General features: G+C 40.9%; 2 protein-coding genes across 2 annotated transcripts; one reads left to right on the plus strand and one right to left on the minus strand.

Moving 5' to 3' along the window:
• The first annotated feature begins 50481 nt into the window (after positions 1-50481).
• Positions 50482-112130, plus strand: WDR33 (WD repeat domain 33). The gene is made up of 21 exons (XM_065880669.1): positions 50482-50685; positions 51913-51981; positions 52556-52660; positions 55142-55237; positions 55425-55576; positions 57249-57346; positions 91480-91606; positions 92843-92997; positions 93091-93169; positions 93591-93701; positions 94065-94159; positions 94374-94460; positions 94682-94821; positions 95462-95614; positions 96234-97319; positions 100459-100567; positions 103792-104230; positions 108559-108722; positions 108831-108923; positions 109777-109992; positions 111901-112130. The coding sequence occupies exons 1-21, from the start codon at positions 50482-50484 to the stop codon at positions 112128-112130; spliced, it is 4008 nt and encodes a 1335-aa protein (XP_065736741.1).
• Positions 112131-116039: 3909 nt separating this feature from the next.
• Positions 116040-116702, minus strand: SFT2D3 (SFT2 domain containing 3). The gene has a single exon (XM_065881185.1). The coding sequence runs from the start codon at positions 116700-116702 to the stop codon at positions 116040-116042; it is 663 nt and encodes a 220-aa protein (XP_065737257.1).
• Between the last annotated feature and the right edge of the window lie 27477 nt (positions 116703-144179).

Here is a 144179-nt window from a genome sequence, read left to right on the forward strand (position 1 = left end):
CCATGTCCCCTACATTGTTGGCAGGTGGATTCTTAACCCCTGCACCGCCAGGGAAGTCCCCCTCTGCTTGTTTCTTTATATCAACTCTGCTCTCTTGTTCCTGCCTACCTTCTTCCATATAGCAAAGAACAGGCTTCTAAGTGCTCATGGGTTTCATTATCTTGACCTTCTGCCACCCGAGAGGGGCTGGGATCAGGCTCTGTTTGGACCCAGATTCAGAAATCCCAGGGAAGGGCTTTAAATAACCTGGTTTGTGTCTGGTGCCAACCCTGGAGGTGCTCATGGAGACAGGAATCTATAAAAACACTGCAGGGACTTCCCTGGTGGCACAGTGGTTAAGAATCCACCTGCCAACGCAGGAGACACGGATTCGATCCCTGGTCCGGGAAGATCCCACATGCCGCGGAGCAACCAAGCCCCTGTGCCACAACTACTGAGCCTGTGCTCTAGAGCCTGTGAGCCACAACTAGTGAGCCCGCATCCCACAACTACTGAAGCCTGCGCGCCTGGAGCCCGTGCTCTGCAACGGGAGAAGCCACCGCAGTGAGAGGCCCACGCACTGCAATGAAGAGTGGACCCTGCTCTCCACAACGAGAGAAAGCCCACATGCAGCAACAAAGACCCAATGCAGCCAAATATAAAAATAAAATAAATAAATTTATATGGCATACATAAATATATATAAAGCTACAAAAAAGAATGAATATTACCATTTGCAGCAACATGGATGGACCTAGAGAATATTATGCTTAATGAAATAAGTCAGACAAAGACAGATTCTGTATGATATCACTTATACATGGAATCTAAAAAAATAATACAAATGAATCTATATACAAAACAGAACCAGACTAACAGACATAGAAAACAAACTTATGGTTATGAAAGCCAGGGGGAAGAACTAATTAGGAGTAATGGGATTAACAGATACAAACTACTATATGTAAAATAAATGAACAACAAGGATTTACTGTATAGCACAGGGAATTAATACCCAATATCTTGTAATAACCTATAATTGAATATAATCTGCAAAAAAAAACTAACCCAAACTTGAATCACTATACTGTACACCTGAAACTGATGCAACACTATAAATCGACTCTAATTCATTTAGAAAATAAGTTACAATTTCCATTCCACTGGAGGAAGGAAGTTAGTGCAGAAGAAAATATATGAGGGGAAAATGGCAAACAAAAACTTCACAATTATGTAAAACAGAGATCTAGGAAGCTCAGAAAACCTTCACTCAAACACATAGTCAATCTGCTAAAAACCAAAGGTGAAGAAAAAAATCTTGAAAGCAGTCAGAGAAAAATGACACATTATACATAAAAGAATATCAATTCAAAAGCCTGTAATTTCTTATCAGAAAACAGAGGCCAGGAAAGATTGGAATAATATCTTTAAAGTAGTGAAAGAAAAAACTACCAACCCAGGACATTATACGCGGCAAAGATATCCTTACCACTGAAGGCAAAACAAAGGCTGATGAACATGAAAGAAAACTAGAAGCGTTAATCATATCTGATGATTAACTAGATATAAAATGATGTGAAAGGAATTTCTTCAGGCTGAAGTGAAATGACACAAGAGTTTGTGAAGTTGGAACTTCAGGGATAAAGGAAGAGCAACAGAAGCGGTAGTATCTGGATAAATGAGATAGTCTATTTTTTTTCTCTTCTTAAATTCTTTTAATATACATATGACTTCTGAATTAAAAAATTATACGAGAATGTCAGAGGGTGGGGTTCAATTCGTGTTGATGTAATACAACAACTATAACATAGAAAACAAAGAGTAAGAGCTTCCCTGGTGGCGCAGTGGTTGAGAGTCCGCCTGCCGATGCAGGGGACACGGGTTCGTGCCCCGGTCCGGGAGGATCCCGTATGCCGCGGAGCGGCTGGGCCCGTGAGCCGTGGCCGCTGAGCCTGCGCATCCGGAGTCTGTGCTCCGCGACGGGAGAGGCCACAACGGTGAGAGGCCCGCGTACCGCAAAAAAAAAACAAAGAGTAAAAGAATCTATGTTGCTGTAAGGCTTACATTTTACTTCTGTCAAAACAAAAATTCACCCAAGAATGTTAAACAGGCAAGGAAGATGTTATTCAAGACTACTGCAATAAGAGAGACCAGAACTCAGTCTGAGCTCAGCTTCTCTGAACACAAAGGCAGGAGGTGGAGAGTTTTAAGTGTGAGGTGAGGTTGATCTATGGGGTGTGTCCAGCACATTGAGTTATTCCTGAGTTTGCAATGGTTTTTCTCTGTGATTAGGACATCTGTGTGTGCTATTTGGTAACCATCAAAGTCAGGCTCCTACCCTCCCACAGACACTGGGAAATATATATGTTATATATGTCCCTCCCAAACTGCCCTGGATGCCACTTCAGCGGCCCCCTGGAACAGGATATGGGTGGTATGGGCACCAAGGGAAAGGGCAGGAGGACACACAGCTGCTGATCCCAAAGCTGCCACCTTGTGTAGGAGCTGCTGAACCAGGAACCCTGCTTTCCAGAGTTCCCCCTCTGCTGGGTGGGGACCGGGGAGTATGTCCTGTACAGTTAGTTCCCCGACAGCTCTGGGGCCCGGCTAGGGGAGAAGGGGCCACTGCCCTGCCAATAACCTCATCACCCTCAAGGCAAAAACCTCCAACCCCCAGACCCCAGGACTGGGAAGCGCCAGAGGGTCCGAGGTGAATCTGCACCTGTGCTGTCTCAGGTCCTTGCGCGTCCTCTGCACACGGTGGAAGAAGAGTGCTTGAAGCCTAGCTCTCTATCCAAGGGCTGACTTTCCCAAGTGCTCTATGGGCAATTACCTGGGCAGACTCTGCCCCTCAGCCCCACCCAGGCACTGGGGGCCAGCACCTGCTGGGAGTTTGGTAGCACAAGCCCGGCTCCCTTCAGGTTGAGGGTTTCAGTAGCAACTATGGGCTTTACCCCAGATCTAAGCTGCCCCTTTGGAGCACTCAGCATTATAGCAGACACAAGGCGAGGGATGGAGGGTTGCTGACTACAACACACTGCTATGGGGGAAGTCTGGGACTGAATACCTGGGTCCCCCTGGTCAGAGCACCCCAAGGTGACCCCAGGACCCAGCACTAAGAATAGCCCTGTGTTTGGAGGCACTACTGCCCCTATCTTAAGTCACATTCCCAGGGGCATGCCCCAGTAGAGCCGCCATCCTTCCAGCCAAGGGCCCAGTACCACTGCCAGCAAAGCTGCCTTTAGGGGCATGTCCATCCCGGTCTCAACCCCTAGGAGCCCTGTCTCTGCAGTAGGCACAAGGATGAGCAACCTTGCTGTTATGGCTCCCTTACCACCTGTCCAGGGTGGGACACAAAACCACTGGGCCAACCAAGTCATTTTCCCTCACGTCGGGATCCAGTCACTCCCTTGGGGTCTAAGAGGCGAATGCTGGCCTGACTGAATAGCTTCCTGGAGAAGTAGTCAGTGTCTACCTTCCTCCCAGGCTGGACCTCGTATGGGCCCCATTTCAATGTGATACACACATGTAGCCCTGACCTCTGTGATCCTGGAACAAACTGGGCACCCAGAGAAACAGCATTCCCATCCCGTACTCTGCAGTTTTCCCCTAAGGTGGGTAGTTTGAGGCTGTTGTCTGTAAGAGGTCCTTGTCCTGTCCTGTCCCCTCCAGCCATGGAGCAGGCGGGATCCCTCCTACTGCCTACAGTAGATTCCTCCCCTCTCACCGTTTTTTCTCCCAGAACCCTTGGGTCTTCTCTGTAACTTATAATTAAGCCTTAGTCTTGTTGCTTTGCATAATTCTCACATGTCTGTACTCTGTAGATCGTGTGGAAAGCACTGACTTGTATGAGTCGTGATGGGGAAGTCAGACCTGTTTAAAGTTTCCTGTGGCCCAGCTCAGCAGGTGTGGAGAGTAGCACAACTTGATGACTAGAAAGACTGGCCAACTTCTGAATATTAAAAGTACATTTGGGGAATTCCCTGGTGGTCCAGTGGTTAGGGCTCTGGGCTTCCACTGCCAGGGAGCCGGGTTTGATCCCTGGTCGGGGAACTAAGGTCCCGCAAGTCGTGCGGTACGGCCAAAAAAGAAGAGAAAAAAAGTGTACTTTGAGCTTAAAGCTCAGTGCAAGTCCAGGATAAGACAGGCCGGGGGTGGGGAGTGGGGGGGGGGATAAAGACAGAGGCTCATTGTTGTCTGTTGGAATTGTCACCCCTCTTTCTGACCTGGAGGGGCTGGATCACCCTGAGTGTACACCAGGAGTCCACACCCTACACGTTTAGTCTTTTCTAATGTAGCAATTTCTTTCCTTACTTTTTTGCTTTTAAAGTCCTAGGCAAATTACCTACACACAAATCTCACCTAAAGGGAATGGGCCTGGCATTAAACCTTCTCAGCCAGCACAAGCAAGGAAAGCTTTAATTCTAGGATGTGACATATCCCTGAGCAGTTTGTGACATCCTGCTTTAAAAGAGTAAAACGGGGCTTCCCTGGTGGTGCAGTGGTTGAGAGTCCGCCTGCCGATGCAGGGAACACGGGTTTGTGCCCCGGTCCGGGAAGATCCCACATGCCGCGGAGCGGCTGGGCCCATGAGCCATGGCTGCTGAGCCTGCGCGTCCGGAGCCTGTGCTCCGCAACGGGAGAGGCTACAACAGTGAGAGGCCCGCGTACCACAAAAAAAAAAAAAAAAAAAAGTAAAACGACTCCCTGAATTACATTTCTTTGCTTTTCCAAAAATAGGGATGAAGGGGAAACAAACTAAAATTAGTTCATTTTAATTATAAAAGATTAAAAGACTTCCAGTTTGTGGTCCAATATGTATGGAGATTAGAGATCATTACGCCTGTCACCACAAGAAGAGAAGCTGAACAAACTGAAAATCAACAATTCTTCCTAAATCCATCATAGAGATGAGGTCATGGGGCAAACTATCATCACAAAATAAACAACAACAACAACAAAAACCTGCAAAAAACAAAGCACCCCAGAGAAAATGATTGCTTCTGACACCTATGACTAGCAGCAAAGAGTAAACATGGTTTAACTCCTAGAACATAAAAAACTTATATTAAAGCCCTATTTACCTCAGTTTGGTGTATTTTTTACCCAATACACTAATCATGTCCAGCTTTCAACCAAAAATTACAAGGCATACTAAAAGGCAACCACCCTCTCCCCACACAATTTGAAGGGACAGAGCAAGCATCAGAACCAGACTGGAATATGATAGAGATTCTGGAATATTAGACTGGAAATTTAAAGTAAGTGTAATTTGGGCTTCCCTGGTGACGCAGTGGTTAAGAATCTGCCTGCCAATGCAGGGGACACGGGTTCCAGCCCTGGTCTGGGAAGATCCCACATGCCGTGGGGCAACTAAGCCCGGGCACCACAACTACTGAGATCTGTGCTCTAGAGCCCGCGAGCCACAACTACTGAAGCCTGCGTGCCTAGAGCCTGTGCTCCACAACAAGAGAAGCCACCACAATGAGAAGCCTGTGCACCACAACAAAGAGTAGCCCCTGCTCGCCGCAACTAGAGAAAGCCTGCACACAGCAACGAAGACCCAACACAGCCAAAAATAAGTAAATAAATTAAAAATAAACAATAAAATGAATGTAATTCATATGCTAAGAGCTCCAACGGAAGATTGAACAACATGCAAGAACATGATGGGCAGTGTAAGCAAGGAGATGGAAATTCTAAGACGACACGGTAGAAATAAAAAACACTAACAGAAATGGAGAATGTTTTGATGAACTCATGAATAGGCTAGATATGACTGAGGAAAGAATCAGTGAGCTTGAAGATATATCAATAGAAACTTTTCAAACTAAAAAAAAGAGAGCGAGAGAGAAAAGACTGAATGAAGTAGAAAAGAATATCCAGGAACTGTGGGACAATTATAAAAGGGGTAACATCTGTGTAAAGGGGATACAAGAAGAAAGAAATAAAACAATAAAGAAGGAAAGAAAGAAAGAAAATAAATACTTGATAATGGCTGGAAACTTTTATTTAACATACATCAAACCACAGGAATCACAGAGAACACCAAGCAGCATAAACACCAAGTGATCAATACCTTTGTATATCGTATTCAAACTTAAGAAAATCAAAGACAAAAAGAAAACCCTGAAAGAAGGCAGAAGGAAAAAATCTTACGTGTAGAGAAACTAGTATAAGAAATATATTGATTTTCTCTTCAGAAACCATGCAAGCAAGCAGAGAGTGGAGTGAAATATTTAGTGTTGAAAGGAAAAAACACACCCCACCAACCTAGAATTCTTTTTTAAATAAATTTATTTATTTATTTATTTTTGGCTGCGTTGGGTTTTTGTTGCTGCCCGTGGGCTTTCTCTAGTTGCGGCAAGCGGGAGCTACTTTTCAAGTGGTGCGCGGGCTTCTCACGGCGGTGGCTTGTCTTTGTTGCGGAGCATGGGTTCTAGGCGTGCGGGCTTCAGTAGTTGTGGCTTGTGGCTCTAGAGCGCAGGCTCGGTAGTTGTGGCACATGGGCTTAGTTGCTCCGTGGCACGTGGGATCTTCCCAGACTAGGGCTCGAACCCATGTCCCCTGCATTGGCAGGTGGATTCTTAACCACTGCGCCACCAGGGAAGTCCCACCAACCTAGAATTCTGTATCTATCAAATTTCTCTTTCAAAAGTGATGATGAAATACAGAATCTAACATAAATAGAAACTGAATTTGTCTCCAGTAGACCTGCCTTGCAAGAAATGTTAAAGAAAGTTCTTCAGAGAAAGAAAATGATGTAGGTCAGGAACTTGGGGCTACATAAAGAAAGGAAGAGTGTTAGAGAAGGTATAAATGAAGGTAAAATAAAATTTTTTTTTTTTTTGGCAGCGCCTTGCGGCCATGTGGGATCTTAGTTCCCCGACCAGGGATTGAATCCGTGCCCCCTGCAGTCGAAGTGTGGAGTCCTAACCACTGGACCGCCAGGGAAGTCCCAAAATAAAATATTTTTTAGTTTTTACTTTTCTTATTCTTAATTTATCTAAAAGATTCACTGTCTTCAAATTAATAATTGCAAAAATACATTTGGTGATAATAGTTTACGGATAAGTGAAATGTATGAGAGAAATTTTATAAGGGATAGAAGGGAGGAACTGGGAAAACTCTGTTATAAGATACCTACATAACCATGAAGAAATAGTGTTGGGACTTCCCTGGTGGTCCACTGGCTAAGGCTCCATGCTCCCAATGCAGGGGGCTTGGGTTCGACCCCTGGTCAGGGAACTGGATCCTGTATGACACAACTGGGGTTCCTGCATGCTGAAACTAAAGATCCAAAGATCCCGCACATGGCAACGAAGATCCCGCCTGCTGCAGCTAAGACCCAGCACAGCCAAATAAGTAAATAAATATTAAAAAAGAAAGAAAGAAAGAAATACAGTGTTATTTGAAAGAGAATTTAGGTTAGTTGTAAATTTAGATTGTTAATTGTAGGGAAACCATTTAAAAAATTTTAAAAGAAGTACTGCTGATATGTTAAGAGAAAAAATGGAATCACATTTTGATTAAAATCAGAGGCAAAAAATAGTTTAAAAGAGTGGAAGACGAAACAGAGAGAACAGGGGCAAAGGATAGAAAATAGTTACAAATATGGTATATATTAATCCAACTATCTCAATAATCACTTTAAATATGGATGGCCTTAAAACATTAATTACAGAGGCTTCCCTGGTGGCGCTAGTGGTTGGGAGTCCACCTGCCGATGCAGGGGACTCGGGTTCGTGCCCCGGTCCGGGAGGATCCCACATGCCGCGGAGCGGCTGGGCCCGTGGACCATGGCCGCTGGGCCTGCATGTCCGGAGCCTGTGCTCTGCAGCGGGAGAGGCCTGCGTACTGAAAAAAAAAAAAAAAAGGAAAAAAACATTAATTACAAGACAGAGATCATCAGAATGGATTAAGAGAACTGCCTGTGTAGTTTACAGACCCTTAAATTTTACTGAGCCCCATGGCTATCACCTTTTCAGTCCTGAGCCACAGACCCAAATGGGAATTACCAGAAGGCATTTATGATTCAAAATTCACTTCCTTTGGCAGGTCCCTACTCCCTCGGTTAGGAGTAAGCGCAAATGAGGCTGTGATCAGGAACTTCTCCTTAACTCTTGTACTGTAGAATCTGCTGCTAAAGCAATAGCTGCCCAGCAAAAATCCCTAGAATCTCTGGCTGAAGTTGTTTTTGATAATAGGATAACCCTTGGTTTCCTTTTAACTGAGCAAGGAGGTGTTTGTGCTATGGCTAACACCACTTGTTGCACTTGGATTGACACTTCTGAAGAAGTTGAGACTCAGCTACATAAGATCAGTGAACAAGCCAGTTGTCTTAAGAGAGTGACTCCTTCAATGGGGTCTTTCTCTGACTTATTTGATTCTGATTGATTTGGGTCTTGGGGATCATGGCTCCAAAGTACATGCCAGATATTGGGAATTATCCTGCTTTTGATAATCATAGTAGTCTTCCTGAGGCTTGGTATTCTCTCAAAACCTTCAAATGCATGTTTGCAATCACTAACCAGAGAGCAAAAGATCTCCCTAAAACTAGAACATCAGAAAAGGAACGAAGAGAATGACTGACTTAAAGAACGTGAACCCAACGTAGCGACCTGTAAACACCACAGAGAGGTCCAGGAGGTCCAGGCGTTAAGACTCTGTGCTCCCAATGCAGGGGGCATGGGTTTGATCTCTGGTCAGGGAATTAAGAGGTTATTTCTCATTACATACATATATTTATAAGCCACATGACATGGCCAAAAAAAAGAAAAAGAGTAAGTGTTTGGGGGGAATTGATAAAAACAAGACAACACTCCCAAAATGGAGTCACTTATGCTAAGCCCCACCTCATCAAACTGAGACTTAATTACAGTTTCAGCTCTCCCAGAAATGCAATCTTAAACCAGTCAATCAGGAATCGCATAATCAGCTCTAGTTAAGTAACCTGACTGCTAACCCCAGCCCTTAAAGCAAAGTGACCAATCTACTTTTTGCTAGTAGAACTTCCTTGTTCCTGGACCCTTCTGCCTATACTCTCCTTGGAGCTCCTTTCCATCTGTTAGATTGGATGCTGCCTGATTCATGAATCATTGAATAAAACCAATAAGATCTTTAAAATTTACTCAGTCGAATTTTGTTTTTTAACACTACCCTGGAGTAAAATCCTTCTTTCCTAAATCTTTGCTTGTTGCTTCCAAGTTTCTGATAATCCCTGCCTTCCTGGAATTGAAGGAATGAAGATTAAACTTTTGGCACCTGGGGAGGTGTGGGGTTCTGATATTTTTTAATAATGCCCAGTGAACTTCCAAGCCTAGTCCAAAAAAATGGAAAGAGAAAGAATTCCTAAATGACGTATGATGTTAATCAATCAACAGGAATTTGTAAACTGTAATTGTTAACAAATAGAGATTCATTTAATAATAATTTAATATACCATGTCAGTAACCTGTTACTGCTTTAAAAAAACACACCCTTTCCCCCTCAGTGATTACAAAAACAGAACACAATAGTCATCCTTAATCCCACCATATTATTTCCTTAGGTTATTTCTCATTACATACACATATTTATAGTTCTTCATGTTCATCTTCCACTAAAATCACATAATAAGCATTTCTGATATCATCATAAAAGCGTTGTATAGATACTCTGTAATGTACAGATACTCTGCCATTATTTAGCCATTTCCTGCTATTGGACATTTAAGTTGCTCCCTTTTTTTTTCTATCATCAATAATACTTAAACGAAGTTTTGTATATATATTTTTTTCACACTTCTGTGACCATCCTTAGAATAGATTCTTAGAAGAGGAATTAGAGGCAAAAGTAATAAATATTTTTAAGATTCTTGATTCATGCTGCCAAATTACTTTCCTAAAGTTAGAAGACAACTTTTTTGTTTTGAAGTTGTATTCTGAACTTCATATAAGTGGAATCATCCGTGTCCTCTTTTGTGCCTGATTTAACAGTATCTGTGATATTCATCCAGTTTGTTGCATTTATCAGTAACTACAGGCTTACCTTGTTTTATTGCGCTTCACAGATATTGCATTTTTTTCCCTACAAATTGAAGGTTCGTGGCAAGCCTGCATTGTCAGATGATGGTTAGCATATTTTAGCAATAAAGCATTTTGAAATTAAGGTATGTATTTCTTTTAGACTTAGTGCTATTTCACACTTAATAGACTAAGTACAGTGCAAACATAAACTTATATGCACTGAGAAATGAAAAAAAAATCGTGTGACTCACTTTACTGCAATATTGGCTTTATTACGGTGGTATGGAACTGAACACGCAGTACCTCCGAGGTATGCCTGAATTTCCTGTCGCTACATAGTAGCCCACTGCATGACCACACCACAATTTATTTACCAGTACAACTGCTGATGGACATTGGGGTTCCCAGTGTTTGGTTATTACAAAAAAAGCTGCTATGAACATTCCCGTGCAAGCCTCTGGTGGACGCATGCACTCAGTCCTCTTGGAGGGGAACTGCTGAGTCTCAAGGGAGGGCTTAGTTTCAGTACTGGAAACAGTTTACCAAAGTGTAAATTTGGGCTCAGTTTTTATAACTTGGTCTCCACTCAGTGAGGAAAGGCGATAACTCAGAGGCACCGGGAACGCGCGAACTCTGTGTGCTTGACTCAGCTCGGCGCTTTCCTTCAAATTCTTAAGATATACCCCCAATTCCACGGATGAATAAACAGACTTAGCAACTGCAGCACCGCCCCGAACAAATTTCTCATTCACTTTTCGAAAACAGGGTACTTCTGAGAGCATCAAGGTTAGCTCACAATGTGAAAAAAGTACGGCAGCACCACCCTCTCCCGGTCCCTCCTCCGGCTGCGGCTCCGTCCTCGTCTCAGCTGGAACAAAGGAGTCGCTCAGCTAAGCCGCGTGGGGTTCCGGTCAGGCCCCGCCTCTCACCTATGCACAGGCGCAGATTGAGCCCTAGGGGGCCCGGCGGCCCCGGCGCGCGTGACGTAGTAGCGTACGCCGGTGCGTGATGACGCAGGGCGTGCGCTCGGTGGCTCATAGGGGAAGATGGCGGCTGCTCTTTTGGAGGAGTGGGATTGAGAGGGGAGGGAGGAGGCCAGACAGGAGAGACACTCCTGACTGTGAAGTCGAACGTTTCGCTCGCTAGTCATTAGGAGCTCTGCTCAGCGCCACAGGGTGAGTGCGGCGGCGGCGCGGGACCGCTCGCCTGCAGCAGGCGGCGGCACTCTCCGCCATTTTCATGCTCGGCCGTTGCGTGCTTTGGGGGCCTGGGGGGTGCCTGGGGATGGGTTGGAAGAGCTGGGAGGATTGATCTCCCGAGGGCTCTTTGAGGCGGGTTCGGGCCTTAGGGGACGGGGCTGGAGGCTTGAGGCAGACCGGGAAAGGCAGGCATGGTAGGACCGAGGCCCTGACTGGGGACCGGTGGCGACGAGAAGACGTAGGTAGGGTAGGCCACGGAGAAAACTGGGAAGTTTGGAGGAGGGAAGCGCGTTAAAACTGGAATTTGGGGCGGGAGTGGAAGGGGTTGGGCCGAGAGTGGAATGGAGTGTGGTTTTGAGTGGTTGGGTGAAGGGGTCACGGGAAATTAGTTAATGGGAAACCTGTGAAACGGCGGAAGGTTTAGACTCGTTATTATCGTGGCTGGAAGTTGGTATTTTAACAGGGTTAAGTCCACAGCTTGACAGGCAGAAATCCCCTGCTCCTTTGGAATAGCTATATTAGTATTTTGTTTGGTTTAGATCATGGTCCCTGCAAGTGTCCCTTAAGAACTCCCTGCACGCTTCCTATTTTAAGACTTCTGGCAACTAGATATTTAGGTTCTTAGAAGGCATTCTCTTTTTTCTACGGACAGGAAAAAACTGGTTACTTGGTTGTAAACCCTAGTGGTTGGTGGTCCTTCCGGAGAAAGGAGAAGGAGGCGGGTCGATAGGGAATTCCATAATTGGACCTGTTTAAATCAAGTCAGAAAAGCACGGATTATTTGTAGAAAGCCTGTCAAGAATGTTTTGAAGTAATTTCCACACAGATGACATGCAGTTGACTGTTAGGGAAATTTCGAAGACGAGTATGAACAAAAAGCCTATGTTAAAAGGAATACCTCTTGGGAGCACTGAGTTGACTTTCAAGTACACTCTGGAGATTCAGTGCACGCAGCATTTTTTGCCTGTGAACGTGATGCAGTGGTAGATCTGTTTAATTTAAACAAAACTTTTAGAGACTGTTAGTTAAAAGGAAACATGTTCATTCTTCCCCTGATGGCATTTTTCTGTTCCTAATCTTAATTGCTTTTGACACCTATCTTTTTTTTTTTTACTCCTATCTTTTATAACCGTAAGATACCTTTGAACTTTTTAATTGGTCTCCTTGCCTAGAAGGCGGCAAAATACTGTATCGGTTTCAGTTTGTGTTGAGACGTCTAGTTCCGTATTTGGCCTTTTTTTCTTGAAGTTTAGGGAAAATTTTTATCTTTGTGTATATGGGGGAAGAATTTTCATAGAAAGTTGGCCTTACATCACAGTGCTTTAGGAAAAAATAACTCCTTATCCCTGAAGTTGATGGCTTAACCTGCATTCTTAGGTTGGTGAAAAATACTAAGACGACAGATTGTGCCATCACAGTTTTACCCCAACCTAAGGCTTTAATTATACTTTTAGTAACCACTTAAGGTGCTTATTCAAAGCTCTCTTTGCTAAGTAATAAGTCCGTATATTTTTCACACTACTTTGGGAAAAACGTGCTATTTGATTATTGCTGAAGTTCGAACTGTTTCATATTTCAGAATAAGAAAGAAGAAGGTAAGGTAAAATAAAGCTTTGTAATTGTAACATATATTGACAAAGCTATCAGTGAAAGCTTTTCACTTAAGAATCTATTTATGTAATCCTTTTGAGGTTGCTCAGCCAAAAAAAAAAGAAAAAAGGACTTTTAGATAAAGTAGTATTCATTAGCTAGAGCCTGCAGATTAGAAATCTTCATTATCAAAGTATGTTTAATTAAATGTCATAAACTTACCAGTTGTTTAAGCATTCCAGATTTGTTGTTTAAGACTCCAGATTGTCGTCGTTTTCTGCCAAACATTATTCCAGGATTTTGTGTTGAAACTGTTGCTTGTAATTCCAGGATTTTATTTGTGTTGAAACTTTTGCTTGTGCTGAAACTTTTTCTTTTGGAATAGTGGAAGTATTTCTGAGACTCTTAAGTATGTATAGTATTGGAAAATCTTTACATTACTCTCATCCTTTCTGGCCCTAGAACATTTTAGTATTTTCTGGTAGTGACTGGCTTTATAACGTTTGTATTGCACCTTATGTTCATAACTTGAGTGGTTGTAAATTCCCAGAGCTGGGTAGTATTGTAAAGGCCATGGGTTTTAGCACTAGACAGACCTAGGTTTGAATGCCAGGCTCACCACTAACTAGCTTTTCTACGTTTGGTCATTTACACTCTCTGAACTTGAGTTTTCTTATATATAAAAATGTTAATTATAGTACTTATTTCAAAGGTAAAAGAAAGTGTCTAGTACATAGTAAGCATTCAGTAATTTTTGGCATTTTTCTTTCTGTGACTTTAATTGATGAGGTCACTTTTTTTTTAATTGAGGTATTACTTTCAGGTGTACAACATAATGATTCGCTATTAGTGTATATTGCAAAATGATCATCGCAATAAGTCCATCACCATACATAGTTACAATTTTGTTTTCTTGCCATGAGAACTTTTAAGATCTACTCAGAAACTTTTAAATATGAAGTATAGTGTTATTAACTGTAGTCACGATGTCATGTGTTACATCCTTATAACTTATTTATTTTAGAATTGGAAGTTTGCACCTTTTGGCCCCCCTTCATCCATCTTGCCCATTCCTACCTTCCCCATTTTCACTGTTTAAAAACTAACTCAAATATCTTTGTTGAAAACTTACTGATAATCTCATTCCTCTGGTAAACTGATTACTCCTTTCCCTGTGTTGTTAAAGAATTTTGTGTATATCTCTCTTAATGTGTTTTGATCGAAGCAGTATCTTTTCCATTACTTTGTCAGCTCTTTGAAGGCAGATGTTTCAGAGCCTTATATTTTTTTTGTATTCGTAAAGCGTAAGCATTATAAAAATGGATGAATGATTGATTTTTCTACAAAAATTCTCTTCATGACTCTGTTGGGATCCGTATTTCACACAGACCTCGTTTATTATTCTGCTCCTTGGCCCTTACTGGTGACCTCTTTCACACTATGCATATCTTGTCCATTCCTCAACATCCAACTAAATCTCTTCCCATTAATGAGGTCTTCAGTGAGTATTTATTTATTTACAGCTGTCTCTCCAGTTAATCTAAGGTCTGTGTGACTGCCTTCATACTACCGGGCACTATGCCTTAACGGTTTTGAACAGATTGTTGGGTGGGTTGACAAATGCCCAACTGTGCTTGAAGGCTGACTTTGTTATAGGCATTTGCTCTATTTACTGTCCCACTTAGTAAGATACTTCTAAGGAGCAATTTCCCTTTATTTGTATGTGGGATAATCTGGTAACTTTTTTCCTATCATTTTATGTTAGGAGAAACTGCAAACATCCAGAAAAGTTGAAAGAGTAACACAGTGAGCACCTGTTGCCTTTCATTTAGATTTATCTGTTACTAACATTTAACCATTTTGCTTTAGTTCTCAGTATACCTCTCCCCGCAGCAACCAGTTGAAATTAAACATAGATATCATGCTGTTTGTCCCCTGAGTACCTCAGGATGGATCTCTTTAAAGTAATGCCATTTTTCTACACTTTATGTATTTTTATTGCAAACTAGCCTCCCGCTAAGACTGTGTAAAAACAGTAACCATTATTATGCTTAAGACAGTTAGCATTAAGTCTCTGGCATGGACTTTTTAAAGAATGTTCCACATTTGGGATTTTCTGATTAAATGATTAAAATGGCATTTAACTTATTTCTCTATTTTTAAAATTTCCTATAAATTGGACATTAGATCTAGAGAGGTTTGATTAAATTTGGGTCAGATATTTTTGGCAAAAATACTTCATAGATGATGATATGTAATTTACATTGTGTTACATCAGGAAGGACAGAATGTCTGGTTCTCCTGTTTCTAGTGATCAATAAGGTGGTGAGGATTACCAGATGTTAGTTTGCCCCATTGTTTACTATGCTAAGTTTACTTGGTTAGTGTGGTGTCCATCAGGTTTCTTCGTTGAAAAGGTACATTTTCCCCGTCATTTGGTGGTTGATTGTTGGCCTAGTCATTTATTTAATTGGGGGTTATGAAAATTAAATGAGTGAACTTTCTACAAAAATTCTCCTCATGGCTCTGTTATTTCTTTACATTTATTAGCTGTTTTCTGTTAAAAAAAAAAAAAGAGCTTCCCCCTCTTTCATGTTTTAAACTTACAAAAAAATTTTTATTATTTATTTGGTTGCACTGGGTCTTGGTTGCGGCAGGAGGGCTTCTTAGTTGCCACTCACCAACTCCTTAATTGCAGCACGTAGGCTCCTTAGTAGCCGCACGCGAACTCTTAGTTGTGGCATGCATGTGGGATCTAGTTCCCTGACCAGGGATTGAACCTGGGCCCCCTGCATTGGGAGCGCGGAGTCTTATCCACTGTGCCACCAGGGAAGTCGCTCTGCTTAAACTTTTAAATTTTGAAATAAATACGAACTTACAGAAGACTTGGAATACTAGTACAAAGAACTCTCATACTTTTTCATCCCTGTTCACCAGTTGTTAACTTTTTGTCACATTTGCTTTATCCCTCCTTCCCTCCATCCCTTCTTTTTACCCATCCCATGTTTTTGGTTGTTTTTTGGCCATGCTGAGCAGCTTGCGGGATCTTAGTTCCCCAACCAGGGATTGAACCCAGGCCATGGCAGTGAAAGCATCTAGTCCTAACCACTGGGCTCCCTGGGAATTCCCGCCAGCCCATGTATTTTTTCTGAACCATCTGGAGTCCTTCACAGACACCATGCATCTTTCCCCTAAGAACACCATTCTCTTAAATACCCACAGTATTAACAAATTCTACACATTTAACATTGATACAGTATTTGGTATTCAAATTTCATATTCCAGTTTCTCTAGTTGTCTCAATAACGTCCCTTATAGAGTTTTTTCCCCCCTGTCATTTAGGATCCAACCTAAAATTGAACATTGTATTTGATTGTCATATTTCTTTAGTTTTTAATCAAGACCAGTTCTGTGGTCTTTTTTTCTTTAATGATTGTTTTTGTGTGTGTGTGGTACGTGGGCCTCTCACTGTTGTGGCCTCTCCCATTGCGGAGCACAGGCTCCGGACGCAGAGGCTCAGCGGCCATGGCTCACGGGTCTAGCCGCTCCGCAGCATGTGGGATCTTCCCGGACTGGGGCACGAACCCCTGTCTCCTGCATCGGCAGGCGGACTCTCAACCACTGCGCCACCAGGGAAGCCCTAATGACTTTTTTTTAAAGTATAATCTATTAGTTTTGTTTTCGTTTTTGGAGAATTACTAATACTGTTTTTTGGTATGTTAGTTGTAACTGTTTTTTTAAAAAATTTATTTTATTTATTTAATTTTGACTGTGTTGGGTCCTCTTGTTGCTGCACGTGGGCTTTCTCTAGTTGCAGCGAGCCGGGGCTACTCTTCGTTGCAGTGCACGGGCTTCTCATTGAGGAGGCTTCTCTTGTTGCGGAGCACGGGTTCTAGGTGCGCAGGCTTCAGTAGTTGTGGCGCGTGGGCTCAGTAGTTGTGGCTCTTGGGCTCTAGAGTGCAGGCTCTGTAGTTGTGGAACATGGGCTCAGTTGCTCCGCGGCATCTGGAATCTTCCCGGACCAGGGCTGGAACCCGTGTCCCCTGCATTGGCAGGCGGATTCTTAACCACTTCGCCACTGGGGAAGCCCCTGTTATTGTTTTTGATGCTTAAGTTGTTCCAGATTTGGCCAGTGTGAGTCCCTCTTCGAGCTGGTTTTTGTGTCACTTTTTTTTTTTTTTGGCTGTGCCATGCGGCTTCCAGGGATCTTAGTTCCCCTACCATGGAACAAACCCATGGCCCCAGCAGTAGAAGTGCAGAGTCCTAAACATTGGACCGCCAGGGAATTTCCTCTTATGTCCTTTTTGACTGAGCCTGATTAATCTCTGAGGGCTTTCTTGGTTTTTGCAAAACAGAATAACCCAGGTCTTTCTTGTATTTTCCTTTCTTCTTGTTTTTTATATTTTTCTATTTCTCCAGAAAGCCCCGCTTTCTTTTGATGGAAAATGATATTTATAAATTAAAATTTGAGTACTAGGTAGTATATGTGCTGTTACTAGAGTGTCTTTGCTTCTAGGCTCCTTTCAGTGGACAGAGCTAGGAAACATGTTTTCAAAAATCATCAGTTTATATTATAACGTTATTATTGGGATTTGCTACAAAGAAAGTAGATTCAGTTTACATCCTGCTGAGTGCAGTTAATTTCTTTTCAGTCCTTTTTTTCCTTAGAATGTACTCTACTAAAAATGAACAGAGAACTGTGTTCAAAAGTTACAGTACTTCATTGTGGTTTCAATTTGCATTTCTCTGATGATTAATGATGTTGAGCATCTTTTTCATATGCTTGTTGGCCATTTGTATATCATCTTTGGAGAAATGTCTCTTCAAGCCCTTTGCCCAAATTTTAAGTGAGTTACTTGATTTTTTTTGTTGCTGAGTTGTAAGAGTTCTTTATATATTCTGATAAAATCTGATAAATCTGATAAATCCTTATCAGATTTGCAAATATTTTCTCCCATTCTGTAGGTTGCCTTTTCACTCTGTTGATTGTGTCCTTTACTGCACAAAAGTTTTTGAGATTGATATAGTCCCATTTATGAGTGTGGGACCCTTGTTTTTTCCTAACAATATATTCAAGAAATCATTCCAGGGACTTCCCTGGTGGTGCAGTGGTTAAGAATCCGCCTGCCAATGTGGGGGACACGGGTTCAATCCCTGGTCCGGGAAGATCCCACATGCCGCGGAGCGGCTGGGCCCGTGAGCCATGGCCGCGGAGCCTGCGTGTCTGGAGCCTGTGCTCCGCAACGGGAGAGGCCACAACAGTGAGAGGCCTGCGTACCGCAAAAAAAAAAAAAAAAAAAAAAAAAAATTTATATATACAGTATGGGTATTCCATGATTAACTAGTCTTCTACTCAATTGACATAGGTGGTTTCCAGTCTTTTGTTATTAAGAACAGTGCTCCATTGAATAACCTTGTGCATATGTGTTTGTGCATGTGTGAGCACATGTGTAGGGATAAATTCATGGAAGTGGGATTGCTTGGTCAAAGTAGGTGCAGTATCAGTGTGTGAATATGGTGGTTTCTTTCGCACCAAACCACCACTTGTATTATCATAGTTTTTTTTTTTATTTTTTATAAATTTATTTATTTTTGGCTGCATTGGGTCTTCACTGCTGATCGTGGGCCCTCTCCAGCTGCGGGGAGCAGGGGCCACTCCTTGCCACTGCACGTGGGCCTCTCATTGCGGTGGCCTCTCCTGTTGAGGAGCATGAGCTCCAGGCACGCGAACTTCAGCAGCTGTGGCACGCAGGCTCAGTAGTTGTGGCATGCGGGCTCAGCAGCCGTGGCTCGCCGGCTCTAGAGCGCAGGCTCAGCAGCTGCAGCACATGGGCCTAGGTGCTCCGGGGCATGTGGGATTCTCCCGCACCAGGGCTCGAACCTGCGTCCCCTGCATTGGCAGGAGGAATCCTGACCACTGTACCACCAGGGAAGCCTTATCATAGTTTTTGCCTTCTTGAGTTTTGTTGCTTCTCAGTAAACGATGAGTCATTCTGTAGCATGCATAGCAACGAGAGTTTAAAATCACTAATTTGTCCCTTTTTGATAATTTTCATGTGATATATATTCCTGGGATGATTCACCATTACCTATAATAGTGGTTTATGTCCTTTTTGGACCCCATAGGAATCTTATGAAAGTTTTATACTTCTTCCCATTATAAAAAATGTGAGTATCCATGTTAGAATTCTGCATGGAACTGTGAGGTGGAGAGGTAATTTAAATCCTTTTGCCCATTTATGTATCCATAGACCCCAGTTAAGGCCTCCTGCTTTATTCGATACATATGAACTCTTGTGTCTAGATTGGTATAACATTTCAGAATCTAGCCCCACTGTATGAACTCAGGTTTTCAGCTTCTTCCTCTGCTGCTCCCTCTCCCCACTACCCTGTCTTTGAACCATTTTTAAGAAACTTGAGTACACCTAATAAAACTAATGGAATGTTGTGGGGTTGGCCAAAAAAGTTCGTTCAGGTTTTCCCATAAGATGTTATGGAAAAACCTGAACGAACCTTTTTGGCCAACCCAATATGTCAATTATATCTCAAAACAAAAACTCAAAAAGTAGTTCTCTTTTACTTCTACTTACTGTTTCCTCTGCCTGGAATTGCTCCTCTTCCCCTTCTCCACTTGGTGTATACTTTCTTTTATTACGCTTATAAGTTAGTCAATCTGAAACTTTTGTTTCACATCAGTGCTCCCCCACTCAGTTCTTGTTTCTTCCCATGGCATTCTCTCTCATAGCAAAATATGTAAAGTACGTGGATAGGAAGATTCAGTATTGTCAAGATGTCATTTCTTCCCAGCTTGATCTATAGATTTAACATGCTCCCAATCAAAATCCCAGCAAGTTATTTTGTGGATGTTGATAAACAAACAAAGCTCCTTTTAGATAAGTTTCATCAATGCCTGTTAAATGAATGGTTACTAGAGAACAGAATATTCACACAATTCTAAAGTATTACCCTACAGTATTAAACATTTTAGATATACACAAAGTTGAAGAAAGAAGTTAATACCATTTATTTGTCTCCTAAATTCAACATTTGTTATAGTTTTGCTGTATTTTCTTGCTAGGGCTGATATATCAAAATACCACAGACTGAGTGGCTAAACAATAGACATTTATTGTCTTACAGTTCTAGATAGAGGTTAGATGTCTGAGATCAAGGTGTCAGCAGGGCCATGGTCCCTCTGAAGGTGCTAGGGACAGATCTGTTCCAGACCTTTCCTACCTAGTTTTTGGTAGTTCCTTGGCCTGTGCCAGCATAACTCCAATCTTTACATTTGTCCAAATTTCCCCTTTTTATAAAGACACCAATCATATTGAATTACTGGCCCACCCTACTCCAGTATGACTTCATCTTAACTAATGATATCTGCAACGACCCTGTTTCCCAGTAAGGTACGGGGTGGTGGTGGTGTTGAAGACTTTACCATGTGAATTTTGAGGGGATGTAATTCAACCAGTAACAGTCTGTCTCTATATACATACAGACATACATACATACTTTTTAACCATTTGAGAGTAATTGCGTACATGACAAATGACGCTTTAGCATGCAGTATCAACATGCAGTAACACATCTAAGAAAATTCGCCATAATTTCCTAATATTATGTAATATATGGTCCACATTCAAACAGTCTTTTTTTTTTTCCAAACAGTCTTTAATAGCTGGGTTTTTTCCCCAAACCAGACAATCATTTGGTTGTCTCCTTGGACATGTTTAACTGGAGCAGTCTTTTTGCTCTTTTATTTTTTATATATATACTTTTTTTTTTTTTTAAGACTTACAGTGTCGCAGTTGCAGAACAAGCCTCTGTGCTCTGCCACCCTGATTAAGACTAGTTGAAACCACCATTTGCTTTCTCTGTCCAAGAGTCTTAATACAGAAGGCATGTCTCTTGATGGACAGTTAAGAGGGCTGTTATATTTTCTCTGTTATAGTTGTTCTGGAGAATGGACTTTATCTCTGTACGTCTTAAGGGTTGCCCTCTTACCTCTAAATGTTTATTTTGTGTATGCTACACATTCTGTATTTTAAATTAGATCATTGCAAACAGACCCTTTTAATTTGGTGAAAATTCTCTTAGCTCATTACCTGTAATACAGAAACACAAAAATTGTTCTGTGAGCAAATACTGTGTTTGCTGTACTTCTCCACTGTATAGTTAATATTTTTTCTTTTGTAAGTATCTTGGAAACTGTGTAAATATACTGTTTGTTCTCAAATTTTTAGCATCCATTGGTAGACTCTGTAATAGCAACTATTAATGGGTGTTCCAATGATAATTTTCTGTTAGCATATATTTTAACATACATTTATTACCATTTTCATGTGTGCTAGGCTGTATGCAAGGCACTGAGAATATAGAGATTAGAAACATTCAGTCTTTGCCTACAAGGAATTTATAGTTTAGACAGAAAGGCAGATACGTGGTTTTTACCAGTATGATACATGCTTTTCCATGATTATGCATAATACACTTTGGAAGTGCAGACTGCTGAATAAATTGAGTGTAATAAATAAGCATAAATTTATGAAAGTAATTAAGAACACTGGTATTGGGCTTCCCTGGTGGCGCAGTGGTTGAGAGTCCGCCTGCCGATGCAGGGGACATGGGTTCGTGCCCCGGTCCAGGAAGATCCCACGTGCCGCGGAGCGGCTGGGCCCGTGAACCATGGCCACTGAGCCTGCGTGTTCGGAGCCTGTACTCCGCAATGGGAGAGGCCGCAACAGTGAGAGGCCCGCGTACTGAAAAAAAAAAAAAAAAAAAAACACTGGTATTAGGAATATGCCAACAAAGGTTGTGAGAATGTTTGGCAAACTTAGAGATTTCAGAATAGCATTTAAAACAAAAAACAGAAAAACACTACTCCTAGCTCCTTATACAGACCTTCTTGTCTGTTGTGGACAACTTGGAAAAACCCATGGTGTAAAGAAGACAACAAGGGCCTTCCCTGGTGGTACAGTGGTTAAGAATTCGCCTGCTAGTGCAGGGGACACGGGTTCGATCCCTGGTCCGGGAATATCCCACATGCCGCAGAGCAACTGAGCCCGTGCGCCACAACTACTGAGCCTTGTGCTCTAGAGCCTGTGAGCCACAAGTACTGAGCCCTTGTGCCACAACTACTGAAGCCCACGTGCCTAGAGCCAGTGCTCCGCAACAAGAGAAGCCACTGCAATGAGAAGCCCACGCACCGCAACAGAGCATAGCCCTTGCTCACTGCAACTAGAGAAAGCCCACGCGCAGCAACTAAGACCCAACGCAGCCAAAAATATATAAATTAAAAAAATAAAGTCAACAAAATATTACCATAAGTCCATGCTCTTATTACCTTCGTTATGTGTTTCTTCCCATTTTCTGGCTTTTGAGCAAAAGTGTATAGTTCTTTTAAAATAATTGTAATTGTTTCATAATCTGATTTTCCCACATAGTATTAGATCATGTGCAATTCGTTGAAAATATTTCAAACATTTTTAATTATATAAAATTTCGTGATATAGATACACAGAAGTAATTCAGTCGTTCCTCTCTGGTTGCCTGTTATGCTTGTGAACTGAACTGAAAGACTTTGTTGCAAGACAGGATTTTTTAGTTGCCCACGTAGTTCTCTATTAAATCGTAGAATGGTTCTCTGAAATTTATAAACATATAAAGGTATTTCTGGAAATCACAGCTAGTTGTAACATGGTTTAAAAATTGCAGAAGTTTCCTTGAATATCAAATATAAGATTATAAGTCATAATCACTCTGTGCTTTACACATTTTAAGTATTGAGTGGTATTAATGGTTCTTAATCCTGTTCCTTCATTTTGGAGATCTAGGAAACAAAGACCCAGAGGTGGCAAAAATTTCTCCAGGATAGGAGAGCCTTAAATAGAGTCCTAGCTTCCATAGTTTGTTGTTCTTTGCACTCTAATGATTCAGTATCCCCTTCCCCCAAGGCTTAGGGGTTCTGTGGAGGAGTTGTGAATAGTATTAGAGTGGTGCAACTTTGCAGTCTATCTTGAACTTACTTTTAAGATGTAGCTTGAAGGAGTTCTTCAGTTGAGGGAGATTTAAAAGGAGAGAATGAGAGAGAATTCCCTGGCTGTACAGTGGTTAGGAGTCTGTACTTTCACTGCCGAGGGCCCGGGTTCAGTTCCTGGTTGGGAAACTAAGATCCTGCGTGGCACATAGTAAGTGCTGCCAACTCCAGTTGATTCTTGTTATTCATGGTAGTTATGTTCTATAAAGTTGCCACAAACACTGAACTAGCAAATACTGAACTGTTGCTCCTAGGAAATTTAGATTCCTGTGAGCCTCTGTGACAGTATTTGAGTCAGTCAGCCAAAACATAACCTTATTTTATGTGTTTCTTTTTTTAAGGTAGTTACTTTTTTTTTTTAAGATTATTTTTGGCTGTGTTGGGTCTTCGTTGCTGCATGTAGGCTTTCTCGAGTTGTGGCGAGTGGGAGCTACTCTTCCTTGTGCACAGGCTTCTCATTGCGGTGGCTTCTCTTGTTGCAGAGCATTGGCTCTAGGTGCGTGGGCTTCAGTAGTTGTGGCTCATGGGCTTAAGTAGTTGTGGCACGTGGGCTCAGTAGTTGTGGCTCACTGGCTCTAGAGCGCAGGTTCAGTAGTTGTGGTGCATGGGCCTAGTTGCTCCGCAGCATGTGGGATCTTCCCGGAGCAGGGCTCGAACCCATGCCCCTGCATAGGCAGGCGGATTCTTAACCGCTGAGCCACCAGGGAAGCCCTGTGTTTCTGTTTAAAGATGCCTTAGTTAATGTATATTGCTGATCCATTAACATTGTTCTCATGGTGAACAGCATTAGTTGTTTACAGCTTTAGTATCTAACTGTATTTAATCCATAAGGCACATCACAGCTTTCTTGCACTCAGGAACACTAGACAGCACTTGAGCACAACACTTGGGGAAGGGGCGGGTATACCTCAGCTGGGAACTTGAGTTCTGGGTGATTCAACTCTGCATATGATGTACAAATGACTGCCAAAGAGTACAAATGTTGATTTTGGGGCTACAGAAAAAGTTAACTATTAGGCAAATTTGCAAATACCGAATCTTTGAATAATGAGGATCCACTCTAGTTTGAGCACAGGGAAACAATAAAAATTCCAGAATTATAAAAAGTATGCCTTTTAAGTTCAGAATCCAAACAACTAAAATGCGTACTGAAAGTTTTTTCCCTGAACCTAATCATGTAGGAGACAAATGACAAAGACCTAAATGTAGATTTATTCCCGAAAACGGTATTTGAAAGACATGACAGTGTAAAACTGGGAGTTTTATTTCACTGCTTTTAAAAAGTGGGAGTTTTACACTGGTTTTAAAACTGGGAGTTTTACACTGGTGGGAGTAAAACTGGTTAATAAAATTGAAAACTGGAAAAGTATTCAACTTATTAATCAGGAAAACTAAAAAAAGAACCAAGAAAAAGTGATTTTTCTTTTTTAAACCTAAAGTATCAAAAAAAGTGACTTCAGTAGTTCCTCTTGCTTATGATGGAAATGGTTCTACAGAAAAAGCTTTATGTACAAAGATGATCAGTGTGATTTGAATTTTAGTAGGATGTATTTTATTTTATTTTTTAATTTTATTGAAGTATAGTTGATTTACAGTGTTGTGTTAATTTCTTCTGTACAGCAAAGTGACTCAGTTATACATGGATATGTGTATATATATTCTCTTCCGTTATGGCTTATTACAGGATATTGAATATAGTTCCCAGTGTTATACAGTAGGGTGTTGTTGTTTATCCATCCTACACATACTAGTTTGCCTCTGCTGATCCCAAACTCCCAATCTTTCCCTCCCCCACCCCCCTCCCCCCTGGCAACCACAAGTCTGTTGTCTGTGTCTTTGAGTCTGTTTCTGTTTCGTAGATATGTTCATTTGAATCGCATTTTAGTAGGATATATCTTAAAAACAATTCAAATGTCCAACAGTGGGACATTTAAGTAAATCATGCTTATATTATATATATATAATATTTTTTTCTACCCAGAATATTACATAAGTTTGTTTCAGATGTAACAGCAGTGTTAAAATCAACAAGTTTTAATATTAACTGAACTGAGTAAACTTAGCTGTTTAAGTATTTTTAAAGTTATTCTCTCCAAAAAACTAAGGGAGCTTTTCTTTTCCATCCCCACATACCATGGTTTCCCAATAGTTCTGTTTTTGGAAGACTTTCAGTTGATCAGTAAACTGCTTTGCAGATTTTTCAGAACTCCTTTGCCCAGATGAAAACCAATCTGGACAAATTATATATTGCATAGATTTCTCTGCAGTTTTTTCTTTCTTTAGAACCTTATTGCAGTTACCATACAGTATAATTTTTACCTATTTGCCCCACATGAAAAACTACCTGTCCTGAAAAATATGATGGATATATCCTGTGATCTTCCAGTTAATATAATTTTTACCTCAATGATAATCTTTATCATATTTCAAAATAACCAACTCCACCTTGGACATTATTTCCATCTTTACTGACTCATAGGCACATGAACTAGTGCCCAGCTTCTACCTCTTCTACATCCTCTTCTCCATAAGTGGATGGAATTATTTAATATAAGTCTGATGTAGGACAATGAACGCTTTACAAACACATACAATTTAAGTTAAGGTCATTGACTAGGGAGCCTACATGCTCAATTCAAAGTTTAATATCTTTTCCTCCATAAATAACATGTACCTAATTGTCATGAGGCAGCTTTTTGGTTTTCAGAAAAACCACGTTTAGGGCTCTCCTGGTGGCGCAGTGGTTGAGAGTCCGCCTGCCGATGCAGGGGACACGGGTTCGTGCTCCGGTCTGGGAGGATCCCACATGCCGCAGAGTGGCTGGGTCCGTGAGCCATGACCGCTGAGCCTGCGCGTCCGGAGCCTGTGCTCCACAACGGGAGAGGCCACGACAGTGAGAGGCCCGTGAACCGCAAAAAAAAAAAAAAAAAAAACAAAAAAAAAACACGTTTAGGTATGTATTCATAGGACTGATTAGACAGTCCAGGTGAAATGGTTATAGGAATAGAGGCAGCCGTCACCTCACAAAACTCATTTATATATCAAAATCTATTTTGATATGTAAGGCTGAATTCTTCAAACTAATTATGCCTTCTGTAACTCAAGCACCGTACTCTTGGCAAGAGCAATGCTGGAACTTAGCATTAAGGTAAAGGTGCTTAATGCTAAACTTTTCTTCTAAGCTTAGATTTGGACTGCTTAAGAAACTGGTACCCAAGAAACCAGCTTGGTCTTTCTACATTTTTACTATCTTAAGTAAATCATGTTATATTTAATGGAACATTTAGGAAGTTGTTAAAAACACTTGCAAATAGTTTTGTAACATGCAAGACTCTTAAGCTGTAATTATTAAGGGGGTAAAAAAAGAGTAAAAATTTAGGTATAATCCATGATTTCACATACAGTTAACAAGTAACAATGGTGCCATATAGTCGTCCCTCACTGTCTATGGGGGATTGGTTCCAGGATCCCTGGAGGAGGTGGGGGTCCCTAATATAAAAAGGCATAGTATTTGCATATAACCTACACATGTCCTCTCCTATATTTTAAATCATCTCTAGACTACTTATAACTAATACAATGTAAATGCTATGTGAATAGTTGTAAATGCAAGAAAAATGCTATGCAAATAGTTATTGGTTTGTGGCAAATTCAGGTTTTTTGAAACTTTCTGGAATTAAAAAAGGTTTATTCCCATCCACAGTTGGTTGAATCTGCAGATATAGAACCTGTGGATATGGAGGGCTGATTATATTTACTTGCTCCCACTCCTCTTTACTTTCTCCTCTTTTCCCAGATATCTGTCATTACCATGTATTGTTTTCACAGTGGACCAAGGCTTAAAACATGCAAATTATGGATAGGTAATACAGATTTGGCTCACCGTATATATAATATCATTAGTGTCTGTATTAATGTGACACTGAGGTGGAACAGGATCTTCAAGTGCCTTCTGATAGTCATTAGGGAGAGATTAAACTGTGTACAGCATGGTTTTCACTTATTCATTCAGTTTATTTATTTTTTTTCTGAACTCTGAAAAAGTTGAGGTATCACTGACGAATAGCATTTTATTAGTTTCAGGTGTACAACATAATGATTTGATTTATGTATACATTGCAGAATTATCACCAGATAAGTCTAGTTAATGTCTGTCACCTTACATAGTTACACATTATTGTTCTTATGATGAGAACTTTTAAGATCTACTCTCTCAGCAACTTTCAAGTATGCAATATAGTAGTATTAACTATAGTCACCATGTTAGTCATTACATTCCCATGACATTTATAACTGGAAGTTTGTACCTTTTGATCCGTTTCACTCATTTCACTTACTGTACACTCCCCTCCTCTGGCAACCACCAGTCTGTTTTCTGCATGAGTTCTGTTTTTTGTTTGTATTTTAGATTCCACATGTAAGTGAGATCATAAATATTTGTCTTTGACTTATTTCACTTAGCATGATGCCCTCAAGGTTCATCCATGTTGTCACACATGGCAAGATTTCATTCTTTTTGATGGCTGAGAATAATTTTGTGATACATATATATGTGTCTGTAATGTATACGCACATACATATATATAGACACATTGTTTCCGTATCTTGGCTGTTATAAATAATGTTGCAGTGAACATGGGGTGCATATATCTTTTTGAGTTAGTATTTTTGTTTTCTTTGGATAAATACCTAGAAATTGAATTGCTGGATCGTATGGTAGTTCTGTTTTTAATTTTGGTGGAAACCTCCACACTGTTTTATAACTTACTCCCCTTGTACTGATAGCCATCAATCTCCAGAGGCTTTTAAATTATTAGTAGCTTGCAGTTTGGGAATAGGAAGTATTGCTTAAGCACATGTGAAAGGGCAGCTGTTGTTTTGAAAGTTGTATTTCCTGTTTTAAAGTTAATTTTAGTTAAAAGTGTTTAAGATAGACTCTAGATATTAGATTTGTGTCTTATTCATTTGTTTAAAATAATGTTATGATGAAGCTGATTGTCAGTTCTCCAGAAATATACGGGACTGAATTCTCCTTGGAGGGACTGATCCACATATATGACATGTATGTTGCCTTTCAGTCTTTTTTTTTTTTTTTTTTTTTTGCGGTACGCGGGCCTCTCACTGCTATGGCTTCTCCCGTTGCGGAGCACAGGCTCCGGACGCGCAGGCTTGGCGGCCATTGCTCACGGGCCTAGCGGCTCCGCGGCACGTGGGATCTTCCCGGACGGGAGCACGAACCTGTGTCCCCTGCATTGGCAGGCGGACTCTCAACCACTGCACCACCAGGGAAGCCCTGCCTTTCAGTCTTAACAGACCTTCCAGCTGAGAACTATCTCAGGTTTTTGATTGAAAACTTAATCCAACGTAGAATAAGCAACTGAATTTATGTTTTTGTCACTTATAAATTGATACTATCCAGTCATTAAAGGAGATCCAGTCAGACCCCTATTGCTGTAGAAAAATTATACACATACCATTTATGGAATAGAAAAATATTTTCTTAAAAACAAAACTGAATTCTGGCTTCTGTTTCCCAAGTTGAGTGAGGGGGTGAAATTTTACAGTGTTTTAAATTGAGTTTCTAATGTACGAAATCATTATATATTAACTGTGAAACAAATTTCATTTACTTTTGGGGTAATACATATAGATAGTCTAAAATTCAAAATGTGTTAACTAAATTTCTTTTTTTTTTACACTGATTTACAGTATTGTGTTAGTTTCAGGTGTACAGCATAATGATTCAATTTTTTTCACAGATAATATTCCACTGTAGGTTATTATAAGATATTGAGTGTAATTCCCTATGCTATACAGTAATCCTTATTGCTTACCTATTTTATTTACAGTAGTTTGTATCTGTTAATCCCATACTCCTAATTTGTCCCTTCCCCTCTCCCTTTGGTAACCATAAATTTGGTAATCATAAATTTGTTTTCTGTATCTGAATCTATTTCTGTTTAGTATATAGATTCATTTGTATTACTTTTTAGATTCCACATGTAAGTGTATCATACAGAATTTGTCTTTCTCTGACTTATTTTACTAAGCATAATATTCTCTAGGTTCATCCATCTTACTACAAGTGGTAATATTTCATTCTTTTTTTTATGATTGAGCACTCTATCACATCTTAAACCAGTTGTCTGTTGATGGGCACTTGGGTTGCACCCACATTTTGGCTATTGTAAATAGTGCTGCTGTGAACATTGGGGGGCCTGTATCTTTTCAACAATTAGAATTTTCATTTTTTCCAGATGTATACCCAAGAGTGGAATTGCTGGATCATACGGTAGCTCTGTTTTTAAAGGAACCTCCATACTGTTTTCTATAGTGACTGCACCAATTTATATTCCCACCAACAGTGTAGGAGGGATCCCTTTTCTCTATATCCTCTCTAGGATTTTTTTACTTGTAGACTTTTTGATGATGGCCATTCTGATTGGTGTGAGGTGATACCTCATTGTGGGTTTTTTTAAAAAAATAAATTTATTTATTTATTTTTGGCTGCATTGGGACTTCATTGCTGCGCACAGGCTTTCTCTAGTTGTGGCGAGCGGGGGCTGTGCTTTGTTACGATGTGTGGGCTTCTCATTGCAGTGGCTTCTCTTGTTGCGGAGCACAGGCTCTAGGCATGTGGGCTTCAGTGGTTGTGGCTCGTGGGCTCAGTAGTTGTGGCTTTTGGGCTCTAGAGCACACAGGCTTAGTTCCGCAGCATGTGGGGTCTTCCTGGAACAGGGCTCAAACTTGTGTTCCCTGCATTGGTAGGCAGATTCTTAACCACTGTGCCACCAGGGAAGCCCCTCATTGTGGTTTTGATTTGCATTTCTTAATAATTAGCAATGTTGAGCATCTATTCATGTGACTGTTGGCCATCTATGTCTTCTTTGGAGAAATGTCTATTTAGCTCTTCTGCCCATTTTTTTTTTGACGAGGTTGTTTGTTTTCGATATTGAGTTGTATGACCTGTTTGTATATTTTGGAAATTAATCCCTTGTTGGTTGCATGGGTTGTAAATATTTTCTCCCATTCCTAGGTTGTCTTTTTGCTTTGTTGATGGTTTCCTTTGCTGAGCAAAAGTTTGATTAGGTCCCATTTGTTTATTTTTGCTTTTATTTCTTTTGCTGTGGGAGACTGATCGAAGAAAATATTGCTATGATTTGTGTCAAAGAATGTTTTGCCTATGTTTTTTTCTAGGAGTTTAGTCTTCCTGCTAAATTCAGGAGCAAGACAAGGATGCCCACTCTTATCACTTCTATTTAACATAGTGTTGGAAGTCCTAGCCACAGCAATCAGACAAGAAAAGAAATAAAAGCTATCCAAATTGGAAGGGAAGAAGTAAAACTGTCAATATTTGCAGATGACATGATACTCTATATAGAGAATTCTAAGGTCTCCACACAAAAACTATTAGAACTAATAAATGATTTCAACAAGGTAATGGGATGTAAGACTAATATGCATAAGTCTGTGGCGTTTCTGTACACTAATAATGAAATGTCAGAAAGATAAAAAGAAAAAAACCAATCCTGTTTAAAATTGTGTCAAAAAACTTAAACACCTAGGAATAGATTTAACAAAGGAGGTGAAAGACGTATATGCCAAAAACTATAAAACACTGTTGAAGGAAATTGAAGATGATTCAAAGAAATGGAAAGATGTTCTTTGCTCTTGGATTGGAAGAATTAATATTGTTAAAATGGCCATAGTAGGGCTTCCCTGGTGGCACAGTGGTTGAGAGTCCACCTGCCAATGCAGAGGACACGGGTTCGTGCCCTGGTCCAGGAAGATCCCACATGCCGCGGAGCGGCTGGACCTGTGAGCCATGGCCGCTGAGCCTGCGCGTCCAGAGCCTGTGCTCCGCAATGGGAGAGGCCACAACAGTGAGAGGCCCGCGTACCGCAAAAAAAAAAAAATAAATGGCCATACTACCCAAAGCAATCTACAGATTTAGTGTAATCCCTATCAGAATATCAGTGACATTTTCCACAGGACTAGAACAAATAATCCTAGATGGGATTATTATATGGGACCACAGAAGACCCAGAATTGCTAAAGTCATCCTGAGAAAAAAGAACAAAGCTAGAGGTGTAACTTGTCCAGACTTAAGACTATGTTACAAAGCTACAGTAATCAAAACAGCATGGTATTGGCACAAAAACACATACATAGATCAATGGAACAGAATAGAGCTGAGAAATAAACACATGCACCTGTGGTCAATTAATCTATGACAAAGGAGGCTAGACTATACAATGGAGAAAAGACAGTCTCTTCAAGTGGTGTTGAGAAAGCTGGACAACTATGTGTGAAACAATAAAATTAGAAAATTCCATCACATCATATACACAAATAAACTCAAAATGGCTTAAAGATCTAAATATAAGACATGACCCTATAAAACTGGAAGAGAACATAAACTAAATTTCTTGTCCTAAGTCATCTGATTCCCTTCCTGAGGTCATCACTGGTAATATTTCTGGTGTATCTGTCTGTAAGTGATATAATCCTATAAAAACTTGAGTGTGCTTATAGCTTACAAATGGCCTGCTTTATTTATTTTTTTGTTTGTTTTATCACAACCAAGATAGCCAACCAAGGTAGTTTCTTCATTTTTAGATCCTGTAGAACTTTATATTTCTTTCTAAGGTTTACATTCATCAAATGAAAGCATAGCTTGATCATTTTCATCAGTGAATTTGGAAAATTTAGGAATGGATCAAGTTTTTAATATTAGTTGTATCTATTGTGAATACTATGTGAATATCTTAAATTCCTGATAAATATTGCAGTTTGTAAAAATTTTTTCTGTGGTAGTTATTTGAACTTAACTTTGTAAGGCAGTGGTGAATTCTCAAGGTGAGGCCAGAACTATTTTTATAATAATGCTAAGATATTATTAGGCTTTTTTACTGTGTTGACATTTGCACTTATGGTATAAAAGCAATAATGGATAAAAATGCTGGCTCCTTAACATGATTCAAGGCAGTGGTACCAACTGTGTTAGTAGTCACTGTGTGTTTACTGTCACCTCACACTGGTAGTTAAAATGAAAAAAGCATTTTACTTAAGAATGTCATTGACAAGCAGTAAAAATAATTAATTTATTTAAATGTTAAACCTTGAATATGTGTTTTAAAATACAGTGTAGTGTACTGTGGACAGAATTGTGTCCCTGTGAGAATCATATGTTGGAACACTAACTCCAGTGATAGGATTTGGAGTTGGGGCCTTTGGGAGATAATTAGGTTTAGATGAAATCATGAAGGTAGGGCCTTCATGATGGGATTAGTGTCTTTATAAGAAGAGACACCAGAGAACTTGCTGTTTCTTTCTCTCTGCCCTATCCAATGCAGGGGACATGGGTTCAACCCCTGGTTGGGGAACTAAGATCCCACATGCCTTGGGGGCAATTAAGCCTGCGCACCACAATGAAGAGCCCTCACCACAATGAAAGATCCCATGTGCCTCAACAAAGATCCCGCATGCCACAACTAAGACCCGACACAGCCAAAAAAAAAAAAAGAGCAAGAGAGACAGGACTCTTCAGGTTATCTATTTCTTCCTGAGTGACTTTTAGTAGTTTGTGTTGTTGCAGGAATTGTTCATTTTCACTCAAGTTATTAAATTTTAGGGCATAGAATTTTCATGTTATTCCCTTATTATCATTTTAATGTCTGTAAGCTCTGCAGTGATAGCCCTTCTTTCATTCCTGATGGTTCATTTGGGCACCTCCTTCTCTATACTCTCCCCACCTCTCTCTGAACAGTCTGTCATTCTTTTAAGTAAAAAATGGGTTCCATTAAAAAAAGTGAGTATTATCATTACATAATTGTCCCTCAAGAGAAATGACATACTTTTGTAAGTGAGAAAAAGCACTTTATCTACACTTCCCATTTCATCACACAGTACGTATTTGTCTCCTCAGGCTGCCATAACAAATTACCACAGACTGAAACAGTGATTAAACAACAGAAATTTGTTTTCTCACAGTTCTAGAAGCTGAAAATCTGAAATCACGGTACCAGCATAGTCAAGTTCTGGTGAGAGCTCTCTTCCTGGCTTGGATTCTTTACCACTGGACCACTAGGGAAGTCCCTCTCTCTCTTTTTTTTATTTGGCTCCGTGGCATGTGGGATCCTGGTTCCCCAACCAGGGATTGAACCTGTGCCCCCTGCATTGGAAGCACAGAGTCTTAACCACTGGACCGCCAGGGAAGTCCCAGTCCTATATCTTTTAAAGAAACTGATTTCATAGTTAAAATCCTTTCAAAAAAAGAAACTTGATGCTCAGATGGTTTCACAGGTGACGTTTACCAAACACGTAAGGAGGAAATAATACATGGGAGTTGCCTGGCGGTCCGGTGGTTAAGACTCCGTGCTTCCACTGCAGGGGGCATGGGTTTGATCCCTGGTCAGGGAACTAAGATCCCACATGCTGCACAGCCAAAAAAAAAAAAGAGGAAATAATGCAGGTTCTGTAGAGTCTCTTCCAGGAGATATTAGAAGAAACACTTCTCAACTCACTATATGAGGCTTGATACAAAACCAGATAAAGATATACAAGAAAATAAAACTATACCAATACTCCTCACGAACATGGATGGAAGAGTTACAAAATATTAGTGACTGTATCAAATACAGCTAATTATAAAATGGATATAATATGTCACAATAAATGCGGTTTATTTTGGAAATGAAAGGCTGTTCAACATTTGAAAATCAGTTGGGGTAATTTACCATATTAATATACTAGTCTTTGTAGATAGAGAATAAGCGTTTGATACTATTCTTCATACTTTCATGCTAAAAATTCTTACAAACTAGGAATGGAGGGGATTTTCTTTCACTCATGAAGGGCATCTATAAAAGTCTATAGCTAATGTCATATTTAATAGTGAATACTTAATAGTGAAAGACAATGCTTTTCCCCCTAAAATTAAGAACAGTGCAATAAGGCAAGAAAGAGAAATACAAAGGGCTTTTAGAACAGAAAGGAAGAAATAAAATTGCCCCTATTTGCAGATGACATGATTGTGCAGAAAACCCCAAGAAATCTACAGGAAAGCTTCTAGAACTAATAAGTGAGTTTAGCAAGATTTCATATAGATATAGACAGTGTATACAATTATTGTATTTCAGTATGGAAATACAGTTAATTGGAATTGCAGAAATGAAAATATGTAAAAAATGGTACCATTTAAAAAGCACCAAAAAATAGATATAAGTCTAGCAAAATGTGTATAGGATCTGTGAGCCGAAAACTACAAAACTGATTAAAGAAATTAAGGAAGGCCCAAGAAATTGTAGAGAATTTACCTTTTTGTGGTTTTGAAGACTAAACATTAGGGTGTAATTTCTCCTCAAATTGATTCACCAGATCAGAATCCCAGAAGCATTTTTTGTAGGTAATCAATGATAAGCTGCTTTAAAAAAATCATAGAATGGCAAAGGAGCACAGATTGCTAAAACACTTGCTAAAGAACAACATAGTTGGAGAATCTGATATGAGATCTGGCTGATTTCAAGATATTCTTTACAGTTACGGTAATCAAGATACTGAGGTAGACCCCCCATAAAATGTGAAAAACAATTCAGTAGAAAAAAGATGAGTCTTTTTTATAATTGTTTACAGTACAATTGGAAAATGTAAAACAATAAAATTGACAAAGTTGAAGATAGAAGAAAATCTTTGTAGCCTTGGCTTAGATAGAGACTTCTTATATGTAATCGAAAATATGAAATCAGTTGATAAGTTTGATTGCATTAAGATGAAAAACTTCTACTCTGAAAGAAATGGTGAAGAGAATGAAAAGAAGTGACAGACTGAGAGAAAATATTCTCAAATCCCATATCTGATAAAGATTTTGTGTGTAGATTATGGAAAGAACTCTCAGAACTCAGCAGTAAGAAAATAACCAGAGGGAATTCCCTGGCAGTCCAGTGATTAGGGCTTCACCCTCTCAATGCCAAGGGCTTCAGTTCAATCCCTGGTCAGGGAACTAAGATCCCGCAAGCGGTGTGGCGTGGCCCAAAAAACGAAAATCCAATTTAAAAATAGGCAAAAGATTTGAAAAGAAGCTTTGCTGGTAAAGATACATGTGTGACAAATATCTGAAAAGGCTTCTACATCATTAGTCACTAGGGAAATGCAAACTAAACCTCAACAAGATACTACTTCTCTACTATTAGAATGACTAAAAAGCAAAACAAACAACCATGTCCTCCCCCTAGTAGACTATACCAAGTATAAGTGAGGATGTAGAGCAACTGGAACTTTTATGCATTGCTGTTGGGAATGCAAAATGGTACAGCCACTTTGGGAAACAGTTTGGCTGCTTTCCATAAAGTTAAACATAAACTTAACATGACCCAGCAGTTTCAATCCTAGATATTTACCCATGAAAAATGAAAACTTAGGTCACACAAAAAGTACATGTGAATGTTTATAGCAATTCTGTTCAAATTGCCAAGCACTGCAAAAAATCCAAATGTTCCTGAATTGGTAAATGGATAAGCAGTTGTGGTATGTCCATAGAATTCAACAGTAAAAAAAGGAATTTGCAATAGTGTTGGCGAATCTCAAAAGTATTATGCTGAATAGAAAATGCCAGACTTAAAAGTCTATATACAGTGTATGATTCTATTTATATGACATTCTGTAAAAGACAGAAACTACAATGATGAGGGGACTTCGCTGTGGTCCAGTGGTTACGACTCCATGCTTCCACTGCAGGGGTCGCAGGTTAGATCCTGCATGCCGCACCTAGCAGCCAAAAAAACCCCCCCACACACAATTACAGGGATAGGAAACAGATCAATGGTTGCCGGGGGCTAGGAGTAGTGGTAGGAGATCTGTAACAGCGGGCCAGTGTGAAGTAGTATATGGGGGTAGTGGAACTGTTCTACATCTTGATTGTTCCATGGTTCTGTGCATTTGTTAAAACTTAGAAAGGTATACCAAAAAGTGAATTTTGCTGCATGTAGCTTTTTTTTTTTTACAGGTATATTTTATTTATTTTATTTTTAAAATAAATTTATTTTTGGCTGCATTGGGTCTTCGTTGCTGTGCGTGGGCTTTCTCTAGTTGTGGCGAGTGGGGGCTACTCTTTGTTGTGTGTGGGCTTCTCACTTCGGTGGTTTCTCTTGTTGTGGAGCATGGGCTCTAGGCGCTCAGCCTTCAGTAGTTTGGCATGCTGGCTCTAGAGCATGGGCTTCAGTAGTTGTGGCACACGGGCTTAGTTGCTCCGTGGCATGTGGGGTCTTCCCGGAGCAGGGCTCAAACCTGTGTCCCCTGCATTGGCAGGCAGATTCTTAACCACTGAACCACCAGGGAAGTCCCTTGCATGTAACTTTAAAAATAAATTAATCAAGAGTATGAGAAGATAAGCCACAGACTGAGAGAAGATATTTGCAGAAGACATATCTGATAAAAGACTGTTACCCAAGATATGCAGAGAACTCTTAAAACTTAACAATAAGAAAATGTAGAACTCAGTTTAAAAAACGGGCAAAAGATCTGAACAGACACCTCTCCAAAGAAGATATACAGGTGACAAATAAGAATATGGAAAGATGCCTAGCATCATACATCATTAGGGAATTGCAAATTAAAACAACGAGATACCACTGCACACCTGTTAGAATGTCTAAAATCCAAAACACTGACATCACCAAATGCTGGTGAGGCTGTGGAGCAACACAAAGTCTCATTCATTGCTGGTGGAAATGCAAAATGGTGCAGCCACTTTGGACGGTTTGTTAGTTTTTTACAAAATGAAGTATACTTTAAAAAAAATTATTTATTTGGCTGTGCTGGGGTCTTAGTTGCGGCATGTGGGATCTAGTTCCCTGACCAGGGATCGAACCCAGGTCCCCTACTGGAAGTGTGGAGTCTTAACCACTGGACCACCAGGGAAGTCCCAAAATGAGGTATACTCTTACCAGAGGATCCAGTAATCGCACTTCTTGGTGTTTAACCAAATTAGTTGAAAGTAAATTCATAGAAAAAACTTGCATGTGAATGTTTATAGTAACTTCATTACTAATTGCCAAAACTTAGGTAACCAAGATATACTTTATAGGTGAGTGGATAAACAAAGAGTGGTACATCCAGACAATGGAATGTTAGTCAGCGCTAAAAAGAAATGAGCTAAGCTATTGTGGAAAAGACCTGGAGGGACCTTAAATACATACTGCTGTGTGAAAGAAGTCAATCTGAATACATTTTTCAAAGCCCATAGGATGTACAACACCGAGAGTGAACCCTTATATAAACTTTAGGCTTTGGGTGATAGTGATGTGTTAATATTGGTACACTGACTTTCAGTCTGATGCTGAATGTTGTGAGGGAGGGGTACTGTGCGCAGGAACTCTGTGCCTTCTGCTCACTTTTGCTGTGGACCTAGAACTGCTTTAAAAGATAAAAGTGTATAGGAATAAACCTGCCCAAGGAGGTGAACGACTTATATGCTGAGGACTATAAAACTAATAAAGGAAATTGAAGATGATTCAAAGAAATGGAAAGGTATCCCATGCTCTTGGATTGGAAGAATTAATATTGTTAAAATGGCCATACTGCCCAAAGCAATCTACAGATTCAATGTGATCCCAATCAAATTACCCATTACATTTTCACAGAACTAGAACAAATAATCCTAAAGTTTATATGGAACTATAAAAGACCCAGAATTGCCAAAGCAATCCTGAGGAAAAAGAACAAAGCAGGAGGGATAACCCTCCCAGACTTCAGAGACTACTACAAAGCTAAAGCAATCAAAACAGCATGGTATTGGCACAAAAACAGATATCTGGATCAATGAAACAGAAAAGACCACTCAGAAACAAACCCACACAACTAAGATCAACTAATTTTCATCAGAGGAGGCAAGTACATACAATGGGAGAAAGATAGTCTCTACAGCAAGTGGTGTTGGGAAAGTCAGACAGCTGCATGTAAATCAATAAAGTTAGAACACACCCTCACACCATACACAAAAATAAATTCAAAATGGCTTAAAGCCTTAAGTAAGACATGGCACTGTAAACTCCTAAAAGAGAACATAGGCAAAACATTCTTCGACATAAATTGTATCAGTGTTCTCTTAGGTCAGTCACCCAAGGCTATAGAAATAAAAGCAAAATAAACAAATGTGACCTAATCAAACTTACAAGCTTTTGCACAGCAAAGGAAGCAATACAAAACAAAAAGACAACCTGTGGAATGGGAGAAAATATTTGTAAACTATGTGACCGACAAGGGATTAATTTCCAAAATATACAAACAGTTCATACAACTCAACAACAAAAACCCAATCGAAAAATGGGCAGAGAACTTAAATAGACATTTCTCCAAAGAAGACATACAGACGGCCAACAGGCACATGAAAAGATGCTCAACATTGCTAATTATTAGAGAAATGCAAATCAAAACTACCATGAGGTATCACCTCACACTGGTCAGAATGGCCATCATTAAAAAGTCTACAAATAACAAATGATGGAGAGTGTGGAGAAAAGGGAACCCTTCTACACCATTGGTGGGAATGTAAATTGGTGCAGCCACTATGGAAAACGGTATGGAGGTTCCTCAAAAAGCTAAAAATAGAGTTGCCATATGATCCAGCAATCCCACTCCTTGGCATATATCCAGTTAAAATTATAATTCAAAAGGTACACGCACCCTTATGTTCATAGCAGCACTATTTACAATAGCCAAGACATGGAAGCAACCTAAATGTCCATCGACAGATGAATGGATAAAGATGATGTGGTACATATATACAATGGAATGCTACTCAGCCATAAAAAAGAATGAAATAATGCCATTTGCAGCAATATGGATGGACCTAGCGATTATCATATTACGTGAAGTAAGTCAGAAGGAGAAAGACAAATACTGTATGTTATCGTATGTGGAATCTAAAATATGACACAAATGAACGTATCTGTGAAACAGAAACAGATTCACAGACATAGAGAACAGACTTGTGGTTGCCAGAGGGGGAGGAGGGGAGGGGGAGAGATGGAGTGGCAGTTTGGGATTAGTAGATGCAAACCATTACATGTAAAATTGATAAACAACAAGGTCCTACAGTATAGCACAGAGAACTAGATTCAATATCTTGTGATAAACCATAATGGAAAAGAATATACAAAAAAATGTATACATATGTGTAACTGAATCACTGCTGTACAGCAGAAGTTAACACAATATTGTAAATCAACTGTAATTTTTTAAAGTATATAAAAATATTAAATAAATTTAAAAGAAAAGAATGACAAGCTATGGCATTCAGACTTCTTGAGAATATGTTAAATATTTTTCTTGAAGATGAATGTAAGTAGACTGTTGCTTCAAGGAAAGAAACTTAGTATTTGTTGCCAGTGATAAAAATTGAGTTTTCAAGCAAGAGTTAGAGTTTTGGAAAACTTGTGTCTGTGAGGTTGAGTTTCCCAGTAATTAATAGTTTTTATGATGAGATCAATGCTGATTTTAATAAAAATGATTATTACATGTTTTGTAAGAAGTGTGACAGATGAAATGCCTGATTTTGTGGAACCAGTGTTTTCCAAGTGATGAGTGCATGGTGTTAAAAAACCATGCACGGTTTAAAGTTCCAAAGTGCAAAATAAACCAGTGTATTTTAATATAATAGAGTACAGAAAGCTTACTGATGTGATTTCAGAGGCTGCATTACGGTTAATATTTAATAAACTATCACTTGTCAAGTTTTGTTGGAATATCAAAGAATACCCATAGTTTTCTGAGAAGGCTATTAAAATAAAAATCTTCCTTTTTCCAAATGTATATCTCTGTGGGTCCAGATATTTTTCATGTACTCTAACCTAAATAATAACATATTGCAGCAGATTGAATGCAGAAGCAGACATGAGAATCCAGCTGTTTTCAGTTATGCTAGACATTAAGGAGATTTGCAAAAATGTGAAAACAATGCCAGTCTCTCATTACTTGTTTCTGGTGAAGGCAAAATAGTTATTATAATAGATTTATCATTATTCTAAATTAAATTAATAAATACTTTGGATTTTTCTGTTTTAATTTCTAATATGGCAAGTATCTATGGATATAAATACAACAATTAACAAAAATTGGGGGGAAATCCTCAATTTTAAGAGTAGGGCTTCCCTGGTGGCGCAGTGGTTGAGAGTCTGCCTGCCGATGCAGGGGACACGGGTTCGTGCCCTGGTCCGGGAAGATCCCACACGCCGTGGAGCGGCTGGGCCCGTGAGCCGTGGCCTCTGGGCCTGCGCGTCCGGAGCCTGTGCTCCGTAATGGGAGAGGCCACAACAGTGAGAGGTCTGCGTACCACAAAACAACAACAACAACAAAAAAGAGTAAAGCGGTCCTGAAATAAAAAGTTTTAAGAATTTGCTGCTATAAAGAAACTGTTTCATTGAATTCCCTGGTGGTCCAGTGGTTAGGACTTGGCGCTTTCACTGCTGTGGCCGGGGTTCGATCCCTGGTTGGGGAACTAAGATCTCACAAGCTGCAGGGTGCAGCTAAAAAAAAAAAAAAGAAACTGTTTCAGAAGTAAGCTGTCCAAGTTACTTAGTCCAGTGGTTCCCAAATGTTGCCACACTAAAGTATCACCTGGGAGCTTTTAAAACTCTGCTGCCCAGTTCATATCCCATACTATTAAATCAGAATGAAGATGAGACCCTTAAAGTCTGGCCTTAGGAACTGCTGACTTCAACTCACACTTGAATCTTTGAATTCCTTGTCTTTAATTTAGGAGGTCACTTTATGATTACTTACCTTATCTAGAAAATGGGGCATGGTTTCTGTTTACTTTTACAAAGGTAGTTCGCTATTCCAGTGAGAATTGGTTTGTCCAGTTTTTATTGGTTTAGACAGTTGATAAATTACAATGCAGTTTGAAAAGTTTAAGAATGGAAAGTCCTCTTTCTATGCTAATGACAAGGGGAAATAAACATATCCAATAACCACTGACTTTATCTCCATTGAAAACCGTTGATGGTACAGGTCCCTTATCCCAGAATCACACTTTTGAAATACTGAGTTGTTACTTTCCAGTTGAGTAGACAGTCAGATTTGTGGTCATATGTTCATTAAATATTAAAGTTAGCTTTTGAAATGGCACAGAAAACTGAATGTAAAAGCCCAAATACAGTATCAGGTAACATGTATATTAAACTGGTCGAGTGCAGTATCCACTAAAATGTTTCAGTACCCTTGTACCTAAGTATACAACCAAAGCTGCTTACCCCAAGTTACAAAGAATTATGCAGGTAAATCTGAGGCTGAAAGCAATAAAAGTTGGAAAACTCCTACACTGAGAGTTAAGTAAAGTTGATCTTTAATGTCAGATTTAGTCATCAGCAAGATACAGAATCGTGAACTTTTAAAAACTACTTATTTAAACAGTTGCCTTCTTGTTTATTCTTTAAAAGATGGAGGGCTACCCTGGTGGCGCAGTGGTAGAGAGTCCGCCTGCCGATGTAGGGGGACACGGGTTCGCGTCCTGGTCCGGGAAGATCTCACATGCCGCGGAGCGGCTGGGCCGGTAAGCCATGGCCGCTGAGCCATGGCTGCTGAGCCTGCGCGTCCAGAGCGTGTGCTCCGCAACGGGAGAGGCCACAACAGTGAGAGGCCCGCGTACCGCAAAAAAAAAAAAAAAAAAGATAGAATGGTCTCAACATAATGTCTGCTGATTTGTTCAGGATTCATATTTATCAATGATTGGACATTGAAGACAGAACATATTGATCACTGTGTTATTGGCCTTTTTCTTTACCACTCGTGTAGATCCCCTCAAAGTTCTATGGCAGATTAGGTATCAGATCTCTTTTAGGGTAGATTCTCCATCTCAGGACCTGATGGTCTGGTGATAATCTTTAGTAGAGGTTCCCAGGCTGAGGTTCTGACCTAGGGGACCAGGTTTGTGTTAATGAGGGTGGTGATCTTAAAATCTTTTGTTATTTTTAAAAGCCCTTCAGTAATTGTACTTGCTATCCTAACTATTTAATGCATCAGTAGTTTGCTTTCGGTTAGAATTCTTTCCTCTCAGTTTGGGGAAACAAGCTTTCATGTGCTGATCAGAAAACTGATTAGTGGTTGACACGGTAAGAATTGTTATATTTCATAGTTCAACCAGATTCTGGTGCCATAGCTACTGTAGCCAGGCACTGTACCCACACTAGACAGATGCTGTATTTGAACTTATTTGGCTATGGATTCTCAGTGGCAGCAGAAATTAAGTCATCATAAGCAGAAGATAGCATAAATAAGAAACTGTGGTCTTCACTGGACGGTTTGTTAACATTAAACCATTTGCTTTCACTTTTTTTTTTTTTGCGGAATGCGGGCCTCTCACTATTGTGGCCATCCCCCCCACCATTGCGGAGCACAGGCTCTGGACGCGCAGGCTCAGTGGCCACGGCTCACAGGCCCAGCCGCTCCGTGGCACGTGGGATCTTCCCGGACCGGGGCACAAACCCGTGTCCCCTGCGTCGGCAGGTGGACTCTCAACCACTGCGCCACCAGGGAAGCCCTGCTTTCACTTTTGACAAATTGACAGGAAGGAAATACTTTTTTACATTGTGACCTAGTGTACACACATGTACAACCAAAACAAGTTTTATAGAAGCAGTTCTTTCCTTTAAAATGTGTGGTTCAATCTTGTCTGTTCTATTTTTTAAATTATTAAAGTAATACTAGTTGTCAGCCACATTGATTTTAGGAACCACCAATAGGATATGACTTCTGGTTTAAAGGAAAAACATTACTTCAGAGCAATTAATGAACTTTCAGGCCATGGAGGTTTCTTTTCAGATCTACCCTCCTGAATCGTAAAGATATTTTTATTCAATTGTGTGAAGCATTTAGTAAATTCATTTTGGATTGAATTTGTCGAATTAGTTAAGGTTTAGTAATGTTATTTTCCAATAAAAAATACATTTGACCCTTGACCAATGTGGGTTTGATCTGTGCAGATCCACTTAGACACAGATAGTTTTCAATTGTAAATACTACAGTACCGCAGGGTCCATTTGTTGGTTGAATCTGAAGTTGCGAAGAACCGTGGATATGGAGGGCTGACTATAAGTTATACTCAGGTTAACCCCGCATTGTTCAAGAGTCAACTGTACACCTTTCCGCCTGTGTTTTAGTTGGAGATTGGCTGTGATGGTAAAATTTTTCTCATTGAGTCAGAAGTGTTTGCTTGGGGAAGATTATTTTGGATTACGTTTGGTTGGGGAAAAGATTATTCAGGATGTGGTGTGCTGAATGAATGAATGTTACTTATTTTTGTTTCTTCTGTCTTTTCCTCCAAGCTTCCCCCACCCCACCCTGAATTTAAACTTCTTGAGGCTGAATTGTGCAGTAAGCATCCTGTGTTGTATCCCTATTGCCTATGAATAGTTCCTGGTAAACAAGCATAGTAGATTCTCAGTATAGTAGATTCTCACATTGCTTTCTTGATGAGCTCTTCTGTTCTGATGAACTGTCAGTCTTGAGGACAGACTTTATGTGTGTCTCTGTCTTTAGCCTGTCAAGTAGTTAGTGCTCATTGATTACTTCTTGAAATGAATTACATTTCTTGTTATGCTTCCCCATGTCACAGGGTTTTTTCAACAAATTCAACAGTTCCTAAGTATGTATTCATAGCTAGTAACTAGTAACTGCCTCAGTGAATTTGGTGGTGCCTGCTCATTATTAATAACTTTTGCTATATAATTTTCAATTTACGTCTTACATCTCATAAATCTCTTTCTGTTCATTCTGCTATTGTTGCTCTAATTTTTGAGCTTGTGTTACTACTAGTATAGAGCTTTTATTACTTTAATTAGAAGTTAGGTTCAATAAAATGAGTTGTTGTTTAGCACAATTCTACAATGTGAAACTTGTAATGACTTTTCTTTAAGACAAGCTTTTATGGTTCACCGGTCAGAATGGCCATCATCAAAAAATCTACAAACAATAAATGCTGGAGAGGGTGTGGAGAAAAGGGAACCCTCTTGCACTGTTGGTAGGAATGTAAATTGATACAGCCACTATGGAGAAGAGTATGGAGGTTCCTTAAAAAACTAAAAATAGAACTACCATATGACCCAGCAGTCCCACTACTGGGCATATACCCTGAGAAAACCATAATTCAAAAAGAGTCATGTACCAAAATGTTGATTGCAGCTCTATTTACAATAGCCAGGACATGGAAGCAACCTAAGTGTCCGTCAACAGATGACTGGATAAAGAAGATGTGGCACATATATACAATGGAATATTACTCAGCCATAAAAAGAGTTATTTGTAGTGAGGTGGATGGACCTAGAGTCTGTCATACAGAGTGAAGTAAGTCAGAAAGAGAAAAACAAATATCATATGCTAACACGTATATATGGAATCTAAGGATAAAAAAAAAGGTCATGAAGAACCTAGGGGCAAGATGGGAATAAAGACACAGACCTACTAGGGAATGGACTTGAGGATATGGGGAGGGGGAAGGGTAAGCTGGGACAAAGTGAGAGAGAGGCATGGACATATATACACTACCAAACGTAAAATAGATAGCTAGTGGGAAGCAGCCACATAGCACAGGGAGATCAGCTCGGTGCTTTGTGACCACCTAGAGGGGTGGGATAGGGAGGGTGGGAGGGAGGGAGACGCAAGAGGGAAGAGATATGGGAACATATGTATATGTATAACTGATTCACTTTGTTATAAAGCAGAAACTAACCATTGTAAAGCAATTATACTCCAATAAAGATGTTGAAAAAGATATCTTTGTAAATAATGACTATCAATATTTTAAATATATCAATTCTTCCCAAAGTGATCTAGAGATTTGCTGTAATGGCAATTCATATATAAAAGTTGTCTGTTTATTTGGTAGAACATGACAATCATGTTATTAATCATAAAATTAATATGTAAAAAAAAGGAAAATGGAGGGACAGTAACAAAAAACAAAAACATGAGACATGTAGAAAACCAAAGGTAAAGTGTTAAACATAAATAAATCCTACCATATCAACAATAAAAACTACATGTAATGAATTAAACAATACAATCAAAAGTCATATATTGTCAAACTGGGTTTAAAAAAATGTTTTCTATAGGAGACACTCCTTGGATTCAAAGGTCTAATGTATACAAAGTAAAAGGATGAAAAAATATACATCATGCATATAGCAACCATAAGCATGCTAAAGTGGCTATACTAATACCAGAAAAAATAGACTTTAAAACAAACAAAAAATTACTAGATATGAAAAGGGACATTTTATGATAAAAAAGGGAAGATACAAAAATTATTAACATATGTGTCCTGAATAAGATAAAACCAAAATACATGAAGAAGAAAATAGCAAAATACACGAAGAATTGAAGGAAGACATAGATAATTCCACAACATTAGGTAGAGGCTTCAGTACTCCACGGTCAATAATGGATAGATCAACAAGGATATAGAAGACTTGGACAACACTCTGAATTATCAAGACCTAATAAATGTCTACAGAACACTCAACCGAACAGTAAAATACGCATCCTTCTCAACTACATTGAAACGTTTTCCAGTATAGATGACATGCTAGGCTAAAAGACAAGAGATTGAAACCCACATACATTGCTGGTGGGAATGTAAAATGGGTGGCCACTTTGCAGAACAGCTTGACAGTTCCTCCAAATGTTAAACATAGAGTTAGCGTATGACCCAGCAGTTCCACTACTAAATATATACCTAACAGAAATAAAAACTTACGTTTGCACAAAAGCTTGTACGTGAAAGTTCACAGAAGCATGTTTATACAAACAAAAGTTGGAAAAAACTCAAATGTCAATCTGATAAATGAATAAACAAAATGTGGAATATCCGTACAATAGAATAGCATTCAGCTATAAAAAGGAATGAAATATTGATCCATGTTACAACATGGATGAACCATGAAAGCATTATGTAAAGTAAAAGCAGCCACTCACAAAAGATCATGTATTGTATGGTCCCATTTATATGAAATGCCCAGAAGAGCAAATCTGTAGAGGCAGAAAGTAGATTGGTGATTGCCTAGGACTGAGAGGGTTGAGGAGAATGAAAAAGCATTGTAAATGTGTAATGGGTTTTTTTGTGGGGGGACAGAAATCTAAAATTGGATGTTGTGATGGTTACACAAGTCTTTTAGTGGTTACACTAAGAACCACTGAATTGTGTACATTAAAGTGTTGAAATTATGGTATGTAAATTACATCCCAATAAAGCTGTTTAAAAAAAAAAGCATTAGTGGTTTTTTCCCTATCTTCATTTATAACCTTGGTAGTATCACATGACTAAGATTATAAAAGGTTATTTTGTAATAGTTGGGACAAGAAGCAGAATTATAATGCTTGTATGGATTTGCATACACAAACGCGTCTGGGTATTCCAGTTTGTTCAACAGACTAGTCAGTACATTGGCTAAAAGAATAATATATTTCATGCAAAATAATATCTTTGAGCAAAAAGGATCTTTGAAGTTATCTACATTAGACTTGTTGTCCAGGTTGAGAAAACAGATGCAGAGAAGTGGCATGACCTGCCTAATTTTGGAGAGTAGTTTTAAGCTTGAAGGCTAAGAATATGCTGCAGACTTTTGTGACTTCAGAGGAGTCTTTGTATTTGTGAAAAATAGAGATGGGGACCAAAAAACACAAAGTATGAAATCTATGAACTTAGAAGTGATATTCAGTGAATTACGACAATATGTTGTACCCTGTGCTAGGTGTAATAAAAAGTAGGCACTTGATAAAATTGTGCTGATTTCTTTAAACATTGAAGGTTTGTGTGTATGAGAAAGACATGATGAATTCAATGTTTCAGGTGATTTTTTTTCTTAGCAATTTGGTTCTATTGTTAGTATGTGTTTAATAATCATACGCAAATTACTTATGCTCATTCTGCCTCAGTTTCTGTGTTGCCTACAGCCCCATTCTCCCCACCCCATCCCCTCTTATCTCCCTCCCTCCCGCTCTACCCCAGATATGAGATGAATATGCTTTGGGGACAACCCTGCCTTCTGGTTTAAATTGTTCTCTTCTGTTAGTGTAGCTCAAGTGTGAGTGCTTCAGTGAGTAGAAATTACAGTAATTATTTTTATGAAAGATAAAGCTCTTATTTCTTTTTCTGTATTTGGTTATATATATAGTTCCTTGAAGTATAGTCCTGAGTGAAGCCTGAAAAGGATAGTTTTAATGATTTGATTGATGGTTTTTCTATCTGGGTCATTCATTTTTCAACCTCATATATCAAGTTTTCTGCTGTTTCAGTCATTGAAAGCTGCTATATCATTATTGCTGAAATCTTTTGGCAACCCAAAGGAAGAAGATTTGAAGGAGAGTCAGGAGGTCCAGGTATTTTGCTCTGCCTCTGCCTCTGTGTTAGTCTGCTAGGGTTGCCATGACAAAGTGCCACAGACTGTGGCTTAAACAACAGAAATTAATTTTCTCAGTTTTGGAAGTTAGAAATCTGAGATTAAGGTGTGAGCAGGGGGTTGGTTTCTTCTGAGACCTCTCTTCTTGGCTTGTAGATGGCTTTCGTCTTCCATGTTTTCACATGGCCTTCCTTCTGTGCATGCCTGTGTCCTAATATCCTTCTCTTACTGGGATGCCAGTCACAAGGGTTAGGGCTTTATCTCCAAGTGCAGTCACATTCTGAGGTACTGGAAGTTAGGACTTCAATGTATGAATTTTTGGGGGGACACAGTTCAGCTCATAACAGCCACTAAGAGGCTCTGTTTTGACTTTGGGCAAGTTACAGTGGTTTGCAGAAGTGAAGCTGAAGTGTGTAAGGCATTTATGAAGACTGGTTACTGTATTGTTAGGAGCTTTTCTTGTTTTATTTTAGGGCTGGATTTTGATTTAGAATATAATATTTTTTTCATTTTCTTCATGCCGGACCTTTCTAATTTTTTTTTTTTTGGCTGCGTTGGGTCTTTGTTGCTGTGCGCGGGCTTTCTCTAGTTGCGGCGAGCGGGCGCTACTCTTCGTTGTGGCGCGCAGGCTTCTCGTTGCGGAGCACGGGCTCTAGGCGCGCTGGCTTCAGTAGTTGCAGCACTCAGGCTTAGTAGTTGTGGCTTGCGGGCTCTAGGGCACAAGCTCAGTAGTTGTGGCGCATGGGCTTAGTTGCTCCACAGCATGTGGACTGCGCCACCAGGGTAGTAAGTCCCCATGCCAGACCTTTATTTCTAGAATACAAGTGGTACTTGACCATTCAAGGAAAAGTTAAAGGCCTTTTTTACAGAACAGGTTTTGCTCAACAGATCTGTAAATGGAAAGGTCTTAAATGAAGGAGTAATGTTTTTTCTAGCTTTAACATGTGAATTATTCAAGAGTGTTAGTAATAACACATTTGTTGTTTTGTATTTGACTTCAGTCATTTTCCTCATATTTGTACAGTAGATCCTTGGTTTGGCTCTTGGTTAGTGCTTTACATCCAGGTACCCGTCACCCAGCTTTAATACCATCAGCTTTCTGATAATGTTTCATCTACTCTCCATATAAAAGTTTTTCCAGCAGTTTAAACCCCCCATTCTTTAACTGAGGTAAAAGTCATATAACATGAAATTCACTGTCTTAACCATTTTAAAGTGTGTAATTCAGCACCACTTAGTATATTCACAGTGTCGTGCAGCCACCACCTCTGCCTGGTTCCACACATTTTCATCGTCCCCAAAGGAAACCCCATTCCCATTAAGCAGTCATTGCCCATTCTGCCCTTCCCCTGCCCCTGGCAACCACTAATATGCTTTCTGTCACTATGTTCTGGATTTGGGTATAAATGAAATCATACAATATGTGACCTTTTACGTCTGGCTTCTTTCACTTGGGTAGTGTTTTGGAGATTCATCCATGTTGTAGCATGTGTCAGCACTTCATTCCCTTGTTTTTTTGGCTGAATAATTTTTAAGCCTCTTTTGATACGTGTAAAAATCTTTATTCTCATTTGATATCAATAATATTAGAAACTAGAATATTAGGATAATTTTATTCTAATAAAATTAGAAATTTGATGATTATAAAGTGAAAAAAATAGTAATTTTAAAATATACTTTTCAAAGCTGCATCCTTTTAGAATTACTGGAGTAGACATCTGAATTAAAGCCGTTAATTGAAATCTGCATGCTGAAACTTGGTTGGATTTATGGGATAGCTGAATAAACAGATTCCTTCACCAACCTTATTGAGGCAAATGCATTCTAATTTAATATACACACAGCCTGAGAATGTGTCTCATCTCATTACAGATGAACATTTGTCAGGGGTCTTCTGGGATTGCTCCAGAGTAGTGGGAGTAATATGTATTAGATGCACGTTTAATTGCACTGTTTACTTTTGGTGTCTTGGGAGTCAGGACTTATCTCCCCACCCCCACCCCCACCCCTACCCCTACCCCTACCCCTACCCCTCCTCCTGCCCCATTTCCTTTCTGTTACCATTATTAAATGGTTTCAGGAGATACTAAAGGGACAAGGGTGAATTAGCTAGTACTAAGAATATTTTCATCCAGAGGAAATCACAGATTTATTTTCAGGTCCTTTATTTAGTGTCTTTTTTTTTTTTTTTTGGCGGTACGCGGACCTCTCACTGTTGGGGCCTCTCCCGTTGTGGAGCACAGGCTCAGCAGCCATGGCTCACGGGCCTAGCCGCTCCGCAGCACGTGGGATCTTCCCAGACCGGGGCACGAACCCGTGTTCCCTGCATCGGCAGGCGGACTCTCAACCACTGCGCCACCAGGGAAGCCCTATTTAGTGTCTTGAATGAAGAAAGGCAAATGTAAGAATATAGAAAAATAATGGAGAGTCTAATCATTCCTCATTTTCAAGCAAAATTACCAAAATGGTTATAACACACTTTATGTGTTTTTTCATGGTCTGATTTTTAAAATATGCTTGAAAATGTGGTTTTAAATCATGCATATTTGTATTATTGGAATGTAAGTTTAATTGGAGAACACTAAAGTTGAAAAACTGTAAGCTCTTAACATTTTTTTCTTCAGATGTTAGCTTAATATTGCCTTATAAATATGTAAATCCACATACTGAGAAATAAGTTTCTGTGGTAGTTACTTTGAGCCTGAAATTAGATATACATACTTTTAGCATTCATATGAAGTAAGATAGTTTATTCCACTTTTTACACTAGTCCTAGGAAATTTAAAAGGACAAAACGTCAGGTTTTAAAAATTTTTAGTGACTCTTGTATAAAATGGGGGTCTTACGATAAACTTAAAATGATGTGTTTTACTATCAAACATCTAATGAAAACTTCATTTTAAATGTGAACAGTTCTCAGTGATTTTACCTTCCTTACCCCCCACAATTTACCCACCCCACACGTGCACAACACAATTGCCCCAAGCTGTTATAAACAGTGATTTTTCCTTCGATCAGGCTAACTTTTACAGCAAATACTTATTCGCATTTATTCTGTGAATTGACCTTTTTCAAATGTGTAACTGGTCTCTGCTATTAAATTTGATAGTTCATTTTGGAAATAGGTTGACTAAAAGCTAAAAATGGTGCATATTAGGAAAAGGAAGAGAAGTGTAAAAAATGTTCATTTAAAAATATTTTCAGGCAGTGTTACAGTGCTGATATGTTTGTAGTGACAGTACTTTTTCCTTACCCTAGTGTCCTAGAAGGAAAACATCACCATGGCTACAGAAATTGGTTCTCCTCCTCGTTTTTTCCATATGCCAAGGTTCCAACACCAGGCACCTCGACAGCTATTTTATAAGCGACCTGATTTTGCACAGCAGCAAGCAATGCAACAGCTTACCTTTGATGGAAAACGAATGAGAAAAGCAGTAAACCGAAAAACCATAGACTATAATCCATCTGTAATTAAGTATTTGGAGGTAAGTACAGTTAATGTACTTCAGATGACCAAACTTTGGTTTCTTAAAAAGAAGAAAGTTTTTATAATGCAGGGTAATAAGTATACCTGTGTTTTTTGAATTAGTAGGATGAAGTAGAATTTCAAATGAGACCAATCACCTCAATAAAAAAAGAGTACTTTTTTTTTTTACTCTCTGCATGCATGAATAATCTCAAATTATAGACTCCAACTTAAAAATAGGTTTTGTTCTAAAGGTTCACACTGTATTTCAGAAGAGGGTACTTTTGTCCAACTAGGCCAACTTTAAAACACTTGTTAAACCCACAGTGTATATGAAATGTTAAGAGACTACCAGCATAAGAATATTTGTATTAGAACATGTGTTCAGAACAGTGACTTGCATGTCCAAGACACTGGCATGAGAACACGACTCTCCAAACCCCTCAGGGAAAAGGTCTCTGTTTACTTGGAGGGTTGAGCACCTACTACAGTCTTACAGGGTGAAACCAACTCTGACATGGCAAATAAAGGCAGAGTAGGGGTCTGCCTAAACCTGTGTCAGCTTGGCATATCTCCCCTTTGACTTCTTTATTTACTTGTCTTAACCTTTCTTAAGCCTCTGTGATTTGCTTTTTTCATTGCTAACTCCACATTCATCAGGTTTTGGTCTGCTCTGCCTCCTGTGAAGAAAATTTGTCTGCTTTTCATTACCTGAGACAAGTTGTTAAAAGACCTATATGCATATTGGGCATAATTAGTATGTTGCAGGCACATAGCAAAAATATTCATTCAGAGGTAAAGACAGATTTAGGCTTTTTCAGGTGTTTCAGTTGGAAAACTAGCCTAGGAAAGTTTGGGAGGAATTAAGAAAACCAACACCAAGATAAGAGGAATTGTTTTGTGCTGAGGATTTTGAAGGAATTGGGAACGTCTGTCTACCCCTTGACCTTTTTCCTTTTACTAAGGTATGGTCAGTGAGAATGTGTTGGGGTCAGCAGCATCTTGGATGATTGGTTGGGCATAATATGAGTAAAGAAAGGAGGGAAATTCTAAGCAATGTCAGTGTGATAAGAGGGGAAATCTCTTAAGATACCCACTATTATCTGTTTTAGAACATAATGAAAAAGTTTTAGTCTTCTTTTTTCCCCATTTAACGACAGCTTGCATTTTGTAAATATTTACTTACGTTTCAGATTGAGTATAATTAGACAATATATTGATTGATTAATTTATTTATTTTTAACAGAATAGAATATGGCAAAGAGACCAGAGAGATATGCGGGCAATTCAGCCTGATGCAGGTTATTATAATGATGTAAGTATAAGATATGTCATGCTAGCTTAATAGAAACCTCTTTGCTTGGACATTTGAACGATGGGATCTCTAATTCAAACATGGACTTTTCTTTTTACATTTTTATAATTAAAACATTCCTAAAGAGATAATATAACATATCTGTGTAAACCATGGGTTATTTTTTTTTAAATCTCAATTAAAATTTTCCTTTTAATCTGATAACAGATGAACTTTTGATTTGGGGTTTAAAGCAGTGTCCAGCAAAAGATTGCACTGCCTCAGAGTCTCTGTAACAAGAAAGTTAATTTTAAACTTGGCTTGTTATGAATGTGTTTAATTGTGTTGACTTTGAGAAGTAATTATCTGGCACTTGATTTTATTGTTTATTTAGTAATTATGGGCATTTAACTTTCCTGTATCTCCATTTTCTTCATTTAATTACTATAGACTAATTGTAATCTATTATAATAGTGTTTTGAAAGTCCTATATGGTCCTGAATTTGTCTTTAAATGTTGAAGTAATTACCTTGTCATGTCCCTGGTTTATGCCCTGTTTGTGATCTTTAAACACCATTTTTTTTTTTTTTTGTAGCTGGTTCCACCTATTGGGATGTTGAATAATCCTATGAATGCAGTAACAACAAAGTTTGTTCGAACATCAACAAATAAAGTAAAGTGTCCAGTATTTGTTGTTAGGGTAAGTATTCTGTTTGATATATTTTGGATAAATTAACTCTGAATTAGCCTGCAAATATATTTGCAAAGAAAATTAAACATTATTTTAAATGTATATCTGGGATAAAAATCAGTGTATTGCTTGTATTTTTATTTTGAAATATCCAATCATTTATCCACTATATCCACATTTAGTAAGGTAGTACTTTTGGATTGCTTTTCTTCATGTTGCAGTTTCCATAGAATTCTCTCTGAGCTGGCCATGGATATATATATATTGCAGCAGGTGTCTGACTTGCTCTTGAATAGGATTGTTTTGTTACTGTTTAGAGAGCAGCATCTCAAGGCGAATGAAAACTCTTAGGGTTACTAGGAAGGAAAACACCTAAGAAGAGCTGAAGACCAATGGTAGACCATAATTGTCAGCTCCATGAAGGTACATTGTAGGTACTCTATACATTTTCACTAAAATTTTAAAAATATAATTTAAAAATAAATAATATATTAACATGGTTCAAATTATTAAAATTTGAAGGGGTTTGCAATAAAAAAAGTCTTCCCATCTCTGTCTCCCAGGCATCCTGTTAATATTCCCATAGATAATGGTATAATCATTTTTTTGTGGTTTGCTAGTAAGAATGCACTTGCTGGTTAGCAGTATATCAAGTCCAGAAATGTAGGAAAGTTAATAGTCAAAGTGGAGCAAATAAGAATTGAAAAAAATAATGGGACAGAGAAAAAACAGTCATGGCAAACATTGTGGCAAATGAGCCAAATAAGCAGGTCTTATTAGGGAGTTGTTGTGAGAGACAGCCGGGAGAACTGAGAGGGGCTGGAAGAGACTCTGGCTTGAGTTCCATACAAATGTGGTAGTCAATCTTAGGCCTCCTGTTTGCTTCAGAGGCCTATTAGAGTAGAAACCATTAGTAAAGAAACATTATTTGAATGGTTTTTGTATTAGGAGAGCCAACCAGTATGTAGTGTAATTTTGCTTGCCAGGGAATTTGGGAAAAGGAGTATGATGGCAGCTAATTTTAATATCTTGTTAGCATAACACAAAACCTTTTTGGAATGAATAAAATCTAAGCGTTCTGTGTCCTGTATCTTATTAGATGGGTAAATTTCTCATTTGGGAATCAAGCTATAAGGTCTTAAGAAATTTGCACACAGTAGAGGCAAGTCCAAATTACAAGGTATTAAAGACATAAAGACTGTGGGTCCTGTGTCAGCAGTTTGATTGCTTGTAGTATCTACTGGGTTGGGATCCATAGCAGATAACAGAAACTAGGAAAGTAGGAGGATTTTATTAATAAAAATCAAAATCATGATCTGCAGGTAAACAGTAAAAGGCTGGCTTGTCATATATATCTGTGAAATTTACCAAACAGACTTCATTTCATGTATCTCATCCTATAAACACACTTGTAGTTTTCAACTCTGTGTCACACTTTTTACTAATAGGATTCTTGTATTGATATTTCATGTATTTACATCCAAGGAAAATGAACGTGTAATCTATCATAGAAACTTGAAAATAAAAGTAAGAAAAAATATGTTGCATTTTGAGTTGATAAGCATATATCACAGATTCCCTTCAGTGTGCAAATTGTGACATTGAAATAGTGGGGTACCGTTAGTCATGCCTCTGTTGTATTACATTTTTTTGGAGATTAGATTAGCATAAGACCTGTCACTGCCCAATACTGTGAATGAAGAACTTAAAAAAATATATATACATGTATATAGTATATATTGTACATTTAGTTTCTAGGAAAAGTTTGATAGCCTTGATGTCCTTAAATTGGTATGTAATACTGTTTTTTCACAAGACACTGGTAACATTTTTGCCTGAATTGGTTCACTAGCAGCTGTAATAAACCAAATCCTTTATACATTTAGTCTTTCAGTTTTTCTGATGACTGACCATCTTATTTATGTTGGTCTGCCATGTATTCTAGAAAAATTAAGTCTTCGCATATTTTGTTTTGAAATGCTCTTTAGAGTGCCTAGGTGTGTGTAACTTAACAGGTATTTAAAATGCACTTATTGGGGCTTCCCTGGTGGCGCAGTGGTTGAGAGTCCGCCTGCCGATGCAGGGGACACGGGTTCGTGCCCCGGTCCGGGAAGATCCCACATGCCGCAGAGCGGCTGGGCCCGTGAACCACGGCCGCTGAGCCTGCGTGTCCGGAGCCTGTGCTCTGCAACGGGAGAGGCCACAACAGTGAGAGGCCCGTGTACCGCAAAAAAAAAAAAAAAAAAAAAAAAGCAGTTATTATTTTAAATTAATGAGCTAAAGTGCTAGAGCTTTCCTTGCACTGTGTTAATACAAGTTCTTTTCTGACAAAGTACTTGCTTATAAATCTGAGCTATAGTCTTAAGTGAAAGTCAGTATTGTCCACTTAATGTCAATTATTGGATATTTTATAAATAAAGACTTTCTAAGTGTTTTAAAAATTAAGGTTGAGGATTCGTGACCTTGTATAATGTCTTTTTTTTCCCCCAGTGGACTCCAGAAGGAAGACGGTTAGTCACTGGAGCCTCTAGTGGAGAGTTCACCTTGTGGAATGGACTCACTTTCAATTTTGAAACAATATTACAGGTAACAGTAATCATCAGATGGTAGCATCATCCTTTGTTACTGTAAAGAACTTGTTATATAGTTACTTTCTTGGCATTTTAAACTTACAATTGGACAGCTTATTGTTATGAGTTAATATATGCTCCTGTAAAGGCTTCCATCATATATTCTTTTATATAATGTTTACAAATGTTTTATGTTTTCACAGGCTCACGATAGCCCAGTGAGAGCCATGACTTGGTCACATAATGACATGTGGATGTTGACAGCGGACCACGGAGGATATGTGAAATATTGGCAGTCGAACATGAACAACGTCAAGATGTTCCAGGCACATAAGGAGGCGATTAGAGAGGCCAGGTTTATACACAATATACCATTTTCTGTAGTCCCTATTGTCATGGTTAAATTATTCTCTAAGTGTATTCTGGGTGCAGAGATGCATGGGCTCTGTCAGATTCTGGGAAACTTTCTGCACCCTATAAACACAATATTTTTCTTTGTTTTCACACATTCACCATTTTGCTGGCACTTTTCTGAAGTAGTGTTGTCCCGGTATCAGCCTTTGCAATATGTTAGAGATGTATTGTCTGCCGCATTTTGCACTGGTTTTCTCTTTTCGTTTATGGTTAATAATGTGTATACGTTATTCATTTTTATTACCTACTATGTAAGACAAGAATATTTCATTCCAAATAAAGAATTCAGTCTTTAATTATACAACTGAATAAAATCTAAAGCCTACAGAAAACACCTTCAGAGTTCACACAAAATACAAGATAAAAAAGGCTTAAGTGAAGACCCTGGTTGGCTTGGTTATGCCACGACTTCAAAAGGAAAGTATAGGACTAAAAACTCTCACAAGTAACTCTGGATGTGGCAAACATTAATGGATTAATGAGTGGGTTCTTGCAAGCTCTGAAACTGTAAGCAGACCAATGTCAAGAAGACTTTCCTTCTGATTCACTGTTGATAACATCAGTAATGCAAATGTATCATAAGTGGGAGTTTAAAATATTTTCAGTGAGTTGTATATTTTTACATATCAGTGAGATATGTATAGTAGAAATGGAAAAAAAAAGTTTCAAAAACAAGCCTGAAGAATTGCTGCAGCCTCAAGAAAAAAGAAAGCTAAGCAGCATTCTTGACGTTGTGCCACCCACGTGTGGGAGGAGGTTGACATCTTGATAGAGACATCATCCACTGCAGTCACTTGTTTCTACTTTCAGAATCTTAACCAAAGTTATTGGATAAACACGCTTCTGCAAAGACTTTGCCTTATTGTCCTGACCATACATTGAGTTTTCGCAGTTGGTCCTTTCTTAGGCAAAGGGTTCAGAAGTCCAGGGGAGTTCTTAGATGAGAAACTCGATGGTCTTTTACAGGGAGGAAAAAATGGATTCCTCCTTTGCAAGCATATTCTTTGGCTTTAAACAGTCAGAAGGTCCCCATGTTAGTTTTCTTCAAAAAGTGCAACATTCGTGGGATAGCTTGCCTGGAAGAAGGTGTGAACGTTTTCCACAGGCCTATTACATAAATCAGAAACATCATATGTAGGGATGTGTAGCAACCAGTCTTTAAACAGCCTGTCTGAAACTTTTATGAAGTTTGAAGCAGAAGCTCATGCTAATTTTTTGAGCAGTATTCCTATGTGATTTAAAAGGCTTTACAGGAATATTGCAAAGATAGAATTTGTTTAGTTTCTCCACTTAAATCCGCTCCATGTTTTCTGTTGGTACCATAGGAAATACTATACTGGGGAGTGTGGGTAACATTAGTACTAATAATACACTCATAAAGTTCTCTGAATATTGCTGATTGAAAACTAAGAAGCAGCTACTCTGTTGAATTCTTCTTTTGATGAGATACATTTGTTAGCTGACAACATTCTCTTTAAGGGCTTCTTCACTGTGGATACTTCCCTCTCCTGTTTATAACGCAGCACAGTGTTTTTATTTTTCCCTGTCTGAGAAGCGCAGATAATCTGTTAAATGCTGACTTCTTTCCCCTGCTGTGTGTCTTCATGTAACAGTTTCTCACCCACGGATAATAAATTTGCTACATGCTCTGATGACGGCACTGTTAGAATCTGGGACTTTCTTCGTTGCCATGAGGAAAGAATTCTCCGAGGTACGTGTACTAACAGTACTGATTGGAATATTTAAATAGGGAAGGCATTTGTGGTTTAAATCATCACAATACCACAATACCAGCTTACATCTTCATTCAGTTGTTTTACATACACACCCTCTCAGTCAGGCTCTTTAAAGAAAACTGAACTCTCTGGTTCACAGTCATTTTTGTAGATTTTTACTACTAATATTATCTTTGAATTCTTTGAGCTATAAATTAAATACACATGTTCCCCTTCTTCTCCCCTCTCCTCCTAATTACTTACTTATCTGTATGCATCCGTTAGGGCTATATTCCTTTTCCTGCCTTGTACCCAGGATAGCTTTCACCAACATACTGACACGATAATTTTATTTATATAACTCACATTCTCCTGGCAGGCCTTTTACAATATGCATTAGCCAAGGTCTCACTAGCTACACTTCTCAGTATTGGTATTTCTGAAAGGAGGTGGTTTTTCAGTATACCACATTTGTGCTACATGGCCCACTTGTTACTAAGCTTTGGAGGGATTTTTATTTACTTTTATTGATTTCATAATTATAAACTAACATCTATAAATTACTCTATCCTAGAAAAGAAATCCGTATTTTCACTTGGATTAACTTAGTTTTAGACTTCCTAAGGTGGGGCTGTTGAAATACTCACAGTACATCAACACCATTTATGTGAATTCAGTGCTGTTAAAGTAAGTTAAGGAAATTAACTGTGTGTTTTATATATTCAGTACAAACATTGAAACAAAAAACATTTACGCTTTTAACTAAATCTCATTAGTTTATTATTAATTGGGAAGGTAGTTTTCTCAAGTGCTTAATTTGAACCTATGCTGATTTAACAAGGCATACATTCTGTTGCATACTCTTCGTTCCAATATGCCATGAAAGTAACATCTTCCTCTGACACATAAATGCAGGGTGGGAGAATGGGTGCCACAGACATTGGGTGTCAAGCAATTACTATTCAGAGATTGCCCTTTTTGTTCAAGAGTCGGCAGAGTTAGTTATCTTGGTTGACTTATAAGTTTTTTATACCTTTTTCAGAGCTTTATTTACAGCATATAGTGTCGATGCTTTCTAGACAAGAAGCTAAGTATTCTTGATATTTAACCCATATTTCAAGCCAGTATTATTTTTTTTAATCACAATTTTTAAACATTCCTGGCTTTGCACATTTTGTGTGGGTTTTACCCACAGTAACGTATTGTGATAGCTAGCATAAGGATATAGCACCTTCACCTGTCATAGAGAAGGGGTGTCCTGACAATGAGGTCATAATATTGTACAGCTTCAGAACTAGGTGGAGCCTTTGAAATCATCTAATCTGAGTTACTGTATGGATGAGCATCATGACCCAGAAGGCTTAAGTGACATGTTCAAGGTAAAAGAAGTTCAGAGCCAGGACTAGCATCCTGTCACTTGACAGCTAGCCTAATGCTACACTAATGTTGCATCTTTCCTCACTATTAGTAGAAGTTTTAGCTGCTAAACAGTGATAAGGGAAACAACTTTTTCTAGCCTTTGAAAATCCTAAGAAATATAGAGGAAACCAAATAATTTTATTTATTGAAAGTAATTCTAAAGGATCAAAACCATTAATTTTACAGTGACCTAGGACTATAATAACTGTAAAGTCTGATACAAAACCACTCTGCATCTTGGATTAAATAAAGAAGAAGAAGAAAAGCTACTATAAGATAGCATTTTCGATCCCAAATTCCAATGAAGTGTTATTCAGTTTTGGTAATGAAACTGTTTCTAAATAGTGCTTAGGAACTTTTCTTCTGAGATGTAGTGTACATGAGTTATTAGTCAGCAGTTAAATATTTTCAGATTTGAGTCCGGGTGGATTTGGATAATGTGGGTGCTGGGTCATTACCTGTTCTTCTCATAGCTTAAAAAACACACCAATATCATGTCTATACTGAGAGTTGAATTTTATTTTGTATGTGGGTGTTCTTTTTAAGTTTTCACTATGAAAATTTCAAACATACACAAGAGTATAATGAACTTGCACGTACTTTTAGGATTTGTATTCTAGCTTATTCATGTTTTTTTACTTCCTTCAAACAGTATTCTACTTGCTTTATGGTCATGATTTTTTTCTTTGTACCTCAATGAGTATATGAGAAGTATAAATATATAAGCCAAGTTAATTATACCACCCAAGTAGTAGTTCTGATAGTGGATCTGGTGTAGTAGACGGGTTTTTCCAATTTTCCATTTTCTATCATTCCTCATTTTTCTAAATTTTCTGAACTTTAGAGATGATTATAAAATAGTGAAACCAATGTTGTTATAATTTTTCTATTCTTCACTTGGTGGCTTGGGGATCAGGGGATGATGGGACTCCACTTGTCTCAAGGGTTGATGTGAAATTCTTCAAATAAAATTTGAAGTGAACTTAATTTAGGTCTGTTCGTAGAGAGAAAGGTGGGTCACAGAGTTAAGCAAATAGGGTGGCCTCTAAAATGTCAGTTGCCCTATAGAAAGGGGGTGATGTTCATGTAGCCCACATGGGCTGTGTGACGCCAGGCAGGTAGGCATATTCCGAAGGCATATTAGTCTTGTGCATCAGACCATCACTTGGGATTAAGAAAATCCAAGCACGTTTTGATTGAAGAGGATGTTTGTGATCACGTAGTCCAACTCTTTATCTAATACTTTTCTACATCATTCCCCAAAACCAGTTTTCTACTCACAAAACATTTTTAGTGATACGGTATTCACTACCGCACATGAATCTCTTTTTCAATTTGCGGTAGCTCTGATTTTCAGAAAGTTCTTTCTTTATATCAGAAACCCACTTTCTCATAACTTGTCCTGCCTTCTGGAACACAAAAAATTAAGTCTGTACCCTTCTACATAGCAGCCCTTTAAGTATTTAAGCTCTCATGTCTTCTTAATGCAGTCTTTCAGCTATAAGCTTACAGGATCCCTGTGAGTGCAGAATTTACAGTTGCTTTTTAGTGTCATTACTGAGATTGTTCTTATGCTTCTTGGAAAAAGAAGTTGCACAAGAGAAAATAATCAGTATTTTTAACAAAAAATGAGCATCGATCTATTGCCAGATTTGCTACTTTGAAGTTGTAATGTTTGGTCCATAGATGGGAAGAGGAAACACTTGTGAAATTGAATATACTGCAACATTGAGAAGTACCATGTATATGTCCACCCGTTTCCAAGGCATATGCATATCAGCATAATTTATACACATTTATCCTTTTCTAGTATGAATTGCAGCACTCAAATTATGGACTGCGATTAAAATAACATTTAAGCACCAGGAATACATGAGTCTAAATGAGCCTCTAGGTGTTTATGCACTTGACTCTAAGAGAAATAGAGGCATTAAAATCCATTTATTTAATTAGCATATATTATATGCATGCTATCATAGGTAGAAGAAATTTAAAAGAAAATAAGGTATGATGACCTCCTACCCTCTTGCTTCTTAAAGTTTAGTAGGAAAGGTAAGATATTGTCACAAACAATATTGTTGGATATTAGGGGAGAAGAGTCATGAGAGTATTAGAAGTGTAGTTAAAAAAAAAAAAGTGTAGTTTTATCAGTGTAAAGTTAGAAGCAGATCACTTGTGACTAAAATGAAAATGTGAAAGATTGAAAATGTAGAATCAGTAAGAATACGGAGTAAATTTTAATGAGAAGCATAATTATATATTATATGATATATAACATGTATATTATATATAACTTAAAAAGAATCCAGTTTACCAGCTTTAGCATGCTTTAATTTTGTTTTACCTTCTTGATTTTAACAACAGTAGCTGACACATTACACTCACTATGTATCAGGCATATTTTAAGTACTTCATTTAATCTTACCAGTAACCCTATGAGATAAATACTGTTTATTCCACACTTTACAAGTCAGTAACCAAGGTACAAGAAAGTTAAGTAAACCTCCCCAAGGTACTATAACTTGTAAGAGGTGAGGCTCAGATTTGAACCCATGTTATTTCACTCCAGAGTTCATGCTCTTATTCATTATGTTAAACTGCCTGTTTTATGTTTTAAAAATATCATCAGCATGGATGTAATAACGTCTTCCTGAGCTGTGATGACAGAATTGTCGAGTTTTTTGGGGGCAAAGGAGAGAAGTGTGGGTAGAGGTAGAGAGAATTTAGGTTTATTTCAAGTTTATTTTACCATTCTTCTTTAAAGCTGTCCATATAGGCTATAGGTTTTCAATGTATATTTAACAACCAAAAAAATTAAACCACAATGAATAGTTCAAACTGCAGGTGAGTTATAAGCTAGGTTATATAAATAGAACATGGACATAAGGAGTTGTACTGAGACTTACTCAGGAGGTAAGATCTGTTTTCAGTTTTAAAATATAGCACTCATGGAGAGGGAATGAACCTGAGTACACACAGCTTATGGAAAAGAATACTATTAGTATTTTTACTAAGTCTCTGCGTTTCCGTGCCTGATTATATTTGGCTGTGGTTCTTAATGAGATAAACTCCTCTGCAAAGATCTTTTGGTTCAAAAAGTGTGTTTTTGAACTGTGTAAAGACATGTTTACAAAGTCTGAGTGTTCAAAAAAATCGCTGATTTTTTTTTTTTTTTTCTTTTTCTTTTTTTGGCCGTGCTCTGCGGCATGTGGGATCTTAGTTCCCCTACCAGGGATCGAATCCATGCCCCCTGCAGTGGAAGTGCGGGCCACTGGACTACCAGGGAAGTCCCCTCTGATGCTTTTCATTGGAAATAATTTTACTTATTTAAAGTAAAATTGGCAAACCATGAAGTTTATGAGTAATGGGCCTAATGTATTTGTACAGAACATTCCACAAAATCCTTTCTGTTCTCTCCAAGACGAAAAACAAAACACCCAGCTTCCTTTAAAATAAATTGCCTATAGCAGAATAACTCCTTCCACTAACATAGCATGTTTTAATATTAAAAGTACTTTAGGCACATCTTATATAATCATCCAAACAATCATGTGGGCCCATATATATATATTAATTGACACCTGTTTTATCTGTGATTCCTTATTTTGAGGAAGCGTTTATTTAAGGCTCTTTTTCCTCTGCTCTGCTGAACAGACTGGATCATGGTAGGTTCTCCTATGTAATGATAAATAACTATCTGGGTATATCATGAGAGGGAAGAAGACTTAATATTTACTTCTAAAGCAAATTATTTGAAGAAATTAGTGTAGTAGTGTCCTGAAATAGTCATTTTATATAATCCATTCACAGTTTTACAGGAATTGTTTTAGATTTTTATGCCGGGTTTTGTCCTTTCTAACTCTACACTTAAGATATTGCACAAATGTGGCAAAAACTTGTTGAAAATAGATCTTAGCTTTCTTGGGATGCCAGTGCTACACACTGTTACTGTCTTATCCACTGTTACAATTAAGAGTCGAGTTATTTCCAGACATTCTTTTGTATATAAAGATTCCAGTTTTTTGACAGCAACAAATCACTATGACTCGTAATCCAGGCAGTCAGTTTTCATCTTTGCATTTAGTAAATATTCTGTAATTGCTTCAGTTTATTTTGAGTGAGGCTTAAATTAATTTCTGTTTGCTGAGGAATTAGTTACCCTCTTATAGAGCTTCTCAGCTAATCAAGTTTTTGATAGTTTTTAAAGTTAAATTTCAGAGCTTTGGAAAGAGCTGATAAAAGTAGATAAATACACAATACCCTTTTGGCTTCTTCATTTCTACTGGGTAGATCCTTTAATAAAAGTATATGATTAAAATATGGTTATCACCACAAATAAGTTATTTGCCAATGAGGGACATTAAGTACCAAAACAAATATTGGTTTTTTCATAGTCATTTTTTTCCCTTTACTCACTTTTTTATTATATATCTGAAAAGCATCTTAAAATTTCATTTAAATCATATCTCAGGAATTTCTAAGAAGCACCTGCCATGCTGTGATCTCTTTAGTTATAAAGAGATTAGAAGAATTTCTATTTAAAGGAAGAAATGGTAGTTTCTTGGTCATTTATCCTTTTTTACAGATTGTGTCATAAAATAGCCTTAATTTGTCCAGAACACACTATTATGTCTCAAAATCAATCTGCTGAGGCCTCGTGATGTTTTTTTCCGCTGAATATAATTTAATATAGTTCTCTTTGAGAGAAGTTTACCTTCTTAGCATGATTTTAGAATACTTGCATTAGCCCAGTGAACTGTACCTGCTTTAACTTGATGTTTTTAAGTATTGCACTGGTTCTAGGGAACCCCAAGGAAGGCCCAGCCACCACAAGGTGCCTTTGAGCAGGGGTAGGTGGAGCTTCTCCATAGCCCAGTGTGCTGCTTTATTAGAGCCCTCCCCCGACTAGTATATGCTCCTTTGTCTATAGTTCTGAGTGGGCAAAAGTGCAGACATCATGTAGAGATCCAGTTTAGGATATATGGCTTTAAAAGTGGCCAAGTTGTTGCTGTTTTCAGGCTATGTATGTATATTTTTCTCCTTTTTAAATTATCTGTTCAAGAGTTAAACCTTGAGCATTTTCTGCACCTGGCATCTCCCTTTGACAGCTTGTGGGAATCCCCACTCAGTTTCCAGGTTTGTTTTGTCAAAGGTGGAAACCATAAGTATTCTACCACATTAAAACAATTAGGAAATACTGAGGGAAATCAACATGAGTGCAGAACCAAAGTACAAAGGTGAGTCCAAGAAACTTCATACCTGGGAGCTCAATATTTTATCTGCAGTGGAAACTTTTTATATATTATTAAACAAAAGTAATTTTTGTTACTAGGAGTCATCAAAGGTTAGAGTAGCTGGTCTTGGTCCTGTAAAGCCTATTAATTGCTTTTTCTAATAAATAGTTTTAACTCTTACTCTTCTGAAATGAACTTCATTGATAATAACTGCCACACATTAAACTTTTTAAAAAAGGCACCAGTGCACATGCGCACAGCACACAGCCTCTGAGAAGAAAAGTTTACAAAAGGCTCATTAAGGAACATTACTGCTTCCATTGAAAACCGGTCGTTTGGAATAGGTCATGCTAAAACAACCCTATTTTTCTAGAATTACCGGAGGGGGTCAAGGAAATTGTAGTCAAACCGTAGTCAATCTTTTGAATTCATCTGTGAGTCATGGTAGAGGATCATGGCTTTATAGCTGCATGATTGGTCATTTCCAAAAAAGTTTCATTGGGTGTTTGTTATCTGTGAGGCAAGTGTGCAGAGAGTGCGGCAAGATCCTTTACTTGGCCTCTGTCCTGTTCAACATTTTTTATTAAAGATGGGCTTGCTTTGCAAATTTACAGGTAATTCAAAGTTACGCGCAGAAATTCTCATCTAGAGAGAACCTCTTGAATCTCATCAGGATTCAAGAAGATAGTGTGATGTTAAACTTAATAGAAAAGTATATTAAATTTTAAATAGAGATGAATGTAAAGTTCTGTATTTAGGTTTTCAACCTCAATTCTGGAGTTTATTAGACTGGTTTATTGGAGTTCATATGAAAACGATCATGGGTTTTAGGTGATAAGTGTGAATTCTTGAGGTGTCATGCCTTCCCCTATTTGTAAAAGTGATGTTCAGAATGATGGGGCTTAATTATTGACAGGAGATGATTAGAATGGAGAAGGATCTGGAAATCATGAGGACGAGTAAAGGGAAGTTTAGTATTCAACTTGGATAAGAGATTGAAGAAAAGTTTTGTCATTTTCAAATATTTAAAGGCTTTTGTATGGAAGTAGGATTGGATTTATTGTATATATTTCTAGAATAAAGAGGATGGGGAGAAAATAGGACATCATATTTGGATTTAATTATGGAATTTTTTTGTTGAAAAGAGAATGGGCTATTGTTCTGTGAGCTGTTAGGCTTTCCTTTGCTGAAGTTGTGCCATGTTTAGCTTTGCCAACTGTTACGGAGATTATAGAACGCACTCCTTTTTCAGAAGGATGGTTCTATTTGATAATAATTAACCTGGATTAGGTTGTCTGTTAACTGTAGTTTCATGTTTTAAGGCAGACCCAAAAGCCTGAAAGTCAAGCATGTGGATACATTCATTACAAAGGGTTAAGTGGATGGGATGTTATCCCATGAGGAGATACTGCCACCTTCTGTTCTAAAAATATTTTTGGTGAGACATTAGATCATTTAATTAATCCTATTGCTTGAGGTAATAAATGGAGCCTCAAAGCCACCTCATCTTATAAAAAATATTTTAAAATATTTATACTTTTAGATCATATTATACATATACAGTAAAGTACACAAATCTTAAGTGTACAGTATGATGTATTTTTACATATTTACACAGTCATCTAACCACCTCTTAGATGAAGATACAGAGTGTTTTCAGCACTCTAAAGGTTCCTTCCTGCCTCTTTTCCACCTAAGCCTTCTATTAGGTAGTTTAGACTTTCCAAGATATTTTCATTAAATTATTTTTCCTTTTTTTCTACTGTTCTTTATTTTGTCATTTTGTGGTTTCTGTCATCTCACTTTCCCTTGTGTGGAGTTTTCTTAATTTCCTTTCCTTGATTTGCTTCTGTACTCTTTTGAAAATAATGTTTTACTATTTTTTCTGATTAGCTTCTTTTACTAGTTTCCTGCTACATAACAGAAGTTAGTGTATAAAGAGATAGTATTGTGTATTACTACAATCACAATCTGAATGTGATTCACAGTTTCAGCTGTTAGCAGCCATGTAAATCACATTACTGTGGTTGTGTCCTCATGTGTATAATGGGGATTAATAATAGTACCAACCTACTAAGTTGCAAGAAATAAATGGGTTAATTCATAAGAAGCACTTAACTAGTGCCATAAAGAGTGTTCAGTGGATGCCAGCTATTACGTCATTTCCAAAGGTAATTTCAGAGCCTGTTTCCCTGTCTCTGCCTATTTAAGGATTAAAATGGTTATTTCAGAAGTGTATTCTACTTTTCTCATTTAAATATTTTTCAGCCATTGTCATTAGTTTTTACAGTAGTACAAGTTTTTATTTACAGGTAGTCCGTAAATATGAACACTTGTTTAAGCAGAGTTGTCATGATTTTCCAATGTTTTCAGGTGTAAAAAAGTTCAGCGCTTAGAATTGGGCAAAGAGTAAAGGGAAGTTTAGATCTTAAGATCTCATATGGAAACATTTAAAGATGCTATTTTAATTGGTAGATGAATTGAATATTTAATGATTACCTACTGGTCAAGATGCTGTGCTTGATTCTTTTGCTGATATATTTACAAGGCATGATCTTGTCTCTCTTAAGCAGCGTTTTCAGCATTTCCCTAGTTCTTTCATTTCTTCAGATGTTTTGTAAATTGGCCTAGTACTATGGTGCACATAGTGCTGAATAACTGAAATCCAGCAGTCTTCACAGCTTATCACACTGCAGCAGATTGTGGTAATTGGTGTCTAGTCTGATTCCTTGGGACAGCATTCATTTTTCTCTGAGGAAAGAACAGGTATTTTTTTCCTATTGACTGAATTTGATCACAGTTTTAAACTTCAGACTCCATTTAGCAATATAGTAAAGTTGAGTGAGCTAGTGATAGCTCTGGTAAAGTGTCATTTCTGTTTGTCATCTTTGATGAGGAATGTGATAAGCAGTAAGTTAGAAGTTTTGGGGAAAGTGTATTCCACATATTTTTTGTCACAATAGACAGGACTTAAATATAGAAATCTAGTATCAACTGTTTCAGCCTCCTGATCATCCTCTGTCCCCATCCCATCCAGCTTGCCAGCTGACAGCCGACTGGCTGGGCGTGTAGCCTATTCTATCCCAGAAGTCTTTGGTGGAGTTTGTTACAGGGTGGGATCTAGATCCTTAACATAGGATGTAGCAGACATGGGCCCGACTGATAAAGTGATTCTAAGAGCAAACAGGATGATATTACAGGAGGTATTAGAAGTTAAAGAGCATTCATTGTAAGTTTGATGATTTCTGAACATAAATCCTGCTTCTTTCTTGAGGTCATATAGTACACCACCCGCTTTCTTTTTTTTTTTTGCGGTATGTGGGCCTCTCACTGTTGTGGCCTCTCCCATTGCGGAGCACAGGCTCCGGACGCGCAGGCTCAGCGGCCATGGCTCACGGGCCCAGCCACTCCGCGGCATGTGGGATCTTCCCGGACCGGGACACGAACCCATGTCCCCTGCATCGGCAGGTGGACTCTCAACCACTGCGCCACCAGGGAAGCCCTAATGTTCTTTCTGTAGGCCCTCAATGTTTTGAAATACTTCAGAAGTTTGGTGTTTTTAATATTTTACATATTTTTTGTAATGGTCAAATCAGATCATTTAATTTAGTTTTCAGAGATTTATGGAAACTTCCATTTTCATCTTTTTCAAGTGGCTTAGTCTAATTTTTTAGGACATTTTTAGTTTTACAGATTTAATGTGCCATGCAAATGTAAATCACCAAGCGTCTTCTGGGTAAAAATAAAATCTTTATTAAAACAAAGATTCAAGAGTACACTAGGCATTTTGTTTGGTTTATTAAATTCTAGCAGAAAAATCATTAAATGTTACTATAAAATACTTTAACTTTTTGAATTAAGTGTTTTAAATGTAGTTTTTTCCTTTTTATTTTGTACCTTTTTTTTTTTTTAGGGGTATAATTGCTTTTGTACTTTTTATTTTTTAAAAAAGGAAAATCTGCTATCCTTCCACTATCCTTATTTCCTGTGTCAGGAAATAAGATGCTGACACAGCTCTGATTTGGGAATTGGATATTAAGAGATTGAAGCCCGTGAGATGATAGGTGCTTGAAAGATGCAGTTTGGTAGAGGAGAGTTTCAGTCCTGGAGGAGGCTCACCAAGGACCGTGATCATTGTAAAGGACAAGGCTTGGCACTGTTATTAAGGTCTAGAATGTAAAGAGAGAGTAGTCAATATTGTGGTGTTTCCTTCATCATTATTTTACAATCACATTTGAAATAAATGTGCTAAAATCCAGCAGGCAATAAATTTGCATTTCTTGAAAAAATAAATTGAGAAGAGATTTACGGAGGAGGTTACTGTAAAATGTAACTTATGAATATTTAGCCCGTTGTTCCCTAAAATCTTTTATTACCTCATTTACCACAAACTTCCTTTTCCTACTGTAAGTTACACAGACATTACACGGTATAATATATATTGTCTTTGAACAAACTTTTAAACATGTTTTGCTATATTGAAGTCATGGTTTTCAACTGCATGATGGCATCAGAAGATGAGTTTAAATCATTGCTCCTTCTACTTGTTGAATAACCAGGTTTTCATGATCCATAAAAAGTAAATGGTAATGCCTATATAACAAGGGAAATCAGATTGTAATATATGCAGCACTTTGTGTGCTACATGTTAGAGGGCAGTGGTGGTGAAAATGTTTTCTCTCACGCAAAATGCCCACATAGTGCAGGTTCCTAGGAAATGATGTGCCTTTGAAGACAATGACTTTCATGTTTGGGATCTCAGACTCCAAACTTACATCTTCTGTGGCCAGGAAGGACACAGTAGGCACTAGGGAAACAGCATACATTTACCCATATCCCCAACCTTAGACATGAAAATCTTCCGGTTATATCTGGAAGGTAAGGAATGGGTGATTTTTTTTTTTTCATAGTTTTTTTCTTTCTTTCTTTCTTTCTTTTTTTTTTGTGGTACGCGGGCCTCTCACTGTTGTGGCCTCTCCTGTTGCGGAGCATAGGCTCCGGACGCGCAGGCCCAGCGGCCATGGCTCACGGGCCCAGCTGCTCCGCGCCATGTGAGATCTTCCCGACCTGGGGCACGAACCTGAGTCCCCTGCATCGGCAGGCGGACTCTCAGCCACTGCGCCACCAGGGAAGCCCTCTTTCTTTCTTTTAAAGCGGATTTTATAGTTGATAAGTTAAAAGATGTTTTCTGTTTTTTCTTTGGGCCAGAGAGGGGCTTTTTAAAAATTATTATCCTCAGGTTCTTTAAGACTTCTAGGTTTTAACTTTTGTGTTAAACATATAGTTATGAATAGATTAGCTTTAAAAAAATTTTTTTTGACAAAATGCTGATTTTAGTGTCTAGTAGATTTGTTTGTGTTATAGAAACTTGTTTGTTTTAAGTTGGCATTCTCGGTTTTTTTAACCTCTGGATGTGATTAATTCTTACAAAAGTAACGTTCAGCTGTAAATTGGGAGATTTTTTTGCACATCTAAAAAAATCTTTCAGTGGAAAAGTACTATGAAAATCTTCATTTTCTTCTCATACTAACCTATTATCTAGATTTTCCAGTAGTTATGGTGAGCACTTTTTTTTTTTAAGAGTTATTTTCTTCCACCTTTTCCTTACATACCTTTGGTTTTATTATTGCTGAGTATTTTCCTGGAACCCTTTTAAAAAATACTTCTGAATCTGCGTGTAACCCAGATACTTGAGCATATGCCTCCAGTTGGATAGACGCTTGATGAACTCGTTCTCTTGGTCATCTTGGCTAGATAGGCTTCTCCTATGCCTTCTCAGTATGATTGGCAATAATGCTTTTTATTTTATCTGAACTCTTCAGCACATACTAGCATGGCTTTGACATTGAAAGCAAAAGGGAAGAAATCTTATGCCAAAATCATCCAAAGCTGCCCTCCCTGTGAATTATGAGATGTGTATTAATAAGGCATGTTTTAGAGTCATTTTGTAACCCCAGAACACTTAGTCTGTTTTATTCTACCATTAGTATTGACAAGTGTAAGTGCCTGTAGTCAGAGACCCCCAGGAGCATACCTGTAGTTGAACAAATTGGATTTATTACTCGTCGTAAGCAAAGAACACAGACCATAGGGAACCACGGGGTATCTCAGTAAGAGGATGTTATAAAGATTATATTATAGGATTTGGAATTTGGGTAATTGAGGTAAGGGTTCAAAGAAGTGAGGTCTATCACTCTTTTAGCATAAGAGAGATGTTTGGTATTTTGTAGGTTTTGCAGGACCTTGTTTTTGTTTCACGTCATCGTGATCTCAGAATGACTTAATTTGATACAGATGTTCAGTGAGATTGTCCAACAGGAGAACAACATGGTTTAGCTGTAAATGTCGGATCAGTTTTTAATAACATGGAGGCTTAGCTGTGAGCCTCAGGTTAGTTCTCAGAGATCAGCAACTGCTTCACCCCCCACCACCCCACCCCACCCCCCGCCCCGCAATAGCATTTAAGTCCAACTGGCTTCGCACTATGTAGGGACCAGCTGGGGGAGGTCAGGATTTAATAGCGGTGACCTGTTGGGTCTGTCACTTGAACAAGCTGCGGTGATACTGACAGGTATATTTTTACAAAGCAGAGCAGTTGGGAATCATGCCAGTTTTCAGCTGGCTAGAAGTAAGAATACTCACAGTTTATTATTCAAGGTAAAGATTCAACAGAAGAAGCCTATCTTGCAGTTTCCTAGGAGACAAATTTTGTTCTGAAGACCTTCACATTTAAAAAAAATTATCTCCAGACTTGCATGAGCAGATGCTCCACAAATACATGATTTTTAAAAGCTACCACTTTCAAAATCACAAAAATGGTAAGAACTACCTCATTAATCATAGGGATATTTTTCTATGCACTATAATACAATAATACAATGCTTACTTTAGTATATGAAATTAAGATACCATTAAAAGTGATGCTTTCCCCCACTATCCTAAAGTAGGACTCAGCTTGCCAACGGATGCACAAAATAAATCGAGACAAAGTGCAGGTGCTCGCAGACTACCATGGCTTGCTGCTGAGATGCTGAGTGTAGTTCCTAGGGAAGGAGCTTGGTGGCGCCACTCTTGTTGCTCAGGGTGTCCACTGCCTCTATCTCGGTTTTGCTGCAAAACAAATGCTTTTTGCCTTTTTTTTTGCAAAAGCAGAAATTCTCTTTGGATTTCTTTCTGTTAGCAAAAATAGGTAGAAGCATACCTTGTTTTATTGTACTTCGTTCTGTTGCACTTCACAGATAGTGCATTTTTCACAAATTGAAGGTTTGTGGCAATCCTGTTTCAGGCAAGCGTATTAGCGCCATTTTCCAATAGCGTTAATTTTTAATTAAGGTAGGTACCTTTTTTTAAGACATACTGTTATTGCGCACTTAATAGATACAGTATGTGTAAATATAACTTAAGTACTGGGAAACCAGAAATTCATGTGAATTGCTTTATTGCAATATTTGCTTAATTGTGGTGGTCTGGAACCGAACCCACAGTATCTTGGAGGTATGTCTGTACTAATGTAGATCTTTCATAAAAGCAAAGTGGTGTAAAGCGAACTTTGGAAAAGCACGGGGTACCTTTAGTGGGTAAAAACATGTCCTTTTTAAGAAATAAGATGAGTCAGTTTTGCTTCATTAATCTCTCTGGGAATCTTAGGGTTTATTTTACTAAATTTAGTGTCTAGGAATTACTTTTTCATACTTTAGGAGTTCTTTATATCTGGGAAGAGTCAACTGTTTATTTTCTCTGTTGTCTTTGTTATTATAATACATAGCAGTATACACCAAAGGGATTTTAAAGGTTTTTAAGACTATGAACACTGTTTTAAAAAGCCTTACAATTAATAATTATAATAATTGTAAAATTCTTTATGAACTCTCAGGTTGACTTAAGGCAAAAAAAAGGACCGTGTTTTGAAACTCCACTCTGTAGTTTATTCATGTGCATCAAAGATCACTGAAAAGAAATGTATATTTATTCATTTATTTAAGTAATTGCTGTGCACTGTGTGCCAAGCTAGGTGCCAGGCCCTGGGTATGGAGAAGGGAGTCAAGCACTTATTCTTGTCTTCATGAGCAATACAAGTGATAGCTGGAGATTTTTGGTTTCAAAGCATCACTTTTAATGGTATCTTAGTTTCATATACTAAAGTAAGCATTGTATTATTGTATTATAGTGCATAGAAAAATATCCCTTGATTAATGAGGTAGTTCTTACCATTTTTGTGATTTTGAAAGTGGTAGCTTTTAAAAATCATGTATTTGTGGAGCATCTGCTCATGCAAGTCTGGAGATAATTTTTTTTTAATGTGAAGGTCTTCAGAACAAAATTTGTCTCCTAGGAAACTGCAAGATAGGCTTCTTCTGTTGAATCTTTACCTTGAATAATAAACTGGGAGTATTCTTAATACTGAATCTTTTTGTCATTTGGTAAAAACTGAGTAAGTTTTAATACTAGAAAAGTTAGGTTTGTAATTAAGACTTGACTGTGGGTACTTATTAAAAGTATAGAGCATATTAAGATAGTGTCACATGATTAGAGAATTCAAAATGTCTAGCTCCATTAGACAAGCAAGACACACTATAGGCAAACCAGTCTCTTTATGTGGTACTACTAGTTTTGCCATTGGTCTATAGAATTTTCCTATAGAAATAAAGAATATAATCATATTTTGTCATTGAAATCTTCATGATAGCTTTGAATGTTTATGAGAATCTCAAAAACCTTTAAGAAAGGATTTAGATTGCAAAACTTTTGAACTCTTGATGCTTTTAGTAGAGCAGTAGTAGCATTAGGATATGGTTGATTTGGGCCAAATGTAGATGCTAGAATACATCTTCATGTAATTTAGGCACAAAGGTTTGTGGTACATTCTCTCGATTTAAAGTGTCCAGATAAGGTTTTGTAATTTAAAATTAAATCTATCTAGGCAGCAACCCATTTTCATGATCCCCACAAAACTCACTTTTCCTATTATTTACTATAACCAGTAGACTTGCATCTATGTTTTCTTTGTAACTATCCACTTACCATAAGGGTTGTTGTGAAATAGTACCAGTTTACTATGTCTTTTTATAGTCAATGATGAGTGCAAGTCTGTTTGTAATGTGTCATTTTTTTTCTATAAAAAGGGAGGGGTAAATTTTCTGTTTGTGTATTGCTACCTTTAAAATATAGGAGAATACAGGAATTCCCTGGTGGTCCAGTGGTTAGGACTCTGCACTTCCACTGCAGGGGGCATGGGTTCAATCCCTGGTCGGGGAACTAAGATCCTGCATGCCACGCGGCACGGCCAAAAAAATTTTTCCTTTTAAAATAAAGTATAGGAGAATATAGTGTAATTGCTGTTTACAGTGGTTAAGTGACAAGGAAGAAGAAATCATTAATGTTGTCGAACCTCTTCTCCAGCTGCTTCAAAATTCTGGCTACAGTCATAGTTTCTACTTGGGCAATCTTTGTTTTTTCGTCTGGGGTACTTTAAACATTACTCATCTGAGAGCAGCAGGTATGGCTTTGAATCCCAGCTCTGCTGTTGGGCAGGTCAATCTCTCTCAGTATGCACTTCCTCCTCTGTAAAGTGGAGCTAATGGTACCTACCTCACAGGGTTGTTGTGAGGGTCCCAGAAGTACACAGAAGAAGGCACTTCTCATGTTGTAGGCATGAAGTAAATGTTGCTTAAGTCATATATGTGCTAGGAAAGATGCAAAAAGCATGGAGGGTGTAAAGAAAGTAACACATTTAAGTTTATTTGGTTTAAGAGGAAGTTGGAATTGATTAGGAAAGATATTATGAAGGGTTCATTTAAGAGGAGATTACTAGATCAAGAATTGGGATGGGTTGTCATATGATTATCCTATTTCAGTAGTGATTCTTAGGTTTAGATGTGTCATTGATAAAATTAATTGTATTGTAAGCCACATTTAAATAAATAACATTATATTGAAATGGAACTATGACTTATTTTTTAAAGCTTTATTTTTATAAGTCCTCATACTTTATTTCCACTGTCATCTCAGAATCACAGCATTACCTTAAGGCAATAATTCACTCCCACCATTCCCCATGCACTGTCCCCAAAGTTCTGTTCCTTTTTTTGGTTGCTTGCTTGTTTGGTGTTTGAATAGATAATACGTTTGAATCTTTCCTGAGAATCACTAGCTGTTTTTTTGAGTTCTAGTTAGGTAGATTCATATTTGGTGAATATAAGATATACTAAGTTATTCTATAGATGCAGCAGAATTTTCTTTCCGTTGCTACTTTTTACTAGGTTTATAATATCTTGAAAGGATATAACGGCCAAAAAAATGATAGATCTCTGCAGTGTGAGTTATTTGGGCATTTTAAATAGACATTTTAAGTTAGATCAAAATCACATACTCCATTTCTAGCAATGCAGTCACATTATAAGTTCTTATTTCTGTTTTTCTTCAGTCTTTGATTTTCTCCTTATATAGTTGCCTTTTCTAAAAATGAGTAGTAAAAGAAAAATCATTCTTCAAGCACAGTTAAGGTTGAGAAACCTTCACTCTGCCACATTACTTTGATTTTGTGTTTGGTATGAAGGCTGAAGATGAGAATTAAAGACCAGAAACTGAGAACTTTGTGGTCCCACACACCCCAACATCACATGGGTCCCACAGAGCACAGACAGGCAGTGTTGCTGCAGATAACCTGGTTAACCGGCATTCTCTCCCTGGGAAACACTGATGACACAACTTAGTGTGGTTGACTGGCAAAGAAATGTATAAACTGCGGTCATACGTCTACACAAATGTGTTCAGAATACAACCAAGAGACTGAAGCCCACTATCAGTATGTATCTTTTAAGAAGTGTTCTCACTAGTTCAAATGGGTTTACGTTGATTTTTCCACATCGTGTCCTGTCACCGGAAAGATGACAGATGATGAGTACAAATGCAGGCTGACTTCATAACAATTACTGACCTATATGTGGATATCACTTGCAACCTTGGCTTTATTAGCAGCACCATTTCCTAACCAACCAAGCTGAAGACCACATGCAACATTTTAAGATGCATTTTTTTCATCAGTCATGCATGACGACAAGTATATTCTGTGTATCACGTGGAAGTGAGATTTGGAGAGAATTGTAATGTCTGGATTCACACATTCCTACCATGTGCCATATGGAAGGCTGAGATCTATTATGATGCATCAGTGTTGGGGGAATGGAGGGGTGGAAAGGTAAGGAAAGAATTGGGTAGGATTAATGTTGAAGATGTTTTCTTGAGAATTTTCTGCCTTTTACAAGGGTAATAAACATTCATAAAAAGTTCAACCACTTAGAAGTAACAAGTCAGTGTCTTGCCCTCCCTGTTTCCAATCTCACATTCAGAGGTCATCACTATTCCATTAATAGTTCGGTGTGAATGTTTCTACAACTCTTACGCATATACAAAAAGAAATTTTTTAAAAAAACCTACCGAAATGGGATTATACTACATATATTCTTCTGCTGTTTGCTTTTCTCACAACACAGTACATCACGATCATTCTTCCGTGTCATTACTATTCCAGTCTTTTTAAAGTAACTGCTCTATAACATTACATAGCATGTATCTACCATAGCTTATTTTACCATTCTCAATGACAGGCATTTAGGATTTGCAAGAAGTTTTACAAAGACAGAGTTGTTCACTAAGCTTCATTGTACCTTTATATTTGTTCCCACTTAAGTAAATTTTCCTTTAGGATAGAATTCCTAGCAGTAAACTTGATGGATCAGAGCATGACCATTCAAACTTTTGGAAGATACTTCTGAGTTGTCCTCACCATCCTGGAGTCATTAACGATAAACTTTAAGAATGTTGTGATCCAGCCAGAAATTCTAGAGACACTGTAGGCTTAACATTTGAGGAAATTTCCACCATTTAAAAATGTAAGCTTATTTTTAAAAATTTATAAATAACATGCACATATGGTAAAATATTTTCTCCAGCACCATAGAGGGATGGAATGTGGATAATCCTTTTAAGCTGATTTGTTTATTTCCTGTGGTTACCATCAGAATTTAAAATATTTCTTGGTATATCTACCTGACACAGTGTCTCTTTACTACCTACCATGAAAGGTGAAGAATTTCAAGTAATTACACCACCAACCTTGCCTTCTACCTTCTGGGCTTTGTTATGAATTGTAGTTGTTTTGATAGTTTCCCATATAGCTTTAAATGTTCTTAGTTCTTTATTTTTGGGGGCCACCAACTTTAGGCAGTGTTCCTTGACTCACCATTACGTTACCTAAGGAAATCTATGCCCCTCAATATCTTTTCTACTTTTCTCCCTTTTATCTCTCCAAGGATTTTTAACCAAGGTTTCAGTTCTAAAAAAAAAAAAATAAAACCAATAAGTAGAATTTTGAATATGAATGTGCCTGTTGACCTCAGAAACAAGTAGTATAAGCAGGTTTATAATAAACTCTGTGGCAGTTAAAAGTTGTCCTACTTGAAGATTATCAAGATCAAGTGAGACTCTGTTTTCTTAAATCGATTGTCCTATAAACTGTTGAAAGTAATGCCATAATTAAATTTGCTTTAGTTTTTCTTATAATTTGTAATTACTTTCCCTTCTTTCTTAATGGCACTAAAAGCCTTTATCGTAGCAAGTTTTTAAGTTTTAATTTTGCAATTATAGTAAATGCATTTTATTTTTACTTTTGAAGATATTCTTCACCTGGTTCTCTGACTTCCTGCTCTAATTTGGACTGATTGTCTTCTGTGCCTGTGACCGCAGTCATACTGGGATTTCTTTGCCTTCCCCTGTTAGGTCCACTTTGTTTTGTTTTTGTTTTTCAATTTAGTTAAAAATATACTCCCCCTCTCCCCCTCTCCCCCCCTCCCGAAACAGTGCTTGAGAGGTAAATTTCAAAATTCTGATGTCTGGAGAGGTCTATAATTTGCCATCATACTTGACTCATAGTTTGGGTTTCAGATTCTAGGTGTGAAATTCTTTTCCCTCAGGATTTTGAAGGCTTCCACTATCTTCTGTCAGTTCTACTGATGAGAAGTCATATGCTATTCCAGTTCTCATTATTTTGTTTGTACCCTAGTTTTCCCTTCTGAATGTTTTTTAAATGATCTCTTTTTTTCTGTGGACTTATTGTTTTTACTGTGAGTATAGGTATAAGATTTTAAACTTCATCTTCATTGGCTCACTTTGATCTACAATCTCAAATCTTTATTCTAGTCAAAGGGTTTTTCTTTGATTATCATTTCGTACTGTCTCTGCTTGTATTATGGAACTTGATATACGAATGTTGGACCTCTTGGAGCTATCTACCGTGTATTACCTCTTTCATATTTTCTGTTTCCATCTTTTGCTCCACGTATTGGGAGATTTCTTCTATTTTATCTTCCAGAATATGATCTTCAGTCATGCCCAATCTGTTATTCAGCCCTTCTGATGAAATTTTTATTTTATCCACTGCCGTGTTTAATTTCCAGGACCCCCTAGTGGTTCTCTGGTCTTTTCACTTTTCATGGTGGCCTGTTTTGTTGTTTGTTTTTTTGAAATGCACATACCCTTTAAAACTTTTAGCATAGTAATCGAGGTGTGTGTGTAAGAGTATATATGTGTGTTTGGCTTGGTTGAGTCTGTTCCTGTTTGTTTTCCCTAGAATCACTTAATCTGTTTCTTTTTCCTGGTCTTTCTCTTTCCTCCTGTTTGATTTTTCTCAAATGTCCAGTGATCCTTGGCCAAATATTTGAATGAAGATTTGTGTTGGTTAGTATAAGTAGCTGTTTTTCATTTCTTTTGCAGTTGAGTAAGTCCACTGGCCCAAAGGACTCTCTGCTCAATAATAGACCTCGCTGTGGACTCTGTGTGCGTGTGCGTGTGTGTATGTGTGTGCGTGTATAGTGAGCTGTGTGGGGAAGGACAGTCTTGGAGTAAACGGGCACCTGCCACAATTGCCAAAGTAAGAAAGTAAGTGTGTTGTATTCTGAGATGCAGTGCTCAGTTTATTTCACCCTTGGGTGGATGGAACTACCCTCCTTTCTCCCCTTTCCCCCTCTCCTTTCCTCCTCCTCTCCTGTCTCATCTCCCTCTTGTTTCCTTCTTTCTCTGCTCTCCCTTCTCCTTTCCTTCCTCCAGGGTCATAGTATGGCATTGGCACAAGCTTTGTGCTGCTTTTCCCTCCAGCCTTAAGTCCTGTTTGGGGATTTCTTCCCAGACTTACTATTGCTTTGTTTTAGAAAGCCGTTGTCTGCCTTTAGCTGAGTGCAGCTGTTCTATATAAATGGGAAGGCAGGAGGAGGGGCCTGGACAAGTTGCTCTGTGGAGAGTTCTGTAATTACCCTCATTACAGCATCACAGCCTTTGTCACTGAGCTGTCCTGGAGCCTAGAGTCTTTTTAAGGCCCCAGCAGCCCTTTGTGTATTTTGTGTTTTATTTCTGTGCTATGGTTTATTCATCACTGAGCCCATCTATTTTTGGAGAATTGCCCACATTTAGGTTGAAGTTTTTTGAAATTTTCATAATGTTTGTGGTCAGCGAGAGTCGTGGAAAATAAGTGCATCCACTGTAAATCTTTCAAAGTAATTTAGGAAGGGGCTTGCATACATAATTTAACTTAGTAGTAAAGTCATGATTTATTCCAAGACTCAATTCCTTCTTCACATTAGTGACCTTGAGACAGTTTCCCTTACATCTCTCCTGGTATTCTTCCCACTTCTGTCATTTCTCCATTTCTTAAGAAATATTATACATTTAAATTTTTAATCACGTATTTCTAGTTTAAGGTAATCCATGGCATTTAGGGGAATTTAGAGTAAGTGATCAATTAAAATAACTGAAAGACACTTGAGTTAAACCTAATATTTTTCCTGTAGGTTTCTTTTTTCCTAGAAATGTGTTAATAAAAATAGAAAAAAATGTAGAGAGAATTTTCAAATATTTACTTAATAAATATTTTAAAAAAGTGATTGGTTTTACCTCAGTATTGGAGACTGCCATTTAGTCTAGCGGAATTAACAGTATTATCTGTCATCAGAAGGATTACCTGTCTTTCTTAGTTACTTAAAACTCAGTTACTTTGACTGTTACTTAAAACAGTCAAAATAATATAATAAAGGCAGTGATGGCCCCCATTGTAGCTTTTCCAGTTCTCAGAGAGAAATGGCGTTAGATCAAGTCTAATACTTAGATTGGATGTTGGTAATTAGAACTCTGTGTTCTTTTTATCTTGGGTCACTTGAAGACTGAAATTTAGCGAAGTCTTAAGAAATCTCACTTGTGGGAAGTACTTTCAAATCGAGCCATTTTCTGCTATCCCATACTCTGTTCACGGTAATGACAGCTCTTGCTCTTAGCTCTACATGGAAATCTCTGTCCTTATGGTGAGCTTTTTCAGGGCAGAGATTGGATCAAAACAAGAGTTCTTAAAATTTGACTATTCAAAATGTGTGCTAGGCATGATGATACATTTCATACATTTCATTTAATTCCTGAAACAATCCAATGATTGAGTAGTCCATTTTACACATGGAAATATAAAGGCTTAGCAAGTGTTAAGTAAATTATATAAGATGGTAGATGACATTTGAGGTTTGAACAGATCAAGTTCACTTCAAATCTTTTTACTAATAACCATTGTAGAGCACATGAGCGCTAAACGTAGTACCTACATGAACTAAATTATATTTAACATATCCTTTCCTTGATTCCAAATAAAACTGTTCTGACACTGTACCTGTGCGCCTGTTGGACAAAGCTCACTTTGTCTCGTGGTTATTTCTTCCAGAGGGAGGGAGTATATGGTAGATTGTAGGTGGAGATGAGAATTTTTGTGATTCACGACGCTGCTCAGAGAGGAGGGCAAACTAAAACACTGATCTGTTTTTCCTAAGAACACAATTCTGGTTTTTTTCCTCTGGGCTTTTCATCATACGTTCATTCATTCATTCAACAAAGTACAAGAAGATGGCAGATTTTAAAACGCCTCCACGAGGGAATAATGGTATTCTTTATAATATGTTAAGTTTAATTTGAGCTGGTTTGGATTTTCACATTTCCTAATCAGTATTACTTGGTTTCCACATTTCTAGAACGGTCAAACATTTTTTTTCTTTCTGAGATTTATGGGCAGAATTTTGAAAATTTATTATACGTCTTCATTTCATTTATAATGAGGCTTCGGATGGATTCAGAATTCTAGATTCAAAGTTTCTCCTCCACGTTAGCACTATCAAGATTTTGTTCCTCTGTCTTCTTGCTGCCAGTGTTTTGATGAGTATTATGGTGGTTGTGGAATGGCCCTCAGTTGGGTTTTAGCTGATATTTTTCTCATGATTGGTTTTGGTTTTATGGGATTTGGGGAGGTAGATCACAGAGGTGAAGTGCCATTTTTATCACATCAGAGCAAGAGGGTGTATGCTATCAACATGACTTGATGTTGACTTTGGTCAACAGGTTGAAGCAGTGTTTGTCAGAGTTCTCCAGTGTAAGGCTACTCTTTCTCCCCCTCTCCATACAGTTCTCTTTGAAAGGAAGTCGTGAAGCACAGCCCACACCAGAGGGGTTGGGAATTATGCTCCACATCCTTGAGGGTGAACCTAAGTTATTTGGAATTTTCACGTATGAGAAATTCAGCTCTTCTCCCCCTCTTATTTATTATTTATTTATATCAGTATGGGCTAATGAATATTTTATTGGAATATGTTTTCACTATGATGGAAACTAGATAATAGGACCAGCTCCCAGTTGAGGTTTTCTCCATTATCTTATTTCTGCTTTGAAACAGAAATGAAGATCATTATCAAGATCCAGTTGGAGTGTAATGCCATATCGCAATATTCATTTGTAGGAAAAGTTTTAGTTACAGGTAGAAATCACACAATGTGTTGGGAATCATGTGATATATACTTACCCCCAGCAGTGTTTAGGGGTTCACATAACCCTTTTGTTCTGGTACAGGTAAATTTCTATAATCTTGCCATTGTTACCTTCCTTTCTTCCAAGAGGTGAATAGTAGCAGATGGAGAGGGTTATATAGGGAACCACATTTACCAAAAGTGTGCAGATATACCCAAGAATAGTCGGGCAAAACTCAGAGATTCAAAGTACAGTTGATGCTCTGCATGGCCATGATTGCCATGGGGTTAATTAATTCTACTTTGACCAAGATTATGTGTTGCTTTTATGTATCTAAACTTCAATGTAAAAAAACAGTCTCCTTAAGATGGCCAACTGGGTGAACCATATTTTTTACCTTGTTTTCAGAAGGAAGGCTTACTCTAGAAGTACCCTAAAGTATCATTATAAATGGTTTTGCTTTTTCTTTATTAGGAGTTTCAATCATGACTTCTGTTCATTCTTGGCCAAGGTACCTGCTGGCACTAACTTTATTAATGTCGCATAGGTACTGCACTTTCTGGTAGTCCTGCTCATTCTTTTTTTTTGTGGTACGCGAGCCTCTCACTGCTGTGGCCTCTCCCGTTGCGGAGCACGGGCTCCGGATGCGCAGGCTCAGCGGCCATGGCTCATGGGCCCAGCCGCTCCGCGGCATGTGGGATCTTCCCGGACCGGGGCACGAACCCGTGTCCCCTGCATCGGCAGGCGGACTCCCAACCACTGCACCACCAGGGAAGCCCCCTGCTCATTCTTTTAAAGGATTTTTTGGTTTTACATATTCTTTCTAATTTTTCAAGCAATGGCTATATGCTTTTCTTCTTGATCCTTTAAAAGAATATTGTGTCATCTGTATATTACTATTGAATTATGAATGTGTGCAGAAATGTTTACTAGAGAACTTTGACTATGCACGTGCTCACACACACACACACACACATACACACACACATACACATGCACACACCAGTGTACCCTTTCTTACAAAGGACTTTGTGACTGGTTTCTGCGTTGCGTGGGACCCCAGGTATCTCCCATCCCAGACAAATGGCTGAAGTGCTTTGACATATTGATTGTTAACATCCAGCAATTGGGGGAGTACAACAGCAATGAGGCTGAAAGAATATTTGGTTGTTGCATTCCTTTGCTTTAATCTGCTTTGATAAATATTCTCCAAAATAGCCTTGTACTTTATTGAATACTTTAAATTTTTAATTGGACTCAAATTATATACTTAGTCATATATTCATAATTTTTTTCACTTTATGCCAGAAGTAGTTACATGGCATTAATCTTATGAGATGTGTGTTTAATTTCAATTTTTAACCTACTTGACAATTTCGTTTAGGTCAGCCTTTGTCAGTACCATGTAAATACATGGTACAAATAAATAGAAACCATTTTACTTGCATACGCAAATTAAATATATAAGTTAAGTAGAAGATGGGCAAATTTATGATGTGTCTACCCCCTATGCCATTTGAGTTTGTTTTTATACTGGATGCTTTTCTGACACCGTATGTTTAACTGTTTTTTATAACACTTTTCTGTGTTACCACTCAGCTCCGTCAAATCCTTACATTTTGCCATACTTATTTCTGAATTTTAAAAAGAAGTACACATCACACACATTGCAGATATGGTTAAAGGTCCCTTTAGTTGCTCCTCTCCTGCTCCAGAGGTGTCTGCTGACCTGAATTTAGGTTCATCATTGCCAGACCACATCCTAAGCTAGCATTTCAGAATTTCACAGATTGGTCTTTTGAGGGACTTGGAAGTATTCTGAGAAAAAAAAGGCTTGCGGTCAGATTTTCACCTACAGATTTGTAACACATATTGAAAGCACTGAAGGCTCTCAGACATGAAAAGAAACTTGTCAATTTTTAAAATTCAGCATTGCCCAGCTATTTGACCGGAGAAACCCTTCACCCATGATTCTGTGCCCTGTTGTTGCTTGGAATATGCTTTGTGTAAACACTGCCTGGAGGTGTACTCTTTCCAAACTTTATTTTCCATTTAATTTTATAGTTTTTTACTAATGTAACTTTCTAGATTTAAATGACAAAGATAGTAATTACTTCCAGTTGATGTTCAGTGTTGGATCAAATTTAAAATCATTCTGCAAAAAAGGAAGGTAAAAATGTTAATAAATTGCATATTCATTGACCAACATACAAGTTGCTTATGCTCCTTAATTTTTTAAATTCTTGATTCCGCTGACCTACTGAAGTGTTTGGCTGTGGACCATGGCTACACATACCCTTTGCCTTGAACTGATCTGTTACATTTTATGTTCTTGTGGCTGGAAGTAGCTTGAGTTTGTTAATGTTTGACACACTTTCTTGAATAACAGTTCTTCAGCTGTTAATGTTGTACAAGGTGGCGCTTAAATTTTGTTTGCTTTTTTTCCTTCCTGTATTAGAAAATCTTGGTGCTTTTTGTAAGCTATGTATAAAAGAAATTTTCCTTAAGATTTGTTCGTATAATGGTCTGATCCAGGAAAAATAAAATGGGAAAATGGACACTATTTCTGACCTTCAAATAAAACTCTGTATCTTGATTTTCAGACTGTTCACCGAGCCTTGGGGGCATATGCATTGTCTTAAGGCAGGGCTGTTTACCTGTGTGGGATGATAGGTTCCTTAGGGTCTGGTGAGGCTGTGGAGGAGAGATGAGGTTCTTGAAAAATGCACAGGGGCACAAAGTCTACATACAATTTCACAGAGGCCAGGGAACCTCCTCGGATAAGGGAAGAGTACAAAAACAGACCTTGTTCCCTTGTTGGCTCCTAGCGTTCACTGCACTACACTTTACGATTCTGAGGTTGGAAATTATTAATCAACAGGAAGGCTCCACTTTCTACAAAAGTAAGTCTAGAGCTGTTCGCCAAACAGCTAAGGACCTAACCATCTATCCTGTTATTCTCAGAATTTTAGGGTTTATTAAGGAGTCTCTGCATTATATTTCTAGGATCTCCTTTAAAAACAACACATTAAGCATTTTGTCATTAGGAAAAATCTTACTGTTTTTTTTTTTTTTGTTTGCATTCTGCACCTTCCTATTTCAAGCATACTCATGAACATTGTTTTTAAGAGTTTTTTTTTCTGTTTTTATTTTGTGGAGAGGGTCTCTAAAGCACCTGCATTAATTGTTTGCTGGCTTAATTTCAGTCTATATTCAGAAAACATTTATTCTACGTATTAACTTTTTTGAAAGTTACTGTACCTGGACTGTGTGATTCCACAGATACTTCCCCAGTGTTCAATTCTGTTTCATTTGGTGGTCACATATTTTAGAGGTTGAGCACCCATAATAGGAACCCAGTAAATGTTGCTATTGAGTACACTTACTTTGAATTAGTGAACAAGTGAAAGATGAATGTGTGAAAGTATAATCAAGTGGAATAAGTAAAATTACTGTTTACCTCCCCATTTGGTATAAATTCTAATGCACAATTAATGGTTGCTTTCTGCAAATAATTATGAAATAATAAGCTAAACAATTCTGGCATGTCAGACACAGGTTAATCCACAAAGCAATGCCACCAGTGTCTCAGAGATGCTAATTCTGTCACTATTCATTTAGCTAGCACCCTGAGGGAATGTTTAGCTAGCAAAGAAATGATGCAGAACTCATTGTCCTCAAAGCTTAAGCTCTGAGAGTAATCCAGTATGGTTAGATTAATTTGGAATTTCTTTGGGTGGAGTTGGGTCATGGTTGCCACATTTAACAGGACCCTGGTCTTCGAAGTCAATCTGGTTACTTCTCAGATAGTTAAAAAGTAATTCTTTTTTTTTTTTTTGCGGTATGTGGGCCTCTCACTGTTGCGGCCTCTCCCATTGCGGAGCACAGGCTCCGGACGCGCAGGCTCAGTGGCCATGGCTCACAGGCCCAGCCGCTCCGCGGCATGTGGGATCTTCCTGGACCGGGGCACGAACCCATGTCCCCTGCATCGACAGGCGGACTCTCACCCACTGCGCCACCAGGGAAGCCCAAAGTAATTCTTTTTTATGTGTTTATCTTTAGATTTTACCCCTAAATTCTTTTCTTGTGCAGTTCTGAGAGATGGAAAGGTGTGTAGAAGTTTGCCTTCTACACCCTCAGTTACATTTGAGCAAGCAAAATTTGATAAGTGAAACAAAACAAAAGGACCTCTTCTGCCACTTCATTTGGATGTTATATTTAGTGAGGTGAAGGGAAGATTGGAATGGGAAGAAGGCAGTCCTGGCCACCTCTGGCCACTGGCCTAAACCCTTTTAGGCCTCAGTTTTCTCTTGTAAAAATTACAAGGCTGTATAACTTTGTAGGTCTTCACTAGCTCAAGTATCAATTGAAGGTAATTTTTTTGTTGTTGCTATTCATTGTGTAACTGAGATAGGGAATAAAAATAATGTGATTATGGAAGTTCAAGGAGAAACTTTCTTTAAAATGTCTAATTACAGTCTAAATCAGTGTTGTCTAATAGGACTTCTTGAGATGATGGAAATACTCTGTGTTTATGCTGTCCAGTATGCTAGCTGTTAGTCACAGGTGGTTGTTGAGCACTTGAAATGTCACTAGTGTGACTGAGTGACCTAATTTTTAATCTAAATTAAAACACTTAAATAGCCACAGGTGGCTAATAGCTACTATGTTGAACAGTGCAGGTTAAGTTCTTAAATATTTATAAGCATTCAAAGGGAATGTCACATGTAGATTTATCATGACAGTCTTGTTTTTTATTTGATGATTTTGGCAATTGGGATATTTTAGAATTTGGCAGTTGTACCTCCAAGCCTCAATATTGAAATCTTTCTTTAAGCATAGCCTCCATTTCTAGTTGCAGTATGGCCGAGCTACTTGTTACCTTTCCTGGGGATCCTAGAGTTTTTACTTGGTAACTCTGTGCCCACATCACTGGCTTCTTAAAGCTCTGCCATCCTACTAAGGATTGTATGTGTTTACTACAATCTACCTTTAGACTCCTGTCAGTCCCCTGCAGGGCTCCACGTTTTCCTGTGTTAGGCTTTATAGTATCTGGAGGAGGTTTGGTGGTGTTGAGAGTTGTATCTTTGTATTTTTTATGGGCTTGATTCTGAAACGTTTAAATGCCACTTTAAAAAATACTTGGTCTTTCATTGGCAAGAAGTTTTCAGTCCTAAAATCTTGAGCCATTAGCAAGATGTTTTTAGTACTAAAATATCTAGGTCAGTAGGCCAATAAAAAACAGTTGTCACATGAATGAATTTTCCATTAAGTCTCTGTGTTAATTGCTTTAGCACTGCAGATACTACAGTCTTAAAATTTCCATGTTTGGGGGTAACAAAGAACTTTGAATGATTCTATGCTGAAATTCTGGACCTTTGAAATGGTAAAAATTGTTGTAAAGGCGTTCTTTAGGGTTAATGGTTGAAATTGATAAGCCGTGTGTTTGGGACTCAGTCATTTTTCTATGAGATAATAATTTATATAAGATTAAGTTTTTATGTATAGCATGCCAGGTCACAAAACCCATGTTATCCTTGAAACTTAGTTCAGCCATAGTGAGTCCAAGAGCTTTCAACGAAAACTTTCATTCCCACTGAGGTTCTGAAGCACATCTTCCCGGGACCACAGGCACTGGTTAGTTCTGTATTGACAAACACAGGCGCTAATTGATGTCAGTCAGTCCCTTGAGTTTTGAATAGAGGGAAACCAAAGCCAGTTGACATTAAGTAAAGTAATAAAAGCGCATGTTAAAAACTTCAAGCAGTACAGAAGAGTAAATGACTTCTTCTTATTCCCATACCATTTCTTCTCCCTAAAAAACTATTAACAGCTTAAGTTTTCTTTTTTCCAAATGTGGCTAAATTACACCTTGCTTTTCTGCTTATATTATTTAGAAGTCAGGTTTATTGAGGTGTAAGTTACATACGGTAACATTTACCTTTTTTTTAGGTGTACAGTTCTATGAATTTTGACAAATATATACACCATAATCAAGATACATAACATTTCAGTCCCTCCAGAAAGTTCCTTCTCACTGCTTCTTTTTTTTTTTTTTTTTTTGCGGTACGCGGGCCTCTCACTGTTGTGGCCTCTCCCATTGAGGAGCACAGGCTCTGGACGCGCAGGCTCAGCGGCCATGGCTCACGGGCCCAGCCGCTCCGCGGCATGTGGGATCTTCCCAGACCGGGGCTCGAAGCCGTGTCCCCTGCATCGGCAGGCGGACTCTCAACCATTGCGCCACCAGGGAAGCCCTCACTGCTTCATTTTTGAAACCACCACCATAATCAAGATATAAAACACTTCTGTCACTCCAGATTCAGTTTCAGCTTCAGTTTTAACAGCCGTATAGTATTCAATTATATGGATTTATCTTAATTTTTCTAAATATCCCCTCACTGATTTATATTTAGGTTGTTTCCAGTTTTATAATTCAAACACGGTGTAATAAATACCTTTGTATATAAATCTTGGTGTGCTTTTACAGCTACAAACATAAGGTAAATTCCTAGCAGAGGGATTACAGAATTGAAGGTTGTGAGCATTTAACATTTTGATAGGGCCAAAAGCCTCCCTGCAAAGTCGTACTGATTTACTTTTCAACCAGTTACGCATAAGTGTGTCTGTAACTTATTTATACTGGGTGTCACCAAAATTAATTTTTGCTAATTTGATGGATAAGACATTACCTAGCTAAGTAACTTGCATTTTTTTTCTCATTTTAAAAACATATCAAAAAGTTCACACACACACACACAAATCTAACCCATGTTATTTATGGTTAAAACCACAGTATAACATTAGAGGAAATGTGGATAGAAAATTTTTACCTTTTTTCTCACAATCCCAATATGTTTTTCATTTCCTGCTTATTCGTATCTACATTTTTGCAAATATATGTGTACATTTTTATAGTCATTCTCCTAGCATATGCACAGGTTGTGCCTCTGTCGTTTGCTTGTAAAAGTTCCCTTTATTTCATGAGCATGTTTTTCTTTGTTGCCAGAATCTTCATTGTAGTAGTTGTATGTTTCTTTTGTTTTGGGACTGTGGCACAGTTCATTTAGTCATTCCACTTCTAAAATTTTTTATACTTTTGAACTTATGAACAAGGCTTCAAATACCATATTTTAAAAATAAGAGTTTTTAAAAATCCTTGAAAATTATTTTCTTAGGATAGATTTCTATCAGTCTGATTCTTCTGGATCTAAATGTATCATATTGACATGAGAGGGTAGAATTTTATCATTTGAAATAGTTTTTGTCACTTCATTGGGAATTCAGTAACTTTTTTCCCTGGAGAAGGAAGCAGTTGCATATCAATTTGCTTCTATGCCAGCTTAATCTATTTATTCTTTTTCATGAAAAATTATGAAAATGACATATGCTGCTTGTAAAGATTTCATACAGGTAATCAATCTGTTATCTAGTAAATAAAATTTTTTAATTGAATATTTTTCTCAATAGATCATGTGTTTCAATATTTTAAAATTACCAAATAATATACAGTGAACTCTCCTTACCCTTGTTCCCAGGGTACAAGGGTACCAATTCCCCTTCTTGGTGGCAGGCAATATTATCAGATTCTTTTATATTCTTTCAGACATATTCTATGCATTTTTTTTTTTTTTTTTTTTGCGGTACGCGGGCCTCTCACTGTTGTGGCCTCTCCCGTTGCGGAGCACAGGCTCCAGATGCGCAGGCTCAGCGGCCGTGGCTCACGGGCCCAGTCGCTCCACGGCATGTGGAATCTTCCCGGACCGGGGCACGAACCCACGTCCCCTGCATCGGCAGGTGGACTCTCAACCACTGCGCCACCAGGGAAGCCATATTTTATGCATTTTTAAGCAAATGTATGTGTGTGCTCTGTGTATGTGTGTGTGTGTGTCTCTTTTTAAGCCACAAATGTTAGCAACCTGCACATACTTTTTTGTACATATTTTCTTAGATTATTTTATTTGTATTTAATTTTTTTAAAGTAGATAATACATGTACATTTTTCAAAAGTAAAATAATGTAAAGGCTTGAATAGTCCCTGTTCTATTTCAGTACCCTGTCTGCAATGTACCGTCCTTTGGTGAGTCTTTATGCATAGAGAAGCAAATAGGAAGGTACATATTTTTGTTTTCCTTCTGTAACTCTCAAAGTAACCTTTCACACGTAATCAGGCAGTATAGAATAGGCATTAAGAGCAGTGGCTCGGGGGCCGGTTCCCTGCATTCAGGTGTCTGCCTTACATCATCTGTATAATCGTGGGCAACTTTTTTAACCTATCTGTGCTTTGTAATCATGTAAAATGATGACTCAGTATACATTCTTTGCTTAGAATAGTACCATACATAAGGAGTATATGTGTTTGCTAGTAGTATTATTTTTATTATTAGGGACAGTGACCAATAAAATAACATCCATGAGTCAGTTCCAATCAGTTTGATGTATATTAGTGATATATATGGATATGGGTAAATTCATTTAACAGAAAGGGATGGATGGGATTTTTCACTTGTTTGAATTCTACTGAAATATTTTAGAAAACTTCCGAAAACAAAAGTGAAACAGCTAAAATACATTTTGTTGTTCTTTTCTTATGGGTTGATAGTTTTCTTGTTTTTGCATATACTTCTTTAAACTAAGCTCAACTTTCTTTATGTAATAAAAGTGTCCCAGAGAAGGTGAGGGTAGAGGTGGCAGCTAAGAATATGAACATTTTTTGCATAGTGCATCACATTTTAAAACTACTTTCTCATGCACTTTGTACTCAAATTTGGTAAAAATACATACGTATCTATACATAATATTTAATTTCAGGTGATAGTGGCCCATAAAGTTTTAAAATTCCCTGGCCATATCTTTTAAGGATAAAATTGTTAATAACATTAAAAGTTCTTAAGGCAAGCAAGGGGCTGGGGGACTGAATTATATTTCTGTCCAACTTTTCCATCCTCAGTTCTTAATAAAAAATTAAGGCAACAACGAGACCTCTTTCCCCTTTCCCACCTTCAGATCCTAGTTACAAAATAATATATTTTTATTGTAGGAAATATAAAAACAGAAGACACAGAAATAAGAATCACCTTAAAATTCCTATCCAGCTTAATATTATAACAGCTTGGTGTCTAGACTTCCTGCCTTTTTTCTCTATATAGATATGCACACACAGTCACTCGTTATTAATTTGTTTGCCTTCTACAGTGATGGCATCAGGAATGCTATACACACTGGTGTTTGTTTTTTTTAATAAACTTAGTATCATGAACATTTTAATCATGCCATTAAATTATCTATAGAATCATTTATAATAGGTGCATCATATTCCATTGAGCACATATGCCATGCTGAAATTTATTCTGTAGTATATATTTCCTACTCAGGAGCATTTAAAAATAAACTATATCGGTCAACATCGTTATATGCCAATCTTTTTGGACACCCATTGTATCCTGATGATCAATGCTGAGACGTGGAGTTTACCGGGTTGCAGGATACGTACTTTCTCCGAACTTTTAATACACGTTGCCAAGCTCCTCCAGAGAGTTGGTATCTCCCGAGCACCAGCCCTGGGATGAGCTTTAGATAAGTCCTTGCCTACTTGAGATGCGAATTTCCCTTCTGCATGGTGCACATTCACTCTCCAGCGCCTCTAGAACCATCTCTTCCTTCTTCCCTACTTCCCTATTTTTCTATTCTTCTGTATCCTTCCTGCTTCCCACCTTATACTCCGTAGAAGCTAGATTTGAGCCTGGTTAGAGAAGGAGCCGTTTCAAATGCTGTTTACCTCCCTCTTCACCTGCTTCTTAGTGCATTTGCTGTATAAAATACTCTTGAGGCTCTTTTTGTACAGCAACAAGTTTTCAAAAATCATGCTCATTTTTTTCAGTTTTGTAAATTCTGGTTTTCACTTTCGTAATTTTTAGTAACGGTTAATCTGTTGTGTTTTTGAAGCAACCTCATGCTCTAGCACAGTGTTTAAGAGAACTATCTCTATTCCTACAGACAGGGTTCAGATTCCAGCTCCTGTTATTGTTGACTAGCTTTTCTCAGGGTTTTGAGAGGATTTAAAGAGGTGCTCGATACACTGCCTATCATATAGTGAGCACTCGCTAGACTAACTTTTATTGGCATCTGACATATGTGTGAATGAAGCAGGGATTATTTTTCCCATTCTGCATTTCAGTAAATGGGATCAGAAAGATGGAATACTTTTTGTATTGTCACATCTAGAAAGTGGTGGTGTCTGAATCTGAATTTAGGACTTTTGATCTATAGGGACTACTTCAAAGCAGGAAAGCTAAAGTGAATGACAAGCATTGTTTCTAATAATTAGGACAATACATAGAAGATCATGAAAAGTTTGCACAGCTTTACAGGGGCTTCCAAAAATCTTGACCGGCCTACCAGCAAGTACGTGAGAAGGTGAGCTTAGTTCCAGGAGAAGAGGAATGGTCCCTGTGCATTGTGGCATAGGAGGAGAGGTTGCTGTACCCAAAAGTCTTCCAGACACAAAGGCCAAAGAGAGTTTGTTTTAAAAGTTTAAGATGACTGAGTACTAGGATCAAAACATTTAATAGGTTTCTCTATTTTGGTTTAAATTAGAATGGAGTCCTGTTTTAAATATCTATGCTGATTAGGTTTTTATCTTAACTTGTTTCCGACAGGGCACGGTGCTGATGTGAAGTGTGTAGACTGGCATCCAACAAAAGGGTTAGTTGTTTCAGGAAGTAAAGATAGTCAACAGCCAATCAAGTTCTGGGATCCCAAGACTGGGCAGAGTCTTGCAACACTGTAAGTGATAGGAACCCCACCTTGGTCCCTAAACCAAGGGGAGCAAAGCTGCCTGTATTCTTTACCTTTTAGCTTTCTTTTCCTCTCATGTATTCCTGAAAAAGTAGTGTAGACAACAGATGGACTTACACCTAGAGGCTTCTTATTTATTAAATATGATTTCTCTCTAAATTCCTAATAAAATAAGGCTTGACTTTTGTTCTGCCACATACCTCTAAATTTAATTTGGGCGTCATGGGGGTGGGGAGGAGGTGGTTATTGCTACTCTTCTAGCTTTACTGTTTCCTCATCATAATACATTTTGTATGGAATTGATGTGTGTGCCATTTGTTTTTTAAACTTTTGGCTGCACGGGGATCATATTCCCCAACCAGGGATCGAACCCACGCCCCCTGCATTGGAAGCGCGGAGTCATAACCACTGTACCACCAGGGAAGTCCCGACATGTGTGCCATTTGTTAGACACAGCCCAGCTTTCTCCATCTCGCTACATCTACTTATACAGAAATTTTCCCTTCATATTTGAATCAGTTCTCATTTTTTATCTGAGGTATTTAGTTATGATGCAGCCACATCATAAAAAATTTTCTCTTTGAATTATCAGTAAACATTCACAGTTCTATGAGTATGTTGTTAACGTTTTTTTGACTAAGCAGCTGTATCCTGGTCCCTCTGATTGGGAATTGAGCCATACCCAGAGTGAGCTGGCTGGAGCAAGGCTGCCTTGTTGCACAGCTCCAGTGGCCACAACCAAATAGGACGCCTTGTGAATGGTGCTCCTTGGAGATGTGCATTGTGCAGGCCTCAGCAGTTGCAGAGTCTTTAGTTCAAATTAACCCTCAAACTATCTTGTGTCCTTTTTAAAATTGCTTTGACTTAATGAGAGAAGCTTCACTGAATTTTTAAAATTGAATGAGCTTTATCGAATATTAATTTATGTGTTCAGGTGCTTCCCCTGCTTCACAGATAAACTTTTCTATCCAGTTGAAGTTCTCCTATTTTAACTAGTTAGTGAAAGCTGTGCTTAGATAATGGACATTATTTCTTTCTGTCTTTGACCTATTTCTTTCACGTGTACTTTTAACCATGGTCCTATAATGTTACATGCTTTATTACTTCTAGGCCAAAGTTCTTGCCATCTTGACTGCCATGTGCTTTTCAAGAAAAATGGCCATTATATTGATTTATACTTGTTTTGAATTCTGACGGATTATTTTCTTGGTACTTTGTTTGTAGTCATGCCCATAAAAACACAGTAATGGAAGTGAAATTAAATCTCAATGGTAACTGGCTACTCACAGCATCACGCGACCACCTCTGTAAACTTTTCGACATCCGAAACCTGAAAGAAGAGCTTCAAGTCTTCCGAGGTCATAAGAAAGAAGCTACAGGTCAGCGGCTGTGATATGCTTCTCATTTTGACTATTACCTGTAGTGTTCTGAGATCCTAATAGTTTTGTCCTTCTCCGTGTTTTTGTTTACAGCTGTGGCCTGGCATCCTGTTCATGAAGGACTTTTTGCCAGTGGAGGGTCTGATGGCTCTTTGTTATTCTGGCATGTTGGGTATGTGGCACTTACTATGTAAAAAGTTGTAAATTTTATGAAGAGAGCACCTGAACATGAAAAAAATGATAGTGTTTTGTATTTTTTCTGAGTGTTCATATGTCCTGTATCTGTAAACCCAGTTTGGAACAGAAAACTTAGCATCTCTCTTTTTGGCTATGGAAGTCTTGAAGAGAGTAAGACCAACTTCCTTGTTTCTTGTGGTGAGGTCATTTCTGAAGCATTTCCCCTCTGAGGTACTCTGGATAAAAGACTGTATTCTTGATGACAAATCAGTACCTCTGAAACATGTGGAATTGACCAGATTTAAAGTAACAGACTTTGGTAGCTTTGTGTTGCACTAAAAGAAAATGTCTTTCTTGGTGGGGGAGGGGTTGGGTAACTTTTGTGAAAAAGACTACTTTCTGTGGTGCCATTACAGGGTAGAGAAAGAAGTGGGTGGGATGGAGATGGCCCATGAAGGAATGATTTGGAGTCTGGCTTGGCATCCTCTTGGACATATTCTCTGCTCAGGCTCAAATGACCATACTAGGTAAGCTTTATGTCAAAAATAACAAGGAATTACTGTATTTATGGAGCAGCAGGAGATAAATGTATACTTTATTCATATAGGAATGTATTAATTTGTTTTCTAACTTACTCTTAAGGACATGTTGGTAGTGGTTTATAAATACGTATATTACAGGGAGATTGGGTATTGAATATGACTTTGTTATTTGAATTTTGTTTTGCCTTCTAATTTAAAAAATGTCTTTCTACATTAAAAATGTTTAGAATAAGGCATTGTAAAACTTTGTTGTTTTTGCCAGAGGACTGCTAAGTACTGTTAAGTGCCCAGAAATACACTGAAACCATGCTCCTCTCCTCCCCTCTCCAAATACTTTTATTTTGACAGCAAATTTTGGACCCGAAACCGGCCAGGTGATAAAATGCGAGATCGATACAATCTAAACCTGTTGCCTGGAATGTCTGAAGATGGAGTGGAATACGGTGAGGTTCTTGCATGTTTATCTGTCTTTGAAATCTGATATTCTGTTATAAAAGTGTTAGGTGTTGAGAAGATTTTGCAAAATGAATTTTAAGTTTTATAGTTTATGGATTTATAAATCGCCAGCAATAATTTTCATTTTTATAAAGTGTTAATTTTATTGGCCTGATACATTTATAAAATCTCTATTGACACTGGCTGTATTCCTATGTATAGATGACCTTGAACCTAATAGCCTGGCAGTAATTCCAGGGATGGGAATACCAGAACAACTAAAATTAGCTATGGAACAAGAACAGATGGGTAAGAGAAGTTGTACCTATAAATTTTACTTTTTCTGTAATTTTACCTATTTCTTATAATCATGCTATTAAATTATGTTGAAAATGCCAAAATGATGTATGTTGATAAAAGTGATGTAAACTGCATGATATTTAGAATCTGTTCTTCCGAAAATGTGTTCATTGATGAAGTGACCACTTTCTTTTATTTCCTTGGCTAACTACTTCTCTTTATGGTTTCAGGGAAAGATGAATCAAACGAAATTGAAATGACAATTCCAGGTTTAGATTGGGGAATGGAGGAGGTGATGCAAAAGGATCAGAAAAAAGTACCTCAGAAGAAAGTTCCTTATGCAAAACCTATTCCTGCTCAGTTTCAGCAGGTGAGTAACTAGAAGTGCGCCCCTGCCCACTTGGTGGGAGACTCCGCTTGGGAAGTCTAACTGAAGCGCAGAAGTAGGTTTCTCTTGGATTATCTCGTCTGTTGAAGGTATTTCTGTACTACAGACATTTTTTGAGCATTCTTCACATATTTCAGGCGTTATTAGACATAGTTCCCATGTGTTGCTTTGCAGTTAGTCCTGAGTTTGTCATGAATCTTCTCTAGGTCTTCTTTTATTCTCACCTCCTTGTTATCATTCCAAGCTATCAGAAGCAGGAAAAAAGAGACATGGAGCAGGGAGAGTATGTTGACCCTCTTCAACATATTTTGTCTGTCTTCCACTTTGTTCCCTCAACACAGAGTGCACGTGTCCTTTTGAAGAGGCAGGCAGGTGTTGCATCTTAATAACGTGTGAGATCTTGCAGCTTTTATCAACAACAGTTTCTACCTAGTGATGTGCTTGCCTGACTCCATTCCTGTGTCACTAAGAATTAGTATTAGAAATAAAGATAGTTTACCAGCTGAGCTGACTTGTATTCACCGGGTTGGAATGAGCCACTGACATGATAGAATGGCTTTCTCATTCTGTCATTATGATTTACACACTTAGAGTATACTTTAATATTCTCTTCTTTCCCAAGGCTTGGATGCAAAATAAAGTCCCAATTCCTGCCCCAAACGAGGTATTGAATGACAGAAAAGAAGACATTAAATTGGAAGAGAAGAAAAAAACACAAGCAGAAATCGAACAAGAGATGGCCACATTACAGTATACTAACCCACAGCTTCTGGAGGTGTGTGGCTCTTCTGGGGGATTTGAGATGATCTAAGAAAGTAGTGATTAACGTTTTGTTTATTGATAGGCTCTTAAGGAGAAGGGAATGGACTCTCAGATGGGTCTGATGAGCAATATCATTTCTTATTGCTGCCTTAGGAAGCTAGTTTCTAAAAGAATCGTGTTTCTTAAACTTTTAAAACCAGATCAGTCAAGCAGCAAGTAGACCTAAGTTGAACATACATTTTTTAATAGACAAGATAAAACCAACGTAGTTTTAATTTGGATTCATTTACTTATCCACGGATAAAAAATTTTTTTCTGTCAGCTCTAGAACAGGTGGTTTGTTCTTATCTTCCCTACCTTTGGCAGCTACCAAGAATGATAAAACACTAGTAAATTGTTGGGCTTTCCCTGATCAAGATGGATATAAATAGTCCTGACTGCTGTTTCCCAGCACCTAAAAAGAAGCATTCTAGAGTCTGGAAGCCTGAGTACCTTCAGAACATCTGAATAGAGGCCACTCAATACCTTATGTTTGTTTTGAGGCTCCCCTAATGAAATAAGTGATAGCAATATTGTCATCTTTAAGGGCTCTGGCATTTTTATCAGCATGCTTTTTCTTCCTTTCTTTCCAGCAACTTAAAATTGAAAGACTTGCACAGAAACAGGCTGAGCAAATTCAGCCTCCTCCTTCATCTGGCACCCCTCTCCTGGGACCCCAGCCCTTTCCAGGACAAGGTCCAATGTCTCAGATTCCTCAAGGTTTTCAACAGCCTCATCCATCTCAGCAGATGCCAATGAACATGGCTCAAATGGGGCCTCCAGGTCCACAGGGACAGTTTAGGCCCCCTGGACCCCAGGGACAAATGGGACCACAGGGTCCTCCACTGCATCAGGGAGGTGGGGGGCCACAAGGATTCATGGGACCACAAGGGCCCCAGGGCCCACCCCAGGGGTTGCCGAGGCCTCAGGACATGCATGGGCCCCAAGGAATGCAAAGGCATCCTGGACCTCATGGCCCTTTGGGACCTCAAGGACCACCTGGACCACAGGGCACTTCTGGTCCTCAAGGTCATATGGGTCCTCAGGGCCCACCTGGCCCACAAGGTCACATAGGCCCCCAAGGCCCACCTGGTCCCCAGGGTCACTTGGGCCCTCAGGGACCTGGTACTCAAGGTATGCAGGGACCACCTGGTCCCAGAGGAATGCAAGGACCTCCCCATCCTCATGGGATGCAAGGTGGGCCAGGGTCTCAAGGGATCCAAGGTCCTGTGTCTCAGGGACCTCTGATGGGATTGAATCCAAGAGGAATGCAGGGTCCTCCAGGCCCCCGAGAGAACCAGGGTCCTGCTCCCCAAGGGATGATGCTGGGCCACCCGCCTCAAGAGATGAGAGGACCTCATCCTCCAAGTGGACTGCTGGGACATGGCCCTCAGGAGATGCGAGGTCCTCAGGAGATGCGAGGCATGCAGGGGCCTCCACCCCAAGGATCAATGATGGGCCCTCCCCAGGAATTGCGAGGGCCTCCAGGCTCACAAGGTCAGCAGGGGCCGCCCCAGGGCTCTTTGGGACCTCCACCCCAGGGTGGCATGCAAGGGCCCCCTGGACCTCAGGGACAGCAGAACCCGGCAAGAGGGCCACATCCATCTCAAGGGCCAATACCATTCCAGCAGCAGAAAACAGCTCTGCTAGGTGATGGGCCCCGGGCCCCCTTCAACCAGGTATTATTTCTTTCGAACTTGTAGGCATTATACTTTGGGAAAATACACTCTGCACTGAGGTGGCACTTCCAAATGCTGAGAAAGGCAGTCACAGCTGGTATAGATGTCTCTCAAGTAGTGATGGTGGCTTGAGAATAGTAGCATCATGGCTGAAGAAAGAAATAAGAGTAATTAAGTAGATACCAAATACATCGCAATATGAATCTTTACTTCTCAACCTATGTTTTTGAATAGAGGTTCTTCCAGAAATGATGCACTCCCTCTTGAATACAGTTCATAATTGTCCCAGGGCTCCAAAAGAGCTGTGGCCCTGGGGAGGGTGAGGAGGGAGCATGGGTGGCTCTGACCCTGTCCTGCTCTGTTTTCTGGGCTATTGCCTTTGTAGGCTGGTGTTTCATGGGCTTGCCGGACAGCTGAGCCACCCCCTATCTGCCTGCTGATCTGCCTGCCGGCTCTACTGTTAAGATAGTGTGGGGTGTTTAACTCATGAGTATACTGTAGACTGTGATCTCACTATTTTCATTTCAGTGAATGCTTTTAGAGATCTCTTTTGAGTCCAGAATTGTGCATTTTCAAATGGTGACCCTTTGGATGAAGTTCCGTTCAAGTTGTTTTTTTTAGCTCACATATAAAAGTGTTTACAGGAGGGAGTATTTCTGTAGAAATTTTCTTGGCCCTTTTTAGAGGATTCTGTTATTGTCAACCAAGTTTTTCTACCCATTCTCTGAGCTGTGCTTGAGAGGTGGTATGATGAGAGTTCAGTTTGCTTGGGCTGAATTACAGAAGACTGCATGGGCGTGAGTGGATTGAACACTGTCTGGCTCTGTGGTGTTTACATTTTTCTGAATTTCATAGTCTGAAAGCGTTATTTGGGTATGAACAACTGGGTTTGTGTCCTTGAAGTCAGTCGTGGACCAAAAGGAAGTGAGTGACTGAGTGAGCTGGTGTTGCAAGGCACTCAATTCCTGTGGAAGAGGGCCTGCTGTGGATGCTGTGTGTAGAACACACAACACCTCAGAGAGTCTGTAATGGGAAGGTGACCATTGGATTCAACTGAATTAAAATAACTAGATTATATGTTCCTCTTCAGCACATCTTCCAGAACTTAAAAATGTCATACCAATGAAGAATCTGATGGCATTTGAGTTTATTTCCAGAACTTACTGGGCACTTTCAGAGTTTAGGATGTTTAATAAATCTAGGTTTACCTTCCAGAACTGTCCTAAGACTTAAAAGTTATATATGTTTTATTAATACAGAGTATATTTGTCTGTGTTTATAATATTTACCTACCTAACCTTATGTTAGTGAATGAACAGTTTTCATTTTGGAGGATAAAAACATAATGAACTTTAGCTATCACCTTGTGACTGAAATTATATAAACATGTCATATTCCGGAGGACAGGTCTGTTGGGGACAATTTAATAAGTTTTTATTGTATCATATAGTAAAAGATTTTACACATGAAAAGCAAAGTGGCTCTAGAAATTTAATTGACCTATAGAAATATTGGTGGCATGAGAATGGAGGATTAATATAGGGCATTTCACATCTCAGAAGTCTGATAAAAAGCTTTGCTTGTATTTCTTTTTCTTTTTTTTTTGCTTATATTTCTTACACTGATATCTTTCTTCACTTTGACCAGGTCAGCTATTTATTTATTTATTTATTTATTATTTTTGGCTGCCTTGGGTCTTTGTTGCTGTGTGCAGGCTTTCTCTAGCTGCAGCGAGCGGGGGCTACTCCTTGTTGCGGTGTGCGGGCTTCTCATTGAGGTGGCTTCTCTTGTTGCGGAGCACGGGCTCCAGGAGCGCGGGCTTCAGTAGTTGTGGCACGTGGGCTCAGTACTTGTGGCTCGCGGGCTCTAGAGCACAGGCTTAGCAGTTGTGGTGAGGGCTTAGCTGCTCTGTGGCATGTGGGATCCTTGCAGACCACGGCTCGGACCCGTGTCCCCTGCATTGGCAGGTGGATTCTTAACCACTGAGCCACCAGCGAAGTCCCCCAGGTCAGTTATTTAAACCAGTTGTTTTAACCAGTTGGTTAAATTTAATGGAATTGCCTTCAGGTGTTACAGTGATAGCATGAAAGATGTTGATAAGAGCTGCCCTTGAATAAAAGGGACAAGAAACAAAGGAATATGGAAATTACTGGTATTGACTTAATGATGGCAATTTAACTGCAGTGCTGTAAATGAGTCCTATCAACGCTGCTCTTTCTTGTAGCTAGTTTGGAATGTGAAAGCACTTTTGCTACTGATGGTTTTGAAACTCTGCTATTCTCATGGTAGGTCCAGTCACTAAACGCATTTTTTGTATGAAGGAATGACTAGATATATATTTGATTATTTGATTGTCAAGAGACCAGATCCAAGGTCACTGGGCAGTGTGGCGAATCTGAATTTAGACATGGCTAGATAAAAATACAGAATATTAGGACTGGGGACAAGCTGGGGTTGCAGAGCAAGGAGGTTAAGAGGATCAGAGCAGTAGGTTTGCATCAGACAGAAGCTGCAAGAACCCACGAACCCATGTCCCGAACCCATGTCCCGGGTAACATAGCTGGGAATGCGCAGTGGGTGCTGAGCACGGGGGAGTTAGACAGTAGAGGTTAGGGAGTGAAAGGAGAAAGCAGTGAGTGAACACCTTGCTCATCAGGAACCCCTTTCTTACTCTCCTGCTCCCCGCCTTTTAAACCTGGCCATCACCTCTTGAGAGGATGGATATTTTCTATAGCTGGAAAGGGGTCATGGATGCGAGAGCAGAGTTTACCTGTCCTGGCGGGTTTCCAAGCCTTTACTTTTGCTAGAAGTTCCGCCTGTGTGCAGAGTGTTGTTGTTTTATGTTATGATTTCTGACTTTCCACTGAGGTTCTTGCTTGGCATTACAAGTAAAGATTTAGCTTTAAATAAAACTTATCAGCAGGTTTAAAATACAAGTGTTTCCTTTTATTATGGTCAGAGAAGTATCTCCTTTCCCCCAATTTAATGACAATTTTGCTATGATGTCACTAGGTATATATTTACTCCTGGAAGCTTTGGGGTAACCTAGTGTTTTTATCTTGTCACATTATGATACAATTGCTGTTCATGAAGCACAAGCCTTTGATTTCACACCCCCGCTTTAAAAACATCTTTTCAGGAAGGACAGAACGCAGGCCCCCCACCCTTGATACCAGGCCTAGGGCAGCAGGGAGCACAAGGTCGCATCCCCCCTCTTAATCCTGGACAAGGACCTGGCCCTAACAAAGGTAAATATCTGCTTGGCTGAATAAGAGATTATATTCTATCTCCTTTGGGTAAATCTTAACAATAGTTTTACTGGTAAGTAACTGATAGAATGGTCATTTGAACCTCTAGGAAAAATAAGAGCGTAGTCAATTCAGGTAATAGCTTTGTCTTATGTTGTTTTCGTAGATTTGCTTTAGTTAGCCCAAATTCTGCCCAGAGGAAACAGCTGCTTACTACCAGAAGTGGGCGGTGAAACCCCTTGGACAACCACCAAGAGCAGGGCCTGGGCCACAGGCCGGCCTTGCTCATCTCCTGGGAATGGGAGTGGTTCCTGTGCTAACTGAATGCAAGCGTATGTTTTTAGCGTCCCAGAGAGCTGAACTGGCTCAGTTTAAATTTTTGATGGGATAAAGAATTCAGAGATTTTGACGATATTTTTTTTATTTTATTTTTTTTTCTTGCGCTACGCGGGCCTCTCACTGCTGCGGCCTCTCCCGTTGCGGAGCACAGGCTCCGGACGCGCAGGCTCAGCGGCCATGGCTCACGGGCCCAGCCGCTCCGCGGCATGTGGGATCCTCCCGGACCGGGGCATGAACCCGTGTACCCCGCATCGGCAGGCGGACTCTCAACCACTGCGCCACCAGGGAAGCCCTGACGGTGTTTTTAATATCACCCCCTCCTCCCCTCAAATTGTGTCATATACTGAATTCTTTAGCTGGTTACATTGTTCTGTCCCTTTGAAAAGAAGAAAGCCATGTACCAGTGTGTTGTGCCTCAGGCTGTTGATGATATGAAAAGCACAGAGATGAGAATTGTCAGTGTTGAGATGTGAGGCTCTGTGGAAGTTGTGGAAGTTGAGTCACCCCTAAGGGTTGGAAGGGGGCACACGCAGGAGCTGCAGTCCCTGCTTTGCGAGGTGTTCAGCTCTCACACCTCCAGGAAGAGCTGGAGCGGGACTGTGGTGAGTGGGCAGCTCCTGGGTGGAGAGTTAGAGGGTGGGACCGGGAGGGAGTGCGGGTGGATGGAGTTGTACGTTCAGTGCGCCTTTTCACGGGGGAACAAGCCAGAGAATCGTGAGCACTGTGGACACGTCACTACAAAGAACTAGACCCCTTTTAATTTTTAATTGGCTAAGCCCACAGCACCTTGTGGTACATGTTAGGTTTCTTGCCCCCATTTGATTAGATTAAGAAAAGTCCTTGTCAGCATTTTCAGCCCTAGGACTTTGGGAATTTAAAGCTTAGTCCTGAATTTATGTGAGTCACTAGAGGTAGGAAAGGGAGAGGTAAAGGAATTAGGAGAATGTTTATTTTAGTCTCATCCTATGGAAGCCGTGGCCAACAGGGAAAAAGAGAAAGAAAGCATCAAGAACCAATTCTGGATTTGGGGACCCTAAGAAAAGAAGTCTGTTTCCCACAAGGTACAGCCATCAGCAAACCGAGAGCCTGCCTCTCTCCCTCTCCCCCACCTTGTGTCTGTCTCCACCTACTTCCCTCTCCTCCTTGCTCTTCCCCTTTTCTCTTCACCACCCCCACCCCCACCCCACCCCCATCTCTCTCTTCCTCCTTTCTCCTCCCAGGGACCAAAGGGAGAAGGGAGAGCCGAGAAAGTGGCCCTGCCGGCCCCCACTGGATTAACCAGCGCCACCGCCCGTCACCAGGGGCCACATCCCTTCTGATTTGTAGTGGTGGGTTTCTTTCTTTGGAGGAGCCAGGGTACTTTTAAGCAGATAGAGGTAATGGGAGGATTATTATTCATAGGTAAGTTCGAATGGAATGTGTTCAGCTTCCTCAGGTCAAACGTCTGCTGTGTCTGAGGTCACACGAAGTCCAAGCAACATGAAGGCAGAGAAGGAGCCATTAGCTGCAGGGTCACACTGGGAAGTGAGGGGCTGTTTACCAGGAGGAAAGACGCCTGGGGTATTTGAACAAAAAGGCAACTTCGAAGGTGCTTTCCTCAGCGTGGAGAGGACTGGTTTAATGGAAGGAAAGAAGGGAAGGTAGAGGGGACAGAGAAAGCTTGAAAGAAGAGAGAGTCCTTCTCATGGTGTATTTTTATACTAAGATTTCCAAGTATTTTAAACATGTTGAATGGTGAGGAGGAATTGAAATGGCCAAGAGAAATGCGTAAAAATGAGAGAGGAAGGCTGTTAGAAGGGTAAGGATTATGGCCGACTGTGCTGTAAGGAAGGGAAGTTCGTCTTGATTGCCAGGGAAAAGCAGTAAAAGGCATGAGCTGGGCAAGTGGAGGAATTTCATTTTTAAAAGTTAGTTGTTTTAGAAGCAAGAGTGTCCCTTTGCCGTCTACTTTAAAAAATATATTTGATTTAAAGTATATGTTGACAGAAAATAGGTGTACATTTACAATGGCTGCAATAATCATTCAGTAGCCAGGAAAACAAATCCCTTCAGACTAAACTCAGAGTAATTGACCTCTTTCCATTTTTATTCAGTACTCTGAATATATTACATATATTAAAATATTTTTAAAAAAATCTTTAGTGGGTTTCCAAGCTCTTATCTGCGAAGAATGGTGATGATATTATAGACGAGGGATATCATTCATAGAAAGGGACAGAAAAAGTGTTTATATAAATCCTGAAACTGAAGTACAGCAAGGCTGTTTGGTCACAAAGCAGTTATTAGAGAGGCCCATGCTTCCATGTACCTTACAGAGGATTTTGTTAAGAATCAAAGTATGAGTTAACAAATCAAGTTAAATGAACTAGGAGTTAAAGGAGAGACATCATGGCAGTGTAGGCCTGTGGCCCTGTGGTGAGCTTGCGGGCTTTTACAAACGCAGAGGTGAATTCCTTGTACTTGGCTCCCCGGCTTTCAGCATGAATTTTCCCTGTTGCCTTCTCCCTGGGTATGGGGAGTGGGCCCAACAAAAACACTGAGGAGTGGGGGCAGGAAGGGAAGCCCGTTCTTATGCCGGTGAGGCTCTCCTGTGTTTTCTAAATGAATCTTCATATCAGCTGAGTTGCTAATCTCATTAGAGATTAATAATTTGCCCTAGGTCGAGTTGCTTAGCTAATGAGTGATGAAATCTGCACCCCCAAAGCCCTTGTTCTTTTCATCACATGATGCCTCAGGGACGTTTGTCTCCTGAGTATGCCGGGAACCAGAAAGGGAAAACATTCTTAACAAAAGCATGCATTCTGAAATTTTAAGATGCTGAAAATCAGACCTACGTCGGCAGGATTCCTGGAAGACAAGGTAAAAATCAGTTTTGTTTCCTTTAGGTGACTCACGTGGCCCTCCGAACCATCACATGGGCCCAATGTCAGAGAGACGGCACGAGCAGAGCAGCGGTCCCGAGCACGGTCCCGAGAGGGGTCCTTTCCGGGGCGGCCAGGACTGCAGGGGTCCCCCTGATAGGCGCGGCCCTCACCCCGACTTCCCCGATGACTTCAGCAGACCAGATGACTTCCACCCCGACAAGCGCTTTGGCCACCGGTTACGTGAATTTGAGGGGCGAGGAGGACCTTTACCGCAAGAAGAGAAGTGGAGGCGTGGGGGCCCTGGGCCTCCGTTTCCTCCTGATCACAGGGAGTTCAGTGAGGGGGATGGCCGGGGCGCGGCCCGGGGCCCTCCAGGGGCGTGGGAAGGCCGCAGACCTGGAGACGAGCGCTTCCCCCGGGATCCTGAGGACCCACGGTTTCGAGGGCGCAGAGAAGAAAGGTGGGATGGATACTTCATGGGTCCGTTTCTTCTTCCCTGGAGCTTTCCACCTGTTCTCTCCACAAAAGTCTCTTTCCTCTCTCACTTGGGGAGAGAGTACCCTCCCCCCTCTAGGTTTTGTGTTTAGACTTAAACATATGTATATGCCTTTAACATTTATGTGGTTCTTTTTTGTCTCTACAATTTAGAAATCTTTTTCTTTTTGCTTATTACTTGGTCCTTTTAAACAGATAGGTGGGTCAGTGTACTGTAAAGTTTCTTGGATTTGAATAGAAATCTCCAGGTTCTCTTGGTTAGAATGACGAAATATGAGACAGATATCTAGATTGAGAATAAAGGAATTATTGAGTAGATAGTTTCTGTGTCATTGCCTAAAGATCTTAACAAAATCCAATCAAACTGAAAAATAATCTTGCTGTTAAATTAGGTCGAGGTCAGGCTTGAACACTCAACTTGCTTGGGGTAACAAAGGAATAGAAGTAGTAGGGAGAAAAAAACAAGAATTAGTGAGACCTCAAGTGAGACTCGGAGTAATCAGTGATATAATAATTGAGGATTTACCTTGTGCCAGATGTTACTTCATTTAACTGTTAGAGTGAGTTGTGTGATAGGTGTTACTATCAGCATTTACAGATAAGGGATGACATGGAGAGTCAGTGCAGTTTCTTGACTTTGGAAGGTCCCATAGGTGGTAAGTGTAAGAGCAGCTTCAGGCCTGGGCCATCCGACTGCAGTGCCCAAGCTGTGCTGTCCAGCACTCCTGCCTTTCCTGCCTCAGTCCTCTCTCCTGTGTCTTCTTTTCCCATCATACTTCTCATGACTGTCACTTGCAGGTAATTGAAGTAAGGGTTGGCAATCTCCGTTCTCACGGTGTGTGTTAGAAAAGAGTGGCTGATAAAATGGCCAGGGAGGGTGAACTAGAGGGGTTAAAGGAAGCAGCTCTCAGAGGGGAGTTTTTCATAAAAAGATTTAAGAGCTCTCTTAATGACATCCCAGGTGTTCACAAGTCTGCAGGAACCTCATTTCCAATGGCTTTGGCATCAACATAACTTTCATTGAGTTCTTGAATCTCTGCATCCTGTGCAAAGTTTCAGATTTTACTGTGCTTCAGTTTGTCATATTTCATCTGTCGGTGACAGACCCACACCTAGACTCTTGTGCTGTGTCCAGCTTGTGCTCCTCTTCAGGTGTGCCAGACGTGTCCTGTTCACGTTGTGCTTGCTTTTTCCTCTGCCTGGAGCACCGTCTCCCAGATGCTTGTGGCTCGCTCCACTTAGATCTCTCCTCCTGTTCCTTTATTTTACCCTGCTTTATAGTTCTGCACAGCACTTAGCACTGCTTGACATTAAGTGGTATACTTATTTCTGTATTACTTGTATCTCCCAGAAGCACGGTAGCTTCCTGAAGGCAGGTCCTCAGAAACTAGAGCAGTAGTGGTGACGCCCTGCAGGTTCTCAGTAACTGTTGAATAAATGAATCTGTTAAAGGGGGAGGTGTATTTGACAGGGTTCAGTTCATTAAGAGGTGTGCTACTCAGCTCGGGCTGCCATCACAAATACCACGGACTGGGGGGCTTAAACGACAGAAATCAATGTTCTCACAGTACTGGAGGCTAGAAGTCCCAGATCAAGGTCTAGCAGGGTGGGTTTCTGGTGAGACTTCTTTTCCTGGCCTGCAGACAGCCACCATCTTCCTTTGTCCTTGCGTGATGGAAAGAGAGTGAGCAGGCTCTTGTTGGTATCTCTTCTTATCTAAGCCCGTCATGGGGCCCCGTGCTGAGAACCTCACCTAACCGAAATAGCTCTCAAAGGCCCATTTCCGAAGTCACCCTGGGGGATGGGGCTTCAGCATATGAATTTGGTGGAGGGGACGCAAACATTTAGTCCATAACAGGAACTGTTTTCTAATTAGGGCACATTAGACTCCCCTGGTCCTTTTGTAGCTAGGGCAGTCGTATAATGGCTGCCTGGACAAGAAAAGAGTCCTGCCACGTGTGGGGAGTCTCCCCTGAATCCCTCTCGGGGGAGCAGCGCCCTCTGCTGGTACTCTCCCTGCTCCACTTACCTCCCCGTGTCAGTTCCACCCTCACCTCAGGTGGTTATTTCAGCCAGCGTCTGGGTCATACCCCCTTTGCTTGCAGGAGCATGGCTCATTAAGTTACCTCAGGACAAGAAGGGTATTAAAAAGGTAGCTAGTAGCTGGAACGGTGGAGTGAAAAAAGGAAAGCTCTTTTTACAGTAAAACACCAAGTTATAAATGGAGGAGGAGTGAGAGTTAGAAAATCACTTCTTTTAATACCCAGTGTCATAACTGATTCAGGCAAGGATCATCAGTGGGGATGCTAAAAGCCACTGAGTAAAGAGATTGTGGAGAATCACCCATGCTGCCAAAGTATCACCCTACAGATTACTTAATTGCAAAGGAGAAAATGTACCTTTGCAACAATGAAGTTTTGTTGCCATACCACTTTTGCATCGTAAACAATGAGACAGACTGGCATCACTGTGAAAGTATAAGACGTTTTGCCAGAAGTGTTTTACCTGAATCTAATCATGAGGAAGCAATCACGTGAATTCAAATTGTGGAACGTTCTGTAAAACGAGCCATTTTGAAGGATGGATCCTTCAAAAATGTTGGGGCCTATCTCAGTAAAAATTAAAAAATAAATAAGTAAGTAAAGTCGAGGTCATGAAAGATAAGACGCAGGAGGGGTGGGGTGGGGGGACTGTTCTAGATTAAGGTAGACCAAAGAGACGTGACCACTAAATAATAGTGTGTGATGATGACTGAAATCTATAAAGACAACTGTAAAGGATGTTTTGAGGACAATTGGAGAAATTCAAGTTGGACTGTATATTAAATAATATTACATGTTATTTAGAGTGATAGTAGTGTTATTATGTAGGGGAAAGTCCTTGTTCTTAAAGAAATTTACTGAAGGATTTAGGGGTGAAGCATCGTGTCCCAACTGGTTTTGAAATGGTTTAGAAAATGAATTTATAAATAGATGGATAGAGAAAAGACAAGGCTCATGTGGCAGAATCTTAAGAACCGATTAGTAGCAGTGAAGGATGTATGGGCATTTGTTGCTCTGTACTTCCATCTTTACTGTAAGTTTGAAATTTTTCGTAATAAAATGTTGGAGTAAAATATAACTGAGTGGAAACTCAGGAAAAAGCAGAAGGCCTGGCCTGAGAGGAAGCCACGAGCAGGCAGTTCGTGCAGATGGCCCAGCCCCTTTCCCCCTTCTGATCCTTTCTCCAGTTTCCATGGCCTCTCTTGGGTGTTCACACACCTTTCCTGCTGGCAGGCCCCTGTTCCTGCTTCCCCACAGGCTTCTGCTACAGCTCTGGCACCCCCCCATTAATGGTGCTGCTTCAGTAACACTCCTGGCTGACTTAGTCCCAGTTCCAGAATTTCTGAGAGGTGGTGAAATTGTCCACCAGCCCAGGCACCAGGTTGCCAGCTTGCCAGCGGGTGGGCTACCCATAAGCCAGAGGCCCTACCAGTCAGCTGTGGGCTGGGGCTATTGGTGAAGTTCATGGCCACCAGGCCTGCCCCTGAGTAGAGGTGGGCTGGGGCAGATGGCAGAGCAGATGCCCCAAAACAAGTCGGGTACAGTTAGCAGGCATGAATCTGTGTCCCCCCCCTTTTCTGATTATATAAGTAAATTCATTATAAAAACATAAATGGTAACATGAAAAGTATTTGGGAGGCAATGGTAAAGAGCCTGGGCTGGGTGTCAAGACTGGCTGAGTTCAAATCCCAACACTTATTGTGTGTCCTTAAGTAAATGACTTAACCTCTCTGAGCCCCAATGTACACATGGGTAGAATAGTAGTGTCAGTTTCTTTTCCTTTCCTTTCTGTTTTTTGGTGTGTTGCATGGCATGCAGGATCTTAGTTCCCTGATCAGGGATCGAACCCATGCCTCCTGCCATGGAAGCACGGAGTCTTAACCACTGGACTGCCAGGGAAGTAATAGTGTCCGTTTCATAAGGTGGTTGTGAGGATAAAATGAAATGAAATAGTACACGTAAAGCACTTGGCATGATATAAGCACCTAAAAAATGCTCACTGCTATTATTCCTAAAAGCCTAAAACAAAATTAAAATAACCCTACATTCTGGTACTTTTCCCTCCTGCCTGTTTTTATGTGCCATATTGGGATTGTAAAATGGGTACTTTAAAAAATACATACTTTTATTTTGTTTTTCTCCCATTTAACATTGTATCATATTTTCTCACATCATTATGCTTCTTTGAAACATGAACTGAGGACTACAAGGTATTCCATTAGGTGGATATTCTGTTGTTTTTCCCTAACAGCTTCAGACGAGGAGCCCCCCCAAGACATGAGGGCCGTGCTCCCCCCAGAGGAAGGGATGGTTTTCCTGGTCCCGAAGACTTTGGACCAGAGGAGAATTTTGATGCTTCTGATGAAACAGCCCGAGGAAGAGATCTCAGAGGTCGAGGTCGGGGTGCCCCACGAGGTGAGCTGAGAACCCCGGGTGTGGGAAGGACAGGGGTGGACAGGTAGGTTGTTGTGGACACCCCTGAAATAGTCTGTGAGTGCTGCGTTGCTGTGTTCTATTGTGTAGGAGGAAGGAAGGGTTTACTTCCCACTCCTGATGAGTTCCCTCGCTTTGAAGGAGGTCGGAAACCAGACTCCTGGGATGGAAATAGAGAGCCAGGTAAGGCAGTAGAGCTGCGTGTGGCTTAGGGTCCCACAGTTCACAGAGTGTGGTCTGAGGACTCTCCCAGGGGTCCACTGGGTTCTCTCTTTAGCGACTCACCTCTCCGTGGCAGGCCGCATTGTCTTCAACCCACATCTTCAACCCACAGTGTAGACTGAATGCAGGAGCAGATGGGAGAGCCCAGCTTTCCCCTACTGAGCCAGATATTAAAGAGATTTGTCTAGATACCACTCTTTTCACTGAATTGTTTCGTTTTGGGAAAGTACAGTTAAATGAACTAAAGTTTTCTCAGTCTTCATTTCTGATATGGCAAATGTTGTTAGAACTCTCATAAATGAATTCTCTTTGGGATCCTCAGTAATTTTTAAGAGTGTAAAGACGCTCTGAAACTAAAAAGTCTGAGAACCACTTTTCTGGCCCTTCCCTGCCTCCTCTTATTTCAGGAGGCATGTTTATTTCTAATCTTGACCCTTTTCGTGTACTCATGATGTGACTAGGTGTTCAGGAAATGTTTCCTGCACGAGTGAGTATTGGTTTTTGAGCTGCCACTCATTCTTTTTTTTTTTAATTAATTAATTTATTTATTTCTGGCTGTGTTGGGTCTTTGTTTCCGCGCCAGGGCTTTCTCTAGTTGCGGCGAGCGGGGGCCACTCTTCATCCCGGTGCGCGGGCCTCTCACTATCGCGGCCTCTCTCGTTGAGGAGCACAGGCTCCAGACGCGCAGGCTCAGTAGTTGGAGTTGCCACTTATTCTTAACAGTGTAATTCCTGTCTGCTTTTAGCCACACTGTACTTTGATATAATGAGATGGTTAGATTCCTAGCCTTCTGGATCTGTGTTCTCTATATTAGGGCCAGGTCATGAACATTTCCGTGATGCTCCCCGCCCTGACCATCCCCCTCACGACGGTCATTCCCCAGCTAGCAGAGAACGGTCCTCTTCTCTCCAAGGCATGGACATGGCATCCCTACCACCCCGAAAGCGCCCCTGGCATGATGGGCCAGGAACCTCTGAGCATAGAGAAATGGAAGCCCCAGGGGGTCCTTCTGAGGATCGAGGAGGCAAAGGTAAGTGAGGCCGGTGATTTCAGCTCAGGAGCTACGGATGCCACAGCCCTGCCGAGAAGGCTGCAGGGGTCACGGGGAGCCTCATCTCCGGGCCAGCCCCATCCCAGTGTACGCCTGTTCTGTCTGTCCCCGACTGGGGTACTGGGGGTCCTTTCTCCACTCTACCCTCCAGGGCATAGACTGTGCAAAGGCACATGTTCCTAGCTGCGGTACAGCCAGTTGGAGCTCTCGGTGGGTGACTGCAAGCTCAGCCTCTACGCAGTTCTCCTCCTCTTGCTTCCAGGAATCTCTGGTTTGTTCACACTTTCCACTCCAGCTCTCTTTCAGATTGCCCCAGTACTTTCTCTGCTGATCTGTGAGACTCTTGCTCTAATTGGCAGATGTGCTCTCTGGTAGTGGCTGCTCTGATACCTTGAAGGGTGTCACCAGTGGCAGAAAGAATTGTCCTCTCTCAGGTTCTGTGGTTTTTTTTTTTTTTTGAGTCTGAACCCAGGAGGAATTTGGCTTGTGCCCAGAGTCACAAAGACTTTGGGGAGTATGGTCTGGAAGGGGTTTTCTTTTCAGGGGAGCAGTGGATTATTTCTACTACTTGAAACTTTGGACCTTTATTTTAGAGGCAGCACTGACTTGCAGCCCAGAGCAGTAGCCACCAAATGCTAACTACAGCTGTGGTCTCAGGTTAGGCTGGGCCGTTGCACATGTGGTGTACTTTGGAGGCTGCTGGAAAGACTTGTGTGCCTCGACCTGTGCTCCACTCCTCAGTTCACCTGCCTCGTGGCTGTAGTCCCTTCATTACAAAGTTCTGCCTTTTGTTCTCGGTAGTTCCGTTCTTCTGAGTGCAAAGCCCTCAGAAATTACCTCGTGTCACCAGTAGATCCCCCCCCCCCCCCGCCAAGCGCTCATTTTGTTGCCGGTTGGGGTGGGCACTGGGGACACCTTTGTCGGTCCAGGGCTGAGGCCACGTGGCTAGTGTGGAAATGATGTCCTAGCTGACAAGTTCTCTGCCAAGGTACCTTCAGGTGGTACTCAGCCAGGGTACCTAGGCTGAGCTTTGTAAGAAAAGAAGCCAAAATGCCTTTGGCTGTTTTGGCTAGCTTTCCTCGCCTCCTTGTCTTAGCTAGATTCAAATTCCATTCAAAAATTTAAGACGAAGTTGGCAGTAGTCTTCTGATAATGCATTATGGGAGATGTGTCCAAATCCGATCATCTCAAGACAAAAAATCTTAAAGGTCAGAATCTTAAAAGTCGTTAAGATACCTAGAGGTTTGTGTGTCTAAGTCTGATACAGATAACAGTATCCCTGGGAGAAGCACTAAAAGCCAGTGTTTTTCTTTTAGTGCTTTTGTTTTTCAAGAAATGTTTTATCTCATTATTTAAAAGGAAATCAGAAGTGCTATATAGTTGTTGGATAATCATAGTAAACACTTATCCTGGTTAGAGCAATTGTAATAATTAACATCATCAACAGTTTGTATTTCTTAGTTGCTTCCAGTGTTAAGTCAGTGCTTTTCAAACCTTCCCCTGGAATACCCCTGGTGGCGTAGGAGGGTGAAGATACACATCTCATGGACTGTAGGCATGGTCCATATGATCGGTGACCACCAGGAGGTGCTCCGTGTTTATCTCTTGGCTCCCTGTCAGTTCCGTCACAGCCGCGGGGAACATGTGTGTAGGTGAGGCTGAGGGGTGCACAGCCACAAGACAGGGCAGGAGTGAGATGGTGGTCCAGAAAAGCAGAGGCACAGCTTTCAGTGCTCTGAGGGCTGTGCTCATGTCCTCAGAACTCTGTTTTGTTTTTTTTTTTTTAAAAAAGAAGTGTTCCACTGTCTGTCATCATAGAGTAAAAGTTTGTACCAGGAGTCTCTGATGGAAAAAAAAGTCACATGTAAAACCATTATTTTGTTTCAGGCCGAGGGGGCCCCGGACCTTCTCAGAGAGTGCCAAAGTCCGGACGTTCCAGCTCCTTGGATGGAGATCACCACGATGGATACCACAGAGATGAACCTTTTGGGGGCCCTCCAGGCAGTGGTACCCCTTCTAGAGGGGGCCGGAGTGGCAGTAACTGGGGTAGAGGGAGTAACATGAACTCTGGCCCGCCAAGGCGAGGAGCTTCAAGGGGGGGTGGAAGGGGTCGGTAGAAGTTGGGGCTCAGTACCCCTCGGCCTCTCTGGACAGTATTTAAGAACTTCTGTGGACTTTCCAAGAGAAACAAAAGGAAACCTGCACCGTGTAGCCCTGAACTCTCTCTGGGGCAGCTGAATCCCAGGAGCCCCTGATGTCTTTAAGGTGAAGAGACTGCTGCCAGAGTAGCTGGCTACCCAGAGTAGCTGGCCTTGTTTTGTCCTGTCCACCCACATTGCCCTAAATCCCATGTGGGCTTGTGAAGATAAGAGCTGGAATTTTTTTTTTCTTTTTTTTTTAAAGTGTCACAAGACATGGAACCTCCACAAATTTAAGTTCATGTCCAATTGGAAATTTGTTTCTATATGTACAGTTTGTCAGAGAAAAAGTTGTTTTTGTATGAATACAGAATGTGATTTACGCAAGAATTAACAGAAAACAACAACTAGTCGTCAAGTGCTTGCCTTAAGGAAACCCTTAGCTTCCATTGCGTCTGGTCTGCTGAGGGGGGCACAATTATTGCTTATATTTGTGAGCATACTTGATGGGAACCTCTAAGTCATCTAAAGTCATCTGTGAACTTTTTGTTTTTAAACAAATTCTTATCTAGCCATTCTGTCACACTTATTTTTGTAGTAGCGTGAAAAATACTTCAAAACTATAACAAGGTCTGAAGTAGATTCAAAGCCTTATAATTAGTTACATCTACTCTGGCAGATGGAAAATTATACACCAGAGGAAAAAAAAATCTGGATGTCCAAGTAGGGGGTCTTCCTTGGCTGCATCTCCTAGTAATCACACCATAGACTTGCATTGCCTTTTTCTGAAGAGAGGAACTTGACATAAACCAGAAATCAACTACACATACCCTCTGAATACTGTAAATCATTTCACAAATGGTTCTAAGTTGAAAAGGAATGGATCAAAATATCTCTTAAAACAGTTGTGCAAAACTTAAATAATTTCTTCCTCTTCCACACTAGCTATGTGGAAACACCAGTGTTTAAGACAGAGGATTGTTCCAACTTAAAGTAAGCCAGGAAGTTCTCATCCACAACAAGTTCCTTTAGTTTCAAATAAATGGAACATTTGGCCCAGTTTGAATTGAAAGCCAAAAGTTCAGTTTGAGATAACCCCAGCATACTTTCTATACTGACCCCTTACTTTGTTTTTATAAAAAGAAACCTTTTATTATTCAAAGGACTGTCCTGTGGCCACCCTAACGTCTCATTACTTTGCCAGCTTCAGTTTGGCATAGGAGAAAAGTTTAGTGGTGCTGGAAAGTGTCAGTACTTGCTTAGGAAAGGGATACTGACATAGTTGGAGAGTATATAAAAAACTCGTAACTGATTCTCCATTAATGTAAAAAATGGTAAGTGCTGTTATCTCTGAAGATAAAATGTTGACACCACACACACTGTTTTAGGGTATTAGAACCTAGAGACTAAGAGATTTTCTCTTTACTTTGCGACTTAAGACATCCTATTGATCAGCACTTTGCTCTAAACACATGTTTAGGAGACTCAGGATTGCTTTAGGTTTGAGGATATTCTTTTTTTGTGTGTGGTATGCGGGCCTCTCACTGTTGTGGCCTCTCCCGTTGCAGAGCACAGGCTCCGGACGCGCAGGCTCAGCGGCCATGGCTCACGGGCCCAGCCGCTCCGCGGCATGTGGTATCCTCCCGGACCGGGGCACAAGCCCGTGTCCCCTGCATCGGCAGGCGGGCTCTCAACCACTGCGCCACCAGGGAAGCCCTGAGGGGATATTCTTTATTTGCCCTCCGCTGGCATAGCTTAAAAAGAAGTTGTAATCAAATTCTAAGAAGCTAAAAAGGGATCCAGAGAGCAAATCCATACAGAGATTTAGGCTCCTTTTTTCTGAGATTTATGTGGTAAGAACTTTATCATAACATTCCAAGGCTTTAACTTGAAAAACACAGTACCTCAGTAAGCAGATAACCAGATCACATTTTGAGAATGAATTCATTTAGAGAAAACTGAAAACTCAACATTATATATTAATTACTTAGTAATGCATTACTTAGTAAGTGATGCATTTTAAAGTATCACTGTCAAAATACATACAAGATGTTGTGCTTTGAATTTTATTAAAGCTTAGATTTCCAAACAGTGAATTCTTGAAAAAATGTTGGGAAAACAATTTTTAAAAATACAGTAGCATGAACATAAAAGTCAACACTGTGAAATCTTCAGCCATGCGAACTGTAGAGAAGTTTAGAACTAGAATGCAGATTTAACAAGGGGGTAGAAAGAGCAGCCAATGGTACAAGTTTTCCAGTCAAAAAAATCACTCCCCCAAAACAGTGGATTTGCTTTTACAAACACCCCCTTGGTTGTTCCTCTTGAGGTAGGTAACCCTATTTACTGAGAGGGGAACAAGGGAGCATTCTTAGAGAATATGGGGGGTTGGGGTAAGTCTACAGTGTGGATGTTGGTCACTTTAGTGTCCACTTCTTGGAGCAGGGCTTAGGACACTGATAAAAACCTAAATTTTGAGGTTGGACAAAGGGGCAAGGCTCGACTGCTGCCTGACAGCCAGTTTCGGCAACACTGGAATCCAGCCCCAGGAGACAATTATTTTCAAATCGTGCAATCCAACATACAGAAAAGTGGTTCACAACCTTAGCTGGAAAAGGAATCATCTGGAGAGCTCAAAAAAAATGCTGATGTGTGGCTCCCACCCCCACCCCCGCAGAGACAGACTGAGTTGATCTGAGGTTTGAGTCGTCAAGTAATTGTCATGTGAACGGAGAACCAGCCACTGGCATAGGATTTAAACATTTTAAATAGTTTACTTCCTAGTTAACATACAGCTAGTGACAAAACATGTAGTTTTCTGGACTCCTCAGAATACTGAGCCCATACTTTCTGGCAGTAAATTAAGGTAAGTAAGAAGGTCCTAAACAAAAGTTAAGTGCTAAACCTAAAACGAAGGAAATTTGGCAATTAGATATGAAAAGCATCTTACATTGCATGAAGATCAGACTGTAAAGTGTAAATTATAGGTAAAAAGCAGATCATAAAATCAGGAATGAAAAAAATTAGGCCTTGTAGAAATCCATGGTTTCCATCAAATAGGGAAACCGCACGTAGAATCATCTGTCTCCCAGGAGTCCCCTAGCCCAGTTCTGCCCACGGACCTCTCACAGCATTTACACGCACCTTACTGGGTATTTCTTACAGGATGCTTCTTGGTCCATCGCTTTCCTCATCTAATACAGAATCAATTTTCCTTTAATTTTATAAGGTACCATGTTTACAACTCCACTAAAAGTAGAAAAAACTGAGATAAACCGCCTTAACTGAAGTACTTTTTAAAAATTCCGGTGGCTAAAGTCAGTATTTATTTTAATAACTCTTATGGATCCACTCACATTGAAGAATACGGAAAAATAATTTCCAAGAGCCGAAGAGAACAAGTTTACTGTAGCTAAGCTACTACAGTCTACCACTGGATTTTTTAAAGTGACAAAACGTGGAACAGAAGTCTGAGAAAAGTAATAAGGGCAGTTAATTAAAACGGAAGAGCTAGTGTTCTTTTTCAACTGAGTGTAAACTAAGACCACGGTTAACGCAAAAGCAATTTATCATAAATGCTTCACAGTATGTCACCAACTCAAGGACAAAATTTAGTTCTCATAGCACTTGATGCTGAGGATAGCACAAAACGCTGAACTTGAGGAGCTTCCGAAACAGCTCATGTCTCAGTTTTACAACTGCTGCTCAGTTTACAGATTTCGCTGGCACAGTAAAGGAGCAGCCTTTGCCCCGCGCGCTCTGGGAACGGCGGGCGCAGTCCTTGGCATGGCGAGCGCTGGGCCCCTGGGCCGGCTCCGTGTGGTCTCCCGACGGCGCGTCCCGGGGGCGGACTCTGCGTCCTTTCCGACGGCGCGGGCCCCAGGCCTCTCACACGGGGAGCGCCTTGGCGAGGGTGGCGCCCGGGCCCAGGCGCCGAAGCGCCACGCGCAGCGCGGTGCCCGCGCCGCGGGGCAGCAAACCCAACAGCACGGCGAGCAGCGCAGCCACCTGCGCGCAGGCGCCCAGCGCCGTGAGCAACGTGCTGCGCAGACCCAGCGCCGCGTACAGCGTAGCGCCCAGCGCGGCCACGTAGAGCAGCGCGGGCCGCGACGGCGCCTCCTCGCCGCGCAGCAGGCGTCCGCACGCCGCACCGCCTCGCAGGAGCGTGCCGCCTGCTAGCGCCAGCGCCGAGCCCAGCGACCACAGCAGCGCGAACTTGCGGGCGCGCAACAGCAACACTGGGGCGTAGAGTGCGGCCAGGCCGAAGCAGAGCGCGGCCAGCAGCAGGCACACGCCGCTCGCCGCCAGCCGCTGAGCGCGCGTCACGCTCGGCATGCACGTCGGTCCCGCCGCCGCCGCCGTCGTCGGCTCCGCGGAGCTCCGCGCCCACGTCCAGCGCAGGCCCGCGCGGCCGAGCCACGCCCCCGCCGGCCCGGCCCCGGCCGTGGGCTCCTCTGCCTCTCCCGCGTCGAGGAGCGGCTCGGCGGCTGCCGGCCCGCCCGCTTTCCCCTGCGCCAGATACTCCTGCAGTTGGCGGTGGAGGTCCGCCATCTTGGGCGGGGGCTCCGGGAAGGGGAGGGCTGCCGCCCACTTCCGGCTTTGCTCGGTCGCCGTTGGCAGCGGCTCGGCTCCGGTCGGCTGTTGGTCGGCCTTGGCGGAAGGGGCGGGGCCTGCGGCTCCGCTCCTTCAGCTGCCTCGGGTGGGCCCGGGGCTTGGGACTCTGCTGGTCCCTGAGCGCTTACCCTCCTAGCTGCGGCCCTCGTCCTGTGTCCGGTGTAGGCGCTGTGAGGGCCTGGATAAATCATGGCAGCATTAAAAGTTAGTTGGGGGGCGTAAGTCGGTGTGGTTATAAAAGAAGGAAACTTAACGTGTCTTGACCTTATGGATGTCAGTGTCTTGTGATACTGTGTTATAGCTTTTCGAGATGTTGCTATTGGAAAATGGGGAAAGGGTACACGGGATCTACATATTTCTTAAAACCATGCTAATCTATGTCAATGAATTCAATGTTTTTAGAAGCTCAGACTGCAGGTCTTAGGTGGTTTCTTTGGGAAAGCTACAGAGGTGAAGAAGAGTTAACCCCCCACTCCCACCAGTTTGCTTCTTTTCTCTTCCCCGTTTCAGCAGAGGCCTGGAAATATTCTTGAGTCTTTCAGGCCCCTTATCATGTATCCTTGGACCGCCTTGCCATGCTCCTCGCACTTCTGGGTGTTCTGAGGTAGCTCCCACAGCCCTGCTCTATTTCAGAGCCTCCTTGAAGTTCTTCAGCCAGTGGTCACAACTTTCCGGGTCTCTGCCTGGGCTTCATCCCCCTCTGCTTTCTACCTAATTCCCATTCCGGGACGTTGGATCAAGCTGCACCTCCTGCTGTTTACTCCTATCCCGCTTAGGTGCGCTTTTTCTGAGTTCTCATCTATTCTAGTTGTGAAAGTTTATTGGTTTAAGGCACTGCCAGCAGCTTGAGGACAGGTTCTCTTCCATCTCCCTTTTCCTGGGGCCTGGAAGGCTGCTGCAAAGGCACACAAACAGATGTTGACCAGATTGACACAGTTGTCAATTTGTGTACAGTAAAGCTGCCTGAAAGGCTTTGTAGATACTTCTTTTTTTAAAAAATTATTTATTTATTTGGTTGTGCCGAGTCTCAGTTGCAGCAGTCGGGCTCCTTAGTTGTGGCTTGCAGGCTCCCTTGCTGGCCCCTTAGTTGTGGCATGCGAACTTTTAATTGCAGCATGTGTGTGGGATCTAGCTCCCCGACCAGGGGTTGAATCTGGGACCCCTGCATTGGGAGCGCGGAGTCTTAACCGCTGCACCACCAGGGAAGTCCCCTGTAGATACTTCTTTTGTAGATGTAGAAGCCATTGGTTGAAAAACCTATTTTGCTGGACTTTATAAATGCCTGTTGTGAACGTGAACATGATGGCATGGAAGTCCTTTTGCACTGTACAGTGTGATACAGTTAAGTAATACAGCAGTCTACTCTTGTACAAGTCTTCGGCGTACTTGCCCCAGAAGTACTGGGAGTGGAAGGCAGGGCTGACCACTCTAGGCTGTTTCTGGTATCCCTGGCTTTGGAGGCACTGCAGGAGGTGAACCCAGGGTATTTCCCCCGTGTCTGCCGCTTTTGGCTGTACTGGCTTCCCCTGGGCAACTCCTGCTGATAGGCTGGTAACACCCCTTTGTTCTCTCTTCTATGGAAAGGTTGATATCAATGGCTTTCTCCTGTTGTCGTCTCTGACTTTTCAGTCTTCCTGTTACCTGTGTAACCTGTTTCCCGCATTAAATTCCCCTTAATACTTTCTGTTTTCCTGGTTGGATCTTGGCAGTTACTGTTGGTCCTGAACCAGACTTGGTTCCACTTGCCCGATGTGAGCAAAGCCAATCCACTGACACTGGATTGTGGTGGAGGAGAGCGCAGCGTTTATTGCAGGGCGCCCAGCACCATGCTCAGAGGACACGTACTCCCCAGTGGCTTTCAGGGAAGAGCTTTTAAAGACAGTGGGAGGGCGAGGGTCACGGGGTGCATGATCAGCTTGTGCACAGTTCTCTGGTCGATGGTGAGGTTAAGAGGATGATGTTTCAGGAATCTCAGTCATCAGCCTTCTGGTTCTAACAGGTCTGGGGTCTACGTGCTGGTGGTGAGCATGCAGTTAACTTCCTCCACCTAGTGGAGGTTTTAGTGTCTGCAAAACAGCTCAAGGGTATGGTTCAGGATATTATCTACAGCCCTTGAGAAGGAGCTAAAGGTCCTCAACTTTGTTTTATGGCTAAACTATTATTATTTTGTCTGGCTTGACTGCTTCCTTTGTTTCTTCATTTTCTCACTTTGCTCTTTGGAACTCGGGGAACACCTAGGAGGCTAAAGCTTTTCTACAAACAAGAAGTGGAGACATGGGGAGGTCTCTCCCTGGGAGGGTCCTGCTTGGTTTCAGTATGCTTTTTCAAATACATTCCAATTTGTTATCTCACGTGTGCCACCCTGAATAAAGGGGTAAACCGAGGCAAGCTTAAGTTACCAGAAATTGAACTTATTCGGGAATAGCAGAGGAATTGCATTTCGGGAAAAGCAAACTGTAGCAGCTACAAGGGAGTCCGTTGAGGTTTGGGCTGGGCTGTATTTATGAGCAAGGAGTGCCTCGAGCAGGGAGTCTAGCCAGAGTCCAGGCAGTAAGTTTGGCTTGAGGATGGGGAGAGATTTTTTTTTTTAATTGGAGTATAATTTTTACAATGTTGTGTTAGTTTCAGCTGTGCAGTGAAGTGAATCAGCTGTATGTATACATATCTCCCCTCCCTCTTGGACCTCCCTCCCACCCCCCCATCCCACCCATCTAGGTCATCACAGCACTGAGCTGAGCTCCCTGTGCTATACAGCAGGTTCCCACTAGCGATCTGTTTTACACATGGTAGTGTATTTATGTCAAATCTAATCTCCCAATTCATCCCACCCTCCCCTTCCCCCCTCCCATGTCCACATGTCCGTTCTCTACATCTGCCTTTCTGTTCCTGCCTTGCAAATAGGTTCATCTGTACCATTTTTCTAGATTCCACATATATGTGTTAATATATGATATTTGTTTTCTCTTTCTGACTGACTTCACTCTATATGACAGACTAGGTTCATCCACATCTCTACAAATGACCCAATTTCATTTCTCTTTATGGCTGAGTAATATTCCATTGTGTATATATATGTACCACATCTTCTTTATCCATTCATCTGTCGATGGACATTTAGATTGTTTCCATGTGCTGGCTATTGTAAATAGAGCTGCAGTGAACATTGGGGTACATGTGTCTTTTTAAATTATGGTTTTCTCAGGGTATATGCCCAGTAGTGGGATTCCTGGATCATATGGTAGTTCTATTTTTAGTTTTTTAAGGAACCTCCCTACTGTTCTCCATAGTGTCTGTACCAATTTACATTCCCACCACCAGTGCAAGAGGGTTCCCTTTTCTCTGCACCCTCTCCAGCATTTATTATTTGTAGATTTTCTGATGATGCCCATTCTAACTGGTGTGAGGTGATACCTCATTGTAGTTTTGATTTGCATTTCTCTAATAATTAGTACTGTTGAGCATCTTTTCGTGTGCCTCTTGGCCATCTGTATGTCTTCTTTGCTGAAATGTCTATTTAGGTCTTCCGCCCATTTTTTGATTGGGTTGTTTGTTTTTTGATACTGAGCTGCATGAGCTGTTTGTATATTTTGGAGATTAATTCTTTGTCCTTTTCTTCATTTGCAAATATTTTCTCCCATTCTTAGGGTTGTCTTTTGGTCTTGTTTATGGTTTCCTTTGCTGTGCAAAACCTTTTAAGTTTCATTAGGTCCCATTAGCTTATTTTTGTTTTTATTTTCATTACTCTAGGAGGTGGGTCATAAAAGATCTTGCTGTGATTTATGTCAAAGAGTGTTTTTCCTATGTTTTCCTCTAAGAGTTTTATAGTGTCCAGTCTTACATTTAGGTTTTTAATCCACTTTGAGTTTATTTTTGTATATGGTGTTAGGTAGTGTTCTAATTTCATTCATTTACATGTTGTTGTCCAGTTTTCCCAGCACCATTTATTGAAGAGGCTGTCTTGTCTCCATTGTATATTCTTGTCTCCTTTGTCATAGATTAGGTGACCATAGGTGTGTGGTTTTATCTCTGGGCTTTCTGTCTTGTACCATTGATTTATATTTCCGTTTTTGTGCCAGTACCATACTGTCTTGACTACTGTAGCTTTGTAATGTAGTCGGAAGTTGGGGAGCCTGATTCCTCCAGCTCCATTTTTCTTTTTCAAGATTGCTTTGGCTATTCGGGGTCTTTTGTGTTTCCATACAAATTGTATAATTTTTTGTTCTAGTTCTGTGAAAAATGCCACTGGTAATTTGATGGGGAGAGATTCTTGGTGAATGTTCAGTTCTGTAGCCACTAGCCACATGTAGTTTGAGCAACCTGAAAGGTGGCTGGTGAGTTGGAAGAACTTCATTTTAAATTTTAATTAATTCATTATTTATAATGAATTATATTTATACTATAACTTATATTATCAACATAATTTATAAAATATAATTTATTATAACATAGCATCATTATATGATCAAATTGATAAGAGCCACATGTGACCAGTGGCTTCTGTATTGGACAGCACAGCTTGGAGCACGTTGGAAACATGGGCATTTTGGTTATCACCGTGACCAGCGGGCACCGGAGGCATTTGTTCCACAGTGCCTGCAATGTCAGGCTTTGGTGAAAGTCAGAGCGTCTGGGCTGGGATGGCTTGTTCCTCCACAGGGGTTCTGGCAGAGCAGTCTGATCGGAGAACACAGCGTTTTCTCAGCTCAGCTCTGCAGACCTCGCTACCTGCTCCGTGGCAGGGCTACTTGAGTCGGGGCCCACCCCTGGGGGAAACCAGGGAAGCAGGCGCTCCTACACAGGAGTTCCTTGTGCGTAGTGAGGACCCATCACAGTGTGTCTCACTGTTGAGCAGGGCTTTGTGTGTCCAGCCCGCTTAACCTGAGAGACATCCTTGTGCTGTTTCCTTGGGTAGCCACCCTGGGCACCGGCGCCCTTGTTGGGTGTCATGGGGTAGCGAGGTGGCACTGCCGAGTCCCAAAGGAGGGCTGAGGGGAGACTCAAGCTGAGGTGAGGGCCCTTTCTGTGGCCCGGCCGTGACCATAGCTGCCCTGGTGCGCCGCACTTCTTGCTGCTGTCAAAGGATTCATCAGGGCGTCTTATTTGCCACTTGCAGCTTGGTCTGACTGTAGCCCAGCAGAGGGCTCAGAGGGGCGGTGGTCAGGGTGCTGGTTTAACCCTCCCCACCTGTCCCTCCGCCCACTGATCCCAAAGACTGGACCCTGGGGGTCATTTCCCACTCGGAGCCCCAGGGTGGAGGTGGGACCTGGTCACCTGGAAGGGGCCCACGGTTCTCCCTGTGTCCCAGGCTCGGTGGGCACGGAAGAAGCAGGGTGATCTGTGTGGGGGGCCTGAGAGCACAGGATGCCGGGGGACCAGGAGCACAGCCCCCCACCGACAGGACACGGGAGCAGAAGACGTGACAGTGTGGCTGTTGGCGGTGCCCGGCTGGGACAGCCCCGGGGTGCAGAGCTGCTGGAGGCGCGGCCCAGCCAGGGGCAGAGGGGCACCCAGTGGGCTGCATGGCCAGCGGCTGCGCTCGGGAAGTGCACGTGTGTGTGTGTTCTGGGACTTGCTGAGGTAGGGCTTTGGGCGTGTGGATGTGTGACTGTAGAGCAGTTAATTCAGTTCGTCTCAGTACTTGTACTGTGCTCTTCCTAGGCCTCTTCTGGTATACCAGCCACAAGCTCTGTAATCTCACTATTGTCCAATTCATAGCCTGTGAAATCCTGACGTTTTCCTTAAACTTAAGTGAAAACAAGTACATACAAATTGTTTTCTTATTTTGGAGTACTATTGAAAAAAATTGTGTCAGAAACCTTTGTACATTTACATTTTATCTAAAACTGTTACTAATTTAGAATTTAACATTTTATGCTCAAGGAAACAAAATGTATTTATACTAATTTTTTATATTTTAAGATGGATTTTTGACTGTAAAATAGGAGGCATGCTTTCTCAACCTACAGTTGCACCATCTACATCTAAAGATGCTGAAAAAGGGAGTTCCCTTCTTTTTGAGTGGTTAGGATTCTGGGCTTTCACTGCGGTGGCCCGGGTTCAATCCCTGGTCAGGGAACTGACATCCTGCATGCCGCATGGTACGGCCAAAAAAAAAAATCCCAGAAAAGGGAAACTGACATATAGCAGAGTTGTTCTCTGCAAGACAGGAGTCGACTCTGTAGAACTGGGCAAAACTATACATTAGCAAAGAAAATATGACAAAAGCTCTCTTTTCGTCGGCTTTATAGATGTTGACCACATTGAGCATGGTCTGAGCCCTGTGCTCCTGGAAGCAGTGGCAGTTGAGAGATCCCCGTGTCTCAAATCCAATCTTTATGTCTGGGACAGGGCCCCCTCCCACCCCTCATCCCCATGACCCCTTCTCCACTTGTCTCTGTAATACCCTAGACCCCTTCCTGTTTGAGACATTGCTCGTTAATGAACAGTCTCCCCAGCACAGCAGCCCGAGTGAAACCACCTCCTTAGTTGTCAGTGCATTTTGTCTTTGATAGTTTTGGTGCCGTGACTTGTTCAGGAGCAAAGCCTGTGCTTGGATCCCTGCTTCCTCCACCCTCATAGGGAACCTCTTCATTCCTGACTGTAGATTTGGGACCGATGGTATTTCTGACTTCTGCTCCTGTACTCTGGACTGTGTCCATCAGTAGCACAGAAGGATTTTATTTTGATTCTTTTTGAATGCTCACCTGGTTTCATGGTCTGATCAGTTGGATTATAGAGATCAGGTCTCTGTTGGGTAAAAGAGACAGGGGGCTTCCCTGGTGGCGCAGTGGTTGAGAGTCCGCCTGCCGATGCAGGGGACACGGGTTCGTGCTCCGGTCCGGGAAGATCCCACATGCCGCGGAGTGGCTGGGCCCGTGAGCCATGGCCGCTGAGCCTGTGCGTCCGGAGCCTGTGCTCCACAACGGGAGAGGCCACAACAGTGAGAGGCCCGCGTACCGCAAAAAAAAAAAAAAAAAAAAAAAAAGGAAGACAGGAAGTCTTGTTTGTTACTCTTTTCTGTTCATCTACTTTGAGCTCATCAATTAAAGATTCGTATCCACTGGGAAGAAAACAGCTCTTTGATGTGGACTAGTGAATTCTGTTCATCTCTGTTGACTGCTGCCCAGGGCTGAAATTTTAGAATTGGAGCTATAAGCTCTTGGTCTGTGTCTGTCATTCAGAAAGGCCTTGACTTCTCATTATGTGAGTGTGTGATATTTTCCTACCTCTGGGTGGTATTGCCAGATCAGATTATGAAATTGCTTAAATTAAAGGAGCTCTATTTTCATTGACTTAGAGATAAGTAAGCACCTTATAAATGCAATATTCTTAAAATTTCCAGAAGTTAAGGAAACTGAACTTCTAATACTTTCAAAGAACAGAAAGAAAAAATACATTCTTACAGAAATTAACTCAGAAATGTTTTAAGAATAAGTTCACATTATTTAGGCAGATGAGACTAGCTTAATATTTTTGGTTTAATAAAAACAGCCATGTCTTCTCTGACCATTAAGTGCTTACATTTTTATTCTACTTGGGTATATTTTTCTTAAATTTATGCAGGTTTAGTGATCAAATAAGCTAGCATTACTTACACTAAGTGTTGAAGATTATGAAACACCTGTTTGTATCTAACCAAATCAAATCATTATTCTGACAAACTTTATTTCAACAGTAATTACTTTTCTTGAAGATAATTGCCAAGATGTTTAGGTAACTTAATCCTTGTACTTGTAGTGTATTGAGTTAATTAAGCAAAAATACCTAGATCATCTCCAAGTAAGAGAATGCTGAAACATTGTTACTAAGCATTTAATTTATTTATTTATGTATTTGCCACACAGCTTGCCTTGGTTCCCTGACCAGGGATCAAACCCAGGCCCTGGCAGTGAAAGTGTCGAGTCCTAACCACTGGACCACCAGGGAAGTCCCTAAATTTTGCATTCTTTTGCTTCTTATTTTTATTTGCTACAGAGGGCTGTATCTTTGGGTCTGTAATGAACATGCGCACTTCCGCTCATTTCTTACATTTTGTGAGGTGTAAGGCCACACACAGCTGTCCTGTGTGTCTTCACGAGTGCTGCTAGTCTGCGATAGAGAGCTGCTGTGTGACAGACAGTGCACAGTTGTCCACCCTGTTATCTCTCGACTGGGAGTTAGTTACTAAAAAGTATCATTAATTTGTGGTTTAGACTAAGTAGAAAGAATTTTGGAGAAAATACAACTGAGTGCATATATCTATTTTTCAAGGAAAACAGTAGTTTTGTCCTAAAGAAGTGATTTTTTTTTTTTTTTTAGTCTCCATCCCCTTTCTGCACTCTTCAAGCTTACTGAGGACCGAGAAAAGCTTTCTCTATGGTTGTAACTATTGACGTTTACTATACTGGAAGCGGAAACTGAGAAAACTTTGAAATGCTTACTCATTGATTCATTTGACAGTAGGATCAATGAACACATTGCACGTTAATATCTTAGTAGTATTACAGAATTCGTTCTGACCATGTGGACCTCCAGTGCTATGGTCTGAAAATTCCCCCCTAAAATTCATATGTTGAAATCCTCTCCTCCAGAGATGATGGTGTTAGCAGGTAGGGCCTTTGGGAGGTGCTTAACTCATGAGTGGGATTAGTGCTCTTATAAAAGAGGCTCCAGGGAGCTCCCTACCCCTTTCAGTCATGTGCATGTATAAGGAGAAATCTGCCACCCGGACGAAGGCCCTCGCCGCGCCACACTGGCGCTTGATCTTGGACTTCCAGCCTCTAGAACTGTGAGAAACACATTCTTGTTGTTTGTAAGCCACGTAGTCTGTGGTATTTTGTTACAGCAGCCTGAATGAGCTAAGACACCTTGAGATTGGTCTAGAGTACAATGTCCATTTGTCCCGGAATACGGAAGAGTGCAGTGAAAGACAAAGTTTGGAAATGAATTTTATTCACCTTGATGTATAATACCTGAATTTGAAAAGTGAAAATCTTGGCAAAGTTTGCCCAATTTGATTGGCTTGTCTCCTTGGTTTACTGGTTATTACCTTCACCTACAGCATAAAGGATCACTTATTCTGTTATTTAATCTATCTAGACAACAAAAATTCTGTATCTGACCAGAATAGCCTTCTTTGGTTTATATTCATTTATTATGTCTTTGATTATTTATCAATAGAAAACAGAGTTTCTCATTTAAGAATGGGCTAAGGTTCTTTGCAATCATATTACCGTCTATTTTTTTTAATGTTTTATTGTCACTTTGAAATGAATAGCCAAATATTGTTTCTCAGGCACCCATGATTTGATTCCTATCTTAAATCTGATAGCTTTGATTTTTATGTTCTCATATTGAATCCTAAATGTATAATAAAGTGAAGTTACAAAATTCCAAAATCTCACCTGGAATGTCGTATTTGAGAATGATGTTCCTTCAGGGTATCTTTTACACCTAAAACTGTCTTTGAATTTCCCTGAGGATACCTGGAAAATCACAGGGCATTTGTTCTTGTTTATTCTTCTTTGAAAATAGGGCTAATTTTGTATATAATTATTTTATCTAAATTGGGGGGGTTGACTTAATTGTTTTGCATGCTGCAGAAATAAGCAGATTTCCTTGTCAATGGCGCTATTCTTGTAATGAACTCTCATCCAGTCTTTAACTTCGGAAAATGATTTGGATATATAAGGAACGCCTTCCTCTGTTCTTTGAAGTTATCTGCAACTCCTAACAATATAGTAGACTATGATTTTATAAACAGAAATATGCAGTTTATAAAATATCTTGTTTTTCCTACCTGCCCCGTCCAGGTAGGAACTCCTACCTGTAGGAACTCTTACTGAGTTCTCTTATTTTCATAGCAGTATAAGTTGTTATCATAAATTCAGTAAGATTGTCTTCCTTGTTAATGGGTGTAGCTGGAACCAAAGCCTTGCCTGGAATATCGTATTTGAGCTTGATGATCATTTAACCAAATATGACCAGACACTTTTTTTTTTTTTTTTTGACCAGACACTTTTAAGAAGCTAAGGTTGACTTTACGGAGCCAAGGCTTACAAAACCCTCTTTGGAACACCAGCCTGTTTCCTGGCTTACAGGTCTCCTAGCCTTACAGGTGAGTAAGGAAGGTCACTTCCTGGCAGGCCCAGGATCCTTAAGATATCTTGGGAACCTTGAGAAGAGAGGAATTCACCTAAGTCTATAGGTACTGCAGTGAGATCTGGTGGCTCTTCTTTGCTTGGTTTCCTAGCCTCAAGAAGCTTTTTTAAAAGTGCAGTCTGGGGCTTCCCTGGTGGCGCAGTGGTTGGGAGTCCGCCTGCCGATGCAGGGGACGCGGGTTCGTGCCCTGGTCTGGGAGGATCCCACATGCCACGGAGCGGATAGGCCCGTGAGCCATGGCCGCTGAGCCTGCGCGTCCGGAGCCTGTGCTCCGCAACAGTGAGGGGCCCGCGTAAGTGTACTCTGAGGACTTCCCTGGTGGTGCAGAGGTTAAGAATCCTCCTGCCAATTCAGGGGACACAGGTTCAATCCCTGATCTGGGAAGATTCCACATGCCGTGTGGAGCAACTGACCCCATGCGCCACAAGTACTGAGCCTGTGTGCTGCAACTACTGAAGCCCACATGCCCTAGGGCCCCTGCACTGCAACTACTGAGCCCCTGCGTACTGCGACCACTAAAGCCCGCTCTCCACAACAAGAGCAGCCACTTCAATGAGAAGCCCGCACACCGCAACGAGGAGTAACCCCCGCTCGCCACAACTAGAGAAAGACCGTGCACAGCAACAAAGACCCAGCTCAGCCAAAAAAAAAAAAAAAAAAAAAAAATGTGCACTCTGAGATTCCTTAGGAAAACTTCCAGTAAAGCGAACTTAGGAAGGCCTGAGGTAAATTACCATTCTTGCTGCATCTGTGAAAACACCAGGCCAGGTCTAATGAGACCAGACTTATTTTGCAGGCAAGATTAGTGTATCTTTGAGATTAGAGACCTGAGAGCAAAAATTGTGTTTCAGTAGAAAACTATGCACTGTGCATTCTTCTAGGTATTCAGATTCCAGCCCTGTTCATTGCCTTTGAGCCACTTTGCACTTTCTTTGTAAATTGTGGGTAACTGATGGAGGTGCAAACTTTGTCTTATCTGGTAAAGGTTTTTTTTTGAAAATTATTTATTTATTTATTTTGGCTGTGTTGGGTCTTTGTTGCTGCGTGCGGGCTTTCTCTAGTTACAGTGAGCGGGGGCTACTCTTCATTGCGGTGTGCAGGCTTCTCATTGTGGTGGCTTCTCGTTGCAGAGCATGGGCTCTAGGCACGTGGGCTTCAGTAGTTGTGGCACGTCGGTTCAGTAGTTGTGGCTCACGGGCTCTAGAGTGCAGGCTCAGTAGTTGTGGCGCACGGGTTTAGTTGCTCCACAGCATGTGAGATCTTCCCAGACCAGGGCTCGAACCTGTGTCCCCTGAATTGTCAGGTGAATTCTTAATCACTGCGCCAACAGGGCAGCCCTTATCTGGTAGAGATTTAATTGACTTCCTTGACACTGGAAGAATCGGTTTTGGTACCTACTTGCACATTGAACTGGACCCTGCTACCTTTCCCAAATTGTCAAACCTTACTAAATTTTCAGTGTTTCCAGTTTGTGTCAGCATCTGGCAAGAACCCTCCAAATGAATGTTTCCAGTTTTCCTCCTTCCCACCCAACTTGGCATCACTAAGGCTGAAGCCTGACCAGCTAGATCCCTGTTGGGTCTCTGGATTGCCTGGCCATTTCCCCAGGATCTGGAGAAGCTTGGTGACTTGTTACAGACCTGGAAGGAGTTATTGCTGCGGCAGACATTTCATGAGCTGGATTTCCCTGGACAGGTGGGCCAAAGGCTCGGGTCATACATGTCCTGTATGGAGGCAACCAAGACTGTGAACAGCATCACCAAAAGCATTGACATCTAGCAAGGGGGCTTTAAGAGGCTCAATAATCAGTGCTGGTGCATAGCTGAAAGATTTTCCCCCACTGACCTCTTAGAATCTGCTGGACTAGGTACTTTCAGCGTTCAATCTGGGGCTCTTACTTTCGTACAGCTTTTATATTCCTTTTTCATTTAGGTTTCCCTCTTTTAAGAAGTCTGATCTCTAGGACCCTGAAAGAACTGACCTTCGCCACCACCTTCCAACAGATGGTTCAAATGGTTTTACAAAATGCCAACAAGAATGCCTGAGATATGAACACTTAGACCCTTCCTCACCTGCACAGGAGGTTTATGATTGCCTCTGAGTTCAGCAACAACTGAAATTTGAGGGGAATAACCACATTGACCCCCTAATGTTCTGGGAGATGGCTAATTGTGAAGGACCACCCTGTGCTTGCAGATTGGACGTGCCTCCACCCTTTTTCATGACTCCCTTGTTTATCTGGCTCTATAAAGTCCCAGACCCCCTTCCACTTTTTTGAACCCTTTTCCCTAGCGCAGTAGGCTGAATAGAATCATCTCCTTAATTGTCCAGTGCATTTTGTCTTCCACAGTGCTGAGATCTTACTTTAGTTTGTTGTATCTACTGTGTATCTACTGTGCCACTTAAGTTGCATTATCCCTTTAAGACCAGTAATTCTGAAGTTAAAGGAATTGAATGATTTAAATGTTGGAAAGACCAAATTTATTTCTCCCATCTTTTAAAATTAGATATGAAAAAACTGCTAGGACATCTGACAGGTTAAGTTACCAGGCAGTCTTGACTAGAGTAATACGCACAATAGCTGAGAGACCAGTAAAGCCTATGCATTCAACATTGCTGGATGCAAATACAGTAAAAAAAAAGTCACAGAAGTGAATCTGTTTCTGGAATGTTGGAGTGAAGGGCATGGTGGACTCTCCCCCCAACAAAACAACCATTTAACTGGAGAAAATGATTAAGAAGAATAATTAAAAGCCTCTGGAAATTGTCCTAAGGGCATACAGCAAATGGAGAAACATTCATTCAAGAAAACCTAAATCTCAATAAGATTTCTTTGGCAACTGAGCTACAACCCACTCCCTCCCCTGTCGGCTCCACCTTACAGAAACTCTATTCCAGGCACCCTACTTGGTGCAGGCAAGAAGAGGAGGGACTCCCTCTCCCGCAGACCCTACCAGTAGAGCAGAGGCTCTACTCCAGGTGCACAGGCTGAGAATCCTGGGGCCGCAATCCCCACCCCAGATTGCTTATGGGGGGAGGTTCCACACCAAGAGGGGCAAGCCAAGAAGACCAGGAGCTACTTTTAGCCCAGAGCCCACTTTTAGAGAAGACGTGTTCAGTTTAGGATAAGTGGGTTGCTGTCCCTAAGCCTAGATCCTGTGCGGTGGTGCAGAGGTTCTCTCCAGGGGAGAGTCAGACCATAAGAACTAAGAGCTCCCAGCTCTGTCCGAGGGGGACTGCTTTTATTTGGAGGAGAGGGTGGAAAATTTCATGCTAAGGGTGTTGTTGAAAACGAGATTTTGGTTGAGAGCGATTAAGAAGGCACTCATAGCTCCATGATACTAGTAGCAACAAGCAAAACGGCAGAGCAACCAGAAGTTTGATAGAGAAAACCAGGGAAAGAGACAGCCAAGAAAAATTCTCCAGGGATCACAGTCAGCCATGGGTGTCAGGAAGTCTGTATACAAGCATTAGGCTTCACCCACTTGGGGGCAATCGCAGCAGGATGTGAGCAGTCTTGGAAACACTTTCCAGTCTGCACAAAAACTCAGCACAATGTGGAAGCCTCTTTGGCATAAGGGCCTTAAGCAGAACTTCTGACCAAACACTAGCTGAACAATAAGCTACTTTCATGCAGAGGCAAAGCCTAGGAAGTCAGGCTTTAACGTAAAAGTTAAAGGAGTTTGGAAGACTGTGTGCATGGCCAAGGCTGAACATTCTTAGGAGGGATCAGAGGGGGACAATCCAAGCTACTGGTCTCTGGCTGAACATAGGCCAAGAAATAAAAAAGATCCTCAAGCTGTGATAGCAGCATCCAAACCACACATACACCCAATGGTAAAGGGTAAAAAATATAACTGTTCAAGGGGGCTTAAGCACACCCATTGACCAATAAGTGGCTTATGCTGACCCAGGGGTGACCCCTGGGAAGCCAGACTAAAATATAAGAGCAAGACAAGATCTGAATAGGGACATCAGAAGCTTCACACTGCAGGGGAAATAGACTTCACAGAGTTAGTTCAGCAAGTCACTAAACAAATAAATGACCAAGCAAAGAACAGCATCAATTCCTGGGGGATGGAGAGAATTGGTATCCAGAGTTGCTAGTATAATATCTAAAACATCCAGTTTTCAACAAAAACTATTTGACACACACAAAAAACAGTAAAGTGTGACCCATACATAGGAAAAGAAGCAACCATTATAAATATTTTCAAAGAACTAAAGGAAACCATGCTTAAAGAATTAAAAGATGACTTGGGAATTCAATGGCAGTCCAGTGATCAGGACTCAGGTTCTTATTTATTTATTTATTTAGGCTGTGCTGGGTCTTAGTTGCAGCATGTGGGCTCCTTAGTTGAGGCATGCGGGATCTTTAGTTGTGGCATGCAAACTCTTAGTTGCGGCATGCATGTGGGATCTAGTTCCCTGATCAGGGATCGAAGCTGGGCCCCCTGCATTTGGAGTGCAGAGTCTTACTCACTGGACTACCAGGGAAGTCCCTAGGACTCAGCTCTTTCACTGTCATGGCCTGGGTTCAATCCCTGGTCCAGGAACTAAGATCCCATAAGTCGTGCGGTGTGGCCAAAAAAAAAAGAAGACGACTTGATGACAATGTCTCATCAGATAGAGAATACCAATAAAGAGAAATTATATAAAAGAACCAGATAGAAATTCTGGACATGAAAATTCTGGTACAATAACCAAAATGAAGAATTCACTGGGGCTTTCTACAGATTTGAGTTGGCAGAAGAAAGAACTGGTGAACTTGAAGATGGGTTCAATAGAGATAATGCAATCTGAAAAACAAGAAAAATAATCAGAGCCTCAGACTAATGTGAGACACTATTTAGTGCACCAACATATGCATAATGGAGAAAAGGGAGAAAAGGGGGCATAAAAACTATTAGGAGTCATGGCTGAAATTTTCCCAAATTTGATCATAGACATTAATCTGTACATCAAATAAGCACAATGAACTTCAGGTAGGATAAACATAAAGAGATCCACACTGAGATATATCATAGTCACAACACTGAAAGTCAAAGATAAAGAGAAAATATTAAAAAAAAACAGCAAGAGGAAAACAATTCATCACATATAAGATTGACAGCTGACATCAAAAACAATGGAGGCCGGAAGATGGTATTCAAAGTGCTTAAAGTAAGATCCTGTCAACCAAGAATTCAATATCCAGCAAAACTGTCTTTCAAAACATAAAGATATTTCAAAATTAAGGGAACCTGAAAAAATAAATTGCTAGCAAGCCTGACATAAGAAATACTAAAATAAGTTCTTCAGACTGAAAACAAATGACACAAGATAGTAATTCAAATCCATGTGAAAAACAAAGTGTCAGTAAAGATGGATAATTTCAAAAGACAGTATAATTGCATATTTCCCTTCTTTTCTTCTCTTGTTTAAAACGTAATTACCTAGGATATATGTATATAACTGTATTCTTAGGCTTTTCTTGACACATACTTGTAGAAGTATTTGTCAAGATTTTGTCAAAATGTTATCTGACAATAACAGCACTGAGGAGGGAGGTGGCAACAAAGCTGTTTTGGAATAAGGTAATGACACCAGATGGTAACTCAAATCCACAAGAAAAATAGAATCAGAAATGCTAAAAAAAGTTTAGTATAATTTTATAAATATATAATTACTCCACTTTCTTCTCACAGAATCTTTAAAAGACACAGGATTATGTAAAGTAAGGATTATAAGAATTTATTGTTGGGTTTATAATATATATGGACATAATATGTATAACAATAACACAGAGAAGGGAAGGAGACATCTACAGACCACTCCACCTAACAAAAGCAAAATACAGGGGTTTCCCTGGCAGTCCAGTGGTATAGACTCCACACTTCCAATGCGAGGGGTGTGGGTTTGGTCACTGGTCGGGGAACTAAGATCCCACATGCTGCATGGTGCAGCCAACAACAACAAAAAAAAGCAAAATATACGTTCTTCTCATGGGCACATGAAACATTCTCCAGGATAGATCATATGCTAGGCCAATAAAACAAAGCTCAAAATATCTAAGATGACTAATATCATACAAAATACGTTCTCTGACAACATGGAATGAAATTAGAAATCAATAACAGAAGGAAATTTGGGAAATTTACAAATATGTGGAAATTAACATAGTCCTAAAGAACACAAGGGTCAAAGAATAGATCACAAAGGAAATTAGAAAATACATTGAGATGAATGAAAATGAAGACAAATATACAAAAACTTACGGGATGAAGGAAAAGCAGTGCTCAGAGGGAGATTTGTACCTGTTAAAGTGTACATTAAAATAGAAGAAAGGTCTGAAATCAATAACCTATCTTTTCACCTTAAGAAATTAGAAACAGATGAGAAAACTAAACCCAATGCAAGCAGAAGGAAGGAAACAAAATAAAGCAAAGTGGAAATAAATAGAGAATGGAAAAATAAAAGTCAATGAAACCAAAGCTGGTTCTTTAAAAAGATCAGCAAAACTGATAAACCTTTAGCTAAACTGACACACACACACACACACAAATGACTAAAATCAGAAATGAAACAAAGGAATCACAAGACTTCTCTGGTGGTCCAGTGGGTAAGACTCCATGCTCCCAATGCAGGGGGCCTGGGTTTGATCCCTGGTCAGGGAACTAGATCCCACATGCATGCCACAACTGAGAAGTCCACATGCCACAACTAAGAAAGTCCATATGCTGCAACTAAGAGTCTGCATGCCACAACTAAAAAAAAAAAAGAAGAAGAAGAAGAAAGGAATCACTATCAAGCTAACAGAAATAAAAGGGTTATGAGAGAATACTCTGGGGGACTTCCCTGGTGGTGCAGTGGATAAGACTCCATGCTCCCAATGCAGGGGGCCCGGGTTCGATTGCTGATCAGGGAACTAGATCCCACACGCATGCCGCAACTAAGAGTTCGCATGCCACAACTAAGAAGCCTGCGTGCCGCAACTAAGGAGACAGTGAGCCGCAAGTAAGGATCCGGTGAGCTGCAACTAAGGAGCTCACATGCCACAACTAAGGAGCCCTCCTGCCACAACTAAGTCCCCACACAACCAAATAAATATTAAAAAAAAGAATACTATGAACAGTTCTATACCAATAAATTAGACAACCCGGATGAAATGGACAAGTTCATAGAAACACAAACTACCAATACTAACTCAAGGAAATATAGAAAATCTGAAAAGACTCATAACAAATAAAGAGATTGAATTAGTAATTTAAAAGCTACCCACAAAGGAAAACCCAGGACCAGAAGTTTTACAGGGGAATTCTACCAAACGTTTAAAGAATTAACACCAATCCTTCACAAACTCTTCCAAAAATAGAAGAAGCGGGGACACTTCCCAACTCATACTGTGAGATCATGTACTTGATATCAAAACCAGAGAAAGACATCACAAAACAAAGAAAACCACAGACCAACATCTCACGAATATACACAAAAATCCTCCGCTGATTACTAGCAACCCAAATCTAGCAACATGTACAGAGGATTACACACCATTACCCTAGGATTTATCCCAGGAATGCAAGATTGGAATAATATATGAACATCAAACAATGTAACACACCACATTAATAGAATACAGGAGAAAAGTGACATGATCCTTTCAATAGATACAAGAAAAGCATTTGACAAAAATCTGACACCCTTTCACGATAAAACATATATAACAACCAAGCAAGACAGGGAAATTCCTCAGCATGATAAAAGAGGTCTACAAAACACAGCTAATATATTTAATGGTGAAAGACAATACTTTCAGGCTAACAGCAAGAACAAGATTTCTATTCAACAGTGTACTGGAGGTTCCAGCCAGGGAAAATAGGCAAGAAAAATAAAAGCATCCAGTTTGGAAGGGAAGAAGTGAAACTATATTTGCAGATGACATCTGTTATGTGGAAAAACTTAAGGAATCCCCTACGAAACTATTAGAATTAATAAACAAGTTCAGCAGGGTTATTGGATACAAGATCAGTGTACAAATTTTAATTGTATTTCTATACACTAACAAGGAAATATCTGAAAAGGAAATTAAGAAAGCAAGTGCATTTACAATCACACCCAAAAGAATAAAATACTTGGGAATAAACTATCTAAAGTAGGGCAAGACTTGTACACTGGAAACTACAAAACATTGTTCAGTGAAATTAAATAAAATCTAAATAAATGGAGAGACAACCCATGTTAATGGATCAGAAAACTCCTTTAGAGTCACACTTACCCCCTCTCCAACCATTCCTAACCCCTGGCAACCACTAAACTGTTTTCCTTCTCTATAACATAACTTTGTTATTTCAAAGATGTTATATGACTTGCATAGTACGTCATCTTTGAAGACTGGCTTTTTTTTTTCACCCAGCATAATGCTCTTGAGATATGTCCAAGCTGTGTGTGTATCATTCCTTTTTATTCTGCCTCCCCATGTTACCCTTGAACATATTTTTAGAATTCCACTTTGATTTATCTGTAGCGTTTTTTGGTGTACCTCTTTGTATAGATTTTTTAGTACTTGCTCTAAAAAGTCATTGTATGCACAGTCCACTAGTGTCGACATTTTACCATTTTGTAATAGTGTTACCGGTTGCTGGGGTTCTCTACATTTTTTTCGGTCTATCCCTCAGTGTTCAGTTTGGGTAGTTTACGTTCCTCCATCCCGGGATTTCTCAATCTGGCTGGTGGAAATAGGCATTATTCTTGGCCCCGTAAAGGTACCAGACACTGTTTCCTCGCACTATTTCCAGTGGTTTTCCCCGAGGGAGTAGTTTCTCACATGCACGTGCTTGTCAGCACTCAGCTGAGTACTTGAGGCGGACCCTCTGATCTTCGGAGTTCTCTCTCTGTGCAACCTTCTCCTTCCCAGGATCCAGTCCCATGAAATCCAGCTGCCTCTGTCTCCCTGGGCTCTCTGCTGCATCTCTTTAAGGGAGTTCTCTCAGCTCTGCCTGGGTTCCTTTTCTCCAGGCTCAGGCCTGGGAGCGCTCTTGAGGCAGTAGGCTGGGGCAATCACTGTTCACTTGTCTGTTCTGTCTCTTATGGATCACCATCCTGATGTTCAGTATCTTGAAAACAATTGTGTCATATATTTTGTCTCTTGTTTTACATATTTTGTTTGGTTCCTGCTACTGCATCTTGGCTGGGTATAGAAGTCTTAGTAATTATTTTTTGTCTTGGAAAATATAGTTAGTTTTCATAAACAGGTACCATGTTAATACGTACTAATGTTCTTATTGATTTTTTTTTTTAAATCTGCATCAGGTCTTAGTTGCAGCATGCAGGATCTTTTGTTGAGGCACGCGGGATCTTGTGTTGCAGCACCCACGCTTCTCTCTAGTTGTGGCGTGCGGGTTTTCTCTCTCTAGATGTGGCGCGTGGGCTCCAGGGTGTGTGGGCTCTGTAGTTTGCGGCACACGGGCTCTCTCACTGAGAGAGTTGTGGCGCGCGGGCTTAGTTGCCCCGTGGCATGTGGGATCTTAGTTCCCCAACCAGGGACTGAACCCACGTCCCCTGCATTGGAAGGCGGATTCTTTACCACTGGACCACCAGGGAAGTCCCTATTCTTATTGATTTTTTTTTTTTTCTTATTGATTTTTAAATGAATTGATAACTAATTAAAATTTTTTCACTTTAATTTCTAATATGGTAAATATTGATAGATATAACCCACATAAATAAAAGTATCCTTGCTCTACCTTGGTATATCCTTGGTACCAAACTATCTTTGGTATCCTCAATACTTTTGAGAACAATTTACATATATGAGTTTATTTAATCCCCACAAAATCTTTATTAGGATTACTGTTATCAACCCTGTTTTACAGGTGAGGAGACTGTGGCTCAGAGCAGGGAAGCAGTTGTCCGTCACACAGGAAGTGTGAGACAGTATCTGAACCCACGTAGCCTGACTCTATGGTCTATACTCTTCAAACCACGATGCCACACTGCCCTTCAGAGCATGGGTTTTTCCACTTGATACAGTGTTTCTAAGCCGCAGAGTAACCATTAGATGCCGGCCCAGCCCCTTTTTGTCCCAGGTGTCTGCACCCTTCTTGCCCAGCAGAATCCTTGGGCTCCAAGTGTCTTCATGTGGACAGCTCTGGGGGTGGCCCCAGGGGAAAAGATGCACAGCTGATTTCTGCTTTGCGTTCATGCTCGGACCCCACCCTTACGGACTCGGTCCTAATCGACAGACATGCAGGTGGAATTACAGCTTCTCGGGGCGGCACCGGTCGGAGGCCTTGGGCCTCCCTGTAGCTGGTCAGTTAATGGAGTAGCATTAGTGCTGGTCAAAGTTACGGCGCCTTGGCGGGGCTGGGGGTGTTCCCAGACCTGCTTCTCCCGGGGCAAATCTCAGGCTAGTGAACAGCTATGAAAGTCCGGCATACGTAAGATGACTTTGAGCATTAATTGCATTTCCAAACAGATTCCGTTTTTCAAAGAATGCCGTCCATCAAGGTTTCCTCGAATGATAGATTCCCTTGGGTGTAAACTCTTTCAGTTCTACAAATTCAGTTCAGGAACTGATGTGTTGAGTAAAATGATATTTGAGATGCTTTCAGCAACAGGAGTATGATATGTACTCTACAATTAGGCAGCTCATCACACATGTATAAAACTGAGCAAGCATGTTTAAAACAATGTTCATTTAACAAATATTTACTGAGCAGCTTCTCTGAGTAGAGAGAGCCCTGTCCTTGGTCCAGGGGGTAGAGCAGTGAACAGGGCAGGAGTCTGTTCTTGGAGAGTTTACATTCTGGTGTCTAGCATATTTATAGCATGGTGGCAAGTCATTTTAAACAACACGTCAATACAGTATAACATCACTGGTTCCAGCAAATTGCTGAGTGCCTGCTCTAGATCTAGCTGGCCCTCTTGGGTGCTATGTTGTGTAAAAGTTCAACAGTTCCAACCTCGAGGGGTGTAGCGTCTGATTGAAAAACGAAAACCAGTCATCCTCATGAAAGTGGTGCACACGAATGCCGGCCCACCCCTAGCCAGCAGCACAGATCCAGGGAGATCCCGGAGCAGCATTTACGTACTACGCAGTGTGACTGATGCCCAGAGCTGGACGACTGGGGCCGCCCTGCTAAGTGCCCATCAGTGTGGCCATCTGCCGTGAAGAAACAGAGCATGGAATTGCAAACACAAAAGGAGCACAAAATAACTCTGCCCAAGTGAGACTGGAACAAAGGTGTCGTCAGCACCCATCTTGGACGGTGCAACTCAATTTTTCTTCTTTCTTCTTTCTTTCTACTTCTGGACATTTCCCAATTCAATGAAAACTTTATAGCAGAAGATTATAATTGATTTGACATAAATCATCTTGAGACTTTCCTTCTTGGGGAAACAGTAACTGGCGGGGAGGTGTCTTAGTAAGCGGTCTTGGGTTATTCCATGTGGTTGCAGGTTCTCTCTTCTCGTGCCCTTGTCGGGGGGTGGCTTTGGCCTGCGTACCTGTTCTAAGCATCAGGCTTCCCAAGGGCTCATGAAGCCAGTTTAGTGAATGCTTAGTTTAGCAGGGGCGGCTGCACCTCTGCTGGCCCCTCTGAATTCAGAGGACAGCTGTCGCTCCATTTGTTCTGCAGCCCTGGCTCCCGGCCGGCAGGGAATAGGCTTTCAATGGCCCGCCCAGCAGGCACCTCCCCAGGGAGGCCGGCCCTTCTTTCCTCGGCTTCCTCCATCTTCTCTCCATCTCCCAGAAGTGCCTCCTGCCCCCGCGCCAGCTCCAGCCCAGCCTCCTGTCCAGGGAGAGATGGGACTGAAATGCCTGGGTACCCCGTGGTGACTGGACACTCCCAGGGGCTGCCCAGGCCTTCTCCACGTGGCCACGCCAGGAGGGCCAGGCAGCTGTTCTTCCCCAGAGAAGTGGCGGGCGGTGCTCGGGTATGGAAGCAGCAGGACGAGGCCGGGTGGCGACTCAGCCCTCTGAGGTAGAGACGCTGCGTGGTGCCCAGCGAGTGGTGCTTTTTGCTCTTGAGATGTGCGTGGGGCCCTGTTCCTGGCTCTCCCTGCCATTCCCTTTATGCCTTCTAAGTGGTCACGCTAATGTCGCTAATGGGGAAAGGGACCAGCCCTTCGGGGGGGAATGCCCGGCTTACCTTGGCCGGATGCTGGGCCTCCTGCTGGTCAGGCCAAGGATGGACAGGCTGCGGGTGGGCGTGGGCACAGCCGATCTTTATTCTGCACACGGGTTGGAGATACTCTGATGGGGAGGTTGGCGGTTGGTCGTCCTCGTGGAAAAGGGAAAGTGAAACAGACCTCGGCGCATTGAAGGAAGGTGCTTTTAGAAGCAGGGAGAGGCTGGGGACCCTGCAGGTGAAGAACTCTGTGGTCACTGTGCACAGGTGGTTTCTTGTTGGGTGACGGAGGCCATGATGTTTGAGGTGCAAAAATGTGGCATTGCTGAATGCCTGCTGGGGGCTGTTCTCTGGTCACTCTTATTCCAAACTCGGGAGTCAAGTCCGTCCCAGAGCCAAGGTAAGAGTGAAATGCATTTTTCTTTTCAAAGTTCCAGGCAGGCAGTCTCTGGAAAGGCTGCCGAGCCACGAGCGGTGAAGCTCCTTGGCTCAGCAACACCCCTGAGTAAACCAGACTCTGAAGAAGGGTCCTGTGTTCTCCTTACCCTGAAGAAAGGCTCTGCGTCTCTCTGTTTGCTCTACAAGTGTTGCAAGAATTAGTGGGTTACGATTCCACCAGCTTATTTCACTGAGCGCTGCGTGGTCCAAGAAGAAGTAAGGACGTTTTGTGCTGGTCAGACGGTGTGTTCTGAGGGCATGCTCACATTTTAAAATGGAAAAGTGTATTTGTCAAAATGACAAATGTTCTGGTGTCTGTGGGTGTGCTGCCCGCTATTCATTTCTCAGCCTGGGAAGCCTGGGCTGGGGAGAGGCTCCAGCTGGAACAGTCCAGGTGCTTCCCTGGCCCTCCCCAGGGATTCTCGCAGGCCACTTCTGGAACAAACTTTACACTCGAAAGAGCTGGCTTATTTGAGTAATGTATTCCTACCCTAGAGGACCAGTGCTTGATCACCCCCAACACCCTGAGAGGGAAATGCCCAGACCAGACGCAGGGGGAGAGACCCCTGGGGCCCTCACATCACATGGGCCGTGACACCCGTCCTGCCTGCTGGGAAGGCCCATGGCAGGAGAGACCCTGAGACCTCCTTCTCCATCCCATTGCCACATGGGGGAAGGGCCCTGGCTCTAGAGAGGCCACTCAAGGCACCTGGAGACCCCCAGTTCCCACTGTCCTCAGCCTACTGATGAGGCCATGCTGGTTGAGGGAGGCCCGACCCCTCCTTTGGCCCCCATGACCCCCAGCCCCCCACCATGGGACCCCTGGGCACAGGGCTAGCTCAGGTGTGGTGCTGGGCTGGAGTGGGGAGTGAGAAGGTGGATGGGCGGGGCAGCCAGGGAAACCCCTGGGAAGGGGGTGCTTACAGATGCCCCGAGGCCCAGAAGGTGTGGAGCCTACGCCCGGGGGGGGGGGGGACCCCACACCTCCAGGTCCCTTCTAGGACAGCTCCCGTGTCGCTCCACTGCTTGCTTTGTGGCTCAGCCTTGCCTGTCTCAAAGCCTCATCTGTCCTGCTCTGAATCAGCACATTAAGTGGGTGATTCACGCCTCACTTCTGAGTGTCATCAGGGGCTCCCTCCCTGTCAAACCCCAGCCTAGGAACTGCACCCTTTCCCCCTCCCTCCCTCCCACGTCTCTGCTCCCCTAGAGCAGGATTTCTCCAAGCAGTTATAACGTTCTCTGTCACCTCCATTCACCCCCTAGGGTGATGCATGCCCCACTGCGGGGGAGCACCGTCTGCATGGCCACAGTGAGGAGTGCTCCTAGGGGTGGGGCACTGCAGGGTCCCACCGCACCCCTCCAGCTGGACTCAGGTCCCCTCACACGCACGGGCCTGCTCTTGACACCAAACCCAGGTCCCTCCCTGTCCTGCAACCGGAGCAGCTTGCACATGGGAGCAGTCATACCCTCCGGGCTTCTGTGATACCTCACCCCTCTCCTCCTCACTCCCTGGTCCCCTGACCTCTCACCCTTGGAGGGCTCCTGGCTCAGCACAGACACCTTCAGTGACCTCATGAGCCCCAGGGTTGAAACTCCATCTGTACCAAACCTTCCACATCTCTGCAGAGATGGGACCTCTCTGAGCTCCAGGTTCACAGTGCCCACTCCCCCACTACCTTCCCTGGGATGTGCAACCGTGTGTTTATGGTTTCCTTTGCTGTGCAAAAGCTTTTAAGTTTCATTAGGTCCCATTTGTTTAATTTTGTTTTTATTTCCATTTCTCTAGGAGGTGGGTCAAAAAGGATCTTGCTGTGATTTATGTCACAGAGTGTTCTGCCTATGTTTTCCTCTAAGAGTTTGATAGTGTCTGGCCTTACATTTAGGTCTTTAATCCATTTTGAGTTTATTTTTGTGTATGGTGTTAGGGAGTGTTCTAATTTCATTCTTTTACATGTAGCTGTCCAGTTTTCCCAGCACCACTTATTGAAGAGGCTGTCCTTTCTCCACTGTATATTCTTGCCTCCTTTATCAAAGATAAGGTGACCATATGTGCGTGGGTTTATCTCTGGGCTTGCTATCCTGTTCCATTGCTCTATATTTCTGTTTTTGTACCAGTAACATACTGTCTTCATTGCTGTAGCTTTGTAGTATAGTCTGAAGTCAGGGAGCCTGATTCCTCCAGCTCTGTTTTTCTTTCTCAAGATTAAATGCACAAATCTTAACTGTACATTTCATGATTTTTGACAAAAGCATACACTTGTGTGACCCAAGCCCCTATTAAGATATAGAAAAAAAAAAAAAAAAAAGATATAGAACGTTATCATCACCCCCAAAAGTTTCTTCATGTTCTTTTCCAGCCAATCCTTGCCTCCCACACACACCCTGAGGCAGCCACCATCCTGACTTTTTCCCACTACTGTCTAGTTTTTCTGCTGTAGAGCTTGCCATAAATGGAGCAGGAGCTCTTCTGCATAAGGCTTCTTTCACTCAGAGTCATGTCTGGAGATTCATCCACGTTGGGGTCAGTGTTGTGTCCGTCCTTGCTTAGACTCCGCCCCTGCACTCTGGCCCTACCTTCTCCCTTATTCCCCATGCCCCGCCCTCCCTCTCTCCAGACCACCTTCTTTCTGACCTCAGGGCAGCAAAAAACAAAAACCAAAAAAAAAACAGCACTTGTTGTTTTTACCGCCAACTCTTTTCCTCATTGAAGCGTCACCTCCATTTGCCCCTCCACTCTAAAGCAGCCCCGCACACTGCCTTTTCTTTGCAGCACTTGTCCCTGTCTAAAATCATGTTTATTTGTTTACAGTCTCTCCCCACCCCCAGCTAAACTCAGTGAGAGCTTGGTCCAGGTCCTCTTGTTCACAGCTGTACCCCTGGTGCTGATATACCATGAATAGTCTTGAATGAAGGGGTGATGAGTGAGTGAACATGTGAATAACCACTGCCAGGCAACTGCCTGCTCTTTCTTGCAAATCTGACCTGTAGCTGCACTGTAGGAGGCTGGCCCACGACTCCTGGAGGCTCCACATCTCCAGCGGGGCTGAACGATGCCGCAGTCGCCGCCCAGCTCTTGCTGAGTTTGCCCCTGGCACAGGGAAGAGGCACTCTGGATGAGTGAGCAGCAGAGGGCTCTGGTTTGGCCACGGGCAGATAGTCTCCCGCTCAGCAACAGTACAAAGGGAGGCTGGAAGGCTGGAGGGCAGGCATGGGATCCCCTACAGGTAGGCAGCAGGTCCCTTTGGTGTTCTGCCGTCTACTTTTCATCCCCTTTGGTTCCCACAGGACCCCAGTATTCGCTTAAGCGTCCAGTCCATTTCTGGTGCACGGCCCCCAGCACACTTGCTTCTCTGTGTTCGCAGTTATGGAAAGCATTTGTCTCTCAACAGGCAGACGACCCAAGAAATCATCCACATTTTACACTTAACCATCAAATTACAGTTAATCAGAATCAGCTAAGACACGTTCGCAAAAAGAACAACTGCAAACGACACTAGTTTCAAGATATCAGCTACTTAGGGACAGGTGCCTTTTCCAAGCTTATTCTGCAGATATAAGGCTGCACGGTAGTATCAATTCATCTTTCTGAATTCCCCTGTTTATTCATAGGTTGCTATTTTGCATGGCCATTTCTAGATAGTCTTTGTTGCCAAGAAGTAATGTGCGACGTTCAGTCGGGTTAATAGACCAGGCTGCTCAGTTCTGCCCGCCCACCCCCCCCCCCACGCCCCCCCGACGGTGTCATTTGGGCCGTCTCCAATTATGAGCTACACTCCACAGCCCCGCTAGAAATATCTGCCTTTAGGCAGAGTGAGGTTTTTGTTTTGTTTGTTTGTTTAATACTTTTCTCAGAATAGATTCCCTAAATGGTTTTATATCGCCAGGTCACTTTAATGGCTCTTCAGCTTACCAATAGCGAGCGCTTCATCATAGGCAGGAGGAGTAGTACCTGGCCCTCCTCCCCAACTTCGGCGTTTGGTCTGTCTTTTACAAAGTACCTTCTGCTGGGTTAGGGGGCTGCTCACAGACTTGGATGAGATGGTAATTTCCTGGGGAGGGCACTAGGTAATCTCCTGGCCTGGCATCTAAGTATGCAGAACCTGGCTCCTGACTCCGAGGGGCGCCCCTCGACCTTGACCTCCCTGGAGGCGAGACTGCGTGGACTGGGAGTCCCCAGTGCCCCGGGAGGGAGTCGGTGCCCAGAAACATCCGTCTGCGGAATTAAAGCGCGAAGGTGACCCCCTTTCCTGCCCGGGGCCGCAGCGGGGACCCCGGGCTTGGGGGCCAGCGGGGAGGGAGGTGGTCTCAGCACCGCCGCTCTCTCCCCCGTCCTCCCACCCGCTGCGTGTGTTCGCGTTCCAGGGCGGCCCGGGACAGCGGAGGGGGAGCGCCGGGTGGGGCGCCCCGGCGGGGCGAGGGGGCTCGTTCGCGTTTATTATAACTTCCCTCCCTTTTAAAGGAAAGCTATGCCCGGAATCCGGGAGGTGGCGGGCGAAGCCGGCTGGGAGGACGTGACCCACGCCCGCCGCAGGCCGAGCTCGGGTGTCCCCCGAGACAAGGCGGCGCGGGTGGCGCGGCGCCCCCCCTCCCAGCGCTCCAGCGTTGGGCTCCCAGCGCCTCGCCCGCCCCCGCCCACACCTCGTGGGCGGGGCGCCTCCCCCCACCCCCACCCCCGCCCCAGCTCTCCGGCCGCGGCCCCCACCTCCCGCTCGGGTGGCTGGGCCGGGCT

This window comes from Phocoena phocoena, chromosome 7 (assembly GCF_963924675.1).
Source record: "Phocoena phocoena chromosome 7, mPhoPho1.1, whole genome shotgun sequence".
Taxonomy (NCBI): Eukaryota; Metazoa; Chordata; class Mammalia; order Artiodactyla; family Phocoenidae; genus Phocoena; species Phocoena phocoena.

Bases quoted from the DNA above. Each gene is read 5' to 3' on its own strand.
- WDR33 (XM_065880669.1), top strand. From the start codon at position 50,482: ATGGCTACAGAAATTGGTTCTCCTCCTCGTTTTTTCCATATGCCAAGG. The intron at 92,998-93,090 runs GTCAGCGGCTGT...TTTTGTTTACAG, and splicing joins TCATAAGAAAGAAGCTACAG to CTGTGGCCTGGCATCCTGTT. The intron at 108,924-109,776 runs GTAAGGCAGTAG...TCTCTATATTAG, and splicing joins GGATGGAAATAGAGAGCCAG to GGCCAGGTCATGAACATTTC.
- SFT2D3 (XM_065881185.1), bottom strand. From the start codon at position 116,702: ATGGCGGACCTCCACCGCCAACTGCAGGAGTATCTGGCGCAGGGGAAA.